Genomic DNA, 119528 nt, shown 5'->3' on the forward strand with positions numbered 1-119528 from the left:
TCAGTGATTACTCAAGTGTGTGTGTGTGTGTGTGTGTGTGTGTGTGTGTGTGTGTGTGTGTGTGTGTGTGTTGGGGGTGGGGGGGGAGCAGTCATGTAAGTTCTCCCCAAACGTTTGTAGACGGAATGAAGCTGCCCCAGTTAATCAGCGCTCCTACAGCTGGGGTAGGTTACAACCTCCATCCTGTGGGTATGAGCTTTTGCCTCCAGCGCCTTTACGATTAATTCCTCTGTGGCTAACCGAACTATTCATTCGGCTCCCTGGGAGGACGCAGTGGAGGTAGGTGGGAATTAGTTATGCGACTCGTGGAGTCAATCGGGACCTGCGGTCTCGGAGACTACAAGTTCCAGAATGCATCCTTCCGCTAGCGTGTAGGGAGAGGTCGGGGTTGAGGGAGCGTTGCCTTCTGGGAGTTGTAGTCTTGAGCTTGTTTGTGATGCAGGCGCTACCCGGGGAGGGGGGAGGGGGCGAGGCCGTAAACTATTAGCACGTGACTCCCGGGATCAGGCGGTAGAGCCAGCCTCCGCACGGGAGCTGTGACTGGCTGGCGCTTATCTGAACGACGCCACCAGGGGCGGGCAGAAGAAGGGCGCAAGCGCACTGCGTCGCCAGGCTCGGGACCCTGTTCCGAGGGACTATGGCGCTCAACAAGAACCACTCGGAGGGCGGCGGAGTGATCGTCAACAACACCGAGAGGTGAAGACAGTGCGGAATAACCCTAGAGGCCCGGAAGGGCGGGCATCGAGCGTGTGGGCGGTGGGCGGCGGGGCGTGAACCCGTGGAGAGGGGAAACTGATGGGTGGGGGGGTAACGGCTTGGGGCGGGGCTGCGGGAAGCTGAGTGGGTGTTGAGGGAGGGGCCGGGATGCTTTGATCAGCTGTGGGATGGGGCCGGGGCGGCCGGATGGGGCGGGGGCCTTGCAGAGACAACTGGAGCTTGCGGGTCGTCCTCGAACCCCTTGCCCAGAGTAGGAGACGTTAGGAAACGCGGAAAGCTTTAGACAAAAGTAATTGCCATTTATTTAGGCGTTTACTGTGTGTCGGGGAGGGGCGACATCTGTTCTGCCTTTTTTCAGTATGTGAATCCTGTGCGGCAGATGCTATTACACTACACACTTTACATGTAAGGAAACTGAGGCACAGGGAAGTTAAGAAACTTGCTTGAGCTCACACAGCTGTAAGTAACAGCGAAGGAGTCTTGATTCCAAAGTCAGTAGCCTTAACTACCAGTATGTAGCCTTCCAGTATATTCCAGAACTGCTCAGTTTCCAGGTGAGAAACTGAGGCCCAGAGGTGAAATTACATAGTTAACGATCGTCAGATGCCTGACATATTTCCTATAAAGGTCAGTTTTTGCCTCTTTCCCTTGAATTCCTATTGGCTCGGGTCACTCCCCAGAGCAGTCTCCCACCTGTCCTGCCCACCCCCCACTCAATTCTGTCTCTCTTCCTACCTTCCGCTCCTTGAATGGCTTCTCTCCTCTTGCTCCTTGGGCGTTGAGAATCAGACCAGCCAGCCCTGGTTGAGTGACCCAAAAGCACCTCTTGAAGGAGCAAAGAAGGAATCTGAGTCCCCAGAAGAGACTTGGTGGGATCAGAGTCTAGACACTGGTTAAGGCCAGCACTCAGCCCAGGGCTGTAACCCGGCATGCTTGTTGAGTCAGGAAAGCACTCAGGGAGCCCACAATACTGACTCTCTCCATGGTACTGGCACAGGGTCTGCCAGGCCCAGCCTGTTCCTGATCATGACCTCTTTTCGCTGAGCTTTCCCTGTCTTTTCTGGTACTGGTCCTCTTTCCACTTACCCCTCCCCAGTGAAGGAAGTTGTGATATCTGGGAGGGCAAAAAAAGACAAATAGAACCACGTGAACTTGGGCTGCGTTGTCTTGTAATCAGAGAAACCTCACATTGCCCTGGGTGTGTAGCCTCTCTGTGTGCGAGCCAGTCCCAGGGTGGACAAACCCTGCTGATGCCATTTGGTACCATCTCCTGGGACTGTTCTTTCTCTCTCAGTGGGGCTTTTCTGGGACAAGAATGTTATCTTAAAAACAAAAAAGAATGTTACCTGTCCTCCTGGGCCTCCTACCTGGTTTAGGACTCAGTGCTGCTGCGTAATGGTGTGCCTTATTTTTAGCAAATGCTTGCGCCTCATTTCTGAAAAAGTTGTGTAAACAGTAACTGAAGTCTCCATTCAGCATATAAAGCTTGATGTGTAAAACAGTGAACCTCACTCTTCAAGAATCCCTGTGAGAGCGATGAGAGCTATGGACTGTCACAGGAAAACGCACGTGTGTGATCGTCTCAAGGGCTCATGGACTGATAGCCCTGCAGACTCAGCTTAAGCACCCCAGGTTTAGAGGAACCCTGAAGTGGGCCCTTTGGTAAGGTGGAGAGTCATGTCTTAAAAAGTTACTCATCAGACTTAAAAAGGCAAACCAACAAAAACAGAGCACCTGCTGTAAGGACCTGGAACAAGAACAGAAGAGTTAACCCAGATGATCTAACCCGATTGGAGGGATTATGGTGTCTGCAAAGCCCTGTGGCTCTTCTACTGCACTGGTCACTTTTTTTTCTCCTGGCTATGCCCTGCGGCTTGTGGGATTTTAGTTCCCCGACCAGAGGTTGAACCTGGGCCTTCCGCAGTGAGAATGGGGAGTCCTAAGCACTGGACCGCCAGGGAAGTCCCTACACTGGTCACTTTGGGGCTGTGTGGGTGGGGTTCGGGGAACCCAGCTTGCTCGTTTTTTCCATGGCTGTGTTGTTATGCTCCTCACAGCAGTGTTGAAACGACCACATGCTGGCAGCTACTCATAAGCAGCTGCTACCCAGGAGGTTTCAGTCCTTGGGGGTAACAGATTGTGACTTCAGCAGTCTCATCAGGGCCTGTCCTCTTTTCTCACAGCATTCTGATGTCCTATGACCATGTAGAGCTTACGTTCAGTGATATGAGGAATGTGCCAGAGGCCTTCAAAGGGACCAAGAAAGGCACCGTCTACCTTACCCCGTACCGGGTAAGTTGTACAGTGAGGCAGCTGGTTTGGAGACTCGTGGCTCCAGGAGGCTGTTGTGAGAGCCTTAGGTCAGCCTCAGCCTTGTGAGTCTAGTGGCCTCTGAGCCCTGATGAATGTCAGCGTGTTTCTGTCACATCTCCCTGGTTCTCGAACCACCAGGCTCTTTGTGCAGCAAAACTGACGGCTGGACAGTGAATCCATGCAAATTCCCGAGCTGCCGCTGCAAGCAGTCTGGAGTTCAGTGCAGCTGCTGGAATGACCTGGGCCTGGGGGGAGAGGCCGAGGTACTTTGAGTTTTGTAGGAGTAGCCCGTGAGGCCCTTGTGCACGTCCGGAGTAATAAGCGTGGTCCACAGGATTCAATAGCACGGCCGCAGTCTCTGGGCTGGGCAAAGAGCCCGGCCAAACCCGGCAGAGCAAGAAATGCCAGCCTGCAGAATGGGCCTCACCTAAGAGGACCTCGGGCAGACTCAGAGAGACTTGCAGAGAAACACAAATGGATGTTCTTGGAAGAAGATGGCTGCCTGGGGCCACCTGAGAGCTGACTTAGAGGTGGAGCGGGGAGAGGTGCACAGGCCTTAGAGGAGACCTGGGTGGGGATGGGGAGGGATGTCTCAAAACCCTGTCTCTGGGGGTTCAAGTTGGCATCTCCAGTCACAGATTAAAGTCGTGGGTATAAAACAGCAGGTTCTCTACCCGGGGGGTGAGAGCCTTGCTGATTGGGCAGAGTCCACGGGCTGGTTAGTGCCGCCCCTTCTCCCGGGGTCCACCACCTGCTGCCATTGCCCCCTTTCAGTTCTGTGGAGCTCAGGCTGGACCCCTGCTACGGGAGCCCTTCCCCGCCCCTCTGCCCTCGCCTCGCAGCCTCTTCACTGAGGCTCCGCGTCCGCCGCCTCCTCACTGCCCATGAGTGACAGAGCAGGCCGTCCTGTTCACACGCGTTTTTCTTGTGAATTCACGCATCTGGCCTCCCTAGCCCAGCTGCACGTGCGGCCTTTTACTCCAAAAGGCACCCTCCAGGGGTGGCTATTGCAGAGAGTGCCCTGGGGCTGCTGGGTGCTGGCTGCGGCCACCCACCCCAGCCCTGGGAGCGGCGGCCTCACACAGAGGAAGCGGTGGCCAGGCTGGCTGTGGTCCGAGCAGTGATAGCCCTTGTCTCTCCTTGCAGGTCATTTTTCTGTCCAAGGCGAAGGATGCCATGCAGTCCTTCATGATGCCCTTCTATCTGATGAAGGACTGTGAGATCAAGCAGCCTGTGTTTGGGGCAAACTACATCAAAGGGACGGTGAAGGCCGAAGCAGGAGGTGGGTGACGGCGGGGCTCTGGGCTCCGGAGTAGCTTCCAAGACCAGCCCTTGGGCTGCCAGCCATTCATCAGGGGGTGAAGTTGCCAAGAGCTGGGAAATGCTGGCATTCAGGATGACAGCTCAGATCAGAGAGCGAGCGAAGGCGGCTCAACGACTGCAGACCCAGTGAAAACGCTCACTTCGACCTGGGGCGTGTGTCAGACATTAGGTGTGGGAGGGCACTCTTCAAGTGCATGGGAGGCAGGTGCCTTTTCCCTCGAGCTTGGCAGACCCCAGAGACCCCGGCACCATTCTCACTTTCCCCCACACTCAGCCTGGCCTGAGCCTTGCTGCTGAGCTCACGGTTCCCCTTTGGACAGAAGCCAGGCAGGAGGTGCAAGGGTTTGTTCTCAGCACCACCACCCCCTCCCCCGGGAGTGAGAGAGCTGCTCTGAACTTGAATCGGCTGTTGCTGCTTTATTGGGGGTGGGAGGCCCCAGCGCAGCTGTGCTTACAGGACTGCGAAGGAAGTGGGCAGGGGGCCGGCCGGGTCGCAGCGCTGGCCTGTGATGTGTGTGGCAGGCCATTGGATGGGGCCTGGAGAGGACGTACAGCCATCTCTTCAGACGGAACGCTCTTCTCCTGAGCTGTTGATGCGCTGTTCTCTTCTCAGGTGGCTGGGAAGGCTCTGCATCCTACAAGCTGACCTTTATGTCCGGGGGCGCCATCGAATTTGGACAGCGGATGTTACAGGTGGCATCTCAAGGTACCGAGGCTCTTGGAATCTGGGGCTGAGGACACGTGGAGTGCGTGTGCTATTTTGTTCATTTGGGTTTGTTTCCTTTTAGTCGTGCTCTTTAGGCAGTCAGGAGGTGAATTCCTGGGCCCCAGGCTGCCCAGGGCTGGGAGTTGGGAAAGGGAAAGGGAAAGTGTTAGCCACTCAGTCCTTTCTGACTCTTTGCGACTCCTTGGACTGTAGCCCGCCAGGCTCCTCTGTCTGTGGAATTTTCCAGACAAGAGTACTGGAGTGGGTAACCATTGCCTTCTCCAGGGGATCTTCCCGACCCAGCGTTGCAGGCAGATACTTTCCTGTCTCAGCCACCAGGGCAGTGGGAAGGAAACCTGTAATTAACATAACCGCCCTGTACCCCAAAGGCTGAGGTTCCTTTGCCTGGAGCAGGTATAGGATGATTTGCCAGAGCCGTTCGGCCTCGAGGACATTTGGCCTCACGGAAACAAACCCAGCCTTTATGCTCCTATGAGGCAACCTGTGAAGTCCCAAGGGCTGTGTTCCGCAGACCTCCTCACCTTGGCCCCAGGCTCCCCCAGCTCCGTTCTTGCCCCTCCCTGAGCTTCCTTCCTCCCATCCCTCCCACCACCCCATGCCCTTCGCCCCATCTCCTCTGCCCCAGCTCTGACCTCCGTCCCCACCCAGACCCCTCTCCCCGTTCCTGCCTGAGGCGGCCTCGAGCAGGGAGGGCTGAGGCACGTCTGCTGTGCACACCCAGGGACCCTATAGCTCCCTGCGCCTGAGGCCGGAGACACTCACTTCTCTCTCCCCTTGTACTGTAGCCTCCCGAGGCGAAGCCCCCAGCGGAGCCTATGGTTACTCTTACATGCCCAGCGGGGCCTATGTCTTCCCCCCGCCAGTCGCCAATGGAATGTACCCCTGCCCTCCTGGCTACCCCTACCCACCGCCCCCACCTGGTGAGTGTGTCCTTTGCTGCCCACCCCGCACCCCCGCCCCCACCCAAGCCAGGGGGTTGCAGAGGGGAGACTTGTTCTTGGACCTGCTTCAGGATGGACGGAGCAACCGGAGGGGCCTGGGGGGGCACCAGACAAGGGGCCAGGGTGGCGCCGCTCACCGGGTCCTGTCCTTCTTGCCGAGCAGAGTTCTATCCGGGACCCCCCATGATGGACGGGGCCATGGGGTACATGCAGCCCCCACCGCCGCCCTACCCCGGGCCCATGGAGCCTCCGGTCAGTGGCCCCGATGTCCCCTCCACTTCTGCAGGTGAGCTCAGCCCCTGGGCTGCTCCCCACGGGTATGCGGAAGCCCCAGATAACGCACGACCATTGGCCTAGGGACAGTCCCAGGGGACCAGCCGTGTGGTGGCGGGTGGTGAAGAGAGATCAGTAGATGCCAGCCCACTCTCTTGTCTTTAGCTGGCCGTGCTCCCTGGGAAAGGTTTCCTTCTGTACCTCAGTCTTCTCATCCGCAAAATGTGCCAACAGAACCACGTGGGGGTGTCGTGGTGAAGATCGGATGGGGAGGAGTACAGGGGGTGTCTCAATAGTGCCGGAAGCACTCAGGGAAGGTTAACCACTGCTTGATTCATGGAACTGGGTCCTTGGCACCAGCCACCCGAGCACTGGGGAGCCAGGGTTGCAGGGCGGCCGGAGGCGGTGGGGAGGCCTGTCTCTGGGGCTCGTCCTGAGTGTGTGTGTTCTCACAGCTGAAGCCAAGGCCGCGGAAGCAGCTGCCAGCGCCTATTACAACCCGGGCAACCCACACAACGTCTACATGCCCACGGTGAGTGGGGCGGGCACACGCTGGAGGGGGACCCACAGCCCCAGCTGCTGGTATTCAGAGGCGGGAGAGACCTCCCCTTGTTCGGACGGTCCTAATGTGATCTTTCCTTTCTTCCTCAGAGCCAGCCTCCACCACCTCCCTACTACCCGCCTGAAGATAAGAAGACCCAGTAGACCCCGCCACCCACTCCTCCTGCCTCCCCTCATTCTCCTCCCCTCCCCTTGGGGCTGAGTTGGGGTTGTGGGGCATGATGGGAAGGGCTTGTCCTTCCTCCAGCTCTGATATAAAACAGTTATCAGGAACTCGCCTCGAGGGAAGGGGGGCCCCTTGACTCGGGGCGGTGCCTCCCAGTTTCCCACGTAAGCCCGGAGCCCTCTGGCTTCCTGCGCTGTCCCATGGCGGGGCGGGGGGCGTCCCCCCACCCCCCTCCGTCCCCGTTCTGCTCTCGTAGCTTCTGCCCATGGAGGGACTCTCTGGCCACCTCCTCCACTGCAGTCCAGCTCTCTGATTTTGTAGCTGCTTTCCCCCAGCCTCACAAGCCCTGCCCACGCCCCCGCCCCGGCGCCCTGCCAGGCCCCACTCACATTCCGTCTGCCCTCGTCTGTGCCTGGCTAAGGAGGGCCGCCTGCCCGCCAACTGCCCACCTGCCCGCCAACTGCCCACCTGCCTTCCATCCCCAGCCGGCCGCGCCCCTTCAGGCTCACCTTCCCGTCCCTGCCTCGTCCTGGGTCTTCCTGTCGCCTCCGCTTTCAACATTTAGGGTTTCCCACCAGCCGCCGGGGGTGGGTGGTCTGAGGGCAGCCATGGCTGGGGGCAGAGCCCCTCTGCTGCCTCGCTGGTTTTTCTGGAGTTTGTTTCCGTTCACCTCTCCTTTCCCTCTAGAGAGGGCCTCTCGGACTGGAACTGGAGAATGCATGTCCACTTCAGGTCCACTTGGGGGCCGCCAGGTGGGCTGGGAACCAGACCCCTGGGGCCTGGACGTTGACCATGAGCTCCTGCCAGCCCCTCAGCCTGCCTTCTTCCCTTTAAGCTTCATACCTGGTTGGCAGTGTGTCCCCTAAATGCACTAAAATTTTGCTCTCACTTGCTCCTGGACTGGCTGTGAAGAGAGGAGATGGTTATTTAGAGGATTCCCTATTTATTTGACCAAAAAAAATTCAGTTAATATATTAATGTGAAATAAATCCTGTTTGCACCTTGCCTTGTCTGCTGAAAATGTGAACTAGTAAAAATGAAGTGACTAGACCCCTGTCTGGCTCTGTGTGGTGAGGGAGGTGCTCTTGGGAAGGAGAGCTGTCTGGCCTGCAGCCGGGCCGGGGCGGGTGGGGGAAGGCTCCGTTAGATGGTGCTCCCTCCCATGTGAGAGTCCCTTGTTCGCTCGGCCCATCTGGACCCAGGATGCCGAGGCCTGTCCTGTGTCTGTCTCATGGGGGTGGCTCAGCAACAGTGTCCACCCACGGAGTGCCCCGGGGCCCAGCAGCTGCCCCGGGTGAGAGGCCTTGGACACAGGAGCCGGGCTAGATGGGTGTTTGTTCCACGCCTCAGGCTGGCATGGTCACTGCCCTGCCCTGAGGTGCCGGGCGGGTCTGTTCCTAAGGCCGGGAAGGGTGGAAATCGGCCACAGCCCACATCTAGGCCTGCACCCCCAGGACCCTGATCTGGAGGGAGGTCCTGGATGTGCTGAAGCCCAGCCTAGCCTAAAGCACCGATTTTCCTGTGCCTTCTGGACCAAGTCACCTCCCCAACCTTTGCCTTCTGGCCAGCCCTGCCCAGCAGCCCCTGGGCTTGGCAAAACCCTCTGCAAGGGCATTTGAAGAGGACACCCTCCATGTGGGGGCAGGGGCCGTGGGGCCGTCCCTGCCTGGCACAGCCTGGCCTCGTCAGATCGGTGGAATGTCACCTGTGGAGCAGAGCAGGTTGAGCAGTTGGCTGGCCCCAGGGGGAGACGCCTCTCCAGGTCCCCGCCCTGTGCCCTGCCCACTCCCCGGCCCATTCCGGGGAAGCTGCAGGTGAGGACCAGCCAGGTGGGCCTCCCTCAGTCACCCGGGGGGCTGCTGTCCCCCTGCCCTCAAGCCCCTTGCTGGATAGTGCTGGACAATCCCTGGGGCCCTTGTGTGGGAGGCTGCGGCCGGGCAGCCTGCCTCTGCCTGCAGTCCACCCAGGTTCCTCCCAGTATCCCAGCCAGCCCCAGGGAGGAAGGTGCAGGGGCCAGGGAGCCAGGGGCCCCCACCCTGAGGTGGTGAAACCCTGACCTGACCCTCCCCTGGGGCCTGCCCTTCCTTCCCCCTCCCCTGGAACCGGGTGGCAGCCCTGGGCTCTTTGCATAACCCTGCGGCTTCACTATCTTCCCCCAGGCAGAGAGGAAGGGCTGGGCTGAACACCATGGCTACGCTCTTCTCCCGGCCCCAGAGGCGCCCTCCCCTCTTGCGCCAGGCCATCAAGATAAGGCGCCGCGAGGTCAGAGATCTGCAGGATCCCCGGCCCCCACGGGCTCAGGAGGTAGGAGGGACCTCAGTGGGCAGCCCAGCAGGCCTGGGTGGGGCTCTGCCGGCTCTGGGTGCCGGGCCCCACCTCTTGAGGCTCTACTCCTCTCTCTGGCCCAGCCCCAGGTGGAGCCTTTGGGATCCGGGTCAGCGGAACAGGTGTTCTCTGGGCTCCCCAGAGCCTCAGGCCCAGGGTCTGAGCCTCTCTGAGACCCCTCCCTCTGGTGGGCCCCCACCCACGGCACCTGCCCCTACCCCTGCTGGCTGTCCTGAGCTCCTCCAGTTCCATGGGCTCCATTAGGCAACAAGTATCGCTGCTGTGGGCTGGGCTTTGGGGGACCTACTGAGCAACCCCCAGGCCCGCTGGGCATGACCCCCAGTCTCATACCTTGCTGCTGGGCCTCACTTCCGCCGCTGGGGTGCGGAGCGGAGCCGCCGATAAGCAGCCCTGTTTCCTCTGGGGAAGGAAGGAAGGAAGGTTGGGGCCAAGGGCCGTGCTGAGCTCACGCTGCCGGAGGGCAGCTGAGAACTGATGGACCCGAGCCATGGCAGGCCAGGGGACAAGGAAGGTGGCTCAGGGGCCGGACCCCCAGGAGGCCTGCCGCAGGAACAGGTGCGCGGCACCATTGGGCTGGACGCCAGATGCTGGGGCCCCCGAGCCCTCGGGCTGGGCCTGCCTTGGGGGAGTCGTACGGGCATCCAAACCCCGGTCCTGGCCTCTGGGACACCCTGTCTTTTTGCCTCGCTCCCCAGATCGAGCCTTCATCCCACCACTTGTCGCCTGAGGAGGTAAGAATCAGGGTGTTTCGGGGGTATACAGGGGCGCTAGGAAGCGGGCCAGCATCCTCCCAAACAGCCCCCTGCCAAGGCTGGGTCTCAACCCTCTCCCTTCCCTGTGCGTTCAGACACCTGGTCCCCGCTTCGGGCATGTGCCCTCGGTGCCAGGGTGGCTGGTGGCGCTCAGACCTTGTGGTGGTGGGTGGACGGGGGATCCTGCGGTGACCCTGCCATGTCTCAGCGGGCCCTGCTCTACGAGGAAGCTCTCTACACCGTCCTGTACCGGCTGGGGCAGCCGGAGCCCAACCATGTGGGGGAGTCCTCCGAGCTGCTGCGGTACCTGCAGGAGGTGAGCCCAGCCCCCTCCTGCCCGCCTCCCTGCAGCCTGGCCGCCCCAACCCCGTGCCCCCAGCTTCCCACACTCCTGCCCCACCAGGCCTTCCGCATGGAGCCCGAGGAGCATCAGCAGATGCTAAAGCGCGTCCAGCAGCTGGAGGTAACCCGCCAGGGCCACCCTGGGCCATCAGGGGGGCTGGGAGGGCCAGCTCCCTCGGGGACTCAGCCCCCACCTCCTGTCACTCCAGAAACCAGTCTTTTGTCTGAAAGCAACGGTGAAACAAGCTAAGGGTATCCTGGGCAAGGATGTCAGCGGTGAGTAGGCGATGGGGACCCGGGGCCTTCTTCCTGGCTCCTTCCTCTCCCCGACACAGCCTGTCCCAGAGTTCCCATCCCCCAAACATCCCCTGGGGCTCAGCTAGGGGCTGCTGGCCCCTGGCCCTTGGATGGGGAGGGGGTGATAAGGACTCTCCCTGGGAGCCTAGCCAACACCCTTACTGCCTCCCCCATCCCCTCCTCTCCAGGGTTCAGTGACCCCTACTGCCTGCTGGGCATTGAGCAGGGGATGACGGTGTCCGGGGGCAGCCCAGGCCTCCGGCGCCGGCAGAAGGCCGTGGTGAGGCACACCATCCCCGAAGAGCAGACACACCGCACCCAGGTCATCACCCAGACCCTCAACCCTGTGTGGGACGAGACGTTCATCCTGTACGTGGCCCTGCCCTGACTCCCACCCGCTCTGGTCGTCAGGGGCTACTCGGCTGTGGGGTGGTGGCCCCCATCAGTGAGATCAGCAGGACTTCCTGGCTTGGGCGAGAGAGCGTGGCTTGACCGGAGGTGGAGGCTGCTCCCAAGGCAGGGAAGACAGACCGGAGGCCAGATAGGGCAGGGCAGTGGCATAAATGCCACGTGCTGGGGGAGGGGGGTCAGGCACGGGTGGGTTAATGGGGATGCAGAAGGGGGCGATACATTTGAGAAGGAGGAGTATGCAGGCAAGGGCTAAGACTTGAGGATGGGTAGCTTTGAGGACATGGGTAAACTCCGGGAGTTGGTAATGGACAGGGAGGCCTGGCGTGCTGCAGCCCATGGGGTCTCAAAGAGTTGGACACGACTGAGTGACTGAACTGAACTGAACTGACTTTGAGGATGGCAGGCTTGGGCTTGGGGTCCAGTGGCCTGGTCAGGGGGCCTAGCTATCCAAGCCGCTCAACCATGCTCTTTTCTCACTACAGAGAGTTTGAGGACATAAGCAACGCCAGCTTTCATCTGGACATGTGGTGAGGGGTGGGCCCCAATCCCGCCCGCTGAGGTGGGGAAGAGAAGAGGCTGGGGGCTCCCAGGACGCCTTGTCCGCCTCCCGCTGAAGCCTCTGCCCACACCAGGGACATGGACGCCGTGGAGTCCGTCAGACAGAAGCTCGGGGAGCTCACAGACCTGCATGGGCTGCGAAGGTGAGTGCCGTGGGGTCCTCCCTGGGGAAGGAATCGGGGCTCCTTCTGCCCGCACCCCCCGTAACGTGTACCCCAGTGGCTGGGCTGCAGGCTCTGGCTGCACCCAGGTGGCCAGAGGGAGGGAGCAGATCCCAGCCTGACCTGGCCAGGCTCTCAGCCCCTCTCCCTGGGACAGGATATTTAAGGAGGCCCGGAAGGAAAAAGGCCAGGATGACTTCCTGGGGAACGTAGTTCTCAGACTACAGGTGAGTGGAGTGGGGGTGACGAGGGGTCTAAGGGAGGGGTTCCAGGTCTGCACCGGGCGGAGCCTGGGGTCTGCCTCCCATCGCCTTCCTGGCCCCCAAGCGTGAGCAGCTCCTGCAGCTCAAGGGCGTGGGCACCTCTTGCCTGCCCGGCCCGCCAGGACCTGCGCTGCCGGGAGGATCACTGGTACCCCCTGGAGCCCTGCACGGACACCTACCCGGACCGCGGCCAGTGTCACCTCCAGTTCCAGTTTATCCACAAGCGGGTAGGCGGCCTGGCTGGGCGGGGAGGAGGGGCTGGCCCAGGCGTGGGGTCCCCCGCTCACAGCCATGCTGGGCCGCTGCTGCCCCCGCCCACCCGCAGAGAGCCACCAAGGCCAGCCGCTCCCAGCCCAGCTACACAGTCCACCTCCACCTCCTGCAGCAGCTGGTGTCCCATGAGGTCACCCAGCACCAGGTACTGCCCTGCTAGGGCCGGGCGGGGCCAGGGCCTGCCTGCCAGGTCCTGACACCCCTCACCTGCCTCCTCAGGCTGGCAGCACCTCCTGGGACGGGTCATTGAGCTCCCAGGCGGCCACCATTCTCTTTCTCCATGCCACGCAGAAGGACCTGTCGGACTTCCACCGGTCCCTGGCGTGAGTGCCCAGCCCAGCCAGAGTACCCGAGGGCTGTCTGCACTGCGCCACCCGCTCCCTCCATGCTTGCCCTCCTTCAGGCTGGCAGCCCCAAGTCTAACCCTCCAGAGATTTGTTTGGGGCCCAAACTGTGTATTTTAAGTTTTGAGTCAGTTGCCAGCTGACTCAACTTTATTTGTTTTTTGCTACGCTGGGTCCTTGTCGCTGTCTGCGGGCTTTTCTCTAGCTGCGGCGAGCAGAGCAACTACTCTTTAGTTGTCACGTGTGAGCTTCTCACTGCAGGGGCTCCTCTTGTTGTGGAGCAGGGCTCCAGGGTGTGCAGGCTTCAGTAGCTGTAGCAACATGGGCTTAGTTGCATGGGGCATTTTCCCAGACCAGGGATCAAACCTGTGTCCCCTGCGTCGGCAGGTGGGTTCGTAACCGTTGGGCCACTAGTGAAGTCCAGTCGCCAGCTCTTAAAATCTGGAGATTTTCTGTGCAGATTCACGTCTCCGGCTTCCCATGAAAGATTCGTGCCGAAGCTGCAGGGCTGTCGCCTTGCTGGGCGGCAGGGGGTCAAGGGCAGGGAAGCCTAGCTTCCCCTGTCAATCGTCCATCATGGCTGCCTTCTGGACACTTCACTCCCTGACATCACCCGAGTCCTGGGCAGTTGAGTGTGCCGCCCCAGCCCCAGGGCCCCAGCAGGACTGCTGGTGGCGCCGCGTCCCCGGATGGCGGAGGCCTGTCCAGCGCAGCTGTGCTGCCCCAGCCTCCTTCAGCCTCCCACTTGTTTCTGCTTGGCCCCCTCTGTGAAGTCTCCCCTCAGCTCTCTAAAGGGATGTTCTGTCTGACTTGGACTTGGACTTGAAGGCTCAAGTCTCCAAATCTGATTTTTTGAAAGAATCAAGAAGTCCTGAATTTTAAAATCACAAATATTCTAATTTAAGAGACGGGGCAATTCATTTACATGTTTTGAAAAGCCCTTATGGGAACAAAGGGCTTCCCTGGTGGCTCAGACAGTAGAGAATCTGCCAGCAATTCGGGAGACCCAGGTTCGATCCCTGGGTTGGGAAGATCCCCCGGCAAAGGGAATGGCTATCCACTCCAGTATTCTGGCCTGGAAAATTCCATGGACCGTATAGTCCGTGGGGTCGCAAAGAGTTGGACATGACTGAGCATTTTCACTATGGGAACAAAAGCAATCCCATGGGTTACTTTCAGTTACTGGTTTTCAGCCTCTACAGGCTGATGAGAAACCCTGGGAGGTTTTGGGGTGGAGCAGGGCTGGAGAGGTTTGGGCACTGTCCACCCCTGACCCCCTCCCCCAGGCCAGGCAAGCCGTGGGAAAGGAGGTCCTCAGCTGGCTGAGGGCTTCCTGTCCGCCACAGGCAGTGGCTGGCCTACAGCCGTCTCTACCAGAGCTTGGAGTTCCCTAGCAGCTGCCTCCTGTTCCCCATCACCAGCATCGAGTACCAGTGGATCCAGGGCCGGCTCAAGGCCGAGCAGGTGGGCTGCGGGGAGCTGCGGGGGGATATGTTGGGCGGGCAAGGCTCAGGGAATGGCTTCGGCCCCCAGAGCAGCCCCTGCCTCACGGAACCTTCCGGGCCTTGCAGCTGGAGGAGCTGGCCACCTCGTTCAGCTCCCTGCTGGCCTATGGCCTCTCCCTCATCCGGAGGTTCCGGTCTGTCTTCCCCCTCTCGGTGCCTGACTCCCCAGCCCGGCTGCAGTCCCTTCTCAGGTTGGCGGTGACTCCCACCCCCGTTCGGGGGCACCTCTGGGAGGGATGGCAGTCTCCGGGAGGAATGAGGGGGGCCATAGGGCAGAGGCATCTTGGACATGGCTCTCCATCCCCACAGGGTCCTGGTACAGATGTGCAAGATGAAGGCCTTTGGGGAACTGTGCCCAGACAGCGCTCCCCTGCCCAGCCTGGTGACTGAGGCACTGCGGGTACGGTGCCTGTCCTGGGGGTGGGGAGGGCGTGTGCCTGGGCCTGGCACCCCTCCCTGCTCACGGCCTCTCTGCCCCCAGGCTGGCACCGTGGGATGGTTCCACCTGAAGCAGCAGCACCATCAGCCCATGGTGCAGGTGAGGGGCTCATGCCAGGTGGTAGGTGGTGGGACCAGATGCCCACCGCTTGAAGCCCTGCCTGGCTCATTTCTGTCCCTGCCAGGGGCTGCTGGAGATGGGGAAGGCGTTACTGAGCCTGGTACAGGACATCATTGGGGACTTGCACCAGTGCCAGCGCACGTGGAACAAGATCTTCCATAAGTGAGCGGGTGGTGGGGCGGGAGCGGTGCATGGGGGCTCGCACGGGGTCCAGAGGGACCCGGCTGTGTGCCGCCAGGTCACGCCTGCTGCCTTTCCTCCAGCGTGCTCAAGATCGACCTTTTCTCCATGGCTTTCCTGGAGCTGCAGTGGCTGGTGAGGCTCCCCGTGTCCCGCGGCCGCGCCTCCCGCGCCTGCCTCCGGAGCTCCGCCCACCACGCCTTCCCTCCGCAGGTGGCCAAGCGGGTGCAAGACTACATCGCGATGGTGGGCGGCTCGGTGACCCCAGAGGTAGGCGAGAGCCTGTTCCAGCTCTACATCAGCCTCAAGGAGCTCTACCATCTGGGCCCGCACCCCTCGGAGAGGTGGGTAGTCGACTGGCTGCTGGGCGAGGAGGGCTTGCAGCTCCCCAGGCTGACCCCCGCTCTCCCCAGGGATGGCGTCCTGGCCCTGGAAGGCTTCCACCGCTGGTTCCAGCCGGCCATCCCGTCCTGGCTGCAGAAAACCTACAGTGTAGCCCTGGCGCGCGTGCAGCGCGCGGTACAGATGGACCAGGTAGGGGTGGGGCCTGCTAGGGGCGGAGTCCCAGATTTGGGGGTGTGGCTTTCAGCTCTGCCGGGACCTTGCAGCAGGTGCGGAAGCGGCTAACCAGCTTTGAGCGCTGCTTTTGAGGCCAGTTCAGGTGTGAAACGCTGTCTCCTGTACTACTCCGGGGTGAACCGTGGCTTCCCATAAAGGCTCATCCTGGCAGCTTGCGGGCTCTGAGCCGGAGCCCTGCTTGTGTGTCTTGCAGCCCCCTGCCCAGCTCTGAGCTTGCTGGCTGTATGAACTATGGATGCTTACAGATGCAAGCAGGGAGGATTTGGCAAGCCTTGAACTCTCCTTTCTACACATTCCCCCATCTCCTAGCTGGTGCCCCTGGGGGAACTGACCAAGCACAGCACCTCCGCTGTGGATCTGTCCACCTGCTTCGCCCAGATCAGCCACACCGCCCGGCAGCTGGACTGGCCTGACCCGGAGGAGGCCTTCATGATCACTGTCAAGTTTGTGGAGGTGCAGCCTCATTCCCACTCCACCATTTCTCCCAAGTTCTCACCCAAGTTCTCATCTGGTTCCCTGAGCAGGGATTGGACCTGAGCCCCTGCATTGGGAGAACTGAGTCTTAGCCACTGGTTTCTTTATTTTAGTTGCTAAGTCGTGTCCAACTCTTTGTGACCCCATGGACTTTAGCCTACCAGGCTCCTCCGTCCCTGGGATTTCCCAGGCAAGAATACTGGAGTGGGATTGAAGTACTAGGAGGGAAAAAAAGTAATACTAGAGTGGATTGCCATTTTCTTCTCCAGGGGGACGGGCTTGCCTGATAGATAGCTCAGCTGGTAAAGAATCTGCTCCCAATGAGGGAGACCTGGGTTGAATCCCTGGGTTGGGAAGATCCCCTGGAGAAGGAATAGGCCCCTCACTCCAGTATTCTGGCCTGGAAAATTCCATGGACTGTATAGTCCGCAGGGTTGCAAAGAATTGGACATGACTGAGTGACTCTCACTTCACTTTTCTCCAAGGGAACTGTCCCACCCCAGGGATCAAACCTATGTCTCCTGCATTGGCAGGTGGCTGCTTTACCATTGAGCTACCTGGGAAGTCCCAGTTCTCACCCTAGCAGCATCCAGAACACTCCACCTTAAACTGCCCAGAACACTGAGGTTCCTGTGCCTCCGCTACCTGCCTCTCCTGGCACCCTCCCCCACCAAACTAATCATCCCCTCCTCACCCCAGGACACCTGTCGGCTGGCCCTGGTGTACTGCAGCCTTATAAAGGCCCGTGCCCAGGAGCTCTCTGCAGGCCAGAAGGACCAAGGCCAGGCGGCTAACATGGTAAGGGCCGGAGCTGGGGGCTGGCCTGGGCTGGGGGCGGAGCCGGCCAGTGCTGATACTATTCAGTAAAGCCTGTCTCCTTGTGCCCCTGCCCACCTGCAGCTGTGCGTGGTGGTGAATGACATGGAGCAGCTGCGGCTGGTGATCGGCAAGCTGCCCACCCAGCTGGCATGGGAGGCGCTGGAGCAGCAGGTGGGGGCTGTGCTGGAGCAGGAACAGCTGCAGAACACGCTGCATGCCCAGCTGCAGGGCGCCCTGGCTGGGCTGGGCCATGAGATCCGAACCGGCGTCCGCACCTTGGCCAAGCAGGTAGTTTGCTGGACCCACAGTGACCCCGCCCCACCCAACAGCAGCCTGAAGTCCTCTCCCAGCAGGACTGGGGTCAGTGCCCCGCCTTCTCCTCTTCCTGAACCTAAACGCAGGCCCCAAGCAACCTCTCCTGACCGCCACCTGCCCCCGCCCCGACTCGTGCCCTTGGCCTCCCTCTTTCCATTTTGTGTCTCTAGCTGGAGGCGGGCATTGCCAAGCACATCCAGAAACTCGTGGGCATCAGGGAGTCCGTCCTGCCTGAAGACGTGAGTGGCCCGCCCTGCTCACTGACCTTTGCCAGCAGCATGGGTCAGGGATTGCCAAGGGGCTTAGGGTGGGCAGGGGGCTGAAGGCTGTGAGGTGTCAAAGTTAAGCTCCCCAGACGTGGGCAAGGAATGTTCCCTCCTGGCTTCAGTTTCCTCCTTGGATGCTAAGAGTGTGGGGCTGGGTCATCCCACAGGCTCTCCTAGCACTGACAGTGTCGGGGGTGCAGTAGGGGAGGGCTTAGACTTTGCAGCCAGATAGCCCTGCATCCTTCTCAACTGCCTAGTCACATGACTGTCCTGGTTACTCAGGCTAGCTGACCTGAGGTTCCGCATCTGCAATCAGGGATAGTAATGTGCACCTGTGACTGTTTGGGAGAATAGTGAAAGTCGCTGAGTCTTGTCCGACTCTTTGTGACCCCATGGATTATACAGTCCATGGAATTCTCCAGGCCAGAATACTAGAGTGGGTAGCCTTTTGCTTCTCCAGGGGATCTTCCCGACCCAGGAATAGAACCAAGGTCTCCTTTGCAGGTCTCCGCATTGCAGGCAGATTCTTTACCAACTGAACTCTCAGGGTTTGGGAGAATGTTACTTATTAATTCATCAACTATTTAAGCACCCACTTTGTCCCAGGTATTGATTTAGACACTGGGGATATACATCAGTGGACACCATAATAAGAATCCCTGCCTTCCTACAGTTTGCATTCTAGTAAGCGAGGTTAAAAAAGAGCTTAGTATAAACTGTCACTGCAGCCATTATTGGAACTATACATACGTGTGTGTATAAATGTATATATGTCTATGCATGCATGTGTGCTAAGTCGCTTCAGTCATGTCTGACTCCGTGCGACCCCCTGGACTGTAGCCTACCAGGCTCCTCTGTCCATGGGATTCTCCAGGCAAGAATACTGGAGTGGGTTGCCATGCCCGCGTCCAGGGGATCTTCCTGACCCAGGGATCGAACCCTCATCTGTTACGTCTAACCTGCATTGGCAGGCAGGTTCTTTACCACTAGCACCACCTGGGAAGCTCATATGTATTAGATAATGATAAACTCTCTAGAGAAAACACAAGGGAATGGAAAGGATCAAAGGATTGCTTTTTTTTTTTTTTTTTTTGCTGCACCATGTGACTTGTGGGATCTTAGTTCCCTGACCAGTATGGAAACCAAACCCCCTGCAGTAGAAGTATGGAGTCTTAACCACTGGCCCACCAGGGAAGTCCCTGAGGACTGTGGTTTTAGATAGTGGCCAGAGAAGGCCTCGCTCAGAGGGTAACAGCTGAGTCAAGACCTCAAGGAAGCAAGAGAAGGAGCCATGAGGATTTCTGTGGGAGGGAATAGCATGGACAAAGGCAGGACCAGGCCTGGCAGGTTCAAGGGCTATAGGGGAGGCCAGCGTGGCTGGAGCCCACTGGGGCCGGGGTCAGCTCTGCAGACATTCCACTGATGGGCAGGAAAGCTCCTGGCCCTGTTTTCTTTCTGGGTCAGGGCGAGGGGATGGGGATGGGACCCAAATGGGCCAGAGCCAGACACACTGCTACCCTCCCCAGGCCATTCTGCCTCTGATGAAGTTCCTGGAGGTGAAGCTCTGCTACATGAACACCAACCTGGTGCAGGAGAACTTCAGCAGGTCTGTAGCAGCTGCCTGCCCCGCCGTGTCCCACCGCTTCCTCCTCTCCTGCCCCTCCTTCCTGGCCTCAGCATCCATCCTCGGGGGAGAATGCAGCTGGGGTCTTAAAATGCTCGCTGCCCGGGTCAGGGCGCTCAGGACTGCACAAGCCCGTCCACTTCACCTCCAGCTGAGCTGAAACCTGCCGGTCGCCCTCCCTTGGCCCTGGGCTGCATCTTCTGGGGGCTGCAGCTCTGGCCTCCCTAATATTCCTGGAAGCTGGTGTTCCTCTCCCATGTTCCAGGAGAGCTTCCCATTAGGGTCTCTTGGAGCAGGGCCCCACACACAGGCAGCAGGGGGTATAGGTCAAGGGTGTGGGCTCTGGATGACCCCGATTCAGACTCCAGCTTCACTGCTGCTTGGTGGATGGCCTTGAGCAGATCACTCAAGTTTTCTGTGCAGTTGATCATAGTTCTGGCTTCTGTGGAGGACTAAATGAGTCATGTGAGGTGTTGAGAACAGAGCTTGCAACAAAGGAAGTGGTCAGTGACTGAGCCGCCGTGACGACGGTGACGATGATGCCAACTGGTCCCCCACATGGGGCCGCTGGCCCCCGGAGGCCTGCTCCTCTCCCTCTGGGGCAGCACAGCTTTGGGAGCCCATCTGAGGGCTCTTTAGTTGCTGTGTGTGGGCTCTTAGTTCCCTGGGACTAAACCCAGACCCCCTGCATTGGGAGCAGAGAGTCTTAATCACTGGACCACCAGGGAAGCCCCTAGACCTCCCCCATTCTTAAGCACACATTTTGTGTGTGTGTTTCTCTGCCTGACTCTACTTTGACAAGTCAGTCACTTCAGGTCGTTATTAGGATGGACTGTGGCTTGGTTTGCTATTTTTTTTTCTCTCCCTGCCAGTAGTACCTGCTGACCCATAAGATCTTATTCATTTTGGCCACTCGCATCCTCACTCAAGATTCTGTCACTGGGGGACCACCCCTCCCCCCTTGTTTATTGGGGTTTGATAATCCCACGAGGATTCTTCACTAGCTTGTAGATAGGACTGGGCCTGACTGCCCCCTTACCCCCTCTTCCCTCAGGAGACAGCCCTCCCTCCCTACCCTGCCTGTGCCCCAGGTCCCAGTCCCACCAGTGAAGTCCCACCAGGTGGAGGGTGGGGGCGGGGCAGACCTGGGCGCAGACCCGGGGGGCCCCGAGGCCTCCCCTTTCTCAAGAGCATCTCGGCTCCCTTCTCTGTCCTCCCGTCCTGCGTCCCTCTGCACGTCCCCCCAGCCTCCTGAGTCTGCTCTGGACACACACGCTCTCGGTACTGGCGGAGGTGGCTGCCTCCCAGCGGAGCTGCCCCCTGGCCTGTAGCAGGCTGAAGTTTGCACTACAGGTAACACCAGTGACACCAATGATGACCCTGCTGGGACGAGTGCCTGGAGGGGCTCATCTCTCACCTCTCTGCTCCCTCTAGAACCTGGAGATCTGCTTCTACGCAGAGGGCTGTGGCCTGCCGCCCGAGGCCCTGCACACTGCCACCTTTCAGGTAGGGCCTTTGGGTGAGCTGGCGCCACTGGGGAGCCTGCCTTCCTGTGCTCGCCTGTGTCCAGGGCCTGCTGCATAATCTACAGGGCTCAGCGCAAAATGAAATATGGGCCCTTTCTTAAGAAAAAAAAAACCTGAAAAATTTAAGACAGCAACAGCAGAACCTTAAACCGAGCGTGAAGTTCTTCTAAAGCTGGTTGGGGCAGGGCGGCTGAGACACACCCGCGGAGCCCGCTGCGTCGGTGCCTCTGGCTGTCGCAGGGCCAACCCTGCCTTGTGGTCCCAGGGCGCCAGGGCAGCCCTGGGCTGCGGTTGGGGGTGACGGTTCAGGGTGTGTCCCCTCCTCAGGCTCTGCAGAGGGACCTGGAGCTGCAGGCGGCCTCCAGTCGGGAGCTCGTCAGCAAGTACTTCTGCTGCCGCCTCGAGCAGCAGGTGAGGCCCCGCGCTCCGCTGCGGTCACCGCGCACCTGGAGCCCCGCCCCGCCCACTCGGCCCCCGCTGACCCCGCCCCTGCGCCCCGCCCCCAGGCAGCAACCACCTCCGAGGAGCTCGGGGCCGTCACCGTCAAGGCCTCCTACCGCCCCTCCGAGCAGAAGCTGCGTGTGGAGCTGCTCAGCGCCTCCAACCTACTGCCCCTGGACTCCAATGGTGAGTGGAGGCTGCCCCGGCCGCCCTCCGTGTCTGCGCTCGGGTCCCCCAGGGTTCCTGGCGCTCGGTGCGTTTCCCCTGGACCACCACGAGGGGGCAGTGCTAGCGGGCAGGGCACCGCTCCTGGGGTGCGGACTGCACTCAGGGCTTGGGATATCATCCTTGGCAACGTCTCCTCCCGGGCCACTTGCCAGGCTCCAGCGACCCCTTTGTCCAGCTGACCTTGGAACCCAGGCATGAGTTCCCTGAGCTGGCCCCCCGGGAGACCCAAAAGCACAAGAAGGACCTTCACCCACTGTTTGATGAGACCTTTGAATTGTGAGTGGTGCCTACACTGGCTGTGTTCCCCAACCCCAGACCGCCTCAGGCCTGCTCCTCCCATTTGGGGCCCAGGGGCTCCCCTCAGATGACCCGGTGTGAGTCCCAGGGAGGGGGCAGTGGGGACAAATGTTTTGCTGGCACATGCCTCAAGCCTGCACTCCTGCAGGTGCAGTTAAGGGGCACTGTTGGGGAGATGCCTCCCACATGTTGGACTGAGAGCCTTGCTTTCAGGGAAGGGTCGTGTCTCTGAGGTCCTCTGTTCCACAAGACAGGGGGTGCCTGGGTACACAGGGGCGCTTGGTTGAAAGCATCAGCCCACAGTCAGAGCAGGCATGACAGCATGTGCCCCAAGATACGCCAGGCTGAGAGCTGACGTGATCCTAATCCCCACCCGTCTGGGCCAGCCCGTGTGCGGGGGTTGGTGGCCATGGCACTGTGCGGGGCGGGCAGCTGAGCTGACTCTGTCCCCCCCGCCCAGCCTGGTGCCTGCTGAGCCGTGCCAGAAGGACGGGGCGTGCCTCCTGCTCACAGTGCTGGACCACGACAGGCTGGGGACTGATGACCTGGAGGGGGAGGCCTTCCTGCCGCTGCGCTCCGTGCCTGGCTTGACAGGGATGGAGGAACCTGGTGAAGTGCCGCAGACCCGCCTGCCCCTCACCTACCCTGCACCCAACGGTAGGCCTGAGCCCTTGGGCAGGGCAGAGGCTGCGAGTGCGGGGCCTGGCCCAGCACGGGGATGCAGAGCAGGGGCTGCCAGGCTTTGGAGCCCCCAGAGAGGCGGCGACGTGGGGATCAGGAACACCTCCCTGGAGGCGGAAGCCTGTGGAGCCGGAGTGGGGCTTGTGTTGCTGAGATCTTAGGTCTGATCAAGGACCCGTGGTCTAAGCTAGGCTGGGTGTGCACGCCTCTCCCTGGTGGGATAATGTCACCGCATTTTGCTTGGGGAGAGGGGCCACCTCTCTGCCCAGGGGGCATGTTTCTGCAGAGCAGCCCCCGAGCTCGATGAGAGGAGTAGGAATTGTGTCTGAGCACTTGTGATGAGCCCATTCTAAGCCCTGGACACATTAACCCTCATACCACTCCCTTACGACCACCCAGCGAGGCAGCTGTTGCTGTTCTCCTGATGGGCAGAGTCTCCCAAGTCTGACCCCGAAACGCCTCTCTTTGCAGGGGATCTGATCCTGCAGCTGCTGGAGAGCCGGAAGGGTGACCGCGAGGCCCAGGCGTTTGTGCGGCTGCGGCGGCAGCGAGCCAAGCAGGCCTCCCACCAGCACAGCCTGCAGCTGGGGCGGTAGCGGTAGTGGTGGAGGCTCAGTCCCTGGGGGGGGGCCAGTCTGGGTTCTCCCGCCACAGGGCAACCCTCCCGCCTGGCCTAACACCCCAAAAGGGCCCTTCGGGTGTGCGGAGCCCCAGCATGTGGGAGCTCCTGCTGCCAGAGCTGGGCGCCCACAGTGATGGGAGCCCGGTTCACAATATTTATACTCCCTCCCACCTCCTTTTGGCCCTGGCCTCAGCATTACGTGCAAGCCCCGTCCCAGGGGTGGGGGGACAGCGGTCTGCTTCCTTCACCCCTGGCCCCCTCTTGGGGAGAAGTTACTCTGGCAGAGCAGGGTCTCAGCCCCCGTGTCCTGTTCTAGCCGCTGGGGTGGGGGCCAGGCTCCTGGGGCCTGTTCTTCAGCACCTGTGATGGAGGGAACCTGGGTCCCCTCCTGAGGGGCCTGCCAGCACCCAGGCTGACAAGCCGGGAGCCAGGGACCTTTTGGCTCAGAAGGGTGAGAACTGGTAGGCCGTGGGGACGGTTTGGCATGTCTGCTGAGGACCACTCTGCTGAGGACAGTGCCTACTACCTAGAAACTGTCTTAGCAAAAATAAAACAAACAATCTGCTGTCCTCTCACAAAAGTGTTGGCCTGCAGTGGGGCCCAAGTTACAGTCAGGCTATGCAAACTCCCTCCTCAGCCCTCAGGAGACCTTGAGCTGCCCCGATTCTGGACCCTGGCCCACCCCTCACTCCCCCGTGTTACAGAGCAGCGAGGCGGGCGGGCATGGAAGTAACTGATGCTGTGGCAGGGACTGGGGCAACTAGGATCACTGGTATTTTGGCAGAAGGCTTTGAAGAAACCACCCACCAGACATACCAGGCTCTGTGGCCAGTGCCAGCACGGGAACCTGGCACTCTCGTGAGAGCACCTGGAGTAGGGGGCCTCCCCCAGCGCAGGCTGAGCCCAAGGCGCCGCTCTAGACAGCAGGGCTTAGAGGAATGGCACCCCAGACCTGCCTAGGGGAGTGGCCCACAGGCTGGGAGTCAGAGCCTGGGGTTCACTGTCATTCACTTGACCGTGGTTGAGTCACTTAACCTCTCGGAGTCTGCACAGGGGTGATCAGATAAGGTCATCTCCAAGGCTCTGGGCAGCTCTGTTCCCCTGAGGCAGGGGGAGGGAGGTGGCCTGAAGGCTCCCTCAAGGGGCAGGCCCACCCTTCTTTTGATGCTTTTATGAGCAGGCACTGTCTGTTCCTGAGAAACTACTCGGGGCCTTGTCTATTGGAAGATAGTTAGGTACACCAGTTGCCACTGACGACAGAGCTCTGAAGAGTTCTCTGGCCTGGGCGGTCTCTGGGTCCAGGATTAAAGGCCCCAGCAGGCCTGCGGCAGAGAACACACCGTCCAGGAGCCCGGAGCAGCCCTTGCGCCTGGGTGGGACAGCCAGCTGGGTGCCAGGCCAGCGCACAGTCGAGAGGCCCTCATTTAGGGCCCCGCTCTCCCGCACCCCCGCGCCCCCGCTCTCCCGCGCCCCCGCGTAAACAAGGTGCCATCACAAGTTCATATTTTATTTCCAATATGTCTGGAGCTTTGATTTTTGCATTTTTGTAAAAAAGTTTTCACTTGATTCATTGAAAGCCCTTTCGTGCTAAGCCCAAGCTGGGGCCTGGGCCAGGCCAGACCCTTGGCGGCCCTCTCGCTCCCACCCCAGAACCCCGTGCGGGGAGCGGGGTGGCCTCCCTCTTCCCACTCTGCCCTCCCACCCCTGCCGCATCTCTCTGTACAGAACAATGTTTAAAATGGAAGCTAAGACACAACATACATCAGACAGGCACGCACACACATGCACACGGGCGCCTGCTCCCCACTGGGGCAGGACGTCAGCTGCACTCAGAGAGCACCACGGAATGCATACGGAGCCCTGCCTGGCCAGGAGGGCAGAGCCGGGCCCTGCCTTGGTCCTCACGGTCCGCAGCTCCTCCCCGCCCACTGCCCTGCTAGCTGCCAGGGGGAGGGCTGTGCTGGGCTGGGGAGCAGCTAAGGGCCGCGGGGGGTGTGGAGAGGGCAGTGGCAGCCTCTAGGTGCCCCAGGGCCAGGGAGGCCGCTCCAGGAGCCCAGGGCTGCGGGAAGGGCTGGGGAAGACCCCGGCCTCAGGTACCTGAGGGGTAGAACGCCTGGGCTTTGCCCCTCGAGGAGCGTCAAGGGCCCAGGGTCGGGAGTGGGGCTGGCCCCACAGCTTTGGCCTGCCAGCCCAGACTAAATACACATTTGGTAAACCTAGGAGCTCGGCGGGCATGGACCCCCTTCTCAGCCTCACAGCTGGGAACCAGGGTTGCCCCTGGGTCCTCCACACTCTGGCGGTTGCCCTGGCCTGGGGAGGCGGGATGAACAGGGCCTGCCCTGAAGGCTTGTCTCCTCCCCTCGGCCCCCTCGAGCTTCCCACCCTGACCTGCTCAGGCCCCAGGAAAAAGTTAAAAATAGTTAGTTCCTACATAAAAAAGAGACAGAAACAAATTCCCTGCCAGAAGGCTGGTGGGAGAAGAGGGGACTTTGTCTCTGCAGCAGGAAAGGTAGGGAGCGGGCAGGGGGAGAACTGCAAAATAGTTTTTTTCTTTTAAAAAGTGCTTGGTAAGTCTGTTTTAAAGTGTGTGTCTATATCTATGTACAGATATACACACACTGTTCACACGCGGGCCGCCCACGCATACCTACACACGTACAGAAATGTATACATATACATAATCATATACATATACATACATACATACATACATACATACATATATATATATATATACTTTAAAAAGTCCTAGGTGAGAAGATCTGAGCCAGGCCGGGGCCGGGCCTGCAGGGTCACGACTGGAGGGAATGGGCCCGGCCCGGCTGGCAGACGGGGCACTCACTGCCCTCGGCACAGAGCTCACACAGCACGGCATGTTGGCACGGCAGCACCGCTCGGTTCTGCTCCTGACACTTAAGGCATTTCACCGACTGCATGTGGAATACGGCCTGCAGAGGAAGGGACACCACAGTCACTGGCCTGGCCCCTCATGGGACAAGGAGCTCCCTCAACTTTCACTCAGCCCCTTCGGGTGAGGAAACTGGGGCACAGAGCTCTAGAGCCTGCTCACAGCCCCCAAGAGGGCAGGGTCAGAGGCCAGGCTCATCGCCTTGAGGCACCCTATCTCTGCCTTCAATTGCCAGTGGGCCCAGCGGGCCCCGGTGGGGTGCGGGAAGGCCAGGGCTGCTCTGCAGCTCCCACAGGGTCAGGCCTTTCCTCGCACCGAGGCTTCCTGCCTCATCTTGTTAGATCTTGTAGTGACCCTAGGTCCCCCGTGAGAACTCTGGGGTCTGGAGAGGGTACCACTGGGCCTGAGGTGACAGGGCCACATGTGGGGCCTGGCTGCCCGAAGTCCAGTGAAGGGAAGGAAGCTCTTCCCTGCTAGGTCGTGCTCCTAGGACCCAGCAGGGTACTGAGGAATGCTGACAAGAGCCCCAGGGACCTAACATTCTGGAACGTCTGCTGGCGTGCAGAGCTCCCAGGAAGGGAAGTGGTCAGGATGAAGCCGAGGACGCAGGCGCACTACCGCAGCTCCGCTCAGGCCTGCCCTCCCAAGAGCGGGGTGGGCCCTGGCGCCCCTACCTCCACTCTCCCCTCCCCAGTGCGGGCGTCCTGGTTCAGCTCACCTGAGGCAGAAACTCTCAGGAGGAGGGTAGCCCACCCCGAGAGGCAGGGACCCATCCGAGTCCCAGCACTGGCCGAGGCCACTATGCAGCCTCACCCGTGCTCCCCAGGGTGCTGACCTTGTCCACTTGCTCCAGGTGAGCCCGCAGCCGCTTCTGGAGAGAGTGGAGGGTGGAGAGTGAGAGGGCCTCCAGGCCGGGGAAGGCGGGCAGGGCCTGTGGGTCGGGGCCCGAGTGCAGCCGCTCCAGCTCCTCCTGCAGCTTCTTCACCTGTACCTCCAGGGCATCCCGCTGCTCCCGGGCCAGCTCGCACTCTGCGCCCGCTGCGCTGGCCCGCTCCCCGGCCTCCTCTGCCTCCTTCTTCCAGGCATCACAAGCCTGTGGGCCCAACACGCAGCACCTTGTCACGATGGCCCGCTACCCTTCTCCCCTGCCCGAGAGTGCGTCTCTGGGGGCCCGTGGGGGCCACCGCGGCCGTGGGGCCTGCTGGGAGCTGGGGCAGGTGTGTCTGGGAAGGGGGGCAGGGAGGAGGGCTGATGCTGCCTGCAGAAAAGAGAAGTTTCAGGACCTGCGAGACCTTCTGTGGGCAGGGCAGGGGGCCAAGCCCAGTGGAGCAGGGGAGCGCCAGGCAGAGCTGGCCAGCACCTCGAGGGGCAAGCAGGCTGTGGCCCATCTCAGAACCCAGAACCCTGGACCCAGAGCTCAGGAGTCAGGACTTCTGGGGAGAAGCACGTGATACTATGAGACCAGACCAAACGAACAGCTTGGAGAGGGGATTCCAGGCCTGTGATACCAAACACCCCATGGTCCCAACTGACAAGGCAAGTTTTTCCATGGGGGAGAGAATAAACAGCCGCGTTTCTGCCCTGCTCTCCGGGACCCCTGGCTCCCCCAGCCCCTGCACCCACTCCATGTAAGACAGGCTCCGGCTGAATGCCTTGGGGCCTGGGGAAGACGGCTGGGCCTGGGAGCTCAGTACCTGCTTGGCCTGCTTCCAGGACTCCTCCCACCGCTTGATGGTGCCGTTGGCTTCATCCAGCTCCTGCCGAAGCCGGGCCAGCTCGGCAGCCCCCGGCCCTGACAGGAAGGCAGGGGAAGTGCCCGGGGAGAAGCTTCCAGAGGCAAAGTGCTCCCAGATGCTGCTGTTCATCCCATTCAGACCTGCCCCGGGAAGGGGAGGGCCATCAGCGCTCTGAAGGGCTTTGGGCCCGGGCCCTGTCAGCCCTGCCTGGGGGCTCCCGGGGGCTGTCTGTGCCAGGCTCCAGCAATGCCAGGCTGGGAACTTCACAGGGATGTGTAAGCACCACCTGTTACTTCTGCGTCTCAGCATCCCTGTCTGTAAAGCAGGGTTCCCCTCACTTGCCTCCCAGTGTGATTCAGGGAACTGGGGAGAACAGCCGGAGAGCGTGGTGATTTGTGATCCCAACTTCCAGGCTAGAGGAAGGGGAGCCTTCTCGTGATGTGAGGGCCCAGGAGGAGATTCAGGAAAGCAAGACATGGGTCAGAGCCTCAGATGATGGCAGGGCTGGAGCAAGAAGAGCTCAGGGAGCCCTGGGCCCAGCCCCCTTGTTTTACAACAAGGAAACGGAGATAAAACATGTTGCCAGGAACCACAGAAGAGTAAGCGGGAGAGCCAGTACAGTCAGGACGTCTGGCCGTGAAGGCCTGCGCTCTGTGACAGGCTAAGCCGTGTGCTCACCCAGTGCCCTCACCTGCTCAGCCCTCACCTGGCCACTTGGCGGGTGTCTGCTTAAACAGACTGGCTCCAAATCGGGAGAGGAGTACGTCAGAGCTATATGTTGTCACCCTGCTTATTTAACTTCTATGCATAGTACATCATGAGAAACGTTGGGCTGGATGAAGGACAAGCTGGAATCAAGACTGCCAGGAGAAATATCAACAACCTCAGATATGTAGATACTACCACCCTTATGGCAGAAAGTGAAGAGGAACTGAAGAGCCTCTTGATGAAAGTGAAAGAGGAGAGTGAAAAAGTTGGCTTAAAACTCAACATTCAGAAAACTAAGATCATGGCATCCGGTCCCATCATTTCATAGCAAATAGATGGGGAAACAGTAGAAACCGTGACAGACTTTATTTTTTTTGCTCCAAAATCACTGCAGATGGTGGCTGCAGCCATGAAATTAAAAGATGTGTGTTCCCTGAAAGAAAAGCTATGACAAACCTAGACAATATATTAAAAAACAGAGACATTACTTTGCCAACAAAGGTCCCTCTAGTCAAGGCTATGGTTTTTCCAGTAGTCATGTGTGGATGTGAGAGTTGGACTATAAAGAAAGCTGAGCGCCGAAGAACTGATGCTTTTGAACTGTGTTGTTGTTGAAGACTCTTGAGAGTCCCTTGGACTGCAAGGAGATCCAACTAGTCCATCCTAAAGGAAATCAGTCCTGAATATTCATTGGAAGGACTGATGTTAAAGCTGAAACTCTAATACTCTGGCCACCTGATGCGAAGAACTGACTCATTTGAAAAGACCCTGATGCTGGGAAAGACTGAGGGCAGGAGGAGAAGGGGGCGACAGAGGATGAGATGGCTGGATGGCATCATGGACTCAATGGACATGAGTTTGAGTGGCCTCCGGGAGTTGGTGATGGACAGGGAGGTCTGGCGTGCTGTGGTCCGTGGGGCACAGAGAGTCGGACACGACTGAGCGCCTGAGCTGACCTGAGCTGTGGTCCATGGGGCTGCAGAGTCGGACGTGCCTGAGCACCTGAGCTGCAGTCCGTGGGGTGCAGAGAGTCGGACGCACCTGAGCTGAGCTGAGCTGCGGTCCATGGGGTCGCAGAGTCGGACGCGCCTGAGCTGAGCTGAGCTGCTCATGCTGTGAGCCCCTGCTCTGTGGCCCCTGAGGTGCCCCACCTTCCGAGGGATACCTATACCCACTTCTGGCCACATTCTGCCCACACGCATCACTTTAATGACTTATTTCTTGCTCCTTTTCCCACTAATCCAGCCAGGATTTTCCAGAACCAAATGGATTTAAGTAAGTCTGTCTTCCAAGCAACACAAGCATGGCCATGTGACCAGTGTCATCCCATGTAGAGACACAAGGCCCTCGGCCCCATCCTGGAGGCAAGGCAATCCACCGCCTCTGTCCTCTCACTCAGGTGGTGTTTCCTCCAGGTTAGGTCCCCCCATTATTCTGAGTCACAGAGCCGGCCCTTTGCCTCCACACGAGTGAGGGTCTCTAAGTACGCTCTCATGGCTTGGCGCCTGTGCCTCCCCCAGCAGACCATGGCACCATGCCAGCAGGGATGCCTGAGCCCACACTGTATCATATACTTGCTCAGTTAACTACACGGGGAAGGAATGAATGAATGCGTGGCCAGTACAGTCAAGATGCCTCCAGAATGTGTGAGGCAAGTCAGAAAGACATAGCTCTAAGCCTCCAAAGCTGACGGCTCAACGTCATTCCTAAGTGTCTCCAGAGAGATCAGGGCAGAACCCACACCTGGTGGGAAAGTCAAAGCGCACCTCAGAGGCTCAGGCTCAGTGTGACCAGGACGGCCAGCACCCTCAGGGGCCTCAGGGTGGGGGGGTGTTTCTGGTCTCTGGGAATAGCTGCTGGAGGGGGAGTCAGAGCAGTCGTTGCTGGTGACCAAGAGGCACCGGGCTGGGCGTCGCGGGTTTGCGTCTGTTCCACAGTGAATGCTCACCAGGCCCCGCTCATACACACAGGTCCCCTCCTCGCCTTTCTAGCCCCTCTGCTCTGACCTGCCTTCCAGAGCCCCGGTCCTCACAGTTCCAATGGTGGGTTTGGCAAACAGCCTTTGGAGTTAGAGCTGCGTCTCCCTGGCGCTTCTGCTGGCCAGGAAGGCCACCCTGCGCTGGGGGTGAGCCTGTTCAACCTCTCCCTTGGCCTCCAGGAGCTCTGGGTGATGGGCAGAGCAACCACACTGGCACAAAGAGCAGACGGACGCCCTGGCAACTCTGAGGCCATGCTTCTCACTGTGTACTGGTCTGGCACCTGGCACTTCACTTGCATCATTTAAGCCTCAGCACCAGCTTACGAAGTGGTACTGCCATTATACCAACATGACAGAGGAAACTAAGGCAGAGAGGTTAAGTCACTTGTCCAGGTTCACACAGCTCAGAGCACTGTGGATAAGGGGCCTGACTCACCTCTGAGCCCAGATCCCCAGCTCTCACCTCCACTCTGTACTGCCTCCAGCCAGGACAGAATGCCCAAAGGCACTTTCCAAAAGCCCAGATTCCCGCCCCAGGCCTTAGGGAGCCATACTGGCTCTTACCCAAAGATCCATGGGATGCTGAGGTCCCCAGAAATGTGTTCTCTGACTGGCTCAGGTGGCCCTGCGGCTGCTGCAGGAAATGAGAGGAGAGGCTGACAGGAGGGGACGGGGACGCGGAGTGGAACGAAGCAGAGCTGCCCAAGGAGCCGGGGATGTTCACGGGCGCAGAGCTCTGCAGTAGACTGCCGCCTGCAACAGAGGCCAGGAGGGGGGCGGAGTGAGGGCTGGGTGGGCCATGCGGGGCCAGGCTGGACCCCAGGAGCCCGCCCCCACCCCTGCCCCCCACTGCCCAGTACCCATGGTGATGCTGCCTGGATGGGACACTGTGCTGTTGTCGAAGGTCTTCTCTAGGGCAGCCACCCCAAACTCGTTCAGGTCGAGGTCGTCCAGTGCGGACTCTGGAGGTAGAGTGAGAAGCGTATGAGCCGGCTGGCCTCCCGAGGGGCCACCCAGTCCCCAGGTTCCAGGCCCCGCCATCTGGACCCACCTGCCCTTAACTGCCTCTTCTCCTGGCCCTGCCTCATCTCAAGACTCCATGATGCCTGGGCTGCTCCTCCGCCCAGACCGACCCCTGGCCAAGTCCAGCTCCAGTGACTCTCCACTCTGAAGCTGTCTTTGCTGGCCCCAGGGGGAAACAAGTCCCTGCTGGCAGGCTTCCTCCCGAGCTCCCTGAGGGCAGGCAGGTCTCTGGACCCTCGGTGGCTAGTGCCTAGCAGTTGCCTAGCACCCATCCACTGGGCTCTGCGGAGCCAAACAGGGAGCGCAGGAAGGGCCTGTCTCATCTGTCACCCTAGTGCCCGTGAGGACCGGGCACCAAGCCTCACCCACACGTGCCTGCTAAGGAGAAGGTAGGAGCATCTAATGACCAGGTGCTCTGAGGACAGCTGGCAGGCTGTTCACAAGGACACCTGGCTGGGGCTGACTGACACCTGCGGTGGAATGAGACTGCACACCCCCACAGGGAGAGACCCCTCTTCCAACCTGTACAGGAGAGCACACGGAAGGGCTCATGCGCTTGAAAGCCATCTCGGCCCCGCGCCGTGGACACACGTTCCATCCAGGTCAAAGGACTCACAGCGCCCACTTTCTGATCTCCCAAGACCAATGTCTGAAGTGACCACCCTCACTCCAGAGACCCAGTATCCCTGACTACAGACCTGCTCCTAGACTCGCAACAGAAGTGGCCCAATTACCTATGACCGACTCTACCGTGTCGCTGGTGGGGTAGAAGGGCAGAGCATTTGCATTCATGCCAGGGACGCTGCTGGTGCCAGCGGGGCTAGGAGGAGTGGCTGCTAGGCTGGAGGTTATGCTGGAAGAGATGCTGGAGGTGAGGGGGCTGCCCACAGGGAGGACGCCCAGCATGTCCTGCAACGAGAGTGAAGAGAAGATGGGGTTGGACATCCATGGAGGCTGTGGCCAGGAGCTGGCGGCAGGGGCTGGCTGGGCAGATGGGAAGGATGCATCCCAGCTCTTGGCTTGTTCCCTCAACACCCTCCTGGGGGGCTGGAGAGGGAGACGTGTGGCCTGGAGACTGCAGGCCCCCTGACCCCTAAAACCCTGAAGTAGGGAAGGGGGAAGCGAGTTCAGTGCCAGTGGCTCAATCAGTTTTTTGACTAATGAATGAGTCCAGGTGGTGAGGGGCTCCAGGGCCTGACCCCCCCACGCCCTCTGGATTTGGGGGCCCACCTTAATCTTGCCCTCAGTCTGTAGAGAAAGTGATGCCCGGAGCTTCCTGAAGAAGCCTCCTGGGGTTCTGGGCCTGTCCTGTCTGCAGCAGGTGCCAGAAGGGGAAGGCGGGGGCTGAGGGCTCTATACCTGTTTGGGCTGAAGCAGAGGCTGCTCTTGATTCCTGGGCTCTAGTGAGTGGGGTTTTAACTTGGCCTGGGAGAAAAGTCAGGGAGCAGGAGATGAATGTGGTGCTAGGAGACCTCCTGAGCCCAAGAGTCCTCCCAAGCATCAGCTTGTGGAGGCTGCAGGAACTGGGGCAAGGAGGCGTGAGGCGCTGTTGTGTCGTCCCCCTTCACACACACGCACTCTCCTTCCCTCCCCTGGGGACGGAGGGGTGTTGCTCCTCCCCTCCCTGGTGACTCCAAGTCACACAGAAGCCCAGTTCCAGACCCCTCTTGTCCTGCTCCGCAAGGCCATACTGCTCCATCAAGGCAGCATGGGGCAGAGCAGAGACTGGATGCAGGGTCAGAAGACTGCGGTGGGAACCCCTAGCCCTCAGTCGATGGCTCTGATGCTGGGTGAGGTGCTTGCCTCTAACCTGCCTGTCTTCATCTGTAAGATGGGATGGCCTCACCCACTCTCTTAGTCTTTGAGAGGCTGGGATCATGGACTTTCTAATTCTGGGTCACGCTCCCCATAGCTGGGCCAGGACAACCCTCCAGGGCTTCTCTGGCCACAGGCAGAATGTGGCTAAACTCACTGGGCTGCCCCCGCATCCCTTACCTGGCATTTCAAATTTTTCAGGTACTCAGCTCCCACCTGGTCTTCCCTCTCGAAGCCAGGAGCCTTCTTATAGCTGCCAGGGGCAAGGCCAGACTCCCCAGGAAAGACAATGCCTTCCAGATTGGAGGGCTTCCGGATGGAGCCCGGTGGGGAGCCACAGAGATTAGACGGGCTGCCGAGGCTGCTGTTTCTACAGAGGAGCTGCAGCGAAGGAAGAAAGTGGGCCGATAAGCAGGATGCAGGTGGGGGCATGGCTACCCTCCATCCCCTTGTCGGAGGGAGAGTCTCCAGCAAGAGGCTCAGTTCCATTTCCATTTGCCAGGGAGAGCAACCAGCACCCAGGAACTCAGAACCTCATGAGGTGCTCTGTCCCTTCTACAGCTCTACCAAGGCTGATCGTAGGCTCTGGGGATACCACCCCAGCCATGATCAGCTTGTGACAGAACTCTGGAGCTTAAAGGGCAGAACCCCCTGGGCAGAGGCCATCTCCCCAAGCACAGAGCAAGAGAGGCAGATGCTGGCTCTGGGCAGGAATGGTGCCCCCACCCTCACCCCCAGACAGGCACGTACAGCACTGAGGTCAGGGGCGTGCGGGCTGGAGGGGCTCACGGGCACTGAGTCTCCAGCAGCAGACGGCATGTACAAGACGGGGCCTGGCTGGGTGGGGCTGGACACAGCTGAGGAAGGCTGCAGGTCGTCACTGAGGGGGGGCTCTGCAAGAAACGGGGCAGGGTGTCAACCGGCCCCTGAGCCAGCTCCGGCCCTCCAGAACCGCATCCAGGTCCCTTTAAAGGAGACCACACAGCCCCGTGTGTGAAGGGAAGGCGCCTCCTTGTTTCTCTCATCACACACCGCACTGTGCACTTACTACGTGCCAGGCAATCTGCATGATTCGTGAATCTTCACAATGACTGGAAGATAGGAGTAGTATCCTGGTCTCCATTTTACAGATAAGGAAACAGACTCAGACTGTTTAGGTAAATCTCTCAAGGTGGCTGAGCTGGAAACAGAAGAACTGGGATTTGAACCCCAATCCACACAACTACAAAGCTTGGGCCATTCATCAGCTCTCCGTGCTGCCTTAGCCAGGCCCACCTCTGAGCCCAGTGTATGCTTCCCCCTTACTGGGCCTGCAATTTCTTCTTCACTCTAATCCCTGAGACAAGGCCTAAGGCTAGGAAGGGGTTAAGAACAGCCAGCAGTGGTCTGGGGTGGACAACGGCAGGAACTCAAGCCTGTCTCTGAGATGGGCAGGGCAGTGTGGAGCTGCACTGAGCAATACGGCAGCCGAGAACCACAGGCCACGGCTGAGACCAGAACGTGGCTGGTCTGGACTGGACTGTGCTGTAGCTATTCAAGCACACACTGGCTTTCAAAGACTTGGTTTGGGGAAAAAAAAAAACCTTGATTTTATATTGATTATATTTTAAATTATTTTATGTTGGGTTAAATAAAAATATACTAAAAACTAATTTAAAACTATTTCTTTTTTTAGGTGAGGTTCCTTGAAAACCTGCAATGACGCAGGGCTGCATTAGGTTTCACTTGGACAGCTCTGCTCTCAGCAGGGCGGAGTGCCGTGTTCCATCAGTGGTGTCCGCCAACGGGAGAGGCACAGTGGCCGCCCGGGCTCTGCCTGGGACTCTTGAGCGCGCCACCAGGGGCACAGTCCCTGCAGTCTCACCACCCTGGAAGCTCTGGGTTTCGAGCCAGCTCCAGAGAGGTGGGGTGGGGCGGTGGGGGAATGGAACTCCCAGTGTGGGCAGGGCCCACTGCTGGCTGACAGAATGAGCTTCGGGGAAGGGGAGCAGGGCAAGGGAGTGGGCCCTGCCCCAGGGCAGCGAGAAGAGCGTACGTTCTACATGGGCGAAGGCGCAGAAGGGTCCTCGGGGACAGCTGCCCGACTGCTGCATGTCGTTGCACTTGGTGGATTTATAGATCTGGAGGGCAGAGCAGAAGAGAGGCAGGTCAGGCCTGGGCAGAGATGGACGGCAGCCGGGGTGCCTTCAGCAGGGCTGGGTTAGAAGTCTCTTCTTTCTCCTCCCCACTCGAGGCCACTTGCCTAAGTCTCTCCCTACCAATTCCTCGCTCAAGACAGAGTGAGCAGACACGGCCACCCCCACACCGGGGACCACCTCCCTTCCTGGGTCACACGTCCAGCCAGCCCCGACCCAGCTCTCACAGAGGGATCTTCCCCACTCATGATCTTGGTCAGGGCTATGACTTTCCCACGTGCCTCTGGGCATTAAGGGGGCCACGTTCATAGGACAACCGCCCCTCAAAGAATTCCCGGCTCCAAGGCCCACCTCGGGGTGGAACTGCTGCTCCGTGCGTGTGTGGCAGTACTGGCAAGAGTCTCCGTTCTCACACTTGCCAGGGTCTCCCCACTCGTCCCCGTGCTTTACGTTTGGACATGGAGATGACCTGGTTCAAAACAGGGTGCGTCAGAAGGATGCAGACTGGACCTGGGGAATGCTACCGAGATCGCAGCTCAGGGTCCCTGTTAGGTCTCCTGGCTTTGCAAAGCCAGGCTCAGAAACAGGGGAGATCACTGTAGAGTGAGCACATTACTCGGGCCAGAAGCCAGGCTTTGCTTTGCTGCCCAGCCTGGCTACATCACCAGAAGGACACTGTTTTCTTCCCTTCAGCCAAGTCCTCCCCTCCCCCAGCACTGTGCCGCAAAAGGAGAGCCAGGCGGCAGCCACATCCTGGCTTGGCCCTGAAGACACCCTTCTGGGTCAGAACTAGAGGGGTTTCTAGTGAAAAGATCCTCATTTCACGCCCAAGGATCGTTCAGCTCTCCTAACCATTCCCCTCCCCTGTGGGGGGAAGGGCTGGCCTCCCTGCCCCCACCCCGGGAGCACAGTGGAAGCAGCCTCGGCCCTGATCTGTCACCTACCACCCTCCTCCCACGGCTGGCCTGCTGGTGCCAAAGGACCTGTATTTGTGTTTCCGGGGGCTCCGCCGCCGGTCCTTGCTGTTGTGGTAGTAGGGGCAGGCGTAACCCTGACGGCACAGCCGCGGGGGCTTCTTACATGGCTCCGTCTTATAGTTCCCCAGCACGTAAGCGGTCTCTGCACGGGGGGCAGAGGCAGGGGTCAGGTGGGCAGGGTGGAGGCAGGGAAAGGAGAAGCTATTGGGAAAGGTCCAGGAGCCAAGATTTTGGTGACAGGAATGAGCAAGGTCCCCTCCTTGTGGGCCAACACGAAGTCTGTGACCCAGGAGAGAGGTAAAGAGGACACCACCATCCCTCACTAAAGAAGCTCACAGGTCAGAGTAAACAGGGAGTCCTCGGCAGGGCTGAGAATACACCTACTCATGTACATGCTCAGCCAACGTGTGTGTGAAAGCCCCTGAAGGTAGTTAGGGAGCACCAGGCTCCTCTGTCCATGGAATTCTCTAGGCAACAATACTGGGGTGGGTTGCCATTCCCTTCTCCAGGGGATCTTGCTGACCCAGGATCTCCCTGAGCCAGGTCTCCTGCATTGTAGGCAGTTTCTTTACCGTCTGAACCACCAGGGAAACCCCTAACACTTTGGGATGACAGGACCAGGGTCAGGGGTGGCCCTGCAGGACTGAGCTGAGGTAGCTGGTGTGAGGTGGGGGGAGGGGCACAGGCCTCCCAGGAGAGGTGGTGGTTTGGGGAGAAGGCCGTGGGTAGTGCTCAGGGAGGCTATGGGGAGGACAGGGGAGAGGACAGGCAGCTGGTGGCAGGGGTGTGGCCAGCCGTGTGGCCACCCTTACCTTGCCACCGCGGCTCCTCACTGAGGATTTTTTCTATCATGGCGTGGCTCGCGGCCCCAGCTGACTGGCCTTCCATGCTGCCCTCTACTGTGGTCTGGCCGTTCTGCAAGGCCTCCATTGCCTGGAGCTCCCTGCGGGGAGAGCAGTGGAGGAGAGACAGAGCAGGGAGGGAGCATGAGGAGGAAGGCAGTGGAGTGCCAGCTCTGCACTCCAGCTGCGGTCCTGCCCAGGGCCCTCAGCCCGGCATGGCCCTCAGCCCACCTGATGTCGTAGACAGGGGAGCGGAGGTCATGGGGCCCGTGAGCGAAAGCGCAGTGCAGACCGTTTCTCGCGCAGTTGCCCTTTGCGTCAGTCTCGTGGATGCAGATCCCCGTCTTGTAGTAGCGGAGGTGGTAGCGGCGCTCCGTGTCCCCCGTGGTCCTGTGCAGGAACGGGCACCTGGGACACAGCGGGGCTGCACGTCACTCCGCTTCCCCCGCTGCAGCGGGCTCCCAGCCCCGCCCTTTCCTTGCCCGTGGAAGGCTCTTCATGACCCGGAGGAGGCACTGATGTGGGTTGAGCAAACAAGCAAGCGACAAGTCCTGCTGTGGAACAGAGCCACCCTCCCGCTGCTAGTGGGGGCCGCAGCCCCAAGTGGCACCTCATGAGGCCTGGCGTTCCACGTCAACTTCTCAAAGGCTACTCAGTTGGGGCCCTGGGCTGTCCTGAAAAGAAGCTTCCTGGGGGCACTCTTGGGAGAACACATGCTGCCCAGGTCAAGGGTCTTCAGAGAAGCACACCGCCTTGAGCTCTGGGTGCTACATTAGGCTGGGGGTGGGATAAGCAAGCCTCTGACCCCTGAGAGAATGGGGAGGGCTGGTGCGAGACGGCCAGTGAGGCGCACCCACAAAACCCCCAGGATGGCCCCCATCACCACCTCTGCATGGGGGAAGCACACATTAGGAAGGATCACAGCACGTGCCCTGAGGCCCTCCCAGGTTTGCCACCTCCTTATGCTTGTCGTTTGTTATGCCGTCTCTTCACAGAGCTCTGTGGCAAAATATTTTGTTGTTCTTTTAGTCGCTCAGTCATGTTCGACTCTTTGCAATCCCATGGACTGCAGCCAGGCTCCTCTGTCCATGGGATTTCCCAGGCAAGAATACTGGAGTGGGTAGCCACTCCCTTCTCCAGCGGATCTTCCTGACCCAGGGATCGAACCCGCATCTCCTGGATTGCAGGCAGATTCTTTACCACTGAGCCACTGGAGGAAGCCCTGGCAAAATATTCAGAGTCAGCAAAAAGGGGAACTGGAGAGGCTCTGTGTAAACGGCTGTGGTGGTAACTGTGCAGGCTGAGGACGGGGTCCTGTGAGCTGCAGGGGAGCAGGACAGGAGGCCCAGGAAGCCACTTGGCTCAGGCATGGCCTTCAGGCTTAGGAGAAGAAAGGCCTACGCACGGCCTCCCAAAAGTGGAGAAAGGAAAAGGGGCTTCCCCTGGGGGACGGCAGGCTCTGAGCCCAGGTCCAGGTCACAGGAAAGTGGGCCAGGCTGCAGCAGTCCCCCGAAGGCAGCCTCTGGCCCAGGAGACGGGCTCCTCGGAGGGCAGGCGGCCGGCACTCACTCGTCGCCTTCCGGGCAGAGGCCCGTGGCCTCGTCGTACTTGGTGCAGTAGACGTCGGGGCTGTAGTTGAAGGTGCCGTCCCGACGGCGGATGGACCGGCGGCGACGTTGGTTCACGAAATGCCAGTGGAAGCAGGTGTAGGGCCGGTGCTGAGTGCATTTGTGCTGCACAAATAGCGGGCACTGCTCAGTGCGGAACTCCTTCAGGTACCTGCAGAGGGAGCCCCCAGTTAGCAGGCCAGGAGCGCGGTCGTGGCCCTTGCTTCCCAGCAAGATGTGGGCCACCCAGTCCCCCAAGGGCCCTACTCTGCGGGGCCAGTTCCACTGAGACACCAGAGAAGACCAGGCTGAAGGCAGGACCTTAGCGTGAGGATCCTTCCTGACATGCAGGTCCCTTGCCAGCCTGCAGGGCAGAACCACAGATGCCCTCCCCGGTCAGCTGCCTCCCATGGTGACCAGGGGAGGGCTTCCTCAGTGGCCGAGTACAACCGAGGTTTCCTAGGCCAAACCACTGATCGCAGGGGAAAGGCTGCAAACAGGAGCTTGAGGGCCCTCTCTGCAGGGTCCTGCAGGGTCTCCGCTGTCTAGATCTGCCTGCCAGGCAGGAGGCCTCGCTCATTCCAGGAGCAGGGATGGGCGCCGGACTGAGCACCAGGAAGGCTGCTGCTTTGGAGCTGAAAACCTAGGTCACCAGGTGTCCCTTCAGACCCGTCCCAGGTAGCCACTGTCCTCTCTGCCAAGCTCTTCCCATAGACATTTCCTAAAGCATCACCCAAACGTCTGTGAAGCTCATGTTAGAAGCATCTGAAGCCACTCCCTCTTGGCCATGCCTCAGGAACGACCACCTGCAGGACTGAGGTATTCTATTTCCATCCTGACTCACCCCGGCTTGGGGGCTGTCCTTCTGGCCTCATTCCACCCTGTGTCTCTCCTTTGCTCTGCATCTAATAACCAAGACAACTCCAAGCCCCACCTGCCATCACCACCAGCGCAGGGCCCGACCCCCTTACAGAACCGTACCACCCATCTGTGTTTCGTTCACTTTGTGTCCTGGTGAAGTGTTTCTTCGATTCATCCCCCAACCCCCACCCCCCACACACACTGGGGGACAGGCAGGCAGGCCAATTCTTATTCAAGTCCTAACAACGCAGGCGACAAATGGCTTGATAGAGGGCGTTTGATGCCACTGAGGATGGTTCTAGAAGGTACAAAAGGTTGTGGGCAGAAGGGAGCAGGGGGGCCAACTGACCTGGAGCCTCTGTCCAGACTACAAGCTCCACCTGGAGCTGGGAGGCCTGGGACACAGGGAAGCAGGCCCAGGCCTTGTCTGGTTCATGCCGGGGTGCTAAGGGCCCTGCCAGCCTGGGCGCTCAGGGCCCTGCCAGCCTGGGCACATTGAAGGTGTGAGGACAGGGCCGAGACCTTCCAGACAGGTTTTCTTTGATGCTAATTAAAGTGCTGAAAAATGCCCCCGGCCAAGGGGAATTCCCTGGCAGTCCAGCGGTTGGGACTGCACACTTTTGCTGCCGAGGGCCTGGGTTCAATGCCTGGCTGGGGAACTGAGATCCTGGAACCCATGTAACGTGGCCCAAAAAAAAAAAAAAAAAAAAATCCTCCCAGCCCTGAAGTGTGGAGAAGTGTCCAGGCTTCCGCGCTGGGCGGGGGGAAAGCTGGAGGTGGGTGCTCCCTAAAGATCACAGAGAGGTGTTTAAGGGGCAGTAACGCTTTCAAATAGTGTCCTATTCAGTCAGCATCTGTTTGCTGAGCACCTACTAGGTACAGGTGCGGCAGTGAGCACTGAGGAACTGAGGTAGCAGGTCCTTACCCCCAAGAAGCCTGCATCATCACGGAGACACACCAGGGACAGGTGCAGTCAACTGCGGCAAACGCTGTAAGGACGGCCTGCTGTGGGTTCCTCGGGAACCCAGAAGGATCCTTGGCCCAGGTTGGCAGAGAGAAATGGGACAGGGGAGGAGAGGCACTTGTGGGTGGAGAATGTAGGAGGGTGTTTTAGGCAAAGGAAACAGTATGAGCTTAGAAACAGCTGTTGTTCAATTGCTCTGTCGTGTCCGACTCTTCGTGACCCCGTGACTGCAGCATCATCCCCAGCTTCCCTGTCCTTCACTATCTCCCAGAGTTGGCTCAAACTCATGTCCATTGAGTCAGTGATGTCATCCAACCATCTCATCCTCTGTTATCCCCTTCTCCTCCCGCCTTCAATCTTTCCCGGCATCTGGGTCTTTTCTAATGAGTTGGCTCTTCACATCAGATGGCTAAAGTATTGGAGATTCAGCATTAGCATCAATCCTTGCAATGAATATTCAGGGTTCATTTCCTTTAGCACTGACTGGTTTGATCTCCTTGCAGTCCAAGGGACTATCAAGAGTCTTCTTCAACACCACAGTTCAAAAGCATCAGTTCTTCGGCCCTCAGCCCTCTTAGAAACAGTATGTGGAGGTGAAGAGCTCCAAGTGCCTTTGTGGAATGTGAGTAGGGTAGAACTCCAAAAGGGAAGTGATGAGGAAGTGAGGTGTGAGAGGGGCCAAATTTTAGGTACGGCATCTCCAGGCTGCAGGTATATTCTGAGACACCAGGCTGAACCCTGCAAGGCTCCCTAGGGCCTCTCTCACCCTCTTTGGCACTGGAACTCAAGGTGTTTCTCCCCGTCTGATTATAGACAGAACTCTGCCCTGCGTGCTGTACACAGGGACCAAACCCTGGCACTGAGCTGGGACACTAACCCCTCAAACGGCTGGACTGACCTCTCTCAGGCAGCACATACTCTACCTGACTCCCAGCCCACAGAAGACTCATTCGGGAGATAACAGGTAGGGAACAGGGGTGGAGGAAACTGAACCCAGGGCCAGAGAAGGGTGAGAAGTAGTCAGGATTGGCAGATTAATTACAGAAAATCCAGTTACACTGGAATTTGATAAATCAAATACTTCATGGGACATGCTTGTACTAAAAAATGGTCCATTATCTGAAATTTCAATCTATCAGGCATCCTGCATTTTTCTTTGCTAAATCTAGTGACCCTAAGAGTGGCACCTATCTGCTTAGTATCGGAGCCTCAGTAGAAACCCAAGGAGGCTGTCCAGAGAACTGCCTGTCCTTTTGAAGAAAGAGGTCCTGGCAAGCCTGCTTCCGTGGGGCAGCGTGTCCACAGTGCTGCGTGCAGATGCTGGGGTTCCAAAGGGCTCCAGCTGGCAGGGATGCCCCGCAGAACACACGTGGAGGCAGCAGATTACCTCATCTGACGCTTCTTCATCTCCATCACCACCGCCGTGGGGCAGACACTCAAGACCTTTTAATAAAAGGGCCCCTTGCATCTGGCCTCCCGTGTCCAGGGGATGCTGCACTGCACCCATCATTCCTCCCAGAGCCCAAACGGGATTACTTTCTTAAAAGCCTTTAGCTTCCACCAGTAGCCACTGATAAAAACCAACTATTTGGCCTGGCATTTCAAGCCCTACACATCTGGCCCAGTGTACTTTTCCAGCTTCCTTTCTCTTGATTCCAGTAACTCTGGAGTCCTTGGTGTCTTGCAAAGAGATCTTTAACTTCCATGCCTTTGCACCTATCCCCTCCCTCACCTGGAAAAATCTTTTAAGGCTGAATTTAAAGGTAATGAACCTTCTGATGCCATCACCTCCATGAAGTTTTCCTTCACCTCTACCTACCCTCCCCCTCATGCCCTTGTCCCCAGTTAAGTTATCATCTCTAAGTTTTTATGGCACTTTCTCTAGACACTTCTTACAGTCCTTATCCTACATTGCATATTAATAATGTGTACATTTTCCTCTGTTACTAGATTATAAAGTCTTTATAGCAAGCATGTAAGAACTCACTACAGTAACAAAGTTTGTTGAATGAATATAACAAGAAATAAAAAGTCGCACAAGGGGCAAAGTCCACAAAGTAATACCAAGAGTTTTATGATGCCTCCAGCAGGCAGATACTGAGAGCTACAAGCCCCTGTGAAAAGGATCACAGTGCAGGAAATTTGTAACTCACGGGATAGGGCAGACTGTCCTGCATAAAAGCCTCTTGTGAGAAGAGGGGCCAAATGACCAAATCCAGGCAGGCAGAGTACCCACTGTCAATCAACCATAATTAATGAGAAAAATTTCTAAACTTCTGCTAACAGAACTGTACCATCCACCACCTGGGAACCAAACTGTTTAGTGAGAACTTCCCGGCTCCCCTCCAACCTTGTGCTAACCGGCAATGCAGTGTCCAGACAGCAGAGAGAAACCCACTCAGAAGTCACTTTCATGGATTGAAATGAAACAAATTTTCAGAAGAAATCCACAATTTTCTCCTTTAAGCTCCAACCCATCTTGGCCACAGAGCTCAATTTTTCCCACACTACCTCCAGGGAGCACCCCGCTCAAGGATAAATGTCAATGAACACACACTAGCTGCAAACTGCAAGGCCTCGGTGACCCACTGTGGCCAGGATGAGCTGAGAAACTACCAAGAAAAAAGAAAAAAAAAGAAACCACCCAGGCCCTGAGTAAATAGGAGCTGATGGAGACAGCCACAGCTTCGCCCAGCAGAAGCATCAAGCAAGGTTAGAGGACACCGCAGCCGCCAGGGGCTCACCTTGACCGAGGAGCAGTGCCGGTACGCGTGCCCCGCTAGGGGCTGACTGTCCATCAAAGCCATTGCTCATTCCTGTTTAGGGTATCATATTAGTTATCCTCTAAATGGTTTACTTATAAAAGTAAAAGATCATTGTGAAAGTAACATGTCCACTTACAAATTTTAAATCCAGAAAAGGGCAAAATTATCCTAAGTTCCACCACAAATAATGCTAGACTTCTGGTAAATTTTCTCCCAGTATTTTTACACAAATATAATCATAGGTATCAAAGTACTAAATTGCTTTATAAAACTAATACCTTTCCCTAAAAACTTTAAAAATCAAATACATGCAAATATCTTGTTTTTAAAAAATCAAATACTTTTAATATTTACTGGATTATTTTTATTTTCCAAAGTTCTAAAAAAAATGACAAAAATCTGCCTACTTGATATCTAAATTCACTCACTTGGCCCATTAACCCAACAGTGATAACACATAGGGGATTAACAATAAATTCAGTAAATTACATCATTCTTAAGTAGGTGTGAAAAGAAGTGCTAACTGCTACCAGCTCAATTTCCAGCTAAACTTTTTATTAATTTATTATTTTTGGTCACACGGTGCAGCTTGAGGGATCTCAGCTCCAAGGACCAGGGATGAAACCCGCACCCTTGGCAGTGCTTTAAAGCAGAGTTCTACCGCCAGGAATTCCAACTAAATCGAATTTCAAGCTGTCTCATCCATTTAGGTTTTTCACTCTTCTGGGGAGGAGTGTGAGAAGAATCTGGATAAACAGAAAAGTACTAGAGATGACTGTTAGAAAAACTATGTAAATTTGGAGGCAACAGGCAAGCAGCAGCTGGTGTCTCAATCCATATCTAGCTCCCCACTGCTCCAAGAAAAGCGTCTGGCATGGCCTCACTCTGCCAACCCTGCAGCCAGGGACCCACTCCCCCCACCAGCAGGCTGACCTCCACAGCAGGGTCAGCAAACTTTTCTGCCAAGGACCATACAGTAAGTAGTTTAGACTCTGAGGGCTAAGAGCCAAAACTGAGGATATTATGTAGGTACTTACACAACAAGAGAAAAAACAAATAAAATTTTTATTGTTGAAGATAAATAACTGGCCACAATTTTTGGTAATTCAGGTCTACTAATAAGAACGGGCTTGTGGGACAAGTATAACATTTGCAAAGTTGGGGGTCCCCTGCATCCAAACTTGGTTACAAATGTTCATCTGTTAATACTGACTCTGTAACAGGATTTGACCGATTTCACTTTCGGAAATGTCTGTTCAAATAGACAGGTCCTGCCAAATGCTGTTATCATTCTACAAGCATGACTTTAACTGAGCATATATTAGTTTTGGAAGACATTTATAGAATTGTATTAGTGCCCTGATACTTTTCTCTTAATCACTTTCATCTGAAGGTTTGGTGTAAACTCCTTATTTGCAAATATTTTGAAATATGGAGATTTCCTTTGTATTCCTATCGAGATGCAAACTCACTGCTCAAACGGTAATTTGTGTTCAGCAATTATATCCATGGTAAATCTGTTTAGGAATAGAGGTCTCACCTTTAACTTTTAGCAGCAGAGACAGTGTATAAGGCAGCTTGACTTATGATTCAAATGTTAGTTGTCAAAACGACTTTCAGTTCAGTTCAGTTCAGTCGCTCAGTCGTGTCCGACTCTTAAAGTTTGCATATGTGATGTTTTTCCTTGTAATTTTAGAATGAATTAGGAAAAATCATCAAGTCTGCAGCCAAAGCTAATTTCCAAAGCCATTCAGCGTTTAGTAATAGTGGCTGAAAATGGTTGCTCTTTCAGAAAAATTTCAATCTTGGCCCTTAATTCAAAAAACAAGAGAATTTTACCACTGCTAAGCTATCAAATGGTTGTGTAGTAGGGCATGTCAGAATATTCCGCTTTTATTTCTGATAAAAATTCATGGAACTGAGGATGGTTAAATCCCACAAGAGGGAGTGAAGTTCATCACTGATCCTAGCATTTCAATAGCTCATGACAGATTAAATCATTTTCTGCTCTGCACATATTCCAACCATCATTTGTTGTGACAGATATTAACAGATTATACTTCAGGTTGTACTGAATTAGTATTTTCCTGTCTTTTTTGAAAATATTCTCAGCTGCAGCTGTTTTAAGTAGACTATTCAAAGAGGCTACTTCTTCAGTCACTTCACACATGGCATTGACTCCATGAATAAAACAACTGAACAGCTTCTGTTGACTCATCAAGAGCCAAGAAAAACTACACAAAATCATTTGCCTTGTTTTTAATTGACTATTGATGTAGCTCCCATTGACCTCAGCATTTTGAGAAATTGTTCTTGCTGAACGGCTAACGCTCTTTTAAACAAATGCTCTGGACATATTTCTTCAGTTCCTGCATCAAATGCAACTTAATTAATTCAATATCAGTATGGCTTCCCTTGCCTGGTTAACAAATGAGGCCTCATTTTCAGTTGTAACCTCATTTTCATTTTTGTGAAGAAATTCTGTTGTAACAAAACAGTCTCTTTAAAATTTTAATTCTTCTGACAGTTGCCTTCCTATGAGTTGGGAATATTGTGACAACTGTGTAGTCTGGGAATGCTGATGGACTCTTCCAGCACAGCTTTTTAATTACAGATAGCTCGGCCAACTAATTCAGGGACAAGAAACTCCACTCCGCTGTGCCCTAAAAACACGGTATTTCAAGTCCATTTTCCTCCTCCTCGCGTTCTGACATGACAGGCACTGGCGATAAAGAATAAAACACAACACTGCGGCGCTAGCAACTGTCAAGTTGTAACCGAGTCACCGTGATCTGTCGCGCACCGCACAGCAATTCAGAGCCGTTTCCATCACATGCGTGAATGCAGAGCAACCGCCTGGTCTCCACCAGAACTACTGAAGTCTCTGGTTAAACTGCAAACGCGGCCATAAACGATATGTAAGCCAATGAGTGCGGGTTCCAATAAAGCTTTATTTATGGATGCTGAAGATTAAATTGCATGCAATTTTCATGTGTCACAAGATATTATTCTTTTTCAACCATTAAAAATGTAAAACCTGCTCTCGGCTCGCCCATCGCACACAAGCAGGCAGCCGAGTGGGTCTGGCCCACAGCCGCAGGTCGCTGCCCGCCATCTGGCAGGGGGTGCTCCGCAGCGCACCGCAGCCTCCCCTCACCGTTCATCTCCATGCTTTTGGCCGTGCTGCTCCTGCCTCCAGATCCCCTCTGTGCTGTGCCTCACTCTGCAGGAAAGGTTCCTGCCCTGCCCAGGGGTCTTAATGGCCGCCTCCTCTGTGCTTCCACCACACTGTTTGAACACAGCTGGTATGGCCCCACCATAGAGAATTTCCACTGCTCTGTACACAGCCAGGTTTGCTCATCTTTGTACCCTTGCACAAAGCCAGCTTGCAGCAGGTGTTCAAGACGCGTTTGTCCAAGAAAAAGCAAAAACATTAAAGCATCCCAAGTGGTATAAGCCTGGTCCACAGCAGCTGTGTACTAACCCAGGGAAACACTGAGAGGCAACTTAGATGTTTCTCCTGGTGATTAAGAAACCCATAACTTCTCTAGCTACCTTCCCCACAATGTCTGCATGGCCTTGCTCCTCACACTCAATGCTAAATTTAAGATCTTCAGCCTTACAAGCAGACTAGAAAAGCAACCAGTGGGATGGCTTGCTCTGTAGTTGTTGCTGGGAATGTGCAAAGATAAACAAAGATACATTAAGTGAGAGAAAAAAATATATAAATATAACCAGACAACTAGCTAAACTATATACAGAAAGAAAAACTGGAAAAGAAAAATACATCCAGTATTAATAGTTGATTTTAGTGGTTATCATGACTTTTCTTTACTGTAACTCAACGTTTAAGATAAAGAAAACTTGTTAGGAAAGAAGTCTACAATTTTACTGACAACTTGACAGGGAATCCTATCTGATCCAAAATTAAATAAAAGATATATGTTGCTAATAAGTCAGAAGAGTTAAGTGAAAAGTCAACTGTGGTAAACTTTTTTTATAAAACGAATGACTCCTAAAATGTCATCCTGCTTCTGATATGTAGTCTGAGTGGATTCACATGTAAAACGGTCAGATCTGAACAAAAAGGAACATGGGCAAGACAATGATGGCCTCTGGAGAAGCAACAGGAAGAGATGGTGCAGCAACACTAGGTGGGCTAAGGACTCCCAATGTGCACAATGAACAGCAATCTATGAGCCCAATAAAAAGGAGACTGAGCCAACAGAAGCAGCCCACCCTGGACACCTTGCAGCCTGGAGGTCACGGCCCTGCTCCTGGGAGCCCGGCTGTTCTCCTAGCCAGTCAGTGGTCACTGCTCCTAAGCCTCCCATGGGGGCCACAGAGATCTGGCAACATGACAGGTATACCCATGTCCCTTATAAGTCACCACTGTTCATCGTTATTACAGCTAGTCTTATAAACTCTGACTTTTGTCTGTTTCAGGCAATATACAAGCTTTATCGTGGAAAAAGTAATCTTAAAATGCAAGAAACAAACCTGTTCTTAAATATTCCCTGTTAAGACCTAGTCATAACGTGACAGGATTCTGAAACTAGCAAAAGGAAAAACAAACAAGCCCCCCACTCCCCCCCAAAAAAACTCATTATTGTAGTGTCCAAAGGTTCAAATGACACTTATCTACTAACATAATCTACTGTTTTCCATATTCATATTAACCTTACTGGCTACTTTTTTTTTCTCCCATATATAACTCCTATAAAGAAATTTGATCACAGAGGTCATACTTCATGGCTTACCAAAGATTCTTCCTTTTTAAGTTTGAGAATAAAATCCTTAATTTCAAGATTATAAGAGCAGATAAGCAGTACATTAAGAATCCTAAATTATTTATCTGTGTGTGTGTGTGCGCGTGTAACAGTATTTCTTACAATTTGCGAAGAAATCTTTCCTCATTTTTGAAAAACGTGAGGTAAACTATTAGCAGTTCTAGATTCAACGTTTATAAAGATCTACAAACACATTCTGTTTCACACCCAACATAATCCAGAAACCATATAACATTCTAACAATAACACCAGGAGGATGTGCCACCCCCTCACCAAAAAAAAAAACAGGTTTTTTAAAAAGCCGCACCAGGGACTTCCCTGGTGGTCTAGTGGCTAAGTATCTACCTTCCAAAGCAGGGGACACAGGTTCGATCCTGGTCAGGAAACTAAGATTCCACATGCCAACGGGACAATTAAGCCTACATGCCACAGCTATTGAGCCTGTGGGCCACAATGAAGACCCGGAGCAGCCAAAATTAAAAAAGAAGAAAAAAATAGAGCTAAAATTCGTAACTGGTAAATATTTGGATAAAGCGCTGATAAATTCTGGTAAAGTGCTATCTTCTGACATGATCCTAGTTTAGAACATTCTTTCTGGCAGAAAAAGCAAGTTCAAAGAGTATTCTTCAGGCAAACAAAATAAGCATCTAGTGAATTTCTGTGTATGTCTAAATCTTTAAGACAGGCTTTGATTCTATAACTAGGTTTTAGCCAAAGATCTTAGGGCCAGTGGCAATCTCCGAGATATAGTGAAACTATCCTAACACAGATACACACACAGAGACCCACCGTACAACAGGCATTTTAGCAAGCAAAAATTTAAGGTGGGGAGTCACGCATTGCAGAAGAATTCAGCCCATTCTTCACTGGAAAGAGCTGACACCTGTGAACTGTCCCGGCCCCAAGAATGAACACGAACCATGAACAGTACCAGATGGTATACCTGGTTCCCTCTTTCTATTCTATAACTGTCTCCTTGGCCTAAGGATCTTGCAACGGGTAAAACTGAAGCAAGTTCATGTAATCAGTGACTCATATCATTGATTCTGGAGAATATGTGAGGACTATTGAATACTCCGGTTTATTCTTCTCTAAACTAGACAACACCTTGTTTTGATTCAAAGTCTTCTTCTATACAACCGGGCTGAAAAGCTTCCTATTTGATGAGCATTTCAGTACCAAGTCTGAACTGATGTGTTATTTTGAACACTGTTTTCTGTACAACAAAGTCTGTATCCCCGAAAGAGTAGATCTGTTTCGAACAAATTCATCATGTAAGATATAACCAGGCTGACGAAGGCTGTAAGAACTGTGACTGAAGTGAAATTCCAATGGATACAGAAGAGAGGAGTATGCCCTGAAGATAACACAGGCTCAAGCTGTTGAAGGAGACAGCAATGCTACTGAAAGCCGTAACCTGGGTATTGTTCAGATACTGAGTAAGAACAGTACTCTCATGAGCCAAATGCCAGGCATGGTTTTCAGCGCTTCATATACATTAACTCACTGAATCCTCATAACAATCCCTTAGCACAGGTACTATCAGTATCGTCAGGAAACTGGCGCACTAGGGAAGTCACTCGCCCAAGATCCCACAGCTGTAAGTGGTAAAGCGATCTTGCAACTCAAGACAGGCTGGTCCTGGCATCCGTACTCTTCACCACCACGTGGACTGTTAACTATGCTTTTCTTCACTGAGCTATAGGAAAAACAACAGCAGCAACAACTAAGTATAAGCGACTCTCCAGAAGCTATTGAAAACATGTCAGGGAGTTTTTGACAGGCCATAATTACAATACCATAAAATAAAAACAAAAACAGAAGCGTTAACTTCAACATACTCTACTGGGTATATGATATTCATCTTGCGTATTCATTATAAAAGTACTTAGTTCAATAGTAAAAATCTGTTTGATTTGGTTTTAACTAAGAAAACTCAAGTGTGTGCTTCTAATCTCAAGTGTGGGTTTTCTGTTGTTTTGTCTGTTGGCTGCACCATGCGGCCCATGGACTCTTAGTTCCCCAACCAGGGACTGAACCCACAGCCGCTTCGTTAGAAACATGGAGTCTTAACCACCGGACCACCAGAGAAGACTAATTTGTGTTATGTCTGACTTAACACAAGTCCTGAACTACCCGATACTTGGCACTTCTGAGCAGTAAAAGTAAAATAAAAAGAGTAATGCTTTTACCAAAATGAATACAAGCTTTTTAGATATAAAAACCACTGCTTAAAAACTTTCAAGTCATAACACACCACCCCAAAGTTTTATCAACCTCTTCCTTCCGAAAGCATTAACTATCTCTCTTCAATGGCAGTAGTTTTGTGAATAGACCAAAATTTGATAGGTAAGTGGGAACACCCATCGGCTTCTCACAAGAAGTCATTCTGTTAGGACTCATGGTGGCCATAAGATGTTTCAAATACTAATGGGAAACAAATGAGTCAACTTATGAACACAAAAAGCAAACTGTGATGTAAAGAATAAGGAAAGGGAGGGAATATTTCAGTAAGTTCAGATATGACATGACAATACTATCACAGGCCTTAATATCTTTGTTTCCTAAATAAATTGAGCCACCAGCAGGAAAAAGGTCACCTCACAGAAAACACTATGAGATTTTTAAGTTGCTAGACTCCTTTCCATCTTCTCTTCCTCATCAGCTCTTGAAACTGCTGTCAAATTCTACACACTGGCAAAGAAAAAAGGGGTGAAAGTTGAGGGATTTTATAAAGAAATTAAAAGTTAATTGTGATTATTTGAACTAAAAATATTATAGCCACTGATATCATTTTAAATGCCTGAAACACATGGCCTGTCCTTACAGAAATGCCCATGTGATCATTAAAACAATTATCACAACACCTGTGAACACAATCAGTTCATTTTAGCAAAACAGCAACCTCTTCTACCTCCCACCCACCCTACTAAATAAACACAATTCATTTTACGAAGCTATTGGGAAAAGTATGCTTGTTCTATATGATGGCTATCAATTCAGAGACAATTTAAAGTACAACTACGAACAACTAGAATCCCAAACTTGCTGAGTATTCACTTCTTAAAAGAATCTCCATAGACTTACAACATGGGGGCATTCACCTAGAATGGACATATGGAGATGAAGCCATTGAGAAGGCTGGGAGAAGGGTGCCAAGGAGCTTTTTGAGAACTGTGGTCTCTCCCATACTGAATGATACTACCAAGCCCTGAAAGGCCATGTGTCTAAGGTTTCTTGAGTAGGAGGGACTCATACACTGATTTTAACAATCCTCCCCCCTTTTTTTTTTCCAAAAAAAAAACTGAGAAGTAACTTATACACCATAAAAAGTCACCATTTTAAAGTGTACATTTCAGTGGTTTTTAGAATAACCATCAACATGGTCTGATTCCAGAACACTCCCACCCCACCCCACCCCCAAATAAACCCTATCATAAGCACTGACTTTACCCAAACTTACATCACAGATCTCTCTGTTGCCCATGCAGGTATTTAAGGTGGCTGGCTGGGGTAACTCTATAAAGAATCTATATGGTAAGAAAATAAGAAAACTACATTGTCCAGAAGGATACTGATCACGAATTCTTGACATTTTTAGCAATCAGACTAACTGTAATTTTCATATATTGACTAAGAATAACAAGAAACTTACATTCAACATCCATCTTCACATAACACATTAGTGTGCCCCAAAATTCATCCAAGATGTTAAAAGGGAAGACAATCTACTAGGATTAGCCATACTGTCCACAGTTGTAATTGCAAAATACAGAAGATGCGTATGTGGGAAAACCTCCTTTAGTATCAAGCACAGCTGGATCAAAAACAAAATAAAACAAAATGAAAAACTTAATCATTAAGCAAATATCATCCCCATTTGGGAAAATAATCTCTAGACCAGTCCTCTAATGAAAGTAACGCAGCTTTAAATGCAACCTGACTTTTACCAGGCTTCTGACCTAGCATCTTTCCTAAGGAGAAAAACAACCTTTAGACAAAGGTCTGGTAGGAAAGCCTGCAGGTGAGTGGTGCTCAGGCTGTTGCAGGATTCTCATTACCTAAGTGAGCTAATAGCTCCTAAGACACACAGGAAGGAGACCTCACCTTCAGGCATCAATGTGTTGAAAGCGGGAGGAAGTAGGTCCACGAGGATGTCTTGCTTTGGGGCACTTATCTGGGGTGCTACTTCCAGAGAAGGAGCTCAAGATGGATTTCTCTAAGTTGCTCTCAGAGTTGTCCAGCTGCCCTCACCAATAAGCCACAGTCTTTGTAGGTTGAGAGAAACCACCAGTCAAAACAGATGCATATGGATGGTGGGGAAGCCTTCTTTAGTATCTAACATAGTTGGATTAAAACAAAAAAACTTAACCATTAAGCAAACGTTCACTTTAATCATTAATTTAGATGATAGCAAATATCAACTAGATGCTAAATTAAAGGCTTACCCTAAGCATGGGCACTTAACACTTAATGGGGATTTTGTAGGCTTGCCTGAAGGCCACAGTGAGCTCTCAATTTTGTCCTGCAAGGAATCAGCTCTCCTTGATAAATGACCAAACAAGATCCAGAGATGTTTATTGGTAATTTAACTCATTCCTGCTGAGGCTGCTAAGGAATGCCTCCAGTGACTTCCACTGTGCAACAAGTTGTGCTCTAGAGTAATGTATTTACAATGTTACTGCAATTTGCAATAATTACTTAAATACTGTTCATTGCCTGGATTTTCCAAAACACAGTCAGATGCAATCAAGCTAAGCTCATGAGATTTACATAATGCATACACTAACAGATTTCCCTCAAAATCATTTATCTATGGAAGTACTGCTACATTATTCTTGTTTAAAGATACCCAGGAAACAGTCCTCAATTAAAATGACAACTGGCTAGATAAGGCTATAAAGCATTTATCTTCTATCTTCCTATAAGAGATCACACAGTGGTCAGAAAGCTCCAAGAAATCTTTAATAAACTAGAATTTCACCTTCCTTTAATACAGAGCATTAAGAAGTCTGAGAATCAACTGCCAACTAAAAGAATCCAAAAATGATGTTTTTGAGGTTTATATCCGCTTATGGGATCAAAATAATGAGGTCAAAAATTGAATTTTTTTTTTGGCTAAGCTGCAGAATCTTAGTTCCTTGACCAGGGACTGAACCCAGGCCACAGCAGTGAATGCGCCAAGGTTTAACCATTGGATTACCAGGGAATTCCCAAAATCAGGGACTTGCCAAATCCCAAATGATAAATTTTTTTGTTGACCTTTCAACTATACTTCCCTGGTGGCTCAGACGGTAAAGCGTCTGTCTACAATGTGAGAGACCTGGGTTGGATCCCTGGGTTGGGAAGATTCCCTGGAGAAGGAAACGGCAACCCACTCCAGTACTCTTGCCTTGAAAATCCCATGGACGGAGGAGCTTGGTGCAGGCTACTATCCATGGGGCCGCAAAGAGTCGGGCAAGACTGAGCGACTTGACTTTCACTTTGACTTCAACTATACACTTTTAACAATATTAATTCTGTAGTAAAAAAGCCCAAAGTTAGCTAAATTTGTATTACTCCAAAATTTCCCATTCCTCAATCTCTTCTAAAATGTAAGATGGATTTGTTCTAAATAAAGCTGCATTTAGTCCCTGTCGAAAACAGAAAAATTACCTAGCAAGAGGTCACGTGGTTCTCATATTGAAGAACTAATACAGGCACATTATCATTTTATTTAGAGCTAATCAGACACATGGAATTGTACAATACAGGAAATTCTGATATAACCACTTTCTAAAAGGGTCGAATTCCTTAGGCCTAGCACAAGCGCCCAATACACCAATTTTCTGAAAGGATTACTTTTTGTTTCTCTTAAAGTAAGATTATTCAAGAGCTTAAAAAAACACCCAAAAAATAATTATCTTTCAAACTGTCATGATAATCCTCTTGGTTTAGAAAAAGGAGGGCTCAAACTCTAGGACTTTGGCTGTGGGATAAGCATAAAGGGCAAGAACCAAGCCAACAGGAAGGCAATTTTTACTTTTGATAGATTCAAAAGCATTTGCTAATACTGCTGTTATGATGTGTGTATTTAGTTGCTCAGTTGTGTTGGGCTCTTTGTGGCCCCATGGACTGTAGATCAGTGGCATTCAATTTTAATGCAAACCTCCTCTGAATTATTGCAAAATTACTGCTTGTCACATAATCTCAAATAACATCAGGTACAAAAGAAATACACGAAATTAACAATTCATGTATAAGTAAGCTTTAAAAGGCAAAAAAAAATTGACAGGTAAAAATACAAACATTAAAAAAGAAAGGAGTCTGTATCTTTATTCCATGATGGGATCAGTGCAATTGATAAGGTCATCTTTAGATTGGAATAAATTCTAGAAATTCATGCTATGAAGGAGAATAAAAAAATTGGGGGGCAACTCAAAATTTTATAGCAAATACTGAAATCAAAATTGAAATGTTCTTGTCTTCTAACCCGCAAGGACAACAAATGGGTTCAGAGTCAACAAGTATACTGATGCAGCACTCAGCGTCTTTATGCTTCCTGCTCCTCAGACCCCATGACAAGGGAATGAAGCTTTCCAAATCATCCAGGTTTCTGAAGGCCCATAAATCTATCAAGAAAGAGTTATATCTCTTTCTACCAACTGAATTCTACCTCTGATTTTTGGAGATAAACACACACACACAGATACACATGAACAGATAACAGAAAATAGCGAGCCGTAACACCTCCAGCCTTCAATCAGACCTGGGCTTTACATCTGCTACTGCCCATTTACTAAGCCACTGGAAGAGCCAAGACTGATTACTCTGTACTTATCCCACGAGAGGCGCAAAGGCCGATTTTAAACAAATCTCACTTTAACAATGAGCATCAGGGACTTTCCCGGTGGTCCAGCGGCTAAGACTCCATGCTCTCAATGCAGAGCGCCTGGGTTCCATCCCTGATCAGAGAACTAGGTCCCACATATCCCAACTAAAACTCAGCGCAGTCAAATAAATAATTTTTAAACAATTAGCATCAAGAAAATAGACTTATATTAACATTTACACAACTGTTGATTAGTTTCACCTCTCAATTTCAAAATGGTTAGAAAGCCTTTCTAACACAGATTCCATAGTATACTCAATGACAACATAGCAACACAAGTTACTGAAACCAAGATTCATATTACTCAAAATGTTATCCATATTTTACTGAAAAAACGTGATCTGAGCAACCAGAGATTATAAGTAAATTTCAATAGGATGAAGTTTGCAGATGTCCAAATCTAGACCATGATGTTGGACCATACCCTTCATCTGATCATTCAATTCTCTAAGACCATCTCACCAAAATCAATGGCCGGATTGCAGAAAGAACTCCAGCAAGAAAGGATCAGCAAAGCAATCGCCACATTAGAAAAGTTATAGTTAACGTGAGTCAGACTGAAGTCAAGAAAAAGTTTCAAATGATTTCAACCAATAACAAAGACTCTTAAACCAACACACTTCTTAAAATCGATATTCCCTAATCTCAGAAGTTTCCCAATGTGTCTTACTTCTGTGACAAACAACAGCTCTTCCTGTCTTTTAGGTATTTCTACTCCAACAAATGCTTCTTGCACTTGGTTCACCAGGCAGCGTTATCGTGTGCCCCTCAAGGGTTGTTCAACCCCCAGGTTCCAAATCTCTAGCAAGGCTGAGGTACACTTGGGGATCTTTCTAGGCTTGTACACGACTTGGGAGCCCAGGGGGGATGCCCGGTACTCAAAGAACATCAGGGAAATGGAAACCAACATTTCACTCGACAGGAGGACCTGCCTCCTTTTTTCACTTTCTCCCAAAGCATCTAGCTCTAGGTAGTTGCTTAGAAGTACCCTGAAGGGAAATAAAGAGAAGACAGGGACCTCCACTTAGGATACAAGCAGATTCTCAGGAAGAGGTTTTCCATCTCACTAGACTTGCAGAGTCGGCATTTGGGGCTCCCTCTGAGGCCACATTTGGGTTGGGCCTGAGGCCAACACTCGGACCCCATCAACCAAGCTGGGGCAACTGTTTCTAAGTGAATTCAATCAAGAGTGGCCTCCGTGGACAACATATGGGCCTTGCGGTCACAAAAGGCCTCTGGTTCCTAGTACGTGGGTCTCCTGACAGGACTTCACGCTAACTGTCCATTCATAAGCGGGTCTAAGGTTGGCCGCTTAGGAACTCATCCTGGTCGCGTCTTGGACTTCTTATCGCCCCCAAAGTGCCTGGGACTGTGGTTTTTACGGTCTGAGGAACAGTTAGGCCTCGAAAGGCTCCGGCCTACAAGGTGTGCACTCCGCATCCCAAGCTCCCGCCTTCCCAACTCGGCGCCGGAGACCGGGTTTCCCGCCCCTCAGCCGGACCAAAGGTTGGTGGCAGTTGTAGGCAGTTGGGACCGGCCCCAGCAGGTTGGAACCGGTCTGGGCCGGGCCGGAGGAGGAAGGGGGGGAGGGAGAGGCCGCCTCGCGCTCTCCCTGCGCGCGTGACTCACGCTGGCCGCTGACGTCAGGCGTGCGCGCGCGGCGGGGGGGGGCTCTACGTACGTGTAGTGCTGCGGTTTCTCGGGCTGTGCCTGCAGCACCTGAGCGGTAGCGGCCGGGGGCGCCGAGGAAGCTGCGGAGCCGCCGGGCCCGGGGCCCTTCGACATGGTCCTGTCTTCCTGTCTCTTCGCCGCTCCCCTTTTATTATTCAGTCTGCGCGGTCCGCGCCGAGGCCCTAGTGCGGCTGCGCCGCGCCACGAGAACGTGAAGACCCCCCGCGCGGCAGCAAGGCTTGCTGGGAGTTGTGGTCCCAGGTTCGGCTGGAATTTTACCGCCGGCAGAGGGTTGCTGCCGAAGGAACGGACCACAATACCCAGAGAGCCTTGCGGGCGGTGTCCCGGATGCTGAGAGCCCGCGACGGCTTGTGGGGCTTGCAGTCCAGTTGCGTTACTTCGTAACTGCGTTTCCAGGTTCGTAGGGGAGCCTTTGCCTGCAATTGGAGCCCTTGGGGTCGAAAAGGCCCAGAGTTAGGGAGGGCCTAACGACTGCTGTGAAACCGTTCCAAGTGTAATTTCACTCTCAACAGGATAATGATTACCTCGCCTCCGTACTTAATCCCAACTTGGGTTCGGTTCTGATGCGGGTCCCTAGCAGTGGGCCTTTGAGCTGCAGGCACCTGAAGTCCGCCAACATCCTCATTCCTGCGGCCGGACCAAGCGTGAAGGAAAGTCGGCCTGCTGGAAGTCAGCTTGAGAAAGCTTTGCCAACGAAGAGCAATACAACACAATACTCTGTTCCCGCGCCTTTGCCGAGGCGCTCCATAAACCTTTACCAGCCCTGAAACCTGGAACTCCACACGACTTGAGTCCCCCAACTCGACACCTGGTCCTACCAACGTGTTTCCAGTATATTAAGGGCCAAGAACGAATTTAATCTCCATCTAGCATAGTCTCAGGTACACTGGCAAGTCGCAGGAGTGTTGAAAAGCATCAGAGGATGGGCCTGGGTTTGAGTAGAGTACGATTTATAACCCACTCCACTTTCGTGCTCTGGCCCTCAGCCTTTCTGCTGGGGAAAATGTCTCCTCCCCTCTTCCCGCCAGTTGGGCGAAGTTCTTCACAGATATTTTAACACTTTGTTAACAAAGTTAACATTTAACTTTGTTTTCCATATTGAATCTATTCAAAACCCTGTTGTACAGGCTAATTACATTTTATTAGATAGCGTTAAATAATGATAATCTCATTAAAGAAACATTCGATTAACCTTACGGGTGAAGCACTGTGGGCTGAATGGAAATTTTTCATGTTTAAGATTGATACATATCTATATTATGTTGTTCCGAGTAACTTCATATCAGAAGCCAAACCCAAGTTGAGAAACTGGTATTTCTTAAACAGACCAAATCAATTGTTTAAGCACTAGGGGTGTTTGAAGATGAAAAATTCCGAAAGGACAAAAAAGTTGTGTAAATTATGGTGTACTGCTTTAATCCTATTGTTAAATCCAAGAAATCAATTTATAGGTTATCCTCCAAAATACCCAAATGTGATTTGATTGAAGAAATACAGTTCAGCGTGCTATATTTTAAATGAGCGTATACTATGAGCTTCAGAATAAGTGTGTACTAGTAGAATTGAGAGATGATATCATCCAAACTGCTTAATTTAGAGAAGAGGAAACCGAAACTCAGAGAGGTTAAGAAACTTGTGCAAAGTTACTCAGCAAGTACGTGACAGAACAGGAATTAGGACAGTAACCTACACGCTGCCTCATATTCTGCATCGTTTTGATTGTATTAGCATCTTCGGTTGTTCCCTATTTTTGTGTTGTTTTTCCTCCTTTGCATTCACTTAGGGTTAGGAAAAAGAAAAACCTAGCGATAAGACTACCAAGTAAGAGGGACAGATTCTTACCACTAATCATTCTTAAACGGATGCATGTAAATCCATACCTAGTTTCAGTTCAGTTCAGTTGCTCAGTTTATCTCTGGAGGCAGAGATGGGCGAGGGTGTGGGGTGGGGATGGATCACTACTGTATTCGGTAGAAAGCAGGAGACAGGGTTCTGGAATGCCTAGAAAAGCCTTGGAACACAAAAGTGGGTGTTAATTTAGGATCCTTTTCCTTCTCTAGGCCATCTGAGCAGTCAAAAAAAGATGGCAGGGTATTTTTCTGGTTAAATTCAAGGACACTTGACAGTCTTTTACCTGAGGTATAATCAGTGCCCTGTTTTTCAGCTTTACACAATTTCTGAGAACAGGCCAAGAACCTTCATCTTGGTTTCCCTTCTCAGCCTGGCATGAAATAATGTTTCCTCCACCCTAAACTTTGAGCAGAGGAAAGAAACTAAAGTTGACTGAATTATGATACAAAAGTTTATAGATATATGATAATCAAATACATATTGTGCGTGTTATGATTGAGGGGGCCGAAATGACAAATTTGGAACTAGAGGTTGGGCCAAAGGTGTTTTTGCCATAGCTGCTTTAAATCAAACTGTTCATTTTTTCCCTCTCACTTTTGATGATGAGAGGGGTAACTTTTGACATCAGATGTAAATTTTTGAGGTATTTATATTTATGTAGTATAATTCTCTGTTGAATCTATATGTACCTGATTTTTCTGCTTTTTTAAATAATTTAAAATATTTGGTGAATCCAGGGTAAAAACTGTGGAGTAGAATGCCCAAGGCTTTGTTTCAATTTTCTGAACTTTGTTTGGCTGGTCTTAACCTTAAGCGTGCTTTGATATTTTATATAACTGAATCATCTGAAGAACTAAGTATTAAAATCTACTCAAGACATGTAGACAAACGTAGGGATTACCATTATTTTTTTACATTTGAATAGAAAATTTATTATTTTCATTTTCCAAGTGTTTTCTTTTTCTATCAGGGAGGAAAAAAAAAATCTTAAGGACAGTTGTCACTTGCTGCCAAATTGAGGGTAGTCTTTCTCTGGTGGTTTAGTCTCTTAAGTTGCCTCTGACTCTTGTAACCCTATGGACTGTAGCCTGCCAGGCTCCTCTGTCCATGGGATTCTCCAGGCAAGAATACTGGAGTGGGTTGCCATTTCCTTCTCCAGGGATTACCATTTTTATGTTTCTTCAGAAGTAATATATTCCAGGATAGACTGTTAAATACAAGGGACCATATTTAATTTAGTTGTCTTTTGTTCTTGCCTGGAGAATCCCAGGGACAGGTGGGCTGCCATCTACGGGGTTGCACAGAGTCAGACACGACTGAAGTGACTTAGCAGCAGCAGTCTTTTGTTTAGGGACTTGCAAATACTGGTTTAGAATTGACTATTCCCATTCTGGCTGTAGTGATTTTGTTCAGTTGAATTACAGAATTTAAAAAAATATGTTGCCTAGTAAGTTACTCCTTAACTGTAAGCATATTGAAATCAGTGTTTTGTGGTGGTCTAAGGACATAAAAAACAGTCCTTATAAATAAAATAATTTATTGACATTTGTTTCTTCGTTTTTTATTTATTTGTTATTTACCTCTCCCCACCCCACCAAACAAAAGAACTGTATTTTGGTTAAAATGTATGTGCCTCATAGATAAAATACTTGATAACATGATTTACTGAATTCTAATTTTCATTTACACTACTACCTATCAAAATGTTCATGAAAAGTAAGCAATCACAGGGAATGCATTTTATTTTACATTGGAAAATATTTACAAAATTTTCATGAAAATACCGTCTCCTTCATGGTATTAGCTTGATGCAAATAACGTTAGGCCCCTTGCCCTCCCGTCTGTCCAGATTAAGGACCAGTCCTGATAAGGACCAGTGCAATTCATTTGCATTGACTTTCTATTGTAGAGCTTTGGAACCAAGGGAAGGATCCAAACATAGCTCCATTTTATCCAATCAGAAGAGCGGCTTGGTGCTAAACTCTGATTCGTCCATTCTTCTTTGCATTCATCCAATCGTTAGGCCACTTTAACAGCCAATCAGTGGTCTAGATGTCCGCCAATCAGGGAACGGGGCCGAAGCACGGCCTTTGTGTCGGGGGATGTCAGCGCGTCGGCGAAAGCGTCAGCCAATAGAAAAAGTCATTGGTGTATGCAAATTAGGGTCCTATGACGCAGAGACGCAGCGTGAAGCGTGGGTATAAAAACCGAGGCATAGGGGGGCTTAGCGCGCAGAGCGGTTTGGTCGTTCGTTGGAGAGAGCTCGTCCCGTGTTTCAGCTACTGCGGCTCTTTGGGCAGCAGCGGCGGCGCGGTGGTCGGAGAAGCGGCCTAAAACTTCGGCATTAAGTAAGTGTTCATGGGTTTTATCTGTGACTTCAGGCTTGGCCAGCCGTTGATATCGCGGGTCGAGGCCGTTGAGAGCCAAGTGCCGACTGGTGCGGGCTACTCTGGCTGTTGGCGCCGGCTGTGGGGGCGGGTAGTTTTCCCTTGGGGTTTCGTTCCGGGACCGCGTCTCCGCCTTTTTCCCGCTGGTGATTCAGAGGTCCCGACTCTGGGTTCCGGGCAGCCGGGCCTCCGCCCGTCGAGGAGGGGAAGTGACTCCTCCCCGCGGCCCCCCCCCCCCAGGAGGCTGCTGCTACTCGCAGCCTGAGTCATTAGGGGAGGGGGAGGAGGCGGCGGCCCTCGGCCATCTGCCGTCCGCCTTGGGGCGCGAGGAGGCGGGAGGGCTGGGGCGCCGAGTGTCCGGGGCGCCGCACCCCGAGAGGCGAGCGTGCCTCGGCCCCGGAGTCACGGGTGTCTTCTACAGGTAAAAGAAAATGGCCCGAACCAAGCAGACTGCTCGTAAGTCAACGGGTGGGAAAGCGCCCCGCAAGCAGCTGGCCACCAAAGCGGCCAGGAAAAGCGCCCCCTCTACCGGCGGGGTGAAAAAACCTCATCGCTACAGGTAGGCAGCGCTACAGGGAGACGATGACTCGGCGGCGCTGCGGGCGGGATGCTTCCCGCGGCTCGCCGGCCGCTTTCGTAACCGGTGTCCCTTTGCGCTCTCGTGCTCGCTCCAGGCCCGGGACTGTTGCGCTTCGAGAAATCCGTCGTTACCAGAAATCCACCGAGCTTCTGATCCGGAAACTGCCTTTCCAGAGGTTGGTGAGGGAGATCGCCCAGGATTTCAAGACCGACTTGAGGTTCCAGAGTGCCGCCATCGGCGCGCTGCAGGTGAGCTGGCGGGGGCTGTGTGCGGCCGGGCGGAGGGGAGGGCTGGTGCGCAGCCCCCTCAGAGAGAGTCTAATAGTGTGGCTCTTGTCCTCCACAGGAGGCTAGCGAAGCGTACCTGGTGGGTTTGTTTGAAGATACTAATCTGTGTGCCATCCACGCTAAGAGAGTCACCATCATGCCCAAAGACATCCAGTTGGCTCGCCGGATACGGGGAGAGAGAGCTTAAGTGAAGGCAGTTTTTATGGTGTTTTGTAGTAAATTCTGTAAAATACTTCGGTTTAATTTGTGACTTTTTTTGTAAGAAATTGTTTATAATATGTTGCATTTGTACTTAAGTCATTCCATCTTTCACTCAGGATGACTGCGAAAAGTGACTGTTCACAGACCTCAGTGATGTGAGCACTGTTGCTCAGGAGTGACAAGTTGCTAATATGCAGAAGGGATGGGTGATATTTCTTGCTTCTCATGATGCATGTTTCTGTATGTTAATGACTTGTTGGGTAGCTATTAAGGTACTAGAATTGATAAATGTGTACAGGGTCCTTTTGCAATAAAACTGGTTATGACTTGATCCAAGTGTTTAACAATTGGGGCTGTTAAGTCTAACCATACATCACTGTGATAGAATGTGGGCTTTTTCAAGGGTGAAGATACAAGTCTTAACCACAGTGTAACTTACAGTTTCCTTAAAAAAAAAAAAGTAAACCTGGCAGCTATAGAATACACTATGTGCATTTATAATAGCTATTTTATATATTGTAGTGTCAACATTTTTAAATTAAATGTTTTACATTGACATGTGGTGGGGAGTGTTGTCTTTAAGGTGTGTAATTTAGAGTTCGATTGGTTTTCTCCTGAGTAGACTGCACTTGTTTACGTAGTAAAATGCTTTCCGCGTTATACCTTGCATAAGTCCTCATTCTACCACATGTTAAACTAACCTTCTAGCTGATAATGCAAACACTAACGGGGAGGGGGATTTATTTATAAGGGCTCTAGACTATAATACAAGTTACTCACACCAGCATCATCTGTTACTAATATAGTAGTTAGTGCAGCTTTTCTTTGTGTTGTGATTGGTCTCATAACTAGGTTGAACTTTTCTCTACCAAGGAGGAACAATACCGAACTTTTTTTCCTTGTGGGGTTTGTATTATAATAACTGTTAGGGTAAACTTGCTGTTGGGGAGGGACACAGCTTCAGCTTATTGAACCTCTGCCAGTTAAAATGGTGTTCATGTGGCATAGGTTCTGGGAAAATCACTTCATAGAGATGGCTTTCCAAGTGGTTTTAAAATTTATCCTTCTATTGAAGTTTTTAGGTCAATTATGTATGTTGACTAAATTTACAAATAAACTTGTTTATTCAACTAAGTGTCAAAAACCTAAATTGAGTACAAAGCTTTTAAGTTTAGCTGATTTCAAGTTTTACTTGATAGACAAAAGCAGTATTTACAAGAATAATTCTACAAAGCATGTGAACAGTCCTTTAGAAGCTTTTTAAAAATGCTATGACAACATTTTTGCAGTGTGGGCCTATGACTAAAAGGCGGCTTTCCTGCCTCCCGGTATCTGTCGAGGAAAGGAAATTTAATTCTAGAACTCAAATTTGGGGTTTGTTCCTGAACCTATTTGTGAAGAACGTGTATAGATTTTTTTATTTTTTAATTGAAGGATAAGTGCTTTACAGGATTTTGTTTTCTAACATCAATATGAATCAGCCATAGCTGTAGGTGTATACATGTCCCCTCCCAGTATAGACTTTTTTATACAGCGAGTTACAAGTGCCCACAGGTGTAGAACTCGGTTTAAGTCTAAGCTGCCTTTTCAGTGTGAAACTAGTGTTCCTAACCAGTGATGGCCACCAGTGAAGTGTTAATATGGACACAAGAACCATGGGAGTCAGACAGACGCATTCTGTGTAATTTGAAGTCAGTGGCTATAGAAAGATACTTATACTCTGATACAGTTCAGTGAGATTTAAATTTGGACTAGTTTCAGATATTAAGGGTTAAGAGGTTCCCTTGGAAAGCAGGGAGTTAGATTAGGATTGAGAATTTGATAGTTTTTATGAGGTGCCTAAAGCGGAATCTGATAGAGTATAAACGTTTCCTAGGTGGTCTGTCATAACCAGTTCTGACAGTTGATTCATTGTGTTCCTGAAGAATGTTGAAATCCTAGCCAGTGGAATGTGTGGTGGTGGGAACCCTGTCCAGTGGTGGTGAGGCTCGTTGAGAACCACTCAAGTGGTTGATGCTTTTTCCCTTGCCTGAAGTGTGCATCCTGAGGTTGAATTTTATTGGGCAGCTTGGAATCTGCTGCTTAAATAGTAGAGCTTGCGCTTCCAGAGTTTATTTTTAACCCAGAAGGCAAAAGTACTTTCTGGTTTTGGGAAACTTTCCATATGTTTTATCCCTGGGTTTAGGTAGTGTGAAAAAAGCAAACAAAAATAAAAGTTTTTAAAGTTCAGACTTTCTTAGCTTTATGGTCTTCATTTGGATGGTGTATGTTTTCACAGAGTTTTTCTCTGGGAAATGTTCAGAAAGCTTTACCTTCAGCTCTCCCCAATAGTGGTCTGGGGCTCCCCTGTCTGGCCCCTTGTAAGCACTGCTTCTTGCCTGGTGTCAAGTGTTGATGCTGGGACCTGTGCTTCAATTGGAGAGCTGGCCCCTTCTGGCTCACCTTCAAGTAGGGCAGCAGAGAGTAGAGACGGCCCTGTCAGCTGAGCTGTCTTTGGATCAGCAGGAAACTGGGCTTGCCCTGAAGTTTGTGCAGGCAAAGGCCAGCCTGTACACGGGAACGGGAACAGCAACAGGTCAGCAATCTGCCTCAGGCTTACGGCCAACCTACCCTTCCGTGGAGAAGGGTGAGTTTTCTGCACACCACCTGTGGCCGTTGTGTCACTGTGGATGGTGTGGCCCTCAAGGCACAAGAGCCTTGAGCATCTTTCCTGGGCACACAATCCTCACCCTTTCTTCCCCTCACTCCTTCCCCATCCATTGACTTAAGTCACCTCATGGCAATTACAGGAGTTCCCAGGTGGTGCCAGTGGTGAATTTTGCCTGCCAGTGCAGGAGTGGGTTACATCCCTGGATTAGGACGATCCCCTGGAGAAGAAATGGCTGCCCACACCAGTCAGTATTCTTGCCTGGAGAATTCCATGAACAAAGAAGCTTGACAGGCTACAGTCCATGGGGTTGCAAAGAGTTGGCCGCTGAGCGCAGACAGCATCATGGTAGTCACAGCCCGTTTCCTTCAGCCCCACCCCAGGCCCTGATAGAAGAACACAGCTGAGCGTAGTGCTCTGTGCTCCCTGCCCTCTTCCCTCACCCTGTTGGTGGTCCTGCCTGTCTCACCATTCCTCGGGGATGTCACTGGCCCAGACCATCCCATTCAGCTGGGCCTGGCTTCTGGCCAGCAACTCCCACAAACAACCTGCCTTCCTCAGGGCGAGGCTGGAGGAAGAACAGACCCTAGCCCGGGTTGCTGACCCAAATCTTGCAGCACTCCCTGAGGGCATGTCCTTGGGCCAGGCGGCCAGCAGGTCTAGGGACTGAGCGAGGCTGTGGGCCAAGGTGGGTGGGGGCAGCTGAAACAGCTTCAAGCTTATGCACAGAAGCTGTGCTGTAAGGAGGGGCCAGAGGCTGTTGTCTTCCCTCCTGGGGTCGGGGGAGCAGTGCTCCCCCTGCTCTCCCTGTGGTCTGGCTGACTGCCCAGCTGTCCCTGGCAGTGAGGGGTCCCACCTTGACAACCACTGTTCCAAGCAGAGTCATGGGACTTCCGTGTGAGGTGTCCCCAGCCTGTCCTGGTGTCCCCACCTGGGCACTATGTGCAGTGTTCAGCAAGGGTGAGAACCATCGTGCATGCCCAGGAGCAGCACGTCTCAGCTTCTGCCCTCAGAGAGGACCCTCCACCCCAATCCCACCTACCCCAATGCTCTTCCTGTGGGAGAAGCGAAAAGGTTGTGCAGTCACCTCTGCTATCAGCAAGATGAAGTGGAGGGGTCGCTTCAGTGAGGCTGTGACTCCTGGAGGAGCTGTAAGGCCACAAGTGATGTGCAGAGGAGCGAGGTTGGGCAGCCAGGGTCTGGGGTCTTTTCTCCAACAGCTGCCAGCCCCTGTTTAGGAAGTTGCGGTTCTGGGCCCATACACAGTGGAAGGGAGAGTGGGCTGAAAGGGAGGAGGCCGTCTCCCAGCCGCCAGTGCCAGTGATAAGAGAGGCTGCTGGGCTGCAAGCTTGGGGCTGGCAGCCTTTGCTGAGAGGTGTGGGAGGGACAGCACACATCCCCAGGGAGGTGGTGCCCGGGCTCTGTTAACCTCTACTCCCTGCTGCTGCTGCTGCTGAGTCGCTTCAGTCGTGTCCGACTCTGTGCGACCCCATAGACAGCATCCCACCAGGCTCCCCCGTCCCTGGGATTCTCCAGGCAAAAACGCTGGAGTAGGTTGCCATTTCCTTCTCCAACCTCTACTCCCTACTCCCTCTCTTTTGGACACACTGGCCCCCAGGACCATTCCCATAAGCTCTTCCCTGCCTTAAGCACTGAGCCAAGAGCACCAGGAGAGGGGACAGGATGGGGTTGGGTCCAAGGCCCAGTCTTCATCCAACCTGAGAGTCCGGCTGAACCCGGGGGCCTCTCCCCATTCAGTGCCCTGTCTACGGCCAGTCTCAGTTCTGCCCACCCACAGCGGCCTGGGGGACTGGGCCCGCCGCAGTGCCTGGGGCGAGGTACAGGGAGGGTCAGCTGCAGCTGTGTCATTCCCTGCCTGGCCATCAGCAGGGTAATCACCAGCCTAGAGGGCAGGAACTTCAGGGACACAGTGGGGTTCACCAAATAAAGGCGGGGCCTGCAACTGGCCCCCGCTTAGCAGGGTCACCTGGGGCCAGGGATGGACGAGAAGCTCCTGGCGCTCAGCAGAGACTCCAGGCGTGTTTGCTGGCCAAACCCAATGGCCCTGGCAGCCCCACAGCACAGCTGGTTGGATCTGCTCCCGGCCCAGGTAGCAAAGAATCAGTCAGGTTCCCAAGAGCTCTGCCTACTGGTCGACTTCCAAATTGGGAATGGGGGCTTCAGAGGTCCAGGAGAGCTGCTACCCTTCCTGTTCCTTACCGAGAGGCTGAGTTTGGGATCTTCAGTAAGCGGACGTCACAGCAGGTCAGAGTGCTCCTGGGGACAGGGTGGTTGCCGAGAGAACAATCTCAGGGTCAGACAGACCCAGGTTCAAGGCCCAGCTGTCCCACTTGGATGAGTTCCTTAATCCATTTGGGATTCTTTCCCTCATCCGTAAAATGGAGATAAAACCAGTGCCTACCTTGTAGGCTTGTAAGGATTTAATAAAACAATCTGTGCAAAGTCTGGTGCTTTTTAAAAGATTTGACAAAAGTCTGGAGCACTGACCGTTCAGAACAGGCACTGAACAACCAGTGCTGCCCTATAGACTGCATCACAGTCCTGACCCCAGGGCCCACCACAAACTCGGTATCAGTATTATCAATACTATAGAAATTGTCATCATTAATGAAACAGAAGGGCAAAGGGGACCCAAATCAACAAAAAAGCCTCCCAGAATCGCCCAGATGGCCTCTTAGCCATCTGCTGATAGCAAGTATTTTCAGAGACTGTCTTGGGAGATGTGGACCCAAGCCCCACGAGGAAACCAGTCTTGGGACTTCCTGGGGGTCCAGTGGCTAAGACCCTGCACTCCCAATGGAGGGGGCTCGGGTTCGATCCTTATTTAGGAAGCTAGATCCCACATGCCACAACTAAAGTTAACCAGTGTTGTCTGTAATTGCAACGGAGATGCCAGAGCTGCATGAAGCACACAGACATTCACTGCATGAAGAAAGACCAGGCCTAGCAGGGAGGCCCCAAGGACTAAGAACTGAACACATGGACAAGCAGAGGACAGACTTTGGGTGGCAGTGTCCCCTTTAAGGTGCTCCCCCCCCCCCCGTCTTGTGACATTTGGCCAGGAAATGGGAGGGAGGGTCAAAGGTCAGAGACTTCCTTCTGAACAAATTTCATGTAACATGCTAGACAGCATTCAAACACAGATAGTAAACAGTTCTTGTAGATGAAATCAGTATTTCAGAGTCCAGCGTGAGCCAACAAGAGAACTTGCCCTTGGGTCAAATTAAGGTTTTCCAGGAACAACTGAAACTATACAAAAGATGAAGATAGGTGAAAAGGACATCTTTTCAATCAAAACAATGGAAAAAAAAAAAAAGAGTGTGAGCTGCTTAGTGGTCAGAATTCCTCCTCTCTCTTAGAAAGCTCTTTCCTCCTGTGTCGGAACATTTATCTCAGTGAGGGACGAGGGCCAGATTGAGACTATCCCCTATCAGACAGTGAGAGCCAGAGGCTTTTATCTGGCCCATTGCTTGCAGGAGAGTCCAACAATGTATTAATGGATGACTGATAATAATAGCAAATATTTATTCTGTGCTTACCAAGTGTCAGAGGCTGGGCTGGGCACTCTGTGAAGCTGATCTCATTCACTTCCTACTGAAACAGTCTGTCAGGAAGGAAATACCAGCCCCAGGAGAAACTGAGGCTCAGAGAGGGTAAGTCATCTGACTGAGATATCACAATAGTAAGGGCAGAGATTTGGGCTCAGAGTGGTTGGCCATCAGAGCTGAGGTGGGTAAATGATTCAAAGAGCAATGGATCCTTGCTCCTACAAGGGGTCTTTGCTCCCTACAAGGATGCATCTTCCTTGTAGGGAGGCCTGGTTTGAGTTTACTTCCATTTCAACCAGCCCCAAGAACCACTCATTGTTTATCTTGTTTCGTTTTACCTATGCCAAAAAATGCCTGTGCTTTACTGTCAGTGAGTGAGCGGAAGTCGCTCAGTCGTGTCGGATTCTTCGTGACTTCATGGACTATAGCCTGCCAGGCTGCTCTGTCCTGGGATTCTCCAGGCAAGGATACTGGAGTGGGTAGCCTATCCCTCCTCCAGGGGATCTTCTCAACCCAGGGATCGAACCCAGGTCTCCTGCACTACAAGCGGATTCTTTTACCGTCTGAGCCACCAGGGAAGCTGAGGAGTGCTCAAAAGGAGCAGACCATTAGATGAAATTTGGAATTGCTTTTATTCCTCATTTTTTAAAAAAACAATTTTATTAAGATACAATGCATAAGGACTTCCTTGGTTGTCCAGCTGCTAAGATTCCAAGCTCCTAATGCAGAGGGCTCAGGTTCGATTCCTGTTCAGGGAATTAGATCCCCATGCTGCAACGAAGATTAAAGGTCCTACGTGTCGCAACTAAGACCCAGAATAGCCAAATAAATTTAAAAAAAAATACAATGCACATACCATACAATTTACCCATTTAAGGCAGTTTTAGTATATTCACAGATATAGCAACCATCACCACTGTAAATTTTAGAATATTTTCATCACTGCAAAGAGAAGTTGGTATTCTTACTTATCACCTCTTATTCTCCCATTTCTCACAGCCTCAAGCAACCGGTAATCTACTTTCTGTCTCTTTAGATTTGCCTATTCTGGACATTTTTGATCGATAAAATCATACAATTTGTAGTCTTTTGTAACTGGCTCCCTTCATTTACTATGTTTTCAAGGCTCATCCATGCTGTAGCAGGTATCAGAACTTCATTCTTTTCATAGCCAATAACATTCCACTGGGACTTCCCTGATGGTGCAGTGGATAAAAATCCGCCTGCCAATGCAGGGGACCTGGGTTTGATCCCTGGTCCAGGAAGATCCTACATCCTACAGAGCAATTAAGCACATGTGCTACAACTACTGAGCCTGAGCTCCAGAGCCCTCAAGCTGCAGTTACTGCGCCCACACGCCCTGGAGCAGGAGAAACCCCCGCAAAGAGAATCCCAGGCACTGCTACTGAAGAGCAGCCCTCACTCTCTGCGGCTGGAGAACGCCTGTTTGCAGCAACAAAGGCCCAGCACAGCCAAAAATAAATAACTTAAAAAATAATATTCCATTGTATAAGCCACATTTGTTTATCCATTTATCCCTTTTGGATCATTTCCACTTTGGCTAATGTGAATAGTGCTGCTGTGAACATTAGTATACAAGTTTTTGTGGGGACACACGTTTTCAGTTCTTTTCAGTGTTGGTCAAACGATAACTCTACAATTAGCATTTTATGGCACTGCTTGTTTTACATTCCCATCAGAAGTGTATGAGGGTTTTGATTTCACCACATCCTCACCAACACTTGTTATTTTCTGTCTTTTAAAAAAAATTTTTAGTCATCGTAATGAATGTGAAGTAGTATCTCATTGTGGCTTTGATTTTCATTCTCTAAATGACTAATGATAAACATCTTTTCACATCTTCTTTGGAAGAATGTTCAAATGTTCTGCCCATTTTTTTCTAGCTTTTAAAACTTTTCTTTATTGATCCCCAGGACTTATTATTAATCTTTTTCCCCCCTCATTTTAAAGTTACCTTTTTCCTATTGTAATATATTTTTTTTAAGACTCAGCACTTTATTTTTCATTTATTTATTTTTTATTTATTTGGCTGTATTGAGTCTTAGTTTTGGCCCATGGGAACTCCATTGCCTCATGTGGGATCTCTTGCTGTGCTGAGGGCACAGCTTTTGAAAGGACAGGGCACAACTTTTGAAAGAATGACATAGCCAGAGGACACAACATAAACCAATTAGAATTAAATGGATCCAAGATGGCAGACAAGTCAACTTGATTTGATTCCCAATCAGCAAGCTAAATGACACACCCAGAGACTCCAGGATGGTTCCAAGGCCAACCATCAAAAGACCAAAAAGTGGATAATGGCCCAATTCCTGGAAATCTCTATCCCTTCCCCCAAATAGTTGAAATAATACCCCATTCAGCCTATGAAGTTACCCAGCCCATAAAAACTAACATAACCATGCCACTTTTCAAGGCCACTGCACTCGCCTTCTGTAATGGCCCATACTCTTGGTTAAGTGTCTTTCTCTGTGATCTGAATAAATCCACATCTTGCCTATCACCGTCTCTCACTGAATAGCTTGTGCGATGAGAGATCAAGAACCTGAGGTTCATTAGGTCCTGAAACCAGGTCTGTGATCTCAGTTGGAAGACCATGGGTTTTGGCTGAGTTCAAGTTGCAGCCACGTGGGTTCAAGTCCCAGGCAGGGTTTTGACTGGGTTTGAGTCCCAGCGCTAAGTCGATTCACTCATGTTGACCCTTTGTGACCCCATGGACTGTAGCCTGCCAGGCTTCCCTGTCCATGGGATTCTCCAGGCAAGAATACTGGAGTGGGTTGCCATCTCCCTCTCCAGGGTTGAGTCCCGGTACACGGATTTAAGTCCCAATATGAGGTAAACTGTTTCAATTGCAGCACAAGAGCTTATTTTTCCCCCCTTCATGTGGGTTCATTGGAGAAGGAAATGACAACACACTCTGGTACTCTTGCCTGGAAAATCCCTTGGACGGAGAAGCCTGGTAGGCTACAGTCCGCGGGTTGCAAAAGAGTCAGACACGACTGAGCGACTTCACTTTCACTTTTCATGTGGGTTCATACAAGGTGGATTCTTAACCACTGGACCACCAGGGAAGTCCCTTTTATACATTCTTGATACAAGTCCTTTAAATATATGATTTGCAGCTATTTTTTCCCATTCTGTGAGTTGTATTTTCACTTTTTTGATGGGGTCCTTAGATGCACAAAAGTCTTTTACTTTGATGAAGTAGTTGGCCTATTTTCCTTTTGTTGCTTGTGCTTCTGGAGTCATATCTAAACAACCATTGACTAGGCCAACGTCCCAGGGGTTTACCCTTGTTTACTTCTGCTGCTAAGTCGCTTCAGTAGTGTCCGACTGTGCGACCCCATAGACGGCAGCCCACCAGGCTCCCCCGTCCCTGGGATTCTCCAAGCAACACTGGAGTGGGTTGCCATTTCCTTCTCCAATGTTTACTTCTAGGAGTTTTCAAAGCTCACTTCTGAATGCTCTTGGGGCAACTTCTGAGCAGATCCCTAGCCACAGCCCTCCACAAAGCTCCCCTCCCTAATTTCAAACAGTCTGCTTATATTTCAGCCTTCCCCTTCCAAGGTTTCCTATGGGGTGGCCAACTGTGGACAGGCTTGAAGGTTTAGGATGCACGTTGGTGAGAGAGGAGATGTCACATTCAGAACACCAGACTCTGGGCCCATCACTGCCCACTACCATCCTCCTTACTGCTCCATTGCTAGGAGCTGGGACAGCGGGTCCACTCTAGGAAAGGAGCCTATAGAAAGGGACTCCACTAAACTCGGGCAGTCTTTATCTCTATGTTGATCGTCTGGCCACCCTCTTAGAGATTCCTGATCAGGGGTTGGTGACCTCTGCAGGACTTTAGGACCTGGAGAGCCCTTTGGGAGACCCAGGTGTACTGGAGGCCACCTCTGTAGCTCTGGCTGAGACAGACAGCTGGATGGGTGTGACACAGAGGCCAAGGAAGGGCAGTTCGGATCTCCCGGTCCGGCCAATCCCCGCCGCGGTGGGCTCCCAGCGATCCTTCCCGAAGCCCGCCGCCGGCCCGCCCCCTCGCCCGCGGCCGGTGGATTGGGCCGGCGCGCCGGGCGGGGCGGGGCCAGTGCGGGCCGGTTTTGGGCGGTGCGAGCTGCTACTGTGAGCCGACGCCGCGCGGCCTCGCCCCAGCATCCCCCACCACCCGACTGCACCCGGCGGAGCCGCCGGGAGAGCGTCATGGCCGCTTCAGAGCAGCCCCAAGCCGGGGAGCTGCTGGTCAAGGCCCGGAGAGCCTTCCTGGAGGAGTTCGGAGCTGAGCCCGAGCTAGCCGTGTCGGCCCCGGGCCGCGTCAACCTCATCGGGGAACACACGGACTACAACCGGGGCCTGGTGCTGCCCATGGTGAGGGGTTGGGCGGGAGGCGCACGCGTCTCGCGTGCACCGTTGCGCGCGCCGCTCCGAACTTTCACTCCCGCCGCGTGTGGGGCCCGAGCACGTAGAGAGGCCCTCGGACGGGTCATTTCCCACGTCGGGAGGCAGGAAGGCGGGAATCCTCGAGGAACTAGGCCGTGTACTGCTGATCCTCGCCATCTCCCTGGGAGCCTCCTCCCGGTGTGGGAGGATGCGGAAGGGGGGGTCGCAGGGGTAGATCCGGGCGAAGTAAAGCCCTAAGCTACCTGGTCCAGACCGTTCGATTCGCAGAGGGGACTAAGAGAGGGCTAGTCATCTGCCCAAGGTCACACAGGGGCGATTGGACTGCCTTAGCCCGGGGCCGTGTTCATCCCTCGGTGCAGCCTGGCAGGTTGAGTGAGTACAGTGCCTCTGAGGTTGCCTCCAAATGGGGAAGCGCCAAAAGGAGTTCTTCTGTTGTTTTTTTCCCTGTTGAACTCTCTCTCTCTCCCCCTTGCGTCACAGCCAGGAGCCCACGCGCAGGGCAGAGTTCAGATCTGCACTCCCGAAGCACTGACTCTTCGCTGGGACAGGACTCAAGCCCCCCCAAGGCCTGATGAGCTGTTAGGCTGTTCCCTGGGACACTCCACATCCCCTTCACCTGGAGCCATGAGGCCAGCTGCTCGTCTGTCCCAGGCCCCCTGGTGTTGGGAGTTTTGCATACTTTTGTTTCTCCTGCCAGGCTCTGGAGCTCTTGACGGTGCTGGTTGGCAGCCCCCGCGCGGATGGGCTTGTCTCCCTCCTCACTACCTCTGAGGATGCTGACGAGCCCCGGCGGCTGCAGTTTCCCCTGCCCACAAGCCAGCGGCCACTGGAGCCTGGGACCCCTCACTGGGCCAATTATGTCAAGGGAGTGATTCAGCACTACCCAGGTATGGGGCCTGGGGCTGGGTCAGATTCCTGCCTCAGCCACAAAGCCCAGTAGCTCATCTGATCCGCTGTGGCTAGGGGTGCAGAGTAGAGATTCCCCAATGGGCAGATGAGGAGACTGATGCCCCCAGAGGTTCCAGAACTAGCCCTGGTTTGCCCATCCCACGATTGGAGGAGCCAGGATTCAAACCCCAACGTGTTGGTCTCCAGAGCCCTGAATCCTGCGAACCGGGAGACTGTGTCTCAGGACCCTCAGGGTGGCCGGGTGGAGGGCAGCGGACCCCTTGGCCCAGCAGGTTGGTGACCTCTGACAATTGAGACACATCCCCCAGCAGCAGCTGCCGGACAGTTGCCTCCCTTTGCACCAGAACGCTTTCCCTTCTAGTGTTCATCCTCCCTGGTGGCCCGTCTTACCGTCATCCATTCTTTCCCCTGCAGCTGCCCCCCTCCCTGGCTTCAGCGCAGTGGTGGTCAGCTCTGTGCCCCTGGGGGGTGGGCTGTCCAGCTCGGCATCCCTGGAAGTGGCCACGTATACCTTCCTACAGCAGCTCTGCCCAGGTACCTCCCAGCCCCCACCCAGCCCTCCTTCCCCGAGGTCCTGTGATCAGAGCTTCCTACCCCAACCGTGGCCTTGGCGGGGTAGGTGGGGAATCTCCCTGGAACGTCCCTGGAGCTACTGCTGCTCCCACCCGTCGACCCCCTAGTGCCCCCTCCCGGGCCCTAGCCTCCCCACCTCGCTCTGTGCCACAGACTTGGGGACAATAGCTGCCCGGGCCCAGGTGTGTCAGCGGGCCGAGCACAGCTTCGCAGGGGTGCCCTGTGGCATCATGGACCAGCTCATCGCACTGCTGGGGCAGAGAGGCCACGCGCTGCTCATTGACTGCAGGTCAGGGGCTCCCCTTGGACCTCCCACCTCATAGGAGCTCCTGGATGGAGCCTGCGCGGCAAGCAGACGCCCGGCCTTGTCATCTCCCCGCTCTCCATCTCCGCCCCAGGTCCCTGGAGACAAGCCTGGTGCCACTGTCAGACCCCAAGCTGGCCGTGCTCATCACCAACTCCAATGTTCGCCACTCACTGGGCTCCAGTGAGTATCCCCTGCGGCGGCACCAGTGTGAAGAGGTGGCCCGGGCGCTGGGCAAGGAGAGCCTTCGGGAGGTACAGCTGGAGGAGCTGGAGGGTGAGTGGAGGGTTGGCTGGGTGCGCTCTGTCCTGGAGACTGCTTGGCACCCCGCAGGGGCTGCTGAGTCGGGGCGGGGTGGGGTGGGGCAGGGCGGGGCCTCAGCTGGCTTTGGCCCAGATGTGCTTCCTCTCATCTCTTGGAATCTCTGCCATGCTTTGCCCACTCCTGATATGGCTAACGTAAGACTGCTTGATATCTCGATATCGTTTTTTATAATTTAAGAATTAAATATGCACTGTGGAAAATATAGAAAAGGACAAAGAAGAAAATAATAGCTATAAGATCGCTACCCAGAGATAGCCACTAAGCTTTTTTTTTGGCTGCACTGGGTCTTTGCTGATGTGTGCAGGCTTTCTCTTGTTCCGGTGAGCAGGGGCTACTTCCTTGTTGTGATGTGCGGGCTTCTCTTGTGGAACATGGGCTCCAGGCACTCGGACGTCAGTAGTTGCTGCCCATGGACTCAGTAGTTATGGCGCATAGGCTTGGTTGTTCCCTGGGATGTGGAATCTTCCCGAATCAGGGATAGAACCCGTGTCCCCTGCATCGCCAGGCGGATTCTTAACCGCTGGACCACCAGAGAAGTCCTACTATTAGCATTTTAATATATTTCCTTTAATGGTCTTCTGTACTTGTATTTTCTTTGTAAAAAATACTTTAAAAAATTTTATTGAATTATGGTTGATTTACACTGTTGTGTTGGTTTCATCATCTGTATTTTCAAAGTTGCGTAAACACAGTGTTGCTATCTGCCCTTTTGTCGCCCTTAACTCTCTCAGTACACTTCCTATACCATGAAAGGCCGGTCATCAACATAGCTTTCCCCCACCCCCAAAAGTTTACTCTTAAATGTACAATAGCTTCCAAGATAACACTTCATTGTAGCTGTAGGTGGCAACAGATGTTAATGGCAGGGAGTCCAGAGGTTTAAACAGGAATGGAACTAAGAACCATCATTGCCTCAGGCACAAGGAATGTTTTTTGGCCAGATTTCTTAATTCCTCCTGTGGGCAGGGGGGCCTTTTGGCTTTGGCTTTTAGCTCCTCCTCCGGTTTGTGTTTGAATGCCTTATCTTCCTCGTCCCATCTCCTTGGCTTGCTTCTTGGGCTGCATCAGGGGCTGCTTCTTGCCACCTTTGAGGTCTGACATGGTGCCTGCCACCCCTTCCCCAGACCCTGCTGCTCGAAGCGATTTTTTTTTTGGCTGCCTGGGGCCTTAGTTTCGGCATGTGGAATCTTTGGTTGCTGCACGTGAACTCTTAGTTGCAGCATGTGAGGTCTATTAATTTCCCTGGCCAGTGAACATTCCTTGGTTCCAGGCCCCCTGCATTGTGAACACAGAGTCTTGGCCACTAGACCACCAGGGAAGTCCCCATCAACATGGCTTTTTAAAGCTACTGTAGCATTTCAGCATACAGGTGCCCTTTAATTTACTTAACCAGTTTCTGATAATCACATCTAACACCACGAGGGATGTTTTTATACATAATTCTTTCTCTGCGTTTTCCGCCTATTTTCTCAGGATTCGATTGTTTGGAGTAGGATCACAGGATCAAAAGATAACATGTATTTTTAAGTTTCCAGATATACATGGCCAGGAAGATAGTCTGTTGAACAGTTTAAAGGTCATGTAAACATTAACTCACTGAAGTCTCTCACAACTCTGTAGGACAGATAACACACTCATCTTTAAAAAGGTTTCATTTATTTATCACTTTGGGCCGCCCTGGGTCTTTGTTGCTTCGCCTGAGCTTTCTCTGGCTGCAGAGATCTGGGGCTGCTCCTGGCTGCAGTGCTCAGCCTTCTCACTGAGCTGGTTCCAGGCACGAGTGCTTCGGTAGTTGCAGCTCCTGGGCTCTGTAGCTTGGGCTCAGTAACGGGTGCACGGGCTCAGTTGCTCCACAGCATGTGGGATGGATGCTCCCAGACCAGGAATCAAACCCTGGCCGCAGCACTGGCAGGTGGAGTCTTATCCACTGCACCACCAGGGAAGTCCCTCTCACTTTTTTGTGATGGGATGTACAGTGAGTGGCAGGGCTAAGACTTGATCCCAGGTGGATCAGCTCGTCCTCCTACCTTCGGGGCCAGGCTGCTGGCCTTAGGAGCTGCTCTCCCTGGCGGTGTGGGGCCCATTCCAGGGACTATCTTGTCCTTCTTGGTGAACCATCAGCTTTAGGCCTGCCCCACCTGCTCTGTGCAGGTGCCAGTGGTTGAGCTTTTTGCCCTTGAGCACTTGTGCTGTTTCTCCCCTCCTCCTCGGCCCTTCCATTCGCCCCCCGCACCCCAGCCCTGGAGGTTTCCGTCTCCCTCAGGAACCGTGCTTCTCTCTGCCTGCCTTTCTGTCCTCCGCCTGCCCCCCGCCTTCTGCTTTTAAACATGCCCAGTCTTCTAAAATCCTCAAATGGGGTCTCCCTCCTATGCCAGTCCTCTGGGAAGGGTCCCCGATGCTCACAACCCCCATTTTCTCCTCTGTGTGCATGCTGAGTCACTTCAGTCGTGTCTGACTTTGTGACCCCATGGACTGTAGCCTGCCAGGCTCCTCTGTCCATGGGATTCTCCAGGCAAGAATACTGGAGTGGGTTGCCATTTCCTCCTCCAGGGGATCTTCCAGACCCAGGAATCAAACCCACGTCTCCTGCATTGGCAGGCGGGTTCTTTACCACTCAGTGTCAGCTGGAAAGCTCTTTCTCCTCTCTACTCATTTCTGAATCCTCTGAACCCAGCAGCCGGTCTCCCATGCTACCTGGTATGACAGCTCTCCCGGGGGCTCCCCGCAAAAACCTGGGGGCTGCCCTCTCCACCCCCTCAATGGTGGATCTGCTTGGTCAGAGCCCTGTTCCTCCTCCCGGGCCTGCCCCAGGCTTCATCCCCAGCTCAACTCCAGCCACAACTGCCCCACTGAGGACTCAGATGGGAGTCTGACCCCCCATTCCCACCTGGGGTCCTGGAACCTTCACCTGGCCCTGGTGGAACTCATCCTTCTCCTGGGCACCTCTCCCTTGACTTCGCCTTGTCTGTTATTTCCTCACCCCTGTCACTCCCGTTTGAAACTTCAGAGTCACCCCTGAGTGCTTCCTGGCCCCCCAGCCCCTCGGGTCTCTGACCTCTTTCTCCTCCCTCCCCTTCCTCCCCACATCGGGCCCCTCCTGGTCTCTGACGTTAATAGCCACCAGCTGGACTCCTGGCGCCCACCTCTCCCAGCGGGGCCCCTGCCCTAGGTGGTCACTTTTGTCAACTAGAGCTCAGCTCTGTCCCTCCCCAGAATCTCACTGGCACCCGGAATTAAGTTGTGAAGTCTCCTCAGTGTTCAGGGCTGCCCTTAATGACTCGGCTGGCTGTGCCCGCTTCAGCGTTAGCCAATTGGACAGCCTGCTGGTTCCCTGGGGTGTCCCAGGCAGGCCTGCGCTGTACCCTAGTTCTGGATTCCTGGCCCTTGGAGGTTTCACTGTTAGTCCAGCAAAAACACCAGCAGGACTTGTCCTTTCTGTTCTGTCTTGGCCTCTGGAAGGCAGCAGTGTCCCATTCGCCAGAGAAGCAGAGTATGGGGCTCAAACGGCTGTTTATTGAGTACCCACCGTGTGCCAGGCACGCTGGGAGCTCTGCATGTGTCTGCCTCACTAAGTTCTCCCCACATCCCAAATGAGGTGGGTCATGCCCCTTTCTTTGGCCATACTGCCCAGCACATGGGATCTTAGTTCCCCAACCAGGGACTGAACCCATGCTCCCTACAGTGGAAGCTTGCGGGGGGTCTTAACCACTAGACCCCCAGGGACGTCCTGGGTACCCCCTTTCATAATCGAGGAGGTGATGTCTGAAACCTTGCTCCCCAACCCGAGGTTCCACCCACAGCTTTGTCAGAACCAGAGTGGAGATGCTCCAGGGCCAACGGCCTGGAGTCCACAGGGGCCCAGAGGCCGTGGGTGGCGGGTCGCCTGAGCCGCTTTCCTCCCCAGCTGGCCGGGACCTAATGAGCACGGAGGCCTTCCGGCGGGCAAGGCACGTGGTGGGCGAGATCCAGCGCACGGCCCAGGCGGCGGCCGCCCTGCGCCGCGGTGACTACAGAGCCTTCGGCCGCCTCATGGTGGAGAGTCACCACTCGCTCAGGTGAGGCCCCTGGGTGCCTGACCCCCCGCGAGCACACGTGTTGCAGCTGGGGCTGGCTCCAGGCTCCATATTCTCTCCACAGAGATGACTACGAGGTGAGCTGCCCAGAGCTGGATCAGCTGGTGGAGGCCGCGCTCTCCACGCCAGGGGTTTACGGCAGCCGCATGACGGGCGGTGGCTTCGGGGGCTGCACGGTGACCCTGCTGGAGGCCTCCGCCGCTCCTCGGGTGATGCAGCACATCCAGGTTGGCAGTGCTGGAGTCAAGGGGAGGGGAGGGCAAGGGAGCAGGAGGGATGGGCTCCCAGGGCCCCCCGAGCTCAGACCCCCCATCCCCCGGCAGGAGCAGTACCGCGGGACCGCCACCTTCTACCTCTCCCAGGCGGCTGACGGCGCCAAGGTGCTGCGCTTATGAGGCCCTCGCCGGGACAGCACACGGCGGGCCTCCCCTCCTGTCTGGGTGCTCAATAAACTTGTATCTCTGACTCTGATGCCCGCCTGCCTCAAGAGGTGTATGTGTGCTGGGGCATCAGAAAAGGGGGGTGTGAGAACCACTCCCTGCTCTGGACAGGGCCTAGAGACATGGTCAGGGCAGAGCCAAGCAGTAGCGAAATCCTTTATTATAGTGCAGAACAAAGCCAAGCCCTTGCCATTGTGGGTCCAGCTCTTTGGTTACAAAGGGGCTGGGGCCTGGGGCAGGGGGTGCAGCCAGAAGGGCCTTCCGGGACCTCTGGCCCCTCCATGCCGTCCAGAGGACACTGAGCCCCTGCACTGTGGCCAGAGGCAGCGGCCTTGTGATCAGCATGCGGCTGGGCCGGGCCACCAGGAGTCCAAGGATGGAGTAGCTGAGGCAGCGCCTGGGGAGGGGGTGGGGCGGAGTGTGTGTGTAGGGTTGGGGGAGCTCAGGTCTGGAAGAACTGTTGGTCCACGTGGGTGCTGAGGGTCCCACTGGTGGTCAGCGTCCGGCTCACAAACTCCTGTGTCACATGCCGGGTGAGGGAGCCACTTGCTTCCAGGTGCTGGGAGCTCAGGGTCAGTCCATCTGCAGGGGAAGAAGCGTTGAAGGACCTACCCCTGGGTCCTGACTGCCACCCCCCCCCCCGACCCCTTCCTCTGTTAGCTCTGTTTCCTGGAAAGAGCCAGGAGCCCCCACCGGGCAACTCACCCAGTAGGAAGGGCTCGGTGGTGCTGGAGTGGGTGGTGATGCTGCTGTATTCCCCTGATGCTGGGTGCTGGAAGAGCCCCAAGTGGCCGCCCAGCTGTGGGAAGGGTCCTGGAGAGAGTGGGTGGGGGCGCAGTTAGAGGATGGTGCCAGGAGAAGGTGTGGCCAGAGAAGGGGCGGGGCTGGGGAAGGGGCAGAGAAGCCTGCCTCCATCCTGGGACTCGATGGTGATGATTCCTTCACGCTCTGGCCCGAAGCCTTGGGTGGTCTTGGCCTGCACCTTGAACTTGTAGGGCACGTTCTCGCTGAGGCCGGGCACGGTCAGCCGGCTCTCGGGGCTGTCGCCGTCAACCAGGAACGTGGTGGCTGGCTCTGGGCAGGGAAGGTGCCTTTCAGCCTCTGCGGCTCCCTGTCCACACCGCCCCACCCCCCCGCCCCCCAACCCGGGCCGGGCAGCACCTCCTCCATGGGCCATCTCACACGTCACCAGGTAGCCCAGAATGTCGCCATCCGGCCTGCGGGGCCGCTCCCAGCTCAGCTGCAGTGAGTCGGGGCTCAGGGCAGTGAACACCAGTGGGCCCGGGGCACTGGGTGTGCTCAAAGTGAAGGCGGAGCCTGGGGGCAGCCGAGGAAGCTTGTCAGGGGACAGGTGGGTACCTGAGGGCCAGGCGGGGGCACCTGCGGGGGTGGGGGTGGCAACTCACCCGGCAGGGGGCAGAGCGGGCTCTGTGGGTGCACCTGGGACTCAATGGTGATGACACCCTCGCGCTCTGGGCCCCAGCCCTCCTGGCTCTGGGCCCGCACGCGGAACACATAGGAGTGGTTGGGCAGGAGGTCCTCCACCACCACCGAGGTCTGGCTGGGGCTGGGGATGTTGAGGCGATGCAGCTCACCTGGGTGGGCGACGGGGGCAGACAGCAGAGCAGCCTCATTCCTCATCCCTAGCCCCGGCTTGATCCCGCCCCTCCCCCAGGCCACAGCCCAGACCTGGTCCTCGCCCAGCCAGGACCGGCTGTGGTTGGGGTACAGGTGGGGGCGGCCTTGTGTGGTGTGGTTGGCGGTTCAGGTTGTGCACTAGACAAGGAGTGAGTGGAATCTGAAATCTCATCTGTGTATGATAGCTGTTTATGGGCCCAGGTCATGCCTGCCCAGAAAAGGGCCACTTCTCATAGGCCCAGCAGAGAGGCCCTGGGTCCCTAAGCAAAACCTCGCGGGGGAAGTGATACGGAGCGAGGCCCAGGGAGACGGATGAGGATGCAGCGGAAGAGTGGACGCAGTGAAGGGGACAGTGGGGGACTCGGAAGGGAAAGGCCCTCTCAGGCAGGGGGTGGCAGCGGGGGCATCAGTGGTCAAGCGGCTCGGCTGGGCTCCAGACAGCCCGAGCCCCTGTGTGTCAGCCCGCCAGCAGCCAGGCCTCACCGCCGTTCAGCAGCTGGTACTCCACACTGTAGCCCTGCAGCGCACGCTCACACTGCGGCTCCTGCCAGCTCACTTTCAGAGACGTGGGTCCGAGGGCGGAGAACACCAGGCGGGTGGGCGTGTTGGGCACGCCCGCAGCCAGGCGGGAGCCTGCAGATGGGGGAGGCCACAGTCAGCCCCCAGCGGGGGTGTCTGGGCAGGAGTCCTTGGTTCTCAGCCACACCTCCCTGACTGCTGGCCCGGCGGCCCACTCAGCCCTGCAGCACCCTCTCTCAGCCGCCCAGTGCCTCCCCACCACACTCGGGTGCGGGCTCCGCTTGAGTGGCCAGCCCCCCACCCTCAGCTGGCCCCTCTGCTGCCCCAGCCCCAGCCCAGCACCGCAGGAGGACAGCCACTTAAGGCACCAGCATGGATGTGGATGGAATGGAGGGTGAGGAGGCGTGGGCAGTGCTGATGGTGGGAGGATGGTGACATGGAGCCGGAAGGCCATGGAGACGCAGGACGGCCACCCCTGTACTACCTGGGCCCCACAAGGGCGCTGCTGGCTGCCCAGCCAGGATTATAGAGTCTCTTGAGTCCTCGGAGCGGGGGGCCCCATTCATCTGAGCCCGACTCCGGGACCCCAGGGCCCAGGACAGTGGAAGCCTGCTCCTCCCGTGTTCCCAGATGGGAGGGAGGCCTAGGGCAGGACAAAACACGAGTGAGCTGGAGCTGGTGTGCGTGTTGGATGGGGGGCAGCGTGGGACAGCAGCCCCTGTCCCGCCTCCAGGAGCTGGAAGAGAGGAAGGACTAGCCGGAGGGCCGGGGAGGAGGCGGCACTCACTCTGGGAGGAGAGGGAGGTGAGGGTGGAGTAGTCCCTGGGCAGTGTGGCTGAGCGCGAGTGCTCCGTGCGCGTCAGCGAGTGGTAGTCCCGCGTGAGGGTGGACGAGGTGCTCAGCATGCGGTGGGACAACTGCGGGCTCAGGTGGGCGCCGTGGGCGGCGGTGCTCACGGTCATCCTGTGCAGGGAGTTGGCGCTGCCGGGGAAGGCAAAGTCCATTCGCCCGTTCACCAGGTGCTCTGCGGGGACAGGGCACGGTCACTCCCACAGGCCCGGCCGCAGACCCCGGAGCCCCGAGGGGCAGGCTGCTGCAGCCCTGGGAGTTCCGGGGGTTACCTACCTACCGGGGGCCCCCTGGCATCAAAACACCCAGCCTCCCTCTGCCCACCAGGGACAGAGGCCCCTGGAGGAGTCCACAGCCCCCCCCCCCCCCCCCAACGCCCGCAGGCTTCTGGAACGCAGGTACCCTGGCCTGGCAGGAGGCCCCCACGGACCCGACCTCCGCCAGGGCCTCGCAGCCCCGGCAGTCGGCCCCGCCCTGGGGAGAGCCTACACGCCTGCCCTGGGGTCCCCTGGCTCTGGGGTCACCGGGCAAGGCAGCCTGGCTGCGGTGGGCTCTGGCTGGAGCCGAGGTGGGTGCGGGTGGGGGCGTGCCGGTCACCTCCCTCCCCGCTGGCGCCCCGCGCGCCCCCATCGGCGGTGCCGTCTCCCGGGGGCCCGGAGTCGGAGGAGCGCCGGCTGCCGGCGGACAGGCGCGGGATGAGCTCCGGGGGCAGCCGCCAGGTGACGCGCCGCAGGTCCAGCTCCTCCCCCAGCAGGGGCTCGAACTTCCAGCCGCAGCCTTAGGAACAACGAAGGGCTGCGTTGGCACCGCCAGGGGGCGCCAGGGGCGCGGAGAAGAAGCCGGTGGTCCCCCGGCACTGCGATCTGGGTGTGCGGCGGGAGGCGGGACCCTCAGCCCGGAGGTGTAAGAGGGCGGCCTGGGCCGCAGCTGGCGAGGGAAGACCCTCTAGACCAGAGCCCTGGCTGTGCCTCGAGCCGTGAGGCCTCTGCTCTGAGCCTACATCCCCTATGGATGAGGGAGGGAGTGATGTCTCCCCGGCCTGCCTCCCAGCGTGTTCCAGCCGGCGGAGTAGATCTGTGTGGTGCCCACAAGCTGAGGAACCTGATTCATACCAGCTGCTCTCTACTCCAGACCCTCAAAACCCTCAAGACCCCTGAACCCTAGCTTGACTCCATGGAAGCCTGATGTAGGTAAAGAAGGATGAAAATACAAATCCTGGGGCTTCCCTGATGGCTCAATGGTAAAGAATCTACCTCCCAATGGGGGAAAAACAGGTTTGATCCCTGGTCTGTGACGGAACCAAACTGAACTGAACTGAACAGGGAAGATCCTGCATGCCGCGGAGTAACTGCTCTAGAGCCCAGGAGTTACAACTGCTAAGCCCTAGAGCCCGTCTTGCTCCACAGTAAGAGAAGCCACCGGGATGAGAAGCCTGCATAGCAATGAAGACCCAGCACAGCGGAAAATAAATTATATAAAAAGGAAATACAAATCCTGGTGGATTTTTACTCAGCCTAGTATGACTGGCATCCCATTTCACAGATCAGAAAACCGAGGCAGAGAATGTATGTGATTCATCTGAATACCTACAGTGGTGGTTTAGTCACTAAGTCCTGTCCAACTCTTGCCCCATAGACCCCATGGACTGTGGCCTGCCAGGCTCCTCTGTCCATGGGATTCTCCAGGCCAGAATACTGGAGTGGGTTGCCATTTCCTTCTCCAGGGGATCTTTCCAACCCAGGAATTGAACCCAGGTCTCCTGCATTGCAGGCAGACTCTTTACCAACTGAGCTACAAGGGAAGCCGTCCGCAGTGAAGCCAGAGCTAAAATAGACCCCAGGAGTCCCAGTCGGGGGCTCTTTGCATCACACTGTACAGGAATCCAAGAGGGAAGCGGAGCAGGGCCAGTGCAAGGAGCACTGCTCTGGGGGCCCCCAAGCCAGTTGCTATTCTGGGGCTCCCGGACCAGACTTGTCTCCTCGCCTGTAGCCCTGTCCCTGGGAGGTGTCCTGGGTGTCCTGACTCCATGGCATAGCTGGTGAGCCTTCCACTCTCACAGCTGTTTCCAGTCTCATGTGCACGAGCCCGTGTGCATGTGCCCCAAACCCATGTCTGTCTGTCTGTCCTCACACAGAGAGGTGCACACCAGTCCTATGAGCCACGTCGGCTTTGTCCTTTGTACCCAGAGCCAGAATGGTGCCTGTCAAATCGCTGATTGTGCAGAGAGGGGACTTTCAGTCTTGATCTTCTTGCCCAGTGGTCACTGGCCCCTTTGCTGTCTCTGGACACCAGCGACAGCCCAACCCTCTACTCAGGACGCCCACCATCCTCGCCGGGATCCCCGGTCCACTCACCGGTGTCATCAGAGACGCTGGGCCTCTGGCTGCCGGCTGGAGAGCGGAGCACGTCATCACTGTACATGAGGAAGCTCTCGTAGTCCTCCCCACTCTGGGCGTCCACGATGGGGATGTCAGGGATGATGGGGACTGCGGGGTGGGCGGGAGGTGAGCCAGGGCCCAGATCTCAGGCCCCTGCCCGTCCCTGTCCACCCTGTGCCTCCCTGCCCCCTGCTCACTGGACATGGGTCGCTTGGGCTGGGTGGCCAGGTTGATGATGGCCTCCCGCTCAGGTCCCCAGCCTGCCCCGTTGCGAGCCTTGACTGTGTAGCGGTACGGCTGGGACTCGCGCAGGTTCTCGATGAGCAGCGTCCGCTTCTTGGGGCCATCCACCAGCACCTTCTTCATGGGCCCGATGGGTCCTGGGGCAGGGAGAGTGCCTCAGGGAGATCGTCTAGCTTCCGGCCTGGTCCTGGTCTCGGATGCCCCAGGACCGTTGCGCGGCCCTTGAACTGCACCCAGGGGTCAGGGGAACAAGGCAAGGAGCGAGCAACTGTTGATGCCCAGCCACGGGCCAAGCCCTGACGGGTGTGACTGGCTTAGAGAAGTGTCACCAGGGCTCCACGGGGTTCATCGCTAAGTTGAGTGGCAGAGACACACTAGACGCAAGTCAGCCGCGTGTCACCTTGACCCGTTGGTAAAGGTCCTGCATTCACGTGCATCTGTGTGAGTCTGGCTCCAGAGCCAAGAGTGCCCTCACCACCTGGGCCTCACCGTCCCCAACCAAACCCCAAATCCTCTGTTGGGAAATCCAAAGTGGAGACATTTGGGGACTTCCTGGTGGTCCAGGGGCTAAGACTTTGCTCTCCCAATGCAGGGGACCCGGGTTCAATCCTTGGTCCAAGAACTAGATCCTACATGTTGTTGCTGAGCAGCCAAGTTGTGTCCAAGTCTTTTGCGACCCCATGGACTATAGCCCTCGACGCTCTTCTGTCCATGGGATTTCCCAAGGAAGAACAAGGGAGTGGGCTGCCATTTCTTCCTCCAGGGGATCTTCCCGACCCAGGGACTGAACCCAGATCTCCCGCTTTGGCAGGTGGACTCTCTACCGCTGAGCCACCAGGGAAGCCCCAGATCCCACAGGCCACAACTGAAAAGATCCTGCGCGCCACGATAAAGACTGATCATCCCGCATGCCCCCACGAAGACCTGGCACAACCAAAACAATAAATAAAAACTATTTTAAAAGTGGAGACATTTGGGCACTTGCCAAGGCTGCCCTGGCCACCTGGGCAAGGATGGGAGGAGAAAGGCAGGCCTGATCCTGCAGCCGAGGACAGGCCGAGGCCTGCACGAGCCGAGTGCGCCGGGGTGGGATGGAGGTTGCACAAGAGCCTGGAGCAGAGGGGAGGCAGCTCCCCCACACCCAGAAGGGAGGGCGCGCAGCCCTGGGAGGGGGAAGGAAGAGACTCCAGGCTGCTCTGAGTGAGTTACAGTGCCTAGGGGCCCCAACCTGACAACATGGGGCTCTCTGGATGATCAGAAGACATCTCAGTGTCCGAGGGGTCCAAAGAAGGGCTCTCAGGGAAAACCCCACTTGCAAAGTTTGATGCTGTCTTATAAGAGAATAGTTGTGCTCCAAGAACTGGCTGATGTTGGACTGTCTGCCTGGGGGAGGCCTCTGAGTGCTGAGGTGGGGTCCACCCTGTCGCATCTGTCTGCCAGGGGGAGAAGGGAAGGGGACCACCCCAAAGGGCTGATGCCCTTGGGTCAGGAGGGCTTCCTCACACGTTTGTGAGGCAAGAGCTAAGACTGTGGGCCGGAATCATCAGTCACGCCTGGTTAAGATTAAAGACCGGGCCACAAAAGACTTCCTGACAGTGGTCCAGGGGTGGATCAGGGGTCGCCAGCAGGAGTCAAGGTGTGATGCAGGGGCTGAAAAGGTTGTGCTTGGTCGGCCAGGTGAACAGAGCAAGGAGCCTGAGGCCCAGAACAATCCTGCTGCCCTCTGCCCTGTTGGGCCACCTGGGAGTGCTAAGTCTGACCCACTTTAGGGTCCACAGGTTGTATCTGAGAGTGGGAAGCTCTCCATCCCTGGGATGGACTGAACACGTGAGGACGCAGAGAGGAGGGCCCTGTACCAGGCAAGAGTGGGGGACTGAGTTCCCCTGAAAAGTTTTCCATCCTGACAAGTACAGGGGTCATCTCTCCCTTCCAGGACAGGAGAAAAATAAAGAGTTCTGCCTAGTGCTCTGGCCTAGGGCTGCCAGATAACACGTTGCATGAAATGTACTAGAAAAACTGTTTGAAGTTCAGGGCGTCCTCTGCTTTTTATTTGCTAAATCTCTCTACCCTGACCTGAAGACACCCATGTAGAACTGAGCCACTCTCGTTAACCTGCGTGGGCAGGCACTCTGGACCTGTGACCCCACTGCACACACATAACCTCAGGCCTTCCATCCTCACCTGCCCTGGGAGCTTCTGGGCTCTGCTTTGGAATGCAACTAACTCAGCCCAAACCTGACCACAAACCTACACGCCCCCTCCCCTCCCTGGAGGCAGAAGGGGAGGGCAGGCCCTTACGGTTGTCCTCATTGACCAGGCCGTAGCAGACCTCATAGGCTGTGATCTCGCCGTTGGTCTCTGCTGGCTCGGCCCAGCTCAGCTGGGTCACAGTGGAGGAGACGACGTTGAAGGCCAGACGCCCGGGCTCGCTGGGCACTGGGTGGGGTAGAGGGGGTGCAGGAAGAGTGCTGTCAACAGCGGACAAGAGGGCAGAGTTCTGCGTGGGGCCGGGGCCGGGCAGGCTAGCATCAGGGTGGCCAGGGATGGACGTGGCAAGGCCTCACCTTCCTGGTGGGTGCGACAGGACACCGGGGAGCTGTAGGGGCCCTCGCCCTGCGCCCCGTAGGCGCACACCTTCATCTCGTAGTCGCAATATGGGTACAGGTTGGTGAGCTCCACTGAGGGGACCTTGCTGTCGAGCAGGTGGGCTTCAGACTCGGAGTCGCCCTGGATCCAGTACTTCACCTGTGCCCAGGGCAGGGCTGGTCAGCGGGGAGCAGCTGGCAGCGCCCACCGTCCCTCCGCTGAGCCCTGCCCTAACAGTCCCGTGGGCACACAGACGTGGAGGGATTGAGTGCCCTGCCAGGCGCACGCAGCAGGGCTGGCCCAGAGCACAGGTGTTTCTGGGTTCTGGGGGCCACATTCCAGGGACTTTTTCCTCCCTCAGGGGCCGATGGGGTTTCCCCACCCACTGAGGCCAAGCATGCCCTCTCCTCTCCCTGGGGCCCTCTCTGGCCTCGGCGGGCCCACCTCAACAGTGTGTGCCCGGCCTCCCATCCACCTCCCTTGTTGCCCCCCACCTTACCCGGTACCCTGTTGGCTTGCCAGGAGGCGGCAGCCAGTTGAAGTGGATCTTCCGGGACCCGGCAGCCTTGGCATTGGGATTCTGTGGGGCACCCAGGTCGCCCCGGGGTGGTGGGGGTGATGACACAGTCTGGTTCATTACGTTCCGGTCCAGCTCATCTGCAGAGGGTCAAGCCAGGGCAAGGCAGTCAGCAGAGACTCCTCTCTGGCTTTGAGGGGGCAGGAACCCATCTGCACCACCAGGGGGCACCAGACGCACAGTTAAACACCAAGACTCCTTCCCCTTCACATCACATCACATGTATGGATATGAGAGTTGGACTATAAAGAAAGCTGAGGGCCAAAGTATTGACGCTTGTGAATTGTGGTGTTGGAGAAGACTCTTGAGAGTCCCTTGGACTGCAAGGAGATCCAACCAGTCCATTCTAAAGATCAGTTCTGAATGTTCATTGGAAGGACAGATGTTGAAGCAGAAACTCCAATATTTTGGCAACCTGATGCGAAGAACTGACTCATTTGAAAAGACCCTGATGCTGGGAAAGATTGAAGGCAGGAGGAGAAGGGGACAACAGAGGATGAGATGGTTAGATGGCATCACCAACTCAATAGACATGAGTTTGAGTAAACTCCGAGAGTTGGTGATGGACAGGGAGGCCGCGGTCCATGGGGTCACAAAGAGTCTGACACGACTGAGCGAGTGAACTGAACTGAACTGAACTGAACCTTCCCCCTGCTTCAGGGGGACCCAGGAGGGTCTCCAGAGGGATGAGGGCTTGCTCTCTTTGTCCCTTTGGCAGCCAAGGCGTGACCCACAGGGAACATTTTCTCCTCCAACGCCCTTCCTCTCTCCCCTACCCCAAGACTCCTCCTCCGCCCCCATCCTCTTGGCAAACCTCTCCTCCAGGGTGGGCTCACAGGCCCCACTATACTGGAAGCTAAGGGCACATAAGAAGTGTTTCACCCCTTCTGAAACACTTGCATTTTAGCTTGAACTAAGGCTGAAGTCAAAGGGCTAAGGCTTAATGGTGGGATTCCCAGCCAGCGGCAGGCCCGTGGCCACATGACCCTGGTCTCTCTGATTGAGAGCAGGTTGCCAGATAAATACAAGATGCCTAGTTAAACTGGAATTTCACACAAAGATACTTTTTAAGAATAAGTATATCCCAGATAGCATATGGGATATATTTATACTACAAGTTGAGTTGTTATTTATCTGGGATTCAAATTTAACTGAGCATTCTGTATTTTTACGGCTGAGACTTTCAAGAAGCCCCAGCCCTCCCTTCCCACCTGCTTAACCTGACCCCAGGCTCTGGCTACCTCGGTCCCCAATGATGACAGTGGCAGACTGGGGCTGGCCCAGGCGGGCCCCGAACTTGGGGTTGCTGAGTTGGATGTAGAAGCGGCGGGTCTGAGGGCCCCGCAGGAGGGAGTCCATCTCCTGCAGCTCCAGCAGCTTCACCTGCAGCTCCTTCCAGGTCTCTCCAGGTTGGAACAGCAGCTCACCCTCCATGGGGATGTAGTCCTAGGAATGGGAAGGGGTCAGAGTTGGAGCAGGCCTGGGAGACGAGCCAAGGCCATACGCTCCACCCCCACCCCACAGCCAATGCAGAAACCCTCATGCACACTGTCCCACATGGACACGGAACAGCTCCTGTTTATACAGCACCTCTTGTGCATCAAGTACTTTACAGATATTAGCTCGTTTCTTCCTCAGGGCAGAGTGAGGTAGAGATATTACTGTCCCCATTTTACAGATCAGGTAACTGAGGCACACAGAGGTAAAGAAAGATGCCCAAGTTCACACAGGTAGTTGTGGTGGAGCTGGGATTTGAACCAAGGGACAGAGAGACAAAGATGCAGATACAGGAGGGTCCCACACAGGCAGGCACTCAGCCAGGGGAGCTGAGATTTGCAGGCCTCACCTCGGAGGGAGGAACTCTTCCCCACCCTGGGGCTCTGAAGTCTGAATCCCACCAGCCCCCCGGCCCTGCTTCCTGGGTGAGTTGCTTCTATTACCTCCAGTTTTTATTTTTCAATGCCCTAGAGCTTTTTCCTGAACATCTTGGGATTAAGTCAGAAAACAAAGATCATGGCATCCGGTCCCATCACTTCATGGGAAATAGATGGGGAAACAGTGGAAACAGTGTCAGACTTTATTTTTGGGGGCTCCAAAATCATTGCAGATGGTGACTGCAGCCATGAAATTAAAAGACGCTCACTCCTTGAAAGGAAAGTTATGACCAGCCTAGATAGCATATTGAAAAGCAGAGACATTACTTTGCCAACAAAGGTCCATCTAGTCAAAGCTATGGTTTTCCCAGTGGTCATGTATGGATGTGAGAGTTGGACTGTGAAGAAGGCTGAGCGCCAAAGAATTGATGCTTTTGAACTGTGATGTTGGAGAAGACTCTTGAGAGTCCCTTGGACTGCAAGGAGATCCAAACAGTCCATTCTGAAGGAGATCAGCCCTGGGTTTTCTTTGGAAGGAATGATGCTAAAGCTGAAACTCCAGTACTTTGGCCATCTCATGTGAAGAGTTGACTCATTGGAAAAGACTCTGATGCTGGGAGGGATTGGGGGCAGGAGGAGAAGGGGACGACAGAGGATGAGATGGCTGGATGGCATCACTGACTCGATGGACGTGACTTTGAGTGGACTCCGGGAGTTGGTGATGGACAGGGAGGCCTGGCGTGCTGCGATTCATGGGGTCGTAAGAGTCGGACACGACTGAACTGAACTGAACTGATATGGGGCAGATGGATTGCAGTGTGTGTAGGGGGAAGCCTTTTCACATGATTCCACTAGGTGGCACTGTAAACTAACATTCAGATTCTTTGCTAGTAGTCCGAGCCACCAGGGAAGCCGAAAAATGTAAGGATGGAGGTACTGGGGATTGAACCCAGGGCCTCATGCATGCTAAGCATGCGCTCTACCACTGAGCTATACCCCCAGGCATATATCTGTATACACATACATATATACATCTGTATAGAAAGAGAGAAAGCAACTATCAAGAATGGGTGAATCTATGTCAAGAGTAAATGGGTGCTAATTTTATTAGTCTTTCCATTCTGTTGTAGGTTTGAAGTTTTTCAAAATAAAAAGTTGAGAAATATTTAAAAATGTTAAAAAACATAGTTCACTACCAAAGGATCTTTATAAAGGGCTTCCCTAGTGGCTCAGATGGTAAAGAATCTGCCCGCAATGCAGGAGACTCAGGTTTGATCCCTGGGTGGGGAAGATCCCCTGGAGAAAGGAAAGGCAATCCACTCCAGTATTCTTGCCTGGAAAAGTCCCATGGACAGAGGAGACTGGTAGGCTGCAGTCCATGGGCCACAAAGAGTCAGACATGACTTAGCGATTTAACACTTTCACTTTTTCACTTTCAGTGAAGTTATGGTTGTACAAATTCCTTTTTGGAATTTTTACTGGGAGCATTAGAGCAGTAATGAGAACTAGTCCTACCTATAAAAAGAAATAAAGAATAGGGTGTTTGTGCACACTTGCTCTCATGATTGCCAAGTGGGCCTGCAGGCCAGTGCGACTAACCTTTATTACTTTTGAGTGAAGTTTTGTTTCGTTTTTAATTTTGGGCCACACTCTGTGGCATATGGAACTTCCCCAAACCAGGATCGAACCCATGCCCCGTGCAGTGAAAGCGCAGCATCTTAACTACTGGTCCAAGAGGAAAGTCCAGTGAAGTTTTGATATGAATCTTTTTAGTTTTAAAATGTTGGTAATAGGTATAAAATAGATGACTAATAAGAACTGATGGCATAGCACAGGAAACTACTCAGTACTCTGTAATGATCCATATGGGAACAGAATCTGGAAAAGAGTCGATATATGTCTATGTTTAACTGATTCACTTAGCTGTACAGCAGAAACACAATATGGTAGATCAACTGTATGCCAATAAAAAAATTAATTAAAAAAAATTGGTAATGGTAATAGGGAATTCCCTGGCAGTCCAGTGGTTGCTAAGTCGCTTCAGTCGTGTCCGACTCTGTGTGACTCCATAGACGGCAGCCCACCAGGCTCCCCCGTCCCTGGGATCCTCCAGGCAAGAACACTGGAGTGGGTTGCCAATTCCTTCTCCAATGCATGAAAGTGAAAAGTGAAAGTGAAGTCGCTCAGCCATGTCCGACTCTTTGCGACCCCATGGACTGCAGCCCATCAGGCCCCTCCATCCATGGGATTTTCCAGGCAAGAGTGCTGGAGTGGGATGCCATTGCCTTCTCCAAGTTCAGTGGTTAGGACTCTTCAATTTCATTGCCAGGTTCCTGGGTCCAGGTTTGATCCCTGGTTGGGGGACTAAGATCCCACAAGTCACGCAGCATGGCCAAAAAAATCAAAATACACAAAACGTTGGTAATTAATTTAGAAAAACAGACATATAAGCCAAACTAAGCATGGACATGGCTGTTGTCTGAGAGTGATTAAGTTGCGAAAAAGTTGACACCAGCCCACCATGAGGCCCTCCCTGCCCTGAAGGACTGGTCCTGCGGCCTGGCCGACAGAGGGCCTGCCTGGGGACAAGAAGGCCAGAGTCTCTGGGCCATGGCAGAGGGGGCAGTCTATTTCTTTGAAGAGTGTCTGGGTGGGTCCTGGAATGTTGCAAGGGGGACACGGATGGTCTGGACATGAGGAGGCCTTATTCAGGGCATCACTGGCCTTTTTGGTGAAAATGAAAGTGAAATTGCTCAGTCCTGTCCGACTTTTTGCCACCCCATGGACTGTAGCCCACTAGGCTCCTCTGTCTATGGGGTTTTCTAGGCAAGAATAGGAGTAGGTTGCCACTTCCTTCTCCAGATCTTCCCGACTCATTTGAAAAGACCCTGATGCTGGGAAAGACTGTAGGCGGGAGGAGAAGGGGATACAGAGGATGAGATGGCTGGATGGCATCACCAACTCAATGGACATGAGTTTGAGTAAGCTCCAGGAGTTGATGATGGACAGGGTGGTCTGGGGTGCTGCAGTCCATGGGGTCGCAAGGAGTTGACTGAGCGACTGAACTGAACTGATGCCCCTGCTGCAGGGTGGCAGAGGGAACGTGTCCCTGGGAGGCCAGCCTGTGGCACCACCAGCATCCAAAGACCCAGGATGCCGCTGTGTCCGGCCCCCACTGGGCCCTTGGGATGTGCCTGACCTCGTGGCAAGGACTCACCCGGTTGCCCTTGGCGGTGTTGTCCTGTGTGCGGTAGGAGACCTGTGACTTGCCGCTGTCCAGGATGCGCCGGACCACAGGGATGCGGGCAACGTGCTCCCCGCTGCTGACCAAATACTCGGGCTGCTCAAAGGACACGATCCCGCTGGCTGCAAGGAGCCAGGCGCTGGTCAGGGGTCTTGACCACAGTCCCCCTTTCAGCCCCTGCCCTCCCTCTGGCCCAGCCCAGCTCAGACTTCAGGACTCTGCTTATCACCCCTCACCCCTCTGCTCTCTGGGGAGGGTGGACAAAGGGGCTGGAAAAGTCTTCCAGGAAAAGTTGACAAGGCTGGAACAGTGTCCAGCTGACATCCTGGAAGGGTCGGGGCAGAGAAGGGAGGCCAGGCAGCGGCAAGACCAAAGATGAGGGCTGAGACCAAGGGCCGAGGCAGAGCAGGCCTAAGTCCTGCGGGAAGTGGGGAGGAGGGGTCAGCGACCAGAATAGACCCTCTGGACACCGGAAGGATGGTTATCAACAAGTCCAGTTTCCCCAAGGAACTAGCAGGGAAGGCAAGGTAGGTGACGGTGGTGTGACGCCTTGCCCGCCCTCTAGGTAGGCCTGGGCAGAAGAAGCCCCAGGTCCCTTCTTGCTCTGATGTCCTGGCATCCTGGGGACCCATTCAGTCTCAAGTTCAAAGGCCACAGAACAAGGAGAGGGTCGTGGGACGGCTCCAGCAGAACTCAGTACCCTCTGGTGATGATAAGAGAAGCCCCCCACAGAACACTTATGAGAGTACAGCTACACCCCCCTCACAAGAGCCTAATACCCATTTTGCAGATGGAGAAACCAAGGCTCAGAGGTTGAGTTGCTTGCCTAGGCCACAGGGCCAGGTCCCACTTCCACTTGGATGTGAGGAGAGACAAGGGTCCCAGAGTCCCCTTTGGGTCCCCGGTGGCCCCCATCCTGACCGACCTTGCTCCTTGATGATGGTGATATTGACCAGGCGGCGTCCGAGGGTGGCGGTGCCCACGGGCACATCTATGGCCTCCACCAGCAGCTGCTTCTCGTCGTCATCCTCGGGCCGGATAAACAGAGGCACCCGCACGTCCACCAGCTCCACGCCCTCCTGGAACTCCACCATGCCTCGGGCGTCTGGTGGGGAGCCATCAGACGGGGATCAGGGGCCCGCATGGGGGTGGGAGGTGAGAGGGAGGGGCACAGGGAGCCTACCCACCTACCCTGGTCTGCAGTGAGCGTGTAATAGCCGGGGGCCACCTTGAGCTCATGGAAGGCCCCCTGCTCCACGTGCTTCTCTGTCAACTTCAACAGGGCCTGCTTGGCTGAGCGGGGAGCCATCAGCACCGTGTCCACAATGGTGTGGTCCTGCCTGGGGGCGGGGTGGGTGGGGAGTGTCAGGCCATCTGGGAGGCTGCCACGCGTCCCTGTCCGCCCCTCCTGCCTGTCCTCTCTGGATCGGGGCACAAGATTCCAGGCAACAAAAAGCATTTTTCTCAGAGCCAGACAGACGCAGAGACCCGGCCTGGCCCCGCCACTGCCCTCTGCAGCCTCAGGGTCCTTATCTGTGAGAGGAGGCTCCTCTCCCTGCCCACCTCTCCCAGAGGGGCTGATGACGCACACATGGAGGCAGGGCAGCAAAGATGCCAAGGGGACAGGCCAGACTGCCTGGCTGCAATCCTGGCTCTTCATCTTAAAAAAAATTTTTTTTTTCACCCAACTATATGGAAATTGAACCTGGTCCCTGGCAGCCAAAGCCTGAGTCTTAACTGCTGCTCCTGTGTTAAGCTCAATCGTGTCCGACTCTTTGTGACCCCATGGACCGTAGCTCGCCTGGTTCCTCCGTCCATGGAATTTTCCATACAAGAATACTGGAGTGGGTTGCCATTCCTACTCCAGGAAATCTTCCAGACCCAGGGACTGAACCTGTGTCTTTTGTCTTTTGCACTGGCAGGCAGGTTCTTTACCACTGAGCCACCTAGGAAGCTTTAACTGCTGGACCACCAGGGAATTCCCCTGGTTCTATCTTAATGGCTAGGTAATCTTGGGTAAGTTACTTAACATCTCTGATCCTCAGTTTCCTCAACTATACAAAGGGCATGGCAATGATCCCACTTGAGTAAGAACCACACACACAAGTCCTTAAAACAAGGCCTGGCCGGTGGTCAGCACTCAAAGTGCCAGTCTCAATGGTTCTTACTGACAGCGATGTGCCCGGTGAGAGCTGGGTTTTGTCTTCTTGGTATTGAACCCCACCCCACTCTTCCCTGGGGGGTCTGGGACTCGGGGTGGGAACTGGGAAAGAAGTGTGTCACCCACTGGACCATCTGGTTAGTAACCAGCGGTGCCTCCAGGATCAAGGCTTTTGGCCTCAGAGGAGGTCTGGCTCTGGGCACCGGCCGTCCCTGGTACTGGGTGGGGGCTATTGCCCGTGTGAGGCCAGGCACTGAGTTGGCTCATTTCCCTGTGGATTCCTTGTTCTCATACAGGGGCTGGCTCTCGGTGAGGGCTTCATACGGGTATGTGTTCAGTGAAGGTCCTACCCCAGGACAGACCTGGACAGCCCTCCTCTCCCACGGGGCGGAGATGATGGAGACGGAAGTGGGGTGGGGAAGGTGGGGATGGGGGAGGTGGGACTTGGGGCTGGTACTGCCCACCGATGTGTCTTCAACTCACTTTTTCCCAGCGTTGGGCTGCTGCCTGTGGGGGACAAAGTGAAGACCGTGAGCCAGAAGGTCCCTAGGGGGCAGGGATTGTCTGTTTGGGAGAAATCCCCTGGCGTCAGCTATGGGAGCAGTGCCCCACCCCCAACCCCAACCCGGGCGCCCAGGACCCACCGGAACTTGGTCTGCTGGAGGCTGTGAGCGCCTGAGATTTGTCGGTACACCTCGTTCAGCTGCCGGGCAAGGGAGGGCTGTGAGGCTGGGGCCCTGGGGGAGCCCCTGCACCCCGAGGACCTCCTGGCATGGCCACGGGCATGAACAGTGGCTCTACCCTTCTGGAAGCATTCACAGGGGGCAGATCCCAGGGTGACCCCCTGGCCATGCACATGTCCGAGGAAGCCCTTCTTTCCCACCCGGATACATCCAGGCGCCGCGGCAGCGTCCCTCTGCCCTCCCGCCACCCATCTCACACCCGGCCCAGAGGCACCCGCTGCCGGGGACCAGCTCCTTACATTCTCTTCCACCTCCTGGCGCAGCTGGTCACACTCTCGTGTGCCAGGCTTCAGCAGGTTCTCGGTGCAGAGGCGGGCGAGCCGCAGGGACAGTCCGTAGGGCACTAGGGCAGGCAAGAAGGGGGGGTCGTCAGTCCCACCATGGTGGGCACTGCAGAAGTCCCCTCCAGAAGCCGTGCTCGGACTGGGGGGCACTGGGGGCATGTACCCCTCAGGAAGGGTAGGAGGTAACAGGCATGTGCCTGCACCCGATACCCAGAGAAAAGAGGAATGCTGGATCCCGGAGCAGCGAGCAGTGGTGAACGTGCCCCGGGCCCCAAGGGCAGCGCCAGGAGCCGTGGTGCCCAGCCCCGGCCCTCACCCAGCTCTGAGGGGTTGATGCCAGCAGCGTGCGAGGCGAAGCCCGGCCGCTGCACATTGTTGGTGATCTTCCATCGGACTGTGTCTCGCCCCTTGAGGTTCCCGCTGCGCAGCAAGGGCGTGTCCAGGTGGTCCGAGGCCATCAGGTTCTCTCGCAGCATGTAGTGGTCTTCCTTGAAGCCCACCATGTGACCTGTGGGACCTGGGCCTCAGTACGGGGCTGAGGGGCTGCAGTACGGGGCTGAGGGGCTGCTTTCTAGACCCTCCCCCACCACACCCCACAGGTGGGACCCCCGCCACGGTCCCTGGCCTCTGTCCCAGACTTGGCACCCTGCTTCCCCTCCACCCCCGCTGAAGGAGGAGCTGTCAGAGCCCCACCACCCCCGCCGAGGCCAGGCCCGTACCTTGGTTGCAGCAAGGGAGAAGGGCCAGGCAGGCCTAGGAGGCAAGGAGGGTGGGGATAAGAGCTGAGACAGCCGCACTGGCCCAGGGAAGTCCCTCCAGCTACTGCCTCCCACCCACGCCAGTGGTCCAGAGGGGTCAGCAGTGCCTTCCCCAGACATCAGGATATCCAAGCAGTTACAGGGGCCTGGGTGTGGGCACAGAGGCAAACGGGGGAAGAGGGTACCCAAAATGCACGCCATGGGACTCTGGTCCCACTATCTACTCTGGAAAGTAAAAGGTTCTGTGATCAAACCCCTTTGGGAAGCACTGAATTCCTTCCCCACGTAGTTTCATTATGCAAACAACTAGCTCAAAGGCTCTGAGAAGCCCTGCAGAGGAGAAACCGCTTTCTCAAAAGTATTTGATCACAGAATGCTTTTTCCCTGTAACACACATGAGTACGACCCTGGGGGCTGCTGTACGGGCGCCTCTGCCCCCTTCAGTATCCCACGCCAGGCCATACTCTGTACTCTCCTGTCTCCGGTCTTTTCTCCCAAGGAGATGGCCAGCTCCTGGTGGGCAGAGCCCTTCCTTCCTGTTGGCTCTCATGACCCTTTGCATGCAGCTGACCCCTGGGCCAGGGACTCCCAGGAATTCGGCCACAGGTGGCTGGCAGAGGCGAGGGGCTGGGGTGGGGATGGCACCAGAGCTGGGCGGAATGTGTGGGTTCACTTGGCCCCTGCCCTCTACAGGGACCCCGGTGGGGTGGGGACCGGGGAAGCCCCCACCTTGCAGCAGGCACAGTACTTCCAGCAGAGCAGCAGCAGCAGGACCGGGAACAGAAGGAGGAAGATGAGCAGGGGGATGAGCCACCAGAAGGTGCCCGGGGGGCATTCTAGGGAGGAAAGAGGAGGAGGAGGGAGCCAGTGCCATCCCCCCGAAGCAGGTCTGACAGGCCTCCCAGGCCCATCCCTGCCGGCCCGCCGGCTCACCCTTCCTCCTCTGCACCAGGACGGTGCTGTTGGGCCCGGGGGCGCTGTCACCCTCCACGGTGTAACTGTAGGTACAGTCGTCATCCTCATCCCGGAAGGAGCAGTGCTCCACCACCTCCTCCGCTGCAGACACAGACGGTCAGCAGGGCACCCGACCCCAGCCCGGAGCGCCTCAGGGCCTGGCGAGGGGTCCTCTCTGCACCACGGCCTTGCTCTGGGGCCCACCTCGCCCATCACGGGGTTGGCATGGAGGGGAGGAGGCCTCTCCCTGGGGTAGAATGTGAGTTCCCGGCAGACTGTGCACACGGGGGGCGGGGGGGGTGGGTAAAGTGGGGGCTGCCCTGCCCAGGACCGTCAAAGCCTGCAAATCTGTGCCTGTCCTGGGCATCACTCAGGAGCTGGGCTTCTAGAACATTTTTCTGACCAGAGGAAAGGGCTCTGTGTGCCCCAGGGCCCATTTTTGCACCTTTGCTATGATCATGGCCCCCTCCCCAGGACTGAGTGCCCTGGCCAGACTGTGCGTCCCCTCCCTGGGTCTGTGTGCCCGGTCTGGATTCTGTGACCACTCCCCAGGCCTGGAACCCCTCTTTGCGGACTGCCTGTCCTCACTTTGGACTACGAGTCCCCTACACCCAGCTCTACAGCCCCGCCCCGATGAGTGACATTCGCACCTCTCAGAGGTCTCCCCTTGCCTAGTTCTCTTGCCTGCCCTGTACCTTTCTTAAGCTCATCCACCATCTTGACCTTGAAGCTGCACTCCTCGCACGTGCGCCCCTTCTTTTCACCGGTGCCCCAGGCCTGGCACTGCACGCAGGAGCGCAGGTCCTCACAGAGGCCCAGGCGGATCTGGGTGGGCGAGGAGGAGGGGCAGACGGGCACTGTGCTGGGTGGCCCCTGCCAGGCCCGCTCCCGCAACCTCACCCCCTTGGGCAGCCCCCATGGCGATGGGTCCCTGCACCCACACCCAGCGAGTCTGGCCTCACCGCCGAGTAGTTGATCTCGCAGACGGTGTCCGTGTAGAGCGACTGTTGGTTGCAGTGGCAACGGCCGCACTCGCAGTAGCCACGTCCGTTACAGAGGCCCTGAGGTGAGAGGGGGCCCCCGTGAGCCAGCTGCGCCCCCATCCCTGTCTGAGAGGGGGGCCCGCCCCCTGTCCCCCACTGCCTGCCGCATGCCCAGGCCTACCCCGTTACTGTCGATGCAGGTGGCGTTGCTGAGAGGACAGTCACAGCTCAGGCCTGTCCAGCCAGGCTCACACACGCACTGGCCCATGGAGCAGCGTCCCCGGTCTGCAAAGAAGGGAAGGCGAGAGAGGAGCGGCACATTTGCACCTGCAGTCCAGCCTGCCCACCCGGCGGAGCTGCCTTGGGAGCTAGCCTATCTCCAGCCACAGGCAGAGTCATCTCTTCCTCTCTTTCCTGGAGTTCCCTTCTCTCCATTTTTCCAGCTCTATTCTGCCCTCTACCTTCCACTCTGCAGATGGAGTGATCACCCTAAAACACAAACCCAGACACATGTCTCCCCTGTTTAAGAACCTCTGATGAGTCCTGGCCAATGCAATAAGGTAAGAAAAAGAAATAAAATATACGTATTGGAAAGTAAGAAACAAAAAACTGTCATTTGCCAGTATCAGAAATGTCCCCAAATAGCAAGAATCTATAGATAAGTTACTAGGTTTCATAAGTTAGTTGAGCAAGGTGGCTGGATACGAAGTTAACATATAAAGAGAAAATGAAATTAAAACCTTCAATGATTCCCTTTGCCCAAAGGATAAAGTCCAATATCCTTGCTACAATAGGGGTTAACTAACTGCAGCCTGCAGGCCAAATCCAGCTCACCACCTGCTTTTGCAAAAGAGTTACTGGAACAGAGCCACACTCGTTTGCTTCCGTATTGCTTATAGCTGCTTTCTGCTACAATGGCAGAGCTGAGTAGTAGTGATAGAAATGGTTTGGCTTACAAAACTGAAAACATTTAATGTCTGGCCCTTTAAGAAAAAGTGTGGACTAGACTAAAACTGGTACATCCTGGCCTGGAATCCAAACCCCTCACACTCTGGCCCTGCCTCCTTTCCAGCAGCATCTCCCTCCCTTCCTATCTCATGGCTCCACCTGTGCTAAATACCTGTCTTTCTCCAGACATCCTGGGTTCTCCCTTCATTTCTCTGAGTACACTGTGGGGTAGGCAGGTAAAGAGAAGAGAAGGCAGATAAAAGCAAGAATGAAGGAAAGAGTAGACCCCCAGTGGCAAGTATACAGTTGGGATTTAATAAGTATTTGATGAGTGGATTTTCATTCAATCTCCTCCATTTACCCAGTCAGTCCTTCCCTGTGGCCCTGTGGGTTCTGTGGCCCTTGCCCAGTTCCAGAAGCTCTGGCCAGCCTATAGGCCCCTGGCCTGGACCCACACTGTGTTGGGCCCTGTGGGATGCATTACCCCAGGCCCTGCCTGCCAGAGATGTAGCACCTTCCAAGAGAGGAAAGATCACCATGCCTTATAGCACCAATCCCTGAGACTGAGCTGGGTAGTACCCACCCTAGTGGGATGGGAGAGTGGAGAAGAAGGTGGGCATGGACTGGAGGACCTCAGGGGAGCCAGAGTCTTAAACATAAGGGTAATGTCATGCTGGTAGGGGCCTTGGGCATCAAGTTTTTGGAGGAGAGAGGTCCAGGTTGGGGCTGGACTTGGGGGCGGCGCTCAGGGAATCTGGAGGAGGGCTAGGCCTGGACGTGGGGATTCTGACTCCTGGTGTGGCTCTCCCTACTTGGGCTCTGACGGGAGAGCCAGTGGGGCAGGGTGTGGGCTGGGCACCCAGGCCACCCCCAAAGCCCCGTGCCACCCCACTCGGGTCAGCAGCTTACCATTGCAGAGGAACCCAGAGGTGCGGGGGCACTGGAAGTTGTCATATTCACAGAACTGACCCTCGTAGCGGCCTTCGCCGTAGCACACACAGTGGCCACACTGGCATTCGCCCTGCCCGGAGCACACCTTGTCCTCGCCCTCCCGCCGGCAGGGCTGCAGGTCGCTCTGGGAGCCAGTGGAGCAGTTACAGGTCTTGCCGCTCCTGCAGGAGGAGCCAGTCACTTCCCCACTGCCCAGCAAGAAGGCTGGGCCTTCACCATCCCATTTTACAGATGAGGAAACTGAGGCTCTAAATGGGTCTAAGTTAAGCAGACAGCAGTGGTTGAACTGAACTCAAACCTCAGTTCCCTAAGACCCTCCCTCTGTCCCCTCAAGTCATGACAAATCTGTTCAGTGTCTTGAAGCTTGAAAAGCCCTTACTCTTACTATCACTCATTCGTGACTCACTTCTGCTCAGGGAATAGGGGCCCATGGCTCAAATGTGCTGTGTGCTCAGTCGTGTCCAACTCTTTGCACCTCCATGGACTGTAGCCCACCAGGCTCCTTTGTCCATGGGATTTTTCCAGGCAAGAATACTGGAGTGGGTAGCCATTTCCTTCTCCAGGATGGCTCAGATACTAAAGGTTCAAAAAGGATGGAGGGCAAAGTCAGCCTCCCCCTCTGCCTGACCCACAAGACCCTGATGGCCACCGTCCTGATTCTTAAATGACTTTCCAGAGATAATCCGATATACCCAGGTATTTTTTCAAGAATTATCCAGGTTTTTTTTGGGGGGGGGGCGGTGTTGCACTGGATGGCTTGCAGGATCTTAAGTTTCCTGATCAGGGAATGAACCCACAGCTCCAGCCGTGAGAACACCTAGTCCTAACCACTGGACCATCAGGGAATTCCCAAACCCATGTTTTTCAAAGTGCTTTGAATTTAATCCACCAACTGGATGTGCCCCTTTCTCAGCCTTTTCTATGCCCGGCTGCCACCCCCTCCTCAGCCTACCTCCATGGTATGCCCAGCGTCAAGCGCGTGCGGGCCCCTTCACTGGGAGCTGCTGGCATCCTGGGTGCCGGCTTCACCCCCTCCACACTTACCAGCCCTCATGGCACACACAGTGTCCGCACATGAAGTCCCCGTGGAAGCTGCAGCGAGATGACCGCTCCTCTTTTTGCTGGAATGAAATCGTGGTGAGGTGGGTGGGGGAAGGGCAGGAGATGCTTGCCGGCACCCTGAAAAGGGAGCTCTGCTTTGTTACTCGGGTCCCCGGGCGGTCAGCTTAGCCTTTCCCTGCCCGTGCCCCCTGGGCAGGGCTGTGTCATACCAGCTCACAGGAGCACACGTCACAGATGACGCCCACATCCATCCGGAGGCCGTTGGAGAAGGATGGCTTCAGATGGATGGTGCCCTTCTGGTCTGCCTCCGGCAGCTGGCACACATGAGCCCCATCCAAGTCCTCGATGGCCCGCAGCTGCACTTGGTATGTGCCCTGCGAGGACCCCGCCTTTAGCCGAGGCAGGCCCAGCTGGACCAGCTGGGATGGCAGTTCCACCTGAAAACTCTCAGCCCTAAAGCTTCAGAAATGTGTCTGGCCCCTGCCACCCAGCTCCTTGCCTGTCCTTCCTCAGGGCTGCCAACTCGCTTCCTCCAGGCAGTCAGGATAACAAGAGCCCGACAGTAAGCGGGGCTGCCTTCGGCCCGCTCATTCAGCTGAGCAACCTGGGCTTCATGCTGACTGATCTCCGCTTTACAGCTGAGCACCAGCCAAGGGCAGGGCAGAGCTCAGCCAAGAGGCTGCTCCAGGGGGCTTCAAACCCCGATCTGTCTGACTTGGGAGGCCACGCTCTGGATCTCTGTTTGGGTAGACCCCACCCCACAGGGTGCTGTCCCCATCCTCCCCTCTCTCGGGGCCCCCATGGAGGCATACCACTTCCCCTCGCCGGATGAAAAAGGACCCCGTGTCCGTCTTCTGGAACATCCTAGAGGTGACCTCTGTCCGCAGGCCTCGAGGACTGTCCAGGGCCCGAATGTCCAGGTTGGAGCGGATGCGCTGAAAGGGGACAGGTTATCGATGACCTGGGAGGTGGGGCCCAGACCCGCCCGCTGCGGCCTGGCTGCCTGAGCCGCAGCCTTACCTGCACGGAGGCCTGGGTGCTGGGGGCTCATGGGAGCAGAGCCTGCAGGAGCCTGGGGCCAGCCCGGGGGGCTCCTCAGGGACCGCAGGAGGCCCTTCCGCCCTCCCATCCGGTTTCCCCATCCTCTGTCATCTGGCCATCTCTCCCGCCCACCCCCGCCACCCTCGGGCCCGCAGCCCGCACTGGCCCTCACGTTGAAGGCTTCCTGCAGCAGATCCACTATGTTGGACGAGTCCTCCTGCAACACCCCCAGTGAGGAGACGGGGAAGTAGGACGACAGCCTCTGCGGGAGAGAAAGCCGGGCCCGGGGCTCAGCCTCTGACGGGGGCCATCGCTCCGGATCCAGACGGGAGCTCTGGGGCTCACCCGCTTTGCGGGTGGGGGACGCTCTCAGCTCCTGCCTGCTGGGGAGTGGGGTCAGAGGATGGGCACACGACCGCCTCTTCCCACCAGGGCCCATCTGAAGTTTCCGGAAGGAAGGAAAGGAGGGTGGGGGGTGTGTCTGAGAAGTTCCATGGGTCCCTCCCCCGAGCCCAGGGAGGCCCAGCCCCGCACCTCGTAGTAGCTATAGGAGTAGTTGGTGACGGCGAAGATGGGGATGATGTTGTGCTGGCCGAGCAGGCGCACCAGGGTGGGCACCGACGGGTAGTCCTGCATCTTGTACTGAGTGTAAGTGCCCGTGGGGTCCAGGTGGCACTCCTCGTCGTTACGCCTCATGATGCCGGCCAGTACGTTGGCCCCGTCGGCCTCGTAGTGGAAGGCCGACTCGGTGGAGAACACCAGCAAGTGGGTGCTGTCAGGACGCCAGCCGATGTCCCTCTGGGGAGAGCAAGAAGGGGGTGCCCGTGGAGCAGGCAGCCTGCTGACGGCAACGTCACAGTGCCGCGCATCATCACGGCGAAGGCGCGTCCCAACGCGGCGCTCAGCAAGGACTCAGGATTCACAGCCTCTGTGAGCAACGCTCATGACAAACAGTGCCGGGAGGATGACCGGGGTGGGGAGGGGGCACAGAAACCAGCCATGGGGAGCGGGAAATGGACACAGGGATGGTGCCCACAGTGGCCACCACGCAAGATGGGAGCCAGTTTCAGCCAGCTGTCCCCTCAAGGTCTCAATCACTCTGCGAGCATCTCTCAACTGCATAGAAAAATGGACACCACGCCAACGTTCAATAAGAGACTTAAAACAGGGACAGCAGCGCATGGCCATTTGTTTGAGAAATATATAGGGTGGTTTTGGAAACCATGTTTATAAAAGCAATAGGTGGGGGGAAAAAAGGGCAGAATATAACGTGCACTGATTTCAACTACACGAGGGAACAATACACGCTGCCGGGGTATCAGGCAGCTGTCTCTGTGATGGTGGTGGAATTATGGGCAATTTCTGTTCTTTGTTTTCCAAGTTGTCTATAACATCAGTGCATTATTTTTTAAATGAAAAAATTGATGTGCACGTAAAAAGTGCCCTCTTCTAGCACAGCTGGAGATGGGTATTAGCAGGGAGCTTGGGCTCGGGGCACTGAAGATTCTGGAATGCCGAGGCTCAGGTCCACCTTGGTGACCAATACAAAACCAGGGTAAGACTGCTCAGGCCCCAACACCTCTAAACTTGGATTGGAATTGAGGGTCCCCCAGAGGGTCTGAGCTTGTCTGAGAGCATGGGGGCCCCAGCCTGGCACCAGAGCAGGCCAGTGGGCAGCTCTTGACACAGCCCTGGTCTAGGCCGGAAGGAGCCTCCCCGCACTCACGGTGCACACGGCCGTCTGCAGGATGGCATCAAAACCTCCTTCGGGGGCATCCAGGTTGCCTGAGATGCGCTCCCCCTTCAGCTTGTTCCGGAACTCCTCCACGTCTTCCGTCAGGCTGATGACATTCTTGAAGGAGAAGGGGGGGTCACTGTTGGGCCAGGGTTCCTTCAGCCTGGGAAGGTGGGAAGGGGAGCATCACGGAGAGAGAAAGTCAGGGAAGAAGACCCCCATGCCCCGCGCCCACCCTCCTTGCGGACCACCCCTTGGCTCAGTGTAACCCCAAGATTTTCAAAGTGCCTGGGTGGAGAGGAGGTGGGCCACCTGGCCAGGACCCCCGTCCACTTGGTCGATCACTCACTTCTCAGGCCTCATGTCCGTCTGAGGGACGCTGACTTTGTCCACGAACTTGCCAAATCCTATTGTGTAGTCACTGGTGAGCTGTCTCAGGACCTGAGCTGGGCATCAGTAGGAAAGACAGGGGGCAGCTGTGGGTGGGATTGACGGAGAGTAGCACAGAAGCAGACACGCTGCCATGTGTAAAACAGTAGCCGGGGGATTCGCCTCAACTCCGGCGGCTCTGGGACAGCCTCGAAGGGTGGGATGGGTGGGAGGTGGAGGGGTCTTTCAAGAGGGAGGGGGTCATATGTACACCTATGGCTGATTCATGTTGGTGTATGGCAGAAACCAATGCAATATTGTAAAGCAATATCCTTCAATTAAAAATAAATAAACTTTTTAAAAACAAAAAGAAAGGGCAACTGAGCCCCAAGAACCCCACATCCACATAGGTGTTGGGGGCTGGTTTGGGAAGGAGGAAGAGGAAGAATAACTTAATAACTTAACGTCTACGCTTTGCATGTTTGGCATCAGTTGGTGCACACAGCAGCCCTGTCATTATTTACAGATGAAGGGAATGGGACTCAGGGGACCCGGAGTCACACATGCAGCAAGTTGGAGGGGGCGGATGGGGAGCTGGATCAGACGTCTGTTGAGCTCAGACTTAACCTCAGCCTCATAGCAGCTGGGACCCTCCTTGTCAGGACCAGAGGAGGGCATTTCCTGGCAGTCCAATGGCTAGAACTCTGGGTTTCCACTGCAGAGGCACGGGTTTGACCCCTGGTCAGGGTATTAAGATCCCACAAGCCACGTGACACGGTCTAGCCAAAAAACCCAAAAAGGACCAGAGGGGGTCTGGGGCCCACCCAGTGGGGCCCTCCTCTGTACTGCTGATTGGTTACTGGGGGTCTGGTCAGGACTCTCCTCTGAGAATGGGGAGGAGTTCTTGGGGTGCTCAGAGGTCCTGTCCTTCCTTGAGGAGTGGGTATAGCTAGCCTGAGCCCTGGCCTCCTGAGCAGCTGGGGGCGGGGGGGTGCCCTCTCCATGCCCCGCAGTCTTCCTCTCCATACCCAGATCCTGCCCCATCTTCTTGAGGTTGTCCAGATCATCAGACATGGAGTTGGAGAAGTCCATGAGGATATACAGGTCCATGGGGCTCTCCAGGGGCTCAAACACCTGCAGCTCGAAGTGCCGCTCCTCGCCCGGCCGCAGCCGCACCCTCAGTGCCTGGGGGGACACCTGGCTGCGGCGCAGCGTGGTGTCGATCTGCCTTTCCTGTGCCCAAGGGAGGAGGACAGCTGGCTGGAGGGCCTCTCCAGATCTAATGGAGAGACTGCTCAGCCAGGGGACCCCATAACACCCCATAAGCAGCTGGCCTTGAGCTTGCCTCCCCCTACCCCCGACCCCGGGCACCTCCATGATCTCGTAGCTGCTCTCCATGACCACCACGCTCTGCAGCCGGCAGCCGGCAGCCAGCAGCTCAGCCTGGGTGTTGCAGCGACGTTCCTTGAACACCTGGCCAGAAGGAGATGGGGTCAGGGGGGCCGTGTCCGTTCCCACTGCTCTCCTAACCCCGGATTTATGCCCCTTGATTTTCCTGAACCCTTGCCCGTTGTCCCACACCCGGCTGGCCCAAGGCTGGGCCGAGGGTGGGGCAAATGTGGACTCGGCCAGAGCCCAGGGGTGGGTGCGCAGGCTGGGGAGGCTGCCTGGCTGGGCAGCAACACACCTCGTCCGTGCAGTAGGCGCAGTCCTTGTCCACGCGGATGCACTCGGTGCAGCTCTTCACCTGGACCTTCTTGCAGCGGTTCGCTGCAGAGCAGAGCGGGGTGGGCCCACTGAGATTGGTCTCCCCCAGGGCCAAGCCCTCCCCTTAAGCATCCTCATTTGAAAGAGGTAGGGACTCTCTCCCAAGATACAGAGGGGGAAACAGAGGCCAATGGCTACGCGGTTAGCAACCTGAAGAGCCAGGTCTCAAACTGGGATTTTCCACCCAAGTCTGGAGGGAAGGAGGGTAGGGGCTGAGATGGAGGCGCTGGCCCATTTGCTGGCGGGGACACCCTAACCAGCCCCCTTGCCTGCTCCTCGGGGATTGTCTTTCTTTTATCAGTGTCCCTAGTGCTGAGCCTATGCCCTGCACATGGTAAGTTTTTAATAAATGAGGTGAAACTTCAGTTTCCCCAAAGGTTGGGATACCGTCTGGTTTTGTTCAGTTGAAATCACAGTGAGGACCCGCCCTCGCTAGTGGGCAGGGCTCCTGGACTTTCAGGAAAAGGAGTGCTGTCAATGTTTAGCAGTGTCTCCGGTGAGGGCAGGGAAGCCCTGACTTGCAGCATTTACCGATTTCCAAAGTATAAATGTTCCCACCACGGACTGCTTTGAGCTGCCAGCCATGGCGTTCACTGACAGGCACTATTCCATCAGTAGGAGCCCTTTGCGGACTGCAGACACTCAGAGAGCCGGTGTCGATCACCTCCCTCTCCTTCAAATTCCCATAAAATCTTTCAACTCCGCTGCCCAGGCCTCAGCACACCCTGCAAGCGCCTGCCTTCTCTGAGTGGATGTCTTTTCCCTCCTTCAGACCAAGTCTCCTTGCGCTTCCCTAAGTGTTTGGGCCACGCAGCTCAGGATCATGGCTCTACAACCCTTGAAGTGGGTGGTGGCTGTTTGCTGAATGGCTGAGTGAGGGTCTGGGCCAGACACTGAGTGACAGCCTCCCCCCACACCCCTGATACCTTAAGGGCAGGGCCTTGAAAGCTGAGGCCCCGCCAAGAAGGGTGCTGCAGGGGCGTGTCCGACTCACCCATGTCCCCGGGGAAGCTGACGCTCAGCAGGGCTGCCAGCAGCAGCCTGGTCCAACGGCTGGGATGTGGCCCTGCCATCCTCCTCTTCCTGTAAAACACCCACAATTGACACGTGATGCCTGACAACCCTGGTCCATGTGTCAGCTCACTGGGTCCTCATCAGAGCTCCACCGTTCCCATTGCACAGATGTACAAACTGAGGCTGTGAGAATTTTAGTGATGTTGAGGCCACCTGGCCTACAAGTGGCAGGCCCAGGACCCCTGATCCCTCTTTTCCTCTGCCCCCTTCCTTGGCATCCCTAGAGTGGCCAGATGCCCTGTAGGCCTACGCCCTGCCAGGGAGGCCCCCTCCCTCTCACCACTGAGGACTGTGGGCTCTGAGCTTGTCCCACCGCTAGGTCTCTTGTACTGGGCTCCCCGGAGGGGAGACCAGGGATTTTTTTCCACCCTCGCCTTTCAGACGCCACTGGGTTGGGTCAGGCTTAGCAGGGACAGGGCCACCCTAGAAGGTCCTGGCCAGCTTACTTGCCCTCCGGTGATGGGATACAGCCTAGAAGGAGGGGGGCCCTCCGCAGTACTGGGGGCCTGGGGAAGGGAGGACATGATTTGCTACTCAGCTAAGTTCTGTAATGGCTGCCTGGCCCATCAGAGGAGGGGGTCCCCGCACCTGTGCCTGCCCAAGTTGAGTTGGGGGATTCTGAGCAGATCACCCTTTAGAAAGTTAGCCTGGAGGGGGATTAAAAGCCCCTGCAGCCCACTCATACACACACACACTGCCAGCCACCCCAGGACACCCCATCTGCCTTTGTGTCACTGTTTTTTTAAAAATGATTTATTTATTCATTGCTTTTGGCTGTGCTAGAATTGCGGTGCGCAGGGTTCTCCCTGCGGTGGGTTCTCTGCTTGCAGCTCCCGGGCTCTAGGGCACAGTCTCAATGGTGTGGCACACGGGCTTAGCTCCTCCTCGGCATGTGGGATCTTCCTGGATCAGGGATTGAACCCGTGTCTCCTGCATTGGCAGGCGGATTCTTTTACCACTGACCCAGGGAAGGCCCCTTTGGTTCAACTTTTAAACCATCTTGAGTCATTGGTGACCCTCGGGGGCAGGCAGTGACATTCCTGAGAACGTTTCAAGATGGACAGCCTGCTGAAGAGAAGAGCTGGCCAGAGGCGCCTGGCCTGGCAGAGCTGAGGGCAAGAGTGACCGCCCGGCCTCCTTCTCCAGAGCCAGTCACCCAGCAGCCCGCGACTAGGCCATGCCTACTGGCCCTCAGCCTTGAGTCCTTGCTCAGGCCTTGGCTTGTGGGGCAGGCACACCCCAGGCTCTGGGGAGACCCGAGGGGCTGCAGGAGGGCATGCCTCCGTCTCTCCGAGGCGGCGACCAGGAGCTCCACCTCATCCGCAGGCAGTCAGCTGGGGAGGAGCCCACCTCTAAGATGGGCCTGGGGTAAGGGTGCCCCAAGCCAGCCGAGGAGGGGTGCTTCTTGGGGGGGAAATGGTTTTCCTGCAGCCTTGGGGCACAGGCACCACACCCACAGGCTACACAATACTGGCTGCTTCCCCGGGCTTCCCTGGGGCACCATTATACATGCAGGTACAGGCACTGCCCAACCCGGCTCTTACTCACTCTCCTGTGCCCCCAGGCTGGGCACACAATGGGCAAGTGCCCAGCATGTCACGTACATAATTGCCATTTAATCGCACAGGAACCAGTGGGGGAATGACTGCCTGCTCCCCTTTGTCCAGATGAGACGGGGCAGTGCAGCAGCAGCACCCCCGCCCCATTTAACCTTCACATTATATTCAGAGACTCTAAAATAGCAGCGATGCACACAGGAGTGTTGTGTTTTTCTCAACTTGTGTTTTTAAACTTTTTTTTTCTTTTTTAAGGCTGAATCTTGCAGCATGAGAAATTTTAGTTCCCCAACCAGGAAATGAACCTGTGCCCCCTGCATTGGGAGCATGGAGTCTTAACCACTGGGCCACCAGGGAACTGCCTAAAAAGCTTTTTTATTTTTGGCCACACCGAGTGACTTGTGGGACCTTGGTTCCCTGACCAGGGATTGACCCCAAGCCCAGACAGTGAGAGCACCGATTCCTATCCACTGGACCACCACTGCATGCATGCTCAGGCGTGTCCGACTCTTTGCTACCCCACAGACTGGAGTCCACCAGGCCCTGCTGTCTATGGGAGTTTTCCAGGCAAGAATACTGGAGTGGGTTGCTATCTTCTCTTCCAGGGGATCTTCCTGACCCAGGGATCGAACCCATGTCTCCTGCATGGGCAGGCGGACTCCTTACCACTTTGCCACCTGGGAAGCCCTGGACCACCAAGGGGCCTCCCTAAAAAGTTTTCAAAGTAGTCATTGGTGGGTGAAAAGATGTCACATAAGAGGACTGTGGGCTTCCTGGGAGACGTGACTATGGAGGCATGGGAAGAGCCCTTGGGACACAAACCCTCCAGGCTACTCTGGGTCCCACCAGGCGCGGGGCCTTTTTATGTAGCCCCCGGGTCCCGGAAGTGAGTGCTTGCCACCCACTGTTATCACATAGCGGCACACCCAGTCTGGCAGGCTCAGGGACATACATATTCTTGGACACACGCTGTGGCCCACATAATGTGGGCTCAGCGTTCTCCTGATACCTACCCCATGGGACCCCCGCTTGGCACGTCTGCACCCGCCCTCCACAGCTCTCTTCCCTCCTGCTTCCCTATCCTCTGGCCCCTCTGCTGCTCTATCACCCGCAGATTCAAGGCCAAGGAGACAGACGGACACCCTTTCCCCGCTGTCCTTCCTGCTTTCCTTTACCCGCTCAGCCCCCCTGGACAGAGACCTGCAGACTTCACGTCCAGCTGTGGTCTGAGGCAGCCACAATCCCGTCCAGCCTTGGGCTCAGGGTGTGGCCAGGCCACTGGGGAGAAGAAGGAGCCCAGGAGGAGCCATCTAGAGGTCCCCACCTACAACCGGACAGGGCCACCCGGGGCTGAGAGGGTGGGGACGGGGGGCTGGCCCTGGAGGAGGTCACAGTGGTGGGCCATGAGGTCAGGAGGGCTTCCTGGAGGAAGGGTGTCCTGAGCTGACTTTGGGAGCAAGGCAGACGTGTGCCCAGCCAGGAGAGGAGCGTCAAGGAGTCCCCAGACCCCAGCTGCACGGTGGCACCACCCAGCCAAATCGGAGGGTCTCTGCCTCTAGGTGGCTGCTTCTTTTTGAACCCCAGAAGTGCCCAGCCCAGTAGGCCACCCACCGGGCCCCTGCCCACCACTTCTCCCAAGCGCCTACCCGACGCTCAGACCTCTCCCTGCTGCCCTCCTCCACCCAGAGGTCTGACAGCCAACCGCCTTCTCCAGCTCTGCCTGTTCCCTTTCCGCCGGGGGTCCCCTGGACACACCCGGGCAGGCAGGGCACCTGCCCTGGGCGGCCGGCCGGCCTTTAGGAAAGGAAGAGCTGGGGAAACAAAAGCCGCCGGCCCACCAATCAGCTCCCCGTCGGGCTGCCCGGGGCTGGGGTGCGCACTCCCTTTCTGCTTCTCCCCTCGGAGATCTCCTAGAGCGCGCCCAGCCTCGGCGGCTCGGGGCCCTGGAGGGGCGGGCGGAGTGCGGGGGAATGGCTGGACCTACCTTGGGGCGGACTCGCACCCTCCCCGCGCTGGGCTCCGCTCGGCGGCTCCAGATGCGGCGCGCGGGCGAGCCGGGACGGTGCGGAGGGCGGGCTGCAGGGAGGGCGGGCGGCGGCGGGGAGGGGACCGCTTTATGGGGCGGGCGGCAGGTAGGAAGGAGGCGCTGGTGAGTCAGGCCAGCCGCATTCCTGCGCGCGGCGCGCACCTGTCGGGGCAGGAGCCGGGCGCTGCCGCCTCTGGGCCCGCCCCCCGGAAAGGGCTGAGGCTCCCGCGGCGCCCGGCCCCGCGCCCCGACCCAGGGCGGCGGGGCCGGGGAGGAGCCACCCGCCTCTCTCCGGTCCAGCCCCGGGGGCCGAGCCTCCTCGCCCCTCCGGGCTTCAGGCTCCGGGGCTGGGTTGCCCCCAGCTGGAGGCGGCCCCTCCTAGCCCCCTTCTGGGACCGCCGTCCCTCTCCTCCAGACCCTGGGCGGGGAGCCATCGCCCCTGCCCTGGGGAGCCGTCGGGAGCCCCAGACACACAACCCGACAATCATACACCGCGCATCCCCTCTCTGTGTGCCAGCGCCGAGGACGAGCCCTGGGCTGCCCCAGGCGGGGTCTGCCTTCCCAGCATCTTAGTCTCCCCAACTCGCCAGCGCATTCACCCCGTGGGCCCAGAGGGAGCTCTGGGCAAGGACTGGTTCTCTGAGTGTCTGCAGGCAAGCTAATTAAACCTTCTTAAAGCGAGAGTAATGCCCCTCAAGAGGCAGCACCCACCTGAGGTTACAGCTGTTCTTGACGAGCTGCTGCACAAATCTGACCCCCACCCCACCCAGCTCGTCCTCTCTCAAGTGCTGCTGGTTAAGTGGGTTCACCTCTCTGGTGTTGCTCCATGACCTCAACTTGGTCTTTTTCTCTGACTCCACCTTGCACAAAATGAGAGAGACCCCCAACCAAGCAGCTTCAAGCCAGCATCCTCTTGCATACAGGGACTGCGGCTCTTTTACACCAGGCTGGTCCCTTTACTTGGGGTCTTCCCACTCTCACCCAGCCTGGTTTATCCTCCTTATCCTTGAGGGCCTTATGCTGATGTCACCTGCTCCAAGAAGCTTCCTTGACCTCCCTGAACCCTGGACTGGGTTGTGTACCCCTGGGGCATGTTTTTTTTTTTTTTTTCATTTGCCACACTGGTTTGAAATAATCTGTTTAGGGGTCTCTTCCCTATTGCAGGGTGAACCCCAAGGATGGGCACGGTGTAGCACATCTTTTGATCCCCAGCACCTAGCTCAGTGCCGGGCACATAGCAGTTGCTCAATAAACGTGTAGTCGACACAGCCTCCCTGAGCCTCAGCATTCTCATCTGTAAACAGGTGCAAACACTGCCAACTCTCAGAGTGACCCTAGGAACAGCTAGGATTGACTGAGGAGCAGCCAAGGACAGCAAGCGCTCACTGCAACTGCGTGAGCCTCAGATCACCCCTTTGGCTCCTTGCCCAGGCATCTGAGATCTGCTCTGCTTGGGCCAGGGGCTCAGAGGCTGGCTCCTGGAATCAGGAGCTCTGTGGCAGAAGCCCCAGTTTGGTTGGGGCACCCAGGTCATGCCCGATGGATCTGAGCTACTCCAGCCGTCACCCAGTCCACCCCGGGAAATACAGGCTGAGGGAGCAGCCTGCTGGCACCATCCATCCAGGGGTGTACCCCACAGTGGGGGCTGCTGATGAGCCCTCCAAGAGAAGGAGAGCCCGGCCCAGAGGCAGTAATGCCACAGACCCCACTGAGCCCAGCAACCCCTTCCCCTCCTCATTCCAGACAGTTTAAAAAATGACTAATGGAGGGCTTCCCTGGTGGCTCAGTGGGAAAGAATCTGCCTGCCAATTTAGGAGACACAAGTTCCATCCCTGGTCCTGGAAGATCCCACATGCTGTGGGACAACGAAGCTGGTGTGCCACAACTAATTGAGCCTGCGCTCTAGAGCCCACCAGCCGCAACTACTGATGCCTGAACACCCTAGAATCCGTGGTCCGCGACAGAGGACGCTGAAATGAGAAGCCCTCACACCGCAACTAAAGAGTAGTCCTCACTCACAGCATCTAGAGAAAAGCCCGCACAACGAAGACCCCGCACGGCCAAAAATAAATAAATAAAATCATTTTAAAAAAGTGACTAGGGGGACTTCCCTGGTGATCCAGTGGTTAAGATGCAAGGGTCCAGTGCTTCACATGCAAGGGGTGCAGGTTCAATCTCTGGTTGGGAAACTAAGATCCTACATGCTGTACAGCACAATCCAAAAAAAAAAAAAAGACTAGGAGAGCAGGAGTTTGGCAGCAGTTGAGAGGTGAGACGTGCACCCTGAGAGGCCCTCAGAAGACAAACCATGAGGTCCCTCGGGTTTCTTCAAGTCTGGAATTTCATTACCCAGAACCTGAGTATGGACCTGGGTCGGGTGGTGGTCCATGAATCATCTGAGAACACGTGTGAAACTCAAGGTGTATCTGACACGGGAATGCGGGTTTTCCGGGAAAGGATCCTTTGATTACACTGAATTCCCAAATAGGTACTGGTCCCCAAAGGGTTAAGGAGCTTTGTACTACATATTACTTCTATATAAAAAATAAAAATAAAACAAAACCCTCTATTGTCTGATTCTGCAGCCTTAGGGCCAGAGTGAGTCTGGTATGTAGTGGGGTTTCCTTCTGCAGACTTTGCCAAAGAGCTGAGGTCCCTGAAAGAGAGGTCCAGGAACCTCAGATGGCAGCTGCCACCCACCCACACTCATTCCACCGCCTCAGGGAGGCCAGACTTGCTCCCTCATTAGTTCAATCATTTATTCATTGACAAGCATTTAACGAGCTCTTATGCCAGGTGCTGGGGATCGCAGAGGAATGAGCCACACCACCTGCTTGCTTCACGGAACTCACAGTTTAAACCACGGGCATCCGAGGTGGACAGCGTATTCTCCACGGATGCGCCACAGGAAGCACTACTTTTTGCCTGACCGTGTACATCAGTTACGGTACCCGTTTCTATAAAGAAACAACTTAAATAATAAACGGACAGTGGATGTGTGACCAGAACAGTTTGGTGACCCGTCTAGAGACCTTGTATTAATCCCCACCACAGTTGACTGTTTAATCTTTCTTACTCCTAAAACAGCCTCTCCCCTCTCTCACCCCCAAACATTGACTTAAAAAAATCATTTTATTTGTATATTTTTGGCTGTGCCGGGTGTTTGTTGCTGTTCGGGCTTTTCTCTCATTGCAGGGAGCAGGGGTTACTCTCCAGTGGTTGTACAAGTGCTCCCCATTGCGGTGGTTTCTCCTGTGGAGGGTGAGCGGGCTTAGGTAGTCGTGGCTCCCCGGCTCTAGAGCACAGGCTCAGTGCTTGTGGCAAACGGGCTTAGTTGCTCCTTGGCACGTGGGACCTTCCTGGACCAGGGATCAAACCTGTCCTCTGCATCGGCAGGTGGATTCTTAACCACTGAGCCACCAGGGAAGCCCGCCACTATTTTTTGCTTGACGATGTATGTCACTTATTGGAAGAGTAAGCACCTCTTCGGAGGTGCTGTGTTTTATTGGCTGGCGCAGGATGTTAGCTGCCTCACCATCTCTCTTAATTGTAAAAATGCATTTTCACTTTTTGATTAAAAAGTAAGTAAGAGGCGGTGATGGTGTTTTGTCATCCTGCCCTTTTCCCAATAAACTTTCACTGAACAGTTCTAGCATCCATTGTTGATCCTTGCTTGAATCAATTATTCTTTGGGGGTTGAAGAGTAGTGACTTTCTGTTTCTATATTTAATAAAAGGTATCCGTCAAATTAAAAAAAAAGGTTTCCTTCATCAACTGGGAATGAATTATATACCTCCAAAATACAGGGTAAAATCTTTTCGAGTTATAGAACTTTGAACAATTACTATTACATTACAAAACAACCACTGTGATTTTTTTAATTGTAGTAAAAACATAAAAATTACCTCATAATCAGTTATTTATTTAGGCTGTACTTCGTGGCTTGAAGAATCTTAGTTCTCTAACCAGGGGGTGAACCCAGACTGGGGCAGTGAAAGCACCTAACCACTGGATTACCAGGGAGTTCCCTTAATCTGTTTAAGTGTATAGATCAACAGTGTTAACTATGTACACATTGCTGGGAAACAGATTTCCAGAACTTTTTCATCTTGCAAACTGAAACTCTATACCCATTAAATGGCTCCTCACTCCCCACCTCCAACCCTGATTAACCATCATTCTTTTTTCTGAATCAGTGATTTTGACCATTCTCAGTTCAGTTCAGTTCAATTGCTCAGTTGTGTCTGACCCTTTGCGACCCCATGGAGGCTTCCTTGTCCATCACCAACTCCTGGAGCTTGCTCAAACTCATGTCCATCGCGTCGGTGATGCCCTCCAACCATCTCATCCTCTGTTGTCCCCTTCTTCTCCTGCCTTCAATCTTTCCCAGCATCAGGGTCTTTTCCAGTGAGTCAGCTCTTCACATCAGGTGGCCAAAGTATTGGAGTTTCAGCTTCAGCATCAGTCCTTCCAATGAATATTCAGAACTGATTTCCTTTAGGATGGACTGGTTGGATCTCCTTGCAGTTCAGGGGACGACTACTACTACTCCTCTGGTGCCTCACGTGATTGGAATCACACAGTCTGTCTTTTTGTGTTTGGCTTATTCCACTTAGTATAACGCCCACAAGCTTCCTCTCTGTTGTAGCACATGGCCGGGTTGTCTTCCCTTAAGGCTGAATAATATTTCATTGTATGTATAGCCCACATTGTTTTTATCCATTCATCTGTTGATGGGCATTGGGTAGCTTCCGCCTCTTGGTTACTGTAAATTAAGCTGCTATGAACACGGATGTGCAGTCATTATCTTCCAGACCCTGCTTTCAGTTTTATTGGATATAAACCCAGAAGTGATGGACCACGTGGTAGTCCTATTTTTAATTTTTGAGGCCCACCATACTGTTTTCCATAGCAATTGCATCATTTTATAATCCCGTCAGCAGTGCACAAAGGTTAATTCTTTTAATTCTAACTTTCAGAGTAAACAGTTGATATATTCAAATCGAATGGTGGCAAATACATTTTTTCTGTTTTTTCAAATCAAATGCCATGCACGGACGGATTTTCACTTATCCAATAGTTTACACTGGTGATGTTCTGATATAATAAGCAAGATATGTTTGGTTTTTGTCTATGGTTCTTGGAAAATCTCCAGAGCGATATAAGTGAAAGGAGTCTTTGTTATTCATAAGAAGCTCTTTTCAATAACAATAGAGTTTATGTTAATGAGGTGACTTTTGGAAAGCCACTGAGGTTGGGGGCACCGGTTGCCAGGGGAACCAACTACGTGATCAGAGTTGGAACTTTCAGCCTCAATACTCCCCCACCCTCACCCCAACCCCCAACCTCCAGAGAAGGGGGACGGGTTAGAGATTGACTTTCATCTCCAAAACAATGTCCAATGATTTAATGAATCATGTAATGAAGTGTGTGTGTGCTCAGGTGTGCAGTCATGTCCGACTCTTTGCGACCCCGTGGACTGTAACCTGCCAGGCTCCTCTGTCCATGAAATTCTCCAGGCAAGAATACTGGAGTGGGTTGCCATTTCCTACTCCAAGGGATCTTCCTGACCCAGGGATCAAACGCCCGTCTTCTGGGTCTCTTGCATAGGCAGACAGATTCTTTACCACTGTGCCTCCTGGGAAGCCCCTGCCTAGTCATCAGTCTGGCATAAAACCATAACCAGAGTGGGTTCCGACACCTCCAGATTGCTGGGTACGTGGAGCGCTGGGAGGGAGGGTGGAGAAACCAGAGGGAGCTCCGCTCCCTCACCCTGTACTGGGTCCTGTGCTTCTCTTCCTTCTGGCCCATCCTGAGATCCTGAGTTGTATCCTTTCACAATAAACCGGTAACCTAGTAAGTAAACTGTTTTCCTGAGTTCTGTGAGTCCTTCTAGCAAATTATTGAGCCCAAGGAGGGGTCATGGGAACCCCCAATTTACAGCCAGTCAGTGGGAAGTTGGGGAGGCCAGGACTTGCAATTGGCTTCTGGGCAGCAGACAGTCTTATGGGATGGAGCCCTTTTCACCTGTGGGGTTGGTGCTGACTCTGGGCAGTTCGCATCAGAAGTGCTTGGTTGTGAAAAGCCCACACACTTGGTGTGAGAGCATAGCAGTGTACAGGCAGCAAGGGAGTTTTTCCTTTTTCACAATAATTGGTCAGTGGGAGGTCTTTTCAAACCAGTTCCTTTGACCTTTGAAACCCTCCTTGCAGTCCTCCCTGCTTTCTGGGACACACTGGTGCAGCTTCACTTAGATTTCTGGATTAGCCCTTTCTCTGCGAGCAGCTCTGGTTCCTTTTTGGGAGGGAAGGTTAAGATTCGGGTGCTACATGTGCTTATTGCTACAACGGGCCAGCCATTGCTTCTGGGTCCTTCCGAAGGACATAGCTGGAACTTTTTCTTATTTTCTGAATCATGAGCTCATATTGATATTTCCAATTCAAATTTAAAATGCATTTTCTGTGTCTTTCCTCTCTATACTTTTGGTTTTGTATTTCCTCCCTGTCTTACACAAAAGCATATTCCCTGCACTGTTCAGCACCTTGCTCTTTCTTTTTCTCCTGAGGACCATTCCAAATCTGGACACAGAGACTTTTCTTATTCTTTATGGTTCAAAGGAACTTGATTTTTTTTTTTTAAATTATAAAGATTTTATAGTTTTGGTCACAAGGCCTGTGGGATCTTAGTTCCCTGACCAAGGATTGAATCTGCGCCCCTGCAGTGGAAGTGTGGAATCTGAACACTGGACCACCAGGCAAGTCCCTGGAGATTTTCAACATGCATGAAGGCGTTCCTCCGCATTAGGGAGAACACCCACACCCTTTCTCTGCAGGTGTGTATCTCTGCTGTGCTCCTGTCTTAAATAAACAAACAGTTTCTCTGTATGCACCTTTCACACTCTGATTTAACAAAAAAAGAACAACAAAAAACCCCTCATGCATAAAATTAGAGTGCAGGACTTCCCTGGAAGCCTGATCTAGCGGTTAAGAGGTTAAGACTCAGTGCTCCCAAGGCAGGGGCCATGGGTTTAACCCTCACCTATCTGGGAACTAAGATCCTGCATGCTGCATGGTGTGGCCAAAAAATGACCCCTCCCTCCCTCCCTCCCATCACCTGGGCTCTCATCTCCCGCTGGGTACTTGGGACAGATTCTGCAGGCAGTAGTGTTATCTGAGATGCAAGAGTAGGGAGCACCGAGAAAGGAGCAACTAACGCCCGGGGGAAATCAGGAAAGGACTAAGACAATCTGACCTGCAATTAAGAAAATCTTGCAAAAAAAAAAAAAAGAAAATCTTGCAAGTGTCGGTGCTGAGGTTGTGAGTGAGAAAGTTGGGAGGAGCCAAGCATGAGGGTGTAGTGGGTGGGGAGAAGGAGGGGGAAGGCTGGAGAGGTGATGAGAATGCTGGTGGGCTTGCCTGCCTGGCTCAAGTGGGCTCTCCTGTGGTCAGCGGAAGACCACATGACTTTGTAAGAGCTGGGGGGCAGGAAGATGCTGGCCAGACTGGAGCTTGGATGGAAGAGTTCGAGTCAGCAGATGAGGCGGGAGCAATTGGGGGCCGGGGCAGCGGCAACAAAGATGGGGAGGGGTTCCTGAAGTGACCCACAGGATGCGGGGAGAACACGGGGGACCAGGGTGCAGCGGCGAGCCTGGGGTAATCCTGATGTCATCACCAGAGATGGGGACCTTGGGGAGAGGGTGGGGATGTGTGGGTGGGCGGGAGTAGAGTTCAGCTTGGACAGACTATGAGCAAGGACAGGGCACTTTGGGACACCCAGCCTTCAGAGAAGGCAGAGAACCTGCCCCTGTGGCTCCCTCAGTGGGACTGCGGTGGGCAGACACTAAACCTCATTCACAGGAGAGCTAACCGAAGTTCAGCAGGACTAAAGGCCTTCACCTACTCACCAGGCTAGTACGTGGAGCAGCTCTAACTCCGGGCTGTTCAACTCCCAGACTTCTCTCCCCAGGGCCCTTGCGACTCGGGCCCCGAGAGGGAATAGCCATTACTGATCGGATGGCTCGGTGGCACGTCTGGGAGTGCCTGGAAGAGTCGAAGGCCATGAATCAGGTTGATTTTATCATCTCTA

The 119528-nt window shown here is 54.7% G+C and overlaps 6 protein-coding genes, 1 non-coding gene and 1 pseudogene across 11 annotated transcripts; 4 read left to right on the forward strand and 4 right to left on the reverse strand.

Annotated features, from left to right (window-relative positions):
• The first annotated feature begins 599 nt into the window (after nucleotides 1–599).
• WBP2 (WW domain binding protein 2) lies at nucleotides 600–8008 on the forward strand. 2 transcript variants are annotated; one of them, XM_068977239.1, is made up of 8 exons: nucleotides 600–696; nucleotides 2901–3009; nucleotides 4177–4312; nucleotides 4967–5059; nucleotides 5866–6000; nucleotides 6185–6307; nucleotides 6750–6826; nucleotides 6946–8008. In XM_068977239.1, exons 1-8 carry the CDS (start codon nucleotides 638–640, stop codon nucleotides 6997–6999), a joined length of 786 nt encoding a protein of 261 aa, XP_068833340.1. In that variant the 5' UTR covers nucleotides 600–637; the 3' UTR covers nucleotides 7000–8008. The 2 variants fall into 2 exon arrangements, with proteins under 2 accessions (XP_068833340.1, XP_068833341.1); XM_068977240.1 differs by lacking the exon at nucleotides 5866–6000.
• Nucleotides 8009–9208: 1200 nt separating this feature from the next.
• Nucleotides 9209–23421, forward strand: UNC13D (unc-13 homolog D). 2 transcript variants are annotated; one of them, XM_068976744.1, is made up of 32 exons: nucleotides 9209–9325; nucleotides 10063–10098; nucleotides 10328–10435; nucleotides 10523–10582; nucleotides 10671–10737; nucleotides 10947–11127; nucleotides 11652–11696; nucleotides 11802–11870; nucleotides 12046–12115; nucleotides 12274–12378; nucleotides 12477–12569; nucleotides 12644–12747; nucleotides 14115–14232; nucleotides 14340–14464; nucleotides 14583–14673; nucleotides 14755–14811; nucleotides 14897–14994; nucleotides 15096–15147; nucleotides 15226–15356; nucleotides 15426–15546; nucleotides 15901–16044; nucleotides 16765–16863; nucleotides 16966–17172; nucleotides 17370–17438; nucleotides 18992–19071; nucleotides 20337–20442; nucleotides 20524–20595; nucleotides 20943–21026; nucleotides 21122–21242; nucleotides 21437–21560; nucleotides 22042–22238; nucleotides 22734–23421. In XM_068976744.1, exons 1-32 carry the CDS (start codon nucleotides 9209–9211, stop codon nucleotides 22856–22858), a joined length of 3276 nt encoding a protein of 1091 aa, XP_068832845.1. In that variant the 3' UTR covers nucleotides 22859–23421. The 2 variants fall into 2 exon arrangements, with proteins under 2 accessions (XP_068832845.1, XP_068832847.1); XM_068976746.1 differs by lacking the exon at nucleotides 9209–9325 and adding an exon at nucleotides 9808–9922.
• Nucleotides 23422–24795: 1374 nt separating this feature from the next.
• Nucleotides 24796–56667, reverse strand: UNK (unk zinc finger). The gene is made up of 16 exons (XM_068977550.1): nucleotides 56546–56667; nucleotides 38576–38785; nucleotides 37238–37414; nucleotides 36977–37107; nucleotides 36171–36306; nucleotides 35539–35656; nucleotides 35088–35172; nucleotides 33803–33945; nucleotides 33233–33433; nucleotides 32597–32662; nucleotides 31972–32146; nucleotides 31075–31176; nucleotides 30779–30967; nucleotides 27487–27668; nucleotides 26628–26885; nucleotides 24796–25832 (listed from the first exon to the last, which is right to left on the reverse strand). Exons 1-16 carry the CDS (start codon nucleotides 56647–56649, stop codon nucleotides 25677–25679), a joined length of 2433 nt encoding a protein of 810 aa, XP_068833651.1. The 5' UTR covers nucleotides 56650–56667; the 3' UTR covers nucleotides 24796–25676.
• Nucleotides 56668–60650: 3983 nt separating this feature from the next.
• Nucleotides 60651–64052, forward strand: H3-3B (H3.3 histone B). Its single transcript, XM_068979058.1, has 4 exons — nucleotides 60651–60755; nucleotides 61216–61353; nucleotides 61469–61622; nucleotides 61720–64052. Exons 2-4 carry the CDS (start codon nucleotides 61226–61228, stop codon nucleotides 61846–61848), a joined length of 411 nt encoding a protein of 136 aa, XP_068835159.1. The 5' UTR covers nucleotides 60651–60755; nucleotides 61216–61225; the 3' UTR covers nucleotides 61849–64052.
• An 8177-nt stretch (nucleotides 64053–72229) lies between these two features.
• On the forward strand, nucleotides 72230–79134 carry GALK1 (galactokinase 1). Its single transcript, XM_068977827.1, has 8 exons — nucleotides 72230–72467; nucleotides 73198–73387; nucleotides 73824–73943; nucleotides 74136–74271; nucleotides 74381–74562; nucleotides 78515–78665; nucleotides 78748–78910; nucleotides 79007–79134. The coding sequence occupies exons 1-8, from the start codon at nucleotides 72303–72305 to the stop codon at nucleotides 79076–79078; spliced, it is 1179 nt and encodes a 392-aa protein (XP_068833928.1). The 5' UTR covers nucleotides 72230–72302; the 3' UTR covers nucleotides 79079–79134.
• On the reverse strand, nucleotides 75490–75711 carry LOC138082766 (translation machinery-associated protein 7-like; annotated as a pseudogene).
• Nucleotides 79135–79323: 189 nt separating the features above from the next.
• Nucleotides 79324–107860, reverse strand: ITGB4 (integrin subunit beta 4). Of its 3 annotated transcripts, XM_068977810.1 has the most exons (39): nucleotides 107782–107860; nucleotides 106708–106790; nucleotides 106392–106493; nucleotides 106049–106253; nucleotides 105001–105097; nucleotides 104643–104814; nucleotides 103451–103714; nucleotides 103089–103178; nucleotides 102688–102810; nucleotides 102085–102249; nucleotides 101858–101934; nucleotides 100772–100974; nucleotides 99096–99199; nucleotides 98894–98992; nucleotides 98627–98756; nucleotides 97911–98033; nucleotides 97707–97813; nucleotides 96939–96972; nucleotides 96536–96727; nucleotides 96175–96278; nucleotides 95837–95895; nucleotides 95676–95699; nucleotides 94223–94371; nucleotides 93953–94136; nucleotides 93005–93149; nucleotides 89155–89359; nucleotides 87836–87993; nucleotides 87315–87495; nucleotides 87049–87186; nucleotides 84705–84887; nucleotides 84484–84615; nucleotides 82068–82304; nucleotides 81765–81923; nucleotides 81245–81394; nucleotides 80530–80718; nucleotides 80283–80440; nucleotides 80033–80195; nucleotides 79829–79936; nucleotides 79324–79705 (listed from the first exon to the last, which is right to left on the reverse strand). In XM_068977810.1, exons 1-39 carry the CDS (start codon nucleotides 107858–107860, stop codon nucleotides 79566–79568), a joined length of 5415 nt encoding a protein of 1804 aa, XP_068833911.1. In that variant the 3' UTR covers nucleotides 79324–79565. The 3 variants fall into 3 exon arrangements, with proteins under 3 accessions (XP_068833911.1, XP_068833913.1, XP_068833912.1); XM_068977812.1 differs by lacking the exon at nucleotides 81765–81923 and having other exon boundaries at nucleotides 93005–93153; nucleotides 93957–94136; XM_068977811.1 differs by lacking the exon at nucleotides 81765–81923.
• On the reverse strand, nucleotides 90716–90787 carry TRNAA-AGC (transfer RNA alanine (anticodon AGC)). The gene has a single exon. It is a non-coding gene; the product is annotated as a tRNA-Ala (tRNA).
• Nucleotides 107861–119528: the final 11668 nt, after the last annotated feature.

This window comes from Capricornis sumatraensis, chromosome 8 (genome assembly GCF_032405125.1).
Source record: "Capricornis sumatraensis isolate serow.1 chromosome 8, serow.2, whole genome shotgun sequence".
Classification (NCBI taxonomy): domain Eukaryota; kingdom Metazoa; phylum Chordata; class Mammalia; order Artiodactyla; family Bovidae; genus Capricornis; species Capricornis sumatraensis.

Coding starts and splice junctions, on each gene's coding strand:
- H3-3B (XM_068979058.1), top strand. CDS start 61,226: ATGGCCCGAACCAAGCAGACTGCTCGTAAGTCAACGGGTGGGAAAGCG. Junction 61,354..61,468: donor AAAAAACCTCATCGCTACAG/GTAGGCAGCGCT, acceptor TGCTCGCTCCAG/GCCCGGGACTGTTGCGCTTC. Junction 61,623..61,719: donor CCGCCATCGGCGCGCTGCAG/GTGAGCTGGCGG, acceptor TGTCCTCCACAG/GAGGCTAGCGAAGCGTACCT.
- WBP2 (XM_068977239.1), top strand. CDS start 638: ATGGCGCTCAACAAGAACCACTCGGAGGGCGGCGGAGTGATCGTCAAC. Junction 3,010..4,176: donor TCTACCTTACCCCGTACCGG/GTAAGTTGTACA, acceptor CTCTCCTTGCAG/GTCATTTTTCTGTCCAAGGC. Junction 6,308..6,749: donor TGTCCCCTCCACTTCTGCAG/GTGAGCTCAGCC, acceptor GTGTTCTCACAG/CTGAAGCCAAGGCCGCGGAA.
- GALK1 (XM_068977827.1), top strand. CDS start 72,303: ATGGCCGCTTCAGAGCAGCCCCAAGCCGGGGAGCTGCTGGTCAAGGCC. Junction 73,388..73,823: donor AGTGATTCAGCACTACCCAG/GTATGGGGCCTG, acceptor TTTCCCCTGCAG/CTGCCCCCCTCCCTGGCTTC. Junction 78,666..78,747: donor GAGAGTCACCACTCGCTCAG/GTGAGGCCCCTG, acceptor TTCTCTCCACAG/AGATGACTACGAGGTGAGCT.
- UNK (XM_068977550.1), bottom strand. CDS start 56,649: ATGTCGAAGGGCCCCGGGCCCGGCGGCTCCGCAGCTTCCTCGGCGCCC. Junction 31,177..31,971: donor CACGGTAGAGTCGGTCATAG/GTAATTGGGCCA, acceptor CTCTACCTCCAG/AGTCCGCACTGGACGACCTC. Junction 27,669..30,778: donor AGCATCCCATGGATCTTTGG/GTAAGAGCCAGT, acceptor TTCCCGGGGCAG/GTCTGAATGGGATGAACAGC.
- UNC13D (XM_068976744.1), top strand. CDS start 9,209: ATGGCTACGCTCTTCTCCCGGCCCCAGAGGCGCCCTCCCCTCTTGCGC. Junction 12,116..12,273: donor ACGTAGTTCTCAGACTACAG/GTGAGTGGAGTG, acceptor CCGGCCCGCCAG/GACCTGCGCTGCCGGGAGGA. Junction 21,243..21,436: donor ACTGCCCCTGGACTCCAATG/GTGAGTGGAGGC, acceptor GCCACTTGCCAG/GCTCCAGCGACCCCTTTGTC.
- ITGB4 (XM_068977810.1), bottom strand. CDS start 107,860: ATGGCAGGGCCACATCCCAGCCGTTGGACCAGGCTGCTGCTGGCAGCC. Junction 103,179..103,450: donor ACTCCTATAGCTACTACGAG/GTGCGGGGCTGG, acceptor TCTCTCCCGCAG/AGGCTGTCGTCCTACTTCCC. Junction 87,187..87,314: donor CTGTCGCACCCACCAGGAAG/GTGAGGCCTTGC, acceptor TACCCCACCCAG/TGCCCAGCGAGCCCGGGCGT.